The sequence below is a fragment of the Natator depressus genome, chromosome 15 (assembly GCF_965152275.1).
Source record: "Natator depressus isolate rNatDep1 chromosome 15, rNatDep2.hap1, whole genome shotgun sequence".
NCBI classification, from domain to species: Eukaryota; Metazoa; Chordata; order Testudines; family Cheloniidae; genus Natator; species Natator depressus.
Genome location: NC_134248.1, coordinates 2400376 through 2541183, shown reverse-complemented (window position 1 = coordinate 2541183; position 140808 = coordinate 2400376). Strand labels below are relative to the sequence as shown.

Sequence of the window (140808 nt, the reverse complement as noted above, 5' to 3'; positions counted from 1 at the left end):
TGAGCGCCTCACATCACAGCCCCTCGGTGAGGTAGAGAAGGGCTGTTATCCCCATTGTACAGGTGGGGCACTGAGGCACAGAGAGACTAACAGTCAGACTTTCAAAGGTATTTAGGCACCTAGTGGGATTTTCAAAAGTGCCTAGAAGGTTTGGTGCTTTGTAACCCCCACTGGATGCCTAGCTGTATCTTTGGGTGCCTAAAAACCTTTGAAATTCTGTCCCTAAGGCACTGATCTGAGGTCATACAGGAAGTCTGGGGGAGTGGGGGTGTGGAACCCAGGTCTCTCAGGGCTCGCTCCTGATCCACTGGACCAGCCTTTCTCTGCTGCATGCTGCAAAAAAGAGATGCCTCTGATGGATGGGAGCAGAACCAAGGCGCGGCCTGTTCCCTGAGATGCCAGCAATTGGTGCCAGGGGATGGGGATCCATGTCATGGTTAACAGTATCAAAAGCAGCACAGAGGTCAGAAAGGATGAAGAAAGAAAGAGAATGAGAGTCAGATGAGAGGAGAAACAACGAGGAGTCCTTGTGGCACCTCAGAGATCTGTGCAGACACATGCCTAGAACCCCGACAAGGGGTATTCTATTTGCTACTCAGGATCCATAAACCTGGAAATCCTGGACGCCCCATCATCTCAGGCGTTGGCACCCTAACAGCAGGACTGTCTGGCTATGTGGACTCTCTCCTCAGGCCCTACGCTACCAGCACTCCCAGCTACCTTCGAGACACCACTGACTTCCTGAGGAAACTACAATCCATCGGTGATATTCCAGAAAACACCATCCTGGCCATGATGGATGTAGAAGCCCTCTACACCAACATTCCACACAAAGATGGACTACAAGCCGTCAAGAACACTATCCCCAATAATGTCATGGCAAACCTGGTGGCTGAACTTTGTGACTTTTGTCCTCACCCATAACTACTTCACATTTGGGGACAATGTATACCTTCAAATCAGTGGCACTGCCATGGGTACCTGCATGGCCCCACAGTATGCCAACATTTTTATGGCTGACTTAGAACAACGCTTCCTCAGCTCTGGTCCCCTTATGCCCCTACTCTAGTTGCACTACATTGATGACATCTTCATCATCTGGACCCATGGAAAAGAAGCCCTTGAGGAATTCCACCATGATTTCAACAATTTCCATCAACCTCAGCCTAGACCAATCCACACAAGTGATTCATTTCCTGGACACTACTGTGCTAATAAGCAATGGTCACATAAACACCACTCCATACCGGAAATCTACTGACCGCTATACTTACCTACATGCCTCCAGCTTCCATCCAGGACACACCACACGATCCATTGTCTACAGCCAAGCTCTAAGATACAACCACATTTGCTCCAATCCCTCAGACAGAGACAAACACCTATAAGATCTCTATCAAGCATTCTTAAAACTACAATACCCACCTGCTGAAGTGACAAAACAGATTGACAGAGCCAGAAGAGTACCCAGAAATCATCTACTACAGGACAGGCCCAACAAAGAAAATAACAGAACACCACTAGCTGTCAACTTCAGCCTCCAACTAAAACCTCTCTAAAGCATCATCACAGATTTACAACCTATCCTGAAAAATGATCCCTCACTCTCACAGATCTTGGGAGACAGGCCAGTTCTCGCTTACAGACAGCCCCCCAACCTGAAGCAAATACTCTCCAGCAACCACACACCACACAACAAAAACACTAACCCAGGAACCTATCCTTGCAACAAAGCCCGATGCCAACTCTGTCCACATATTTATTCAAATGACACCATCATAGAACCTAATCACATTAGCCACGCCATCAGGGGCTCGTTCACCTGCACAGCTACCAATGTGATATATGCCATCATGTGTCAGCAATGCCCCTCTGCAATGTACATTGGCCAAACTGGATAGTCTCTACACAAGAGAATAAATGGACACAACTCTGACATCAGGAATCATAACATTCAAAAACCGGTAGGAGAACACTTCAACCTCTCTGGCCACTCAGTAAAAGACTTAAGGGTGGCAATTTTGCAGCAGAAAAGCTTCAAAAACAGACTCCAGTGAGAAACTGCTGAGCTTGAATTAATTTGCAAACTAGATACCATTAACTCGGGTTTGAATAGAGACTGGGAGTGCCTGGGTCATTACACATATTGAATCTATTTCCCTAAGTTAAGTATCCTCACACCTTCTTGTCATCTGTCTAAATGGGCCATCTCAATTATCACTGCAAAAGTTTTTTTCTCCTGCTGATAATAGCTCATCTTAACTAATTAGCCTCTTACAGTTTGTATGGCAACTTCCACCTTCTCTGTATGTATTGTGACAGGGTCAGGCCAGATGGCTACAGGAGAGTAATAGAAGGCAGATATATTAGCCCCAGGTTAAGTAGGTCCCTTTTCCCTGAGTAAGGTAACAGGGAAGGTTCCAGAACAATCAGGAACCTTCTGGAGACAATTAAGACAAACAGGCTGATTAGAACACCTGCAGCCAATCAAGAAGCTGCTAGAAACAATTAAGGCAGGCTAATCAGGGCACCTGAGTTTAAAAAGGACCTCACTTCAGTTTGTGGTGCGCGTGTAAGGAGCTGGAAGCAAGAGGCGCTAGGAGCTGAGAGTGAGAACGCGGACTGTTGGAGGACTGAGGTGTACAAGCATTATCAGACACCAGGAGAAAGGTCCTATGGTGAGGATAAAGAAGGGGTTGGGAGGAGGCCATGGAGAAGTAGCCCAGGGAGTTGTAGCAGTCGCAGAGCTGTTCCAGGAGACACTCTAGACAGCTGCATTCCACAGGGCCCTGGGCTGGAACCCAGAGTAGAGGGCGGGCCCGGGTTCCCCCCAAACCCTCCCAACTCCTGGTCAGACACAGGAGGAGTTGACCTGAACTGTGGGTTCCAGCAGAGGGGAAGGTCTCTGGGCTGTTTCCCGACCCCCATGGTGGATCAGCAAAGACTGTGGGGATTGTTCTTCTTCCTTTTTCCCACGCTGGCCAGTGATGAGGTTAGCTGAGTGAACGGCAGGTGTGAACCACTAGCAATAGTGGCCAAACTGAGGGCTTCCGTGAATCTCTGAGGCGAGCAAATCCACCAACAAGCGCAGGACCAAGGCAGAGGAGGAACTTTGTCACACTAGGTTTTTCTACAATTGTTTCAATTGTTGTATTCAAGAGTTAGTAACAAAGTAACAAAGTTTTAGCCCAGGAAAGCTTATGCCCAAATAAATTAGTTAGTCTCTAAGGTGCCACAAGGACTCCTCGTTGTTTTAACAAAGTAAGAATATACATTCATTTTTTTAACCTAATCAGTATCCCTTAAGTGAATTGACACAAGATGTCAGAACAAGCGTTAGAGCTGAGTGGGTCTAATATTTATTTAATTTTCTTTCTTTATATAGGAATTAGAAATTATTATCTGACAGGAAAACTGCATCTAAGCCCTGGTCTACACTGGGGGGGGGGAGGGGGTGCCGATCTAAGTTATGCAACTTCAGCTACGTGAATAACGTAGCTGAAGTCGACGTACTTAGATCGACTTACTGTGGTGTCTCCACCGTGGTGAGTTGACTGCTGCCACTCCCCCGTCGAGTCTGCCTGTGCCTCTCGCAGTGCTGGAGTACAGGAGTCGACGGGAGAGCGCTCGGGGGTCGATTTATCGCGTCTAGACTAGACAAGATAAATCGATCCTCGCTGGCTTGATTGCTGCCCGCTGATCCGGCGCGTAGTGTAGACATACTTATCTGCAAAAAAACAAGAGTTTTCAGGTGCCCAAGTAGACTTTGGAATCACGGTTAAAGTTGCCCTCTCCTCCCATCCATCTGAAATGGCTCCCCTGCTAGGGGTATGGCTAACAATGGTACATCTGGACTAGGGCGCTACCTCCTTACAGCACATCTGGATGGGGGGGCAGGAGAATACCTCACCACAGCACATCTGGAATAGGGGGATGCCTTCTCACAGCACATCTAGACGGGGGGATACCTCATCATACTTCAGGACTGGGCATATACCACACCATAGCACATCTGGATGGGGGGATTACTTTACTGAATACTGGGGATACTTCATTGCACATCTTAACTGGGGAGATACCTCACCACAGGACATCTGGACTGGGGGGAATACCTCACCATAGCACATCTGGATATCAGGGTAGAGGTTATTTTATTGCATATTTTGACTGGAGGATACTTCATTGCACATCTGAAATGGGGAGATCCCTCACCATAGCACATCTGGATGGGGGTTTACTTCATCTTTGCACTTCTGACTGGGTTGGGTGATAGCTCATCTGTCACAGGGGAACAGTATGAGCTAGCAAGACTATACTAGGGTAAGACAAAGCATGACCTTAGCAAGGGAAATGAGTAACCTGGAAGCCTGTGGAATACTATGATTAAACTGGGAATCACCTTAGCATGAGGATCTAACTGGGGGTGGGGGAGGGGTCACCTAGGTTCACCAGGTGCTGGTACAACACTGCTGACCCTGGCTCATGAAACGTCACAGTGATCCTCAGGCTAGAACTGAGATCTTCCCTCTTCCAAAGCAGAGGACCCACCTGGCCATTAGCCGTTGGCAGGACAAGGCTTAAGGAGCACAGCTGGGCACATGGGCAGCGGGTATAATAGGCAAGTGGAGATGTTGCCTCCCCTAGCACAGCCATCCCTGCTGCCCGACACCTGGGCTGCGGTGCTCCCCCCGCACGGCCTCTTCCCCTCCCTGCTCTGACCCTTCCCCGAGGCTCCCACGGCTTGCTCCTGCTGCCTGAGGTGAGTCTTCCTCCTATCCTCTCCTCCACCCCACCCCCTTCCTCCCTTGGCAGTCCCCGCAGCTGCCAGCTGCATCTCTCCTCACCCCCCTCCCCCCGTCCCCGCAGGGCATGGGGTGTGTTTGTGAGAACGCAAGAAGGGAGTCAATGGCAGACGGCGGGGAGTGAGGAGGTGAGCCAAGGGGATCCCTGAGTAACTTTACAGAGTGACAGGTTTCAGAGTAACAGCCGTGTTAGTCTGTATCCGCAAAAAGAAAAGGAGGACTTGTGGCACCTTAGAGACTAACAAATTTATTTGAGCATAAGCTTTCGTGGGCTACAGCTCACTTCATCGGATGCATTCAGTGGAAAATACAGTGCGGAGATTTTATATACGCAGAGAACATGAAACAATGGGTGTTACCATACACTCTGTAATGAGAGTGATCAGGTAAGGTGAGCTATTACCAGCAGGAGAGAAAAAAAACCTTTTGTAGTGATAATCAAGGTGGGCCATTTCCAGCAGTTGACAAGAAGGTCTGAGGAACAGTTGGGGTGGGAGAAATAAACGTGGGGAAATAGTTTTACTTTGTGTAATGACCCATCCACTCCCAGTCTTTATTCAAGCCTAAGTTAATTGTATCCAGTTTGCAAATTAATTCCAATTCAGCAGTCTCTTGTTGGAGTCTGTTTTTGAAGTTTTTTTGTTGAAGAATTGCCACTTTTAGTTCTGTAATCGAGTGACCAGAGAGATTGAAGTGTTCTCCGACTGGTTTTTGAATGTTATAATTCTTGACCTCTGATTGGTGTCCGTTTATTCTTTTACATAGAGATTGTCCGGTTTGGCCAATGTACATGGCAGAGGGGCATTGCTGGCACATGTTGGCATATATCACATTGGTGGATGTGCAGGTGAACGAGCCTCTGATAGCGTGGCTGATGTGATAAGGCCCTGCGATGGTGTCCCCTGAATAGATATGTGGACACAGAGTGAAAAAGCCTTCCAGAGCCCTAGTAGCAGAGATCACTGAAACTGTTAAAAGGCCATTAAAGTGGTAATGAAGCCATTTAACAGGCATTTGCCAACGCCTAGGAAGCCTTTGGCCACATTCAGCTGGGTTTTATATTGTAGGAAAATGTGTTATTGGGGTTAAAAACAGTTTCCAAATGACCACCCTTCAGTTAGGCTTTATCTACACTGCCAATTGGACGACAAAACGTTTGCCATTCACAGGTGTGAAAGTAGAATGAATTATATTGAAATTATAATTCATTAAAGAAATGCTGCTTGAAGAGTTTGTTGAAATATAGTTGTCAGGAAGAGAACATTAAGGAGTGTGAGACAAAGGGTCCTCAAACTAATTAACTCAGAGCTCCTACTGAGCTAGGAGATTGGTAAACGTTAGTATGCAAATAAGGTATGTATGTATATTTGTCAGTTTCTGCTTCCTTTTGTCTCCTGTGTTAAATTGGCTTTGGCTTCTGTATAAATAAGTTAGATTGAGCTTTTGCAGGGGGCTCACATATATCTGGGTGCACTGGCAAAGCACTTTGCTAATAAACAGAGTGGTCTGACAAATTATGTGAGTCCTGAATCTGACTTTGACAATTTGGAGGTTCCACCGAGATGGCAACCGTCTTCACTGGGGCCGTGTGACTCCTAACTGTTCTTAGGACGGCTGTGGCAAGCCAGAACCTGGGCATTTGGCCCGAGCGGTCCTCCACCAGAACGGAAGGGTGCAGGACCACAGTGAAGTTTACGCCATCGAACCTGTTGGTTCCCACTCTGTTCTGGTAGGGATCCCGGGATCTGACATCAGGAATCTGGTCAGGTAATTATTTCTGTGTTTTGTCCGGACTGAGGACTGTCTTGTCTCTGTGTCTATCCGTCCTCCCTGTGGTGTGTTTGAGTCTGGGCGCCGTCTCCATCCGGGGATCAGCTGACCAAAGGGTTCCTGTCCCCACGGTCTGAGTGAGTGAAATCTGCACAATCGCAGCCGCACCGCGCCTAGAGTAAAACCCTTGGTGTGAAAGCAAGGGTGATTGAGGCAGTAGCCTGTGGGCTCCTTTTGTGTGTTGCACCGGGCATCGCTCTGACGAACCCGACTTTCCTTCTGTTGTGATTGGTGTGTAAAGTCCTCCTGTATGGGTAACCAGCTGTCTAAGTCGGGACAGTTCCCTAAAGGAATGCCGGCACATCTTGTGTATTTTAGGAAGAGTCCGGACTCCTGTAAATTTCTGGAAAAATGGTCTAGGCTAAGGGGGTCAGGTAGAGTGGCTACTACCACCACTATGCTTCTGTCCCCAGAAGCCTTTACAGCTATTCTGAGGGAAAATGGGCCCTTTTCCCACAGAAATGGTCTATAAGGGACTGCTGCAGGCAGCAGGCAGAGAGAGAATCTGATCAAAATTATTTGACTATTGGGTAATGTAATCAAAATCACTAAAGGATGGAAGGGGTTTCTATTGGAACTTAACTTGGCTGCTCCTGGTTGTATCTAGTTGTACAAGATGGAAGTGTAATCGGGGTACAGTTGAGTAAAAGAGTAATCACAGCGCAAGGGATGTTAGGCAAAAGAGAATTTTGTGTGTGTGTATAGTGCTAAAATCTGAAGCTGTGTCTCAGCTATTACCTGAGAATAAACTTATAGCTTGGTACAGCAGAGAAACTATTGCAAACATGGTCTGTTGCACAAGAGGGGAAACTGAGGTACACCACCTCATGAATTTCATAAATGATCAGTGAGTGGGGTAATTCACTAGCCTAACTATAGAACAAAATAAGTACAGCCTGGAGGTAATTCTTCTGTTTTTCCTGCAATTAGCAAGGAAATTTGTAAAAGAAAGTGGTATTATTATTAAGCAATAGTCTGTCCCCACCAGGGGGGTGGAAATTGTTTCTTTTGTTTTTCAGACACTCTACAAGCAAGCTGGCGCCAGCGGAAGAAAAACTCAGAATATCATGGATCTATGTTTTGTGTTGTTTGTCTGTGGTGTTTGTCTTGTTGCTAGCATTGTTGTGTTTTAATGAACAGAAAACCTCATGACATGGGTGGGGGATGGCTTCAAAAGGCTGACCGGGAGGGGGGGAGGGGGGGAAGATGTGTATGGGAATGCAAAAGGCTAACTCAGGAGAATCCCAAAATTCAGTGGCCACTGTTAGGATCTTGGGACAAAGACTGAGTAGACGTCTTAAAAGACAAACTCGGCCAACCTAAAACTAAATTGGCAAAAGGAGAGGTTGATTGTTTCATGCAGTGGTGGGAAGAGGCAAATCATAGGTGGACAGAATCAAAACTTGCCTCTCTCAAAGATTCTGGCTTCTGTCCCACCAGATGCAACTCATTTTACTGTTGTTGATTTGTGCTCTGCTTTCTTTTCTGTCCCGGTTCATCCTGACTCCCAGTTCCTGTTTGCCTTTTCTTACAAGGGGCAACAGTACACATGGACCACACTGCCCCAGGGGTATACTGAAAGCCCATCATATTTTTCCCAAGCATTAGCCCGAGACCTTGTTTTCCCGTCCAGGTCCACACTAGTCCAATATGTAGATGATCTACTCCTCTGTTCCCCTTCATTGTCTGCCTCTGAAACTGACTCTTTAGTGCTCCTTACTGCCCTAGCAAATAAGGGTCACAAAGCTTCTCGCTCTAAACTACAACTCTGTCAAGCTTCTGTCACATACCTTGGCTTTCTCCTCTCCCAGGGTTCCCGTGCACTTTCTCCCACCTGCGTCCAAGCTATCCTTAACTTTCCCCGACCCCGCTCCCCACGCCAGGTCCGGAAGTTTTTAGGCATGGCTGGATTTTGCAGACAATGGATTCCCCAATATGCCTCCCTTGCAAAACCTCTCCAGGAACTCACTCGATTCTCTGTGCCTGACCCCATGCCGTGGCCCCTGAGGCCATTTCTGCCTTTGTTTCCCTCAAACAGGGTTTGGCTTCTGCCCCTGCCTTAGGGCTGCCTGACTATTCTAAGCCTTTTACCCTTTTCTGCCACGAACAATCTGGGTGTGCACTTGGAGTTCTCACTCAGATGCACGGAGAAAAGAACCGCCCAGTGGCTTATTTCTCTGCCACTTTAGACCCTGTTGCCCAAGGCTTACCCCCCTGCCTGCGTGCTGTGGCTGCTGCAGCGCGCCTTGTCGAAATGTCTGATTCCCTTGTTCTCCCCCCTCCTCTTACCCTCCTGGTCCCTCACTGACCTCGCCCTGCTCCAAGGCTCTGCCCCAGAAACTGAGAGAGAATCCTGGGTTGCCCAAGGTCGCTCTCTACATCCCGATTCCTTTTGGCGCTCACCTACTAGCGCCTTTGTAGCCCCCTTTTCACTCTACCCGTCTCTGGCCGCCCTGCTACACGGTGTATCGCGTGTTGGAAAGGAGGGGATGGTCTCTGCTGTAACTAAGACAGGATGGTGCCCCCTCCCCATTTTAGCTCTTTTGCAGCCCACCACTGTGCAGCCTGTACCATTTGCCAAAGCCATAATATTGGTAAATCTGTAAAAGTGGCCCAGAGGTTCCGGGGCCTGCCTCAAGCACCGTTCTTGCACAAATGCCTAAGTGTCAACAATATGAATTTATATTGGTTATGGTATTTTTATTCTCTGGTTGGATTGAAGCCTTTCCTTGTTGCAAGGCTGACTCACTGTCTGTTGCCAAATGTTTGTTAAATCATGTTCGGGGTACACATTTTACTGGACAACTTGTTCAACACCTGGACCATATATTGCATATCAAACACCTGTTGCACTGTCCCTACCACCCACAGAGTGCAGGTGCAGTTGAAAGACGAAATGGTGTACTTAAGAATAAGCTTGCTAAAATTTGTGACTCTACAGGATTAAGCTGGCCAGTAGCCTTACCATTAGCCCTTATGGACATGAGATCCACTCCATCCCAAAGGCATAAATTAAGTCCCTTTGAAATTGTTATGGGACGCCCTATGAGAGCTATGACTACCATTACTCCCATTCCAGATTTGAACTTGACTCACAGTGCACTCCTTCAGTATTGCAAGGGACAAATGCAAGCTGTAAGTCACTTCCATTCACAGGTTCGAGCCGCCTGGCCCACAGAACCCACCTCCGACGCTTGCCACAACCTCGAGCCAGGTGATTGCGTCTACGTACGGCGCCATCATCGAAAGCACACCTTGGAGCCCTGGTGGAAGGGTCCTTATCAGGTACTGCTTACTACTCAGACGGCTGTTAAACTATCTGGCATCGCAGCGTGGATACATGCTTCACAGTGTAAGAAGGCACCATCCCCAGAGAACCAATCATCACCTCAGGACAACGCAGAGTCAATTTTGACTCCAGAAGAAGACGTAGAGAACAGTCTGCAATACCTTACAATCTACGCTCTCGTAAGGGTTGCCAGAAGCAGACGCTGTTCCTTGGCTGCTGGTATCTTACGGTCTGGGGAGACCACGATGACAATTCTTTTACCCAGCAGCAGGTGTGGATAGCTCAGACCCTTAATATTTCTAATTGCTGGGTCTGCAGCCACATCCCAGCCCACCCTCAAACTGGTGAACAAAGAGATAAAGAACGATTGATATGTGGAACCCAGTAATTGCTGGTCATTGCGTAGCTTGACCAAAAGGAGGGATTGTGAAAGTAGAATGAATTATATTGAAATTATAATTCATTAAAGAAATGCTGCTTGAAGAGTTTGTTGAAATATAGTTGTCAGGAAGAGAAACAGTAAGGAGTGTGAGACAATGGATCCTCAAACTAATTAACTTAGAGCTGCTACTGAGCTAGGAGATTGGTAAACGTTAGTATGCAAATAAGATATGTATGTATATTTGTCAGTTTCTGCTTCCTTTTGTCTCCTATGTTAAATTGGCTTTGGCTTCTGTATAAATAAGTTAGATTGAGCTTTTGCAGGGGGCTCACATATATCTGGGTGCATTGGCAAAGCGCTTTGCTAATAAACAGAGTGGTCTGACAAATTATGTGAGTCCTGAATCTGACTTTGACACAGGTGCTTAAAAAAGCCTGCCCCTGGAAGACAAAAGTTTTGCCAGGGCAAGTGGCAGTATAGATGGCTTCTTGTCAGCAGGAGTGCTTTCCTGTTGACAAAGCGAACCCTGCTCCTAGGGGGTGGAAGTACTTTGTCGGCAAAAGTGCTGACAAACAGCGTTTACGCTGCTCGACTTTTAGCGGAAATCAGCTGACCGCAAGCTCCTCATTCGACGCTGTGGCCAATCAGGCCAATGCAGTCTTGGTATGCGTAAACAGGAGTCTCAAGTAGGATTAAAGATGTTGTTTTACCTCTGTATTTGACGCTGGTGTGACTGCTGCTGGAATCCTGTGTCCAGAATGTAAGAAGGATGTTGATAAATTGGAGAGGGCTCAGAGAATAGCCATGAGAATGATGAAAGCATTAGAAAACCTGCCTTAGGGCTTGGCTACACTTGTGAGTTAGAGTGCATTAAGGAAGCCCCGGGAGCCCTAACTCATGACACGTCCACACTGGCAAGGCACGTCGAGCGCTTGCATTCCACAGCTGGAGCGCTCCTGGTGATCCACCTTGACGAGAAGTGTAACGCTTGGAGCTCCCCGGCTGGAGCTCCGTGGCGCCAGTGTGGACACCCTGGTCTATTAATGTGCTCTGATCGGCCTCCAGAAGTGTCCCACAATGCCTGTTCTAGCCACTCTGGTCATCACTTTGAGCTCTACTGCCCTGCCCTCAGGTGACCAACTGTCAGACCCGCCCTTTAAATTCTCTGGGAATTTTGAAAACCCCTTCCTGTTTGCTCAGCCAGGTGTGGAGTGCTCTCAGCGCATCTTTCCAGGTGACCATGCCTCCACGCTCCAGGCAATCCCCAGTACGGAGCAATGGTGAGGTGCTGGACCTCATCACTGTTTGGGGGGAGGAAGCTGTCCAGTCCCAGCTGCGCTCCAGCCGTAGGAATTACGATACCTTTGGGCAGCTATCAAGGGACATGATGGAAAGGGGCCATGACCGGGACGCAGTGCAGTGCAGGGTTAAAGTGAAGGAGCTGCAGGATGCCTACTGCAAAGCCCGCGAGGCAAATAGCTGCTCCGGTGCTGCCCCCGCGACCTGCCGTTTCTACAAAGAGCTGGACGCTATACTTGGGGGCGACCCAAGGGGAGGGCTCCTGCTTCATACTGGGAATGAGGGGCGATCAACAGGTTATCTCAAGTGCTTATATACAAATGCACAAAGCCTTGGAAACAAGCAGGGAGAACTGGAGGTCCTGGTGATGTCAAGGAACTATGACGTGATTGGAATAACAGAGACTTGGTGGGATAACTCACATGACTGGAGTACAGTCATGGATGGTTATAAACTGTTCAGGAAGGACAGGCAGGGCAGAAAAGGTGGGGGAGTAGCACTGTATGTAAGGGAGCAGTATGACTGCTCAGAGCTCCGGTACGAAACTGTGGAAAAACCTGAGTGTCTCTGGATTAAGTTTAGAAGTGTGTGCAACAAGAGTGATGTAGTGGTGGGAGTCTGCTATAGACCACCGGACCAGGGGGATGAGGTGGATGAGGCTTTCTTCCGGCAACTCACGGAAGCTACTAGATCGCATGCCCTGATTCTCATGGGTGACTTTAATTTTTCTGATATCTGCTGGGAGAGCAATACAGCGGTGCATAGACAATCCAGGAAGTTTTTGGAAAGCGTAGGGGACAATTTCCTGGTGCAAGTGCTAGGGGAGCCAACTAGGGGGGGCGCTTTTCTTGACCTGCTGCTCACAAACCGGGTAGAATTAGTGGGGGAAGCAAAAGTGGATGGGAATCTGGGAGGCAGTGACCATGAGTTGGTTGAGTTCAGGATCCTGACGCAGGGAAGAAAGGTAAGCAGCAGGATACGGACCCTGGACTTCAGGAAAGCAGACTTCGACTCCCTCAGGGAACAGATGGCCAGGATCCCCTGGGGGACTAACATGAAGGGGAAGGGAGTCCAGGAGAGCTGGCTGTATTTCAAGGAATCCCTGTTGAGGTTACAGGGACAAACCATCCCGATGAGTCGAAAGAATAGTAAATATGGCAGGCGACCAGCTTGGCTTAATGGTGAAATCCTAGCGGATCTTAAACATAAAAAAGAAGCTTACAAGAAGTGGAAGGTTGGACGTATGACCAGGGAAGAGTATAAAAATATTGCTCGGGCATGTAGGAAAGATATCAGGAGGGCCAAATCGCACCTGGAGCTGCAGCTAGCAAGAGATGTCAAGAGTAACAAGAAGGGTTTCTTCAGGTATGTTGGCAACAAGAAGAAAGCCAAGGAAAGTGTGGGCCCCTTACTGAATGAGGGAGGCAACCTAGTGACAGAGGATGTGGAAAAAGCTAATGTACTCAATGCTTTTTTTGCCTCTATTTTCACTAACAAGGTCAGCTCCCAGACTGCTGCGCTGGGCATCACAGAATGGGGAAGAGATGGCCAGCCCTCTGTGGAGATAGAGGTGGTTAGGGACTATTTAGAAAAGCTGGACGTGCACAAGTCCATGGGGCCGGACGAGTTGCATCCGAGAGTGCTGAAGGAATTGGCGGATGTGATTGCAGAGCCCTTGGCCATTATCTTTGAAAACTCGTGGCGAACGGGGGAAGTCCCGGATGACTGGAAAAAGGCTAATGTAGTGCCAATCTTTAAAAAAGGGAAGAAGGAGGATCCTGGGAACTACAGGCCAGTCAGCCTCACCTCAGTCCCTGGAAAAATCATGGAGCAGGTCCTCAAAGAATCAATCCTGAAGCACTTACACGAGAGGAAAGTGATCAGGAACAGTCAGCATGGATTCACCAAGGGAAGGTCATGCCTGACTAATCTAATCGCCTTTTATGATGAGATTACTCGTTCTGTGGATGAAGGGAAAGCAGTGGATGTATTGTTTCTTGACTTTAGCAAAGCTTTTGACACGGTCTCCCACAGTATTCTTGTCAGCAAGTTAAGGAAGTATGGGCTGGATGAATGCACTATAAGGTGGGTAGAAAGCTGGCTAGATTGTCGGGCTCAACGGGTAGTGATCAATGGCTCCATGTCTAGTTGGCAGCCGGTGTCAAGTGGAGTGCCCCAGGGGTCGGTCCTGGGGCCGGTTTTGTTCAATATCTTCATAAATGATCTGGAGGATGGTGTGGATTGCACTCTTAGCAAATTTGCGGATGATACTAAACTGGGAGGAGTGGTAGATACGTTGGAGGGCAGAGATAGGATACAGAAGGACCTAGACAAATTGGAGGATTGGGACAAAAGAAATCTGATGAGGTTCAATAAGGATAAGTGCAGGGTCCTGCACTTAGGATGGAAGAATCCAATGCACCGCTACAGACTAGGGACCGAATGGCTAGGCAGCAGTTCTGCGGAAAAGGACCTAGGGGTGACAGTGGACGAGAAGCTGGATATGAGTCAACAGTGTGCCCTTGTTGCCAAGAAGGCCAATGGCATTTTGGGATGTATAAGTAGGGGCATAGCGAGCAGATCGAGGGACGTGATCGTTCCCCTCTATTCGACACTGGTGAGGCCTCATCTGGAGTACTGTGTCCAGTTTTGGGCCCCACACTACAAGAAGGATGTGGATAAATTGGAGAGAGTCCAGCGAAGGGCAACAAAAATGATTAGGGGTCTAGAGCACATGACTTATGAGGAGAGGCTGAGGGAGCTGGGATTGTTTAGTCTGCAGAAGAGAAGAATGAGGGGGGATTTGATAGCTGCTTTCAACTACCTGAAAGGGGGTTCCAAAGAGGATGGCTCTAGACTGTTCTCAATGGTAGCAGATGACAGAACGAGGAGTAATGGTCTCAAGTTGCAATGGGGGAGGTTTAGATTGGATATTAGGAAAAACTTTTTCACTAAGAGGGTGGTGAAACACTGGAATGCGTTACCTAGGGAGGTGGTAGAATCTCCTTCCTTAGAGGTTTTTAAGGCCAGGCTTGACAAAGCCCTGGCTGGGATGATTTAACTGGGAATTGGTCCTGCTTCGAGCAGGGGGTTGGACTAGATGACCTTCTGGGGTCCCTTCCAACCCTGATATTCTATGATTCTATGATTCTATGACCCCACCTCCACTCCAAAGACCACCATGGACACTTCAGAGCCCAGTTCAACAAGGCAGGAGGAGGAGGAGGAAAGCAGGAGCAAGGGTGCTGAAGAGGAAGAAACCCCGGCATCCCTAGATGCATGCAGCCAGGAGCTGTTCTCAAGCCAGGAGGAAGGTAGCCAGTTGCAGCGGACTGTGCTTGGGGAAGGACGAACACCAGAGGAGGTGCCTGGTAAGCGGCTTTTATTTTGGGAAGGAAGTTGTTCGGTGCAGGTTCTTGGGGCAAGGAGGGTTAGGGCTGCGTGCATGCCCAGATGCGGAATAGGGCGTTGATGTGCTCTCTCACATCGCGGTAATCGGCCTCAGTGATATCTTCAAAGGTCTCATGCAGAAACTGGGCAATTCCTTGGCAGAGCTACTGTGCTCCCTGTCCCAGTAAGCTTAACATGTCTGCACCACCGTGCCGGGAGGGGCGGGGGGACCATTGCTGCACACAGACAAGCTGCGTATGGGCCAGGGCGGAAGCCGCATTGCAGTAGAAGACCCTCCCTTGCTTCCCAGGTCACCCTCAGCAGCGAGATCTCTTCCAGGACGGACTCCTGTGGAAAATGTGGGGACAGTGTTCAGTTTAGGGGCCCCCTGCCGCTGTTGGCTCTCCCCAAGGCACAGAACCCCAAAGGACAGTACAGCCGTGAAACAATCAGTCCCCCTTGACCCTGTGCTTACTCACCATTTTGGGGCTTCTGTGGGTTATGTGCGCTCGCTTTGGGATGGGCAATTTCTGCTATTGTGTAGACTGTGCTTGTCTACTTTAAGTACAGCCAAATCACTGCTCTGTCTAGTGTGAACAATGCTGCCTCTGTGAAGTGTTGCATTTTGGCTTTACAGATGCAACCTTGAGATCCCAGCCATCCTTGTTATCAACAGCCAAAAGACTCCAAAGAATCAGGAAATGGCCGTGTAGAAGCAAAGAGGACCTGCTGCATGAAGTCATGCAGCAGTCCCTTAATGAAAATCAAAAAGCGCAGGAGTGGCGGGAGAGGGAAAGGAGGCTCCGCCAGCAGAATGCGGATCGCTGGCACCCAAGCACAGAGCGGCTGCTAAGCGTCATGGAGTGCCAAGCGGACTCGATCCAGGCGCTCGTAGCAACGCAGGCAGAGCACTTCTGTGCCCCGCCCCCAGCCCGTCCCCGCAGCCCTTGTCCCCAAACTCTTTCCCTTGTGCCCCCATGTCACCTCCGACCCACTTCCCCCAACATCCGGGTTCTTATCGCCACCAGCTGCCTCCAACACCTGTAGCTTCACCACCCCGCCCTGAAAACGACGACCCTGACCCGCTGCGCTCAGCCCCCATCCCCAGGCAGTAGAGCCATCCTGAAGTGCAGCACTCATTGCACGGCACTCCAGACAGGAAGGCTGAGTATGAGAACAGGACAGACGCAAATCTGTGATTGAACCATTCCCCACTCCGCCCCCTTGCCCTTTCTTTTTCCCAAGCAGTTGTGTTTCTTTTCAATAAATGCATTTTCTTTTCAATAAATGGATTTTTTGGCTTTGAAAACATTCTTTATTATTGCATTATGTGAAAGTTATCTTAGCCCAGGAAAGAAACAGGCACCGCAAGTCAGTGCATCATACGTAGTAAACACAGATTCCTACTAACATTGGAACCACTGCACTTCACTCCCGTGCAGGGCACCAGACACTACTGGTGGCTTTCAGCCTCAGATTGCTCCCTCAAGGCATCCCTAATCCTTGCAGCCGCGCTGGGCCCCTCTAATAGCCCTGCTCTCTGGCTGATCAAATTCAGCCTCCAGGTGTTGAACTTTCAAGGTCCATGCCTGAGTGAATCTTTCACCCTTCCCTTCACAAATGTTATGGAGGGTACAGCATGCGGATATAACCGCGGGATGCTGTCATCGGCCAGGTCCAGCTTCCCATACAGAGAGCGCCAGCGGCCCTTTAAAGCACACTCCACAGTCATTCTGCACCGGCTCAGCCTGTTGTTGAACTGCTCCTTGCTGCTGTCAAGGCTCCCTGTGTAGGGTGTCATGAGCCATGGCATTAAAGGGTAAGCAGGGTCTCCAAGGATCACAGTGGGCATTTCGACTTCCCCTACATTGATCTTCTGGTCTGGGAAGAAAGTCCTAGCTTGCAGCTTCCTGAACAGGCCTGTGTTCTGAAAGATGCGTGCGTCGTGCACATTTCCAGATCAGCCTGCGTTCATGTCAATGAAACATCCATGGTGATCCACAAGTGCCTGGAGAACCATAGAGAAATACTCCTTCCGATTTATGTACTCAGAGGCTAGGTGAGCTGGTGCCAGAATTGGAATATTTGTCCCATCTATCGCCCCTCCGCATTTAGGGAAACCCATTTGTGAAAAGCCAGCCACAATGTCATGCACGTTACCCAGAGTTACAGTTCTTCTGAGCAGAATGCAATTAATGGCCCTGCAAACTTGCATCAACACGATTCCAATGGTCAACTTTCCCACTCCAAACTGGTTAGCGACCAATCGGTAGCTGTCTGGAGTTGCCAGTTTCCAGATTGCAATCGCCACGTGCTTCTCCACTGGCAGGGCAGCTCTCAATCTCGTGTCCTTGCGCCGCAGGGTGGAGGTGAGCTCAGCACACAGTTCCATGAAAGTGGCTTTTCTCATCCGAAAATTCTGCAGCCACTGCTCGTCATCCCAGACTTGCATGACGATGTGATCCCACCACTTGGCGCTTGTTTCCTGAGCCCAAAAGTGGCCTTCCACTGCAGTGAGCATATCTGTGAAGGTCACAAGCAATCTCGTGTCATAAGCGTTATGTGAGTTGACGTCATTGTCGGACGCCTCACTGTCAGTTTGTAGCTTAAGGAATAACTCGAATGCCATTCATGACCTGCTGGCGAGACCCACTGTGACGTTGCACTCTATATGATTTTATGAAAATATGCTAATGAGTGAATATAATGGATATAATATATATATATATATATATATATAATATAACTGGAATATGCTTCATGCAAAAGCATATTCCAGTTATATTATATATAAGGTATCATTACAAAGCTTATAATCTACTGCGTGTGGTCATCCTACTTGTATAAATGTATCATTCTTGTTTCTGAAACTAGAAATATGAAATAAAACTCTGAGGTCCTATTGTAGTTGTGCAAAGCATGGGCCATTCATGGTGGTTTGGAATCTTGATGGCTCCCATTGACCAGGACAATTGTCTGTAGATGGCTCTGTTTTACTCTGCATCCGATGAAGTGAGCTGTAGCTCACGAAAGCTTATGCTCAAATAAATTTGTTAGTCTCTAAGGTGCCACACGTCCTCCTGTTCTTTTTGTGGATACAGACTAACCTGGCTGCTACTCTGAAATCTGTTTTACTTGTAAGTTTTCCTGTATACGTGTGTGCTGGCAAGTGGGTAATGAACTCTTACAGTGACATGTGATCATGTCACCTGAACTGGAATCCATCTTTAACCTGGTGCTTTTCCATTGAGAAGGAGGGGTGGGAACCCAGAGAGGGACAAAGGATTCCTGGCCTGTGCAAAAGATATATAAGTGGGAACAGAACAGAACAAAGTGGCTGCAATCATAAGAAATCCCCTAGCAACCACCCGAGCTGGAAGAAGGGCTTTACCAGGGGAAAGGATTGTGCCCAGACTAGGAAGGAGTCCAGTCTGTGAAAGAACCTTATTGGAACATCTCTGAGGGTGAGATTTCATCTGTAATCACTTTCTTACTGTATTAGGCATAGACTTGCATGTTTTATTTTATTTTACTTGGTAATTCACTTTGTTCTGTCTGCTATTACTTGGAACCACTTAAATCCTACTTTTTCTATTTAATAAAATCAGTTTTTACTTATTAATTAACCCAGAGTATGTATTAATACCGGGGGGGGGGGGGGAGACAAACAGCTGTGCATAAATCTCTATCAGTGTTATAGAGGGCGAACAATTTATGAGTTTACCCTGTATAAGCTTTATACAGAGTAAAACGGCTTTATTTCGGGTTTGGATCCCACTGGGAGTTGGGCATCTGAGTGTTAAAGACAGGAACACCTCTGTAAGCTGCTTTCAGTTAAGCCTGCAGTTTGTGGGAGGTAATTCAGACCTGGGTCTGGGTTTGTGGCCGGCAAGTGTGTCTGGCACAGCCAGGCAGGGCTCTGGAGTCCCAAGCTGGCAGGGAAAGCAGGGGCAGAAGTAGTCTTGGCACATCAGTTGGCAGCCCCAAGGGGGTTTCTGTGATCCAACCCGTCACACGCATCAGCATACTCCTCAGCAGTTTGGGCTCCATTCCCGCAGACTGAAAGGGAAGACAGAGCGCGCAGTACAAAAAACGTTGAAAGATGGTGCCAATTATGGACAGAAGCAGAGGGATTGCTGGGATGCAAAGCAATGCATCACGGGGCACTGGGACAGGCTCCAGAATGCCCCGCACCCCCTGCCTGCTTCCCACAAGCCACAGTGCCAGAATGGGAAGAGGCGCTCTGTGGGATAGCTGCCCATAATGCACTGCTCCAAGTGTCACTGCAAGTGCCGCAAATGTGGCCACGCCAGTGCGCTTGCAGCTGAGAGTGTGAACATACGGCAGCGCTTTCCCTACTGCGCTCTCCGAAGGCTGGTTTAACTCTCACTCTACATCTGCAAGTATAGCCATGCCCTTAGAATGATAGACTCAAGGAGCTCAATCTATTTAGTTTAACAAGGAGAAAGTTAAGGGATGACTTGATCACAGTCTGTAAGTACCTCCAGGCACAACCTGGAACTGGGGTAGCGCTGTGCCCCCTTAACTCTCCAGCATGGGCTGTCTCTCACAATGCTTTGCTAGTGACAAGCAACAAACCCTTCCAGGCGCCATGATCATTCAGCACAACTGGAGGTGGAGCCCCACACCCAGCTAGATTGCATGAAAGCTCTCAAAGCACTCATGAATCACACTGAGAAAGGCATCAGCCAATTCCCCCCAGGGCTGTACCTGACCTGTCAGAAGCCTTTATAACCCAGTCCATCCCTCCCTCAATGTGGAGAGGACACACATAAGTCTTTGTAACTGAGCTGAGAATTCCCTAGCACTTCAAGCAAAATACACTGTTTTAGGGAAAATGTAAAACAGATTTATTAACTACAGAAAGATAGGTTTTAAGTGATTATAAGTGCTAGACATAAAAGGACCAAGATGGTTACCAAAGAAAATAAAAATAAACTTATAATCTAAATCTTAAACCTTATTACACTAGGCAGCATTTAGATCAAGCAGTGTTCTCACCCCACTGGATGTTACAGCCCTTACTGCACAGACTTCACCCTGAAGCCTTGACCAGTCTCCTCAGATGATCTTCATCTTCTCAGCATCCAGGTTGTTTCCAGCATAGGTGGGGGAGGAGAAAGGCCAAGACATGATGCTATTGCCCTTGGTTTATAACTATGGCCCATGTGCCTGGCAGACTCTAACCCAAGCATGTCCTGGTGTGCTTTGCTGAGTCACAGTGATCAAACAGTCCCCAAGTCACTGCATTGAGCAGTTCCCATTGTGTCGTACTTACATATTTGGATCATACAGTTGATTAATGGGCGGTCAACACCCACCTGGGCAGGGATCCTTTGTATGTCACTAGCAAACACAGCATATTTCAGTAACAACCATACAGGCCAATATTATAACTTTATACACACTAATTATATACATATTTGGACAGAAAGGGGTTCAGCAGATCATGGCCTTTCATATGATACTTTACATGTCATTCTTTGTGTGAAATATCACCCTCCATATGAATATGGGGATTACAAAGTGTCATTCTGATGTTTTGTGTGTCACACCTACATGAGGAACAAATATTTAACAATGGGCTCTTCAATCTGACAGAGGAAGGTCTAACATGAGCCAATGGCTGGAAGCTGAAGCTAGACAAATTCAGGTCTATGAAATTAGGTCGAATTTATAGAAGTAGGTTTTGTAGAAAGCGGTTTTATACAGTTGATTGTGTGTGTCCCCACACAAGTGCTCAAAGTGCATGTAGTCGGCGGAGTGTGTCCACAGTACCGAGGCAACCATTGACTTCCAGAGCATTGCACTGTGGGTGACTATCCCACAGTTCCCACACTCTCCGCCGCCCATCTGAATTCTGGGTAGAAATCCCAGTGCCTGATGGGGCTAAAACATTGTCGCGGGTGGTTCTGGGTACATATTGTCAGGCCCCCGTTCCCTCCCTCCCTCCATGAAAGCAAGGGCAGACAATCGTTTTGTGCCTTTTTTCTTGAGTTACCTGTGCAGACACCATACCACGGCAAGCATGGAGCCTGCTCAGCTCAACGTCACCATATGTCTCCTGGGTGCTGGCAGACGTGGTACTGCATTGCTACACAGCAGCAGCTTATTGCCTTTTGGCAGCAGACAGTGCAGTATGACTGGTAGCCGCCATCGACATAGTCCTGGGTGCTCTTTTAATCGGGCACCTAGGCAAACATGGGAGTGACTCAGCCAGGTCATTTCCCTTTTAAGTTTCATCCTACTGGCAGTGCACTGTCTTTTAACCTCCAGCCAGCAGAAGATGATGGCTAGTCATCATACTGCACCGTCTTCTGCCGAGCACCCAGGAGATGCGATGGCCAGCGGTCGTACTGCACAGTCTGCTGCTAGCAAGATGTATAAAGATAGATGAAGTGGCTCAAAACAAGAAATAGACCAGATTTGTTTTGCATTCATTTTCTCCTCCCTCCCTCCTTCCCTCTGTGAAATCAACGGCCTGCTAAACCCAGTTTTGAGTTCTATCCTTGAGGTTTTGAGTTCTATCCTTGAGGGGGCCATTCAGTTTCTCGCAAAGCCACCCCCTTTGTTGATTTTAATTCCCTGTAAGCCAACCCTGTAAGCCATGTCGTCAGTCGCTCCTCCCTCCGTCAGGGCAACAGCAGACAATCGTTCCGCGCCTTTTTTCTGTGCAGACACCATACCACGGCAAGCATGGAGCCCTCTCAGATCACTTTGGCAATTAGGGGCACATTAAACACCACGCGCATTATCCAGCAGTATATGCAGCACCAGAACCTGGCAAAGCGATACCGGGCGAGTAGGCAACGTCAGCGCGGTAACGTGAGTGATGAGGACATGGACACAGACTTCTCTCAAAGCAGGGGCCCTGGCAATGTGGGCATCATGGTGCTAATGGGGCAGGCTCATGCGGTGGAACGCCGATTCTGGGCTCAGGAAACAAGCACAGACTGGTGGGACCACATAGTGTTGCAGGTCTGGGACAATTCCCAGTGGTTGTGAAACTTTTGCATGCGTAAGGGCACTTTCATGGAACTTTGTGACTTGCTTTCCCCTGCCCTGAGGCGCAAGAATACCAAGATGAGAGCAGCCCTCACAGTTGAGAAGCGAGTGGCAATAGCCCTGTGGAAGCTTGACAGCTACCGGTCAGTCAGGAATCAATTTGGAGTGGGCAAATCTACTGTGGGGGCTGCTGTGATGCAAGTAGCCAACGGAATCAAAGATCTGCTGATATCAAGGGTAGTGACCCTGGGAAATGTGCAGGTCATACTGGATGGCTTTGCTGCAATGGGATTCCCTAACTGTGGTGGGGCCATAGACGGAACCCATATCCCTATCTTGCAACCGGAGCACCAAGCCGGCAAGTACATAAACCGCATGGGGTACTTTTCAATAGTGCTGCACGCACTGGTGGATCACAAGGGATGTTTCACCAACATCAACGGGGGATGGCCGGGAAAGGTACATGACACTCGCATCTTCAGGAACTCTGGTCTGTTTCAAAAGCTGCAGGAAGGGACTTTATTCCCAGACTAGAAAATAACCGTTGGGGATGTTGAAATGCCTATAGTTATCCTTGGGGACCCAGCCTACCCCTTAATGACATGGCTCATGAAACTATACACAGGCAGCCTGGACAGTAGTCAGGAGCTGTTCAACGACAGGCTGAGCAAGTGCAGAATGGTGGTAGAATGTGCATTTGGACATTTAAAAGCGCGCTGGTGCAGTTTACTGACTTGCTTAGACCTCAGCAAAACCAATATTCCCACTGTTATTACTGCTTGCTGTGCGCTCCATAATATCTGTGAGAGTAAGGGGGAGACGTGTATGGCGGGGTGGGAGGTTGAGGCAAATTGTCTGGCTGCTGGTTACGCACAGCCAGACACCAGGACAGTTAGAAGAGCACAGGAGGGTGCGGTGTGCATCAGAGAAGCTTTGAAAACCAGTTTCATGACTGGACAGGCTACAGTTTGAAAGTTCTGTTTGTTTCTCCATGATGAAACCCCCCCGCCCCTTGGTTCACTCTACTTCCCTGTAAGCTAACCACTCTCCCCTCCTCCCTTCGATCACCGCTTGCAGAGGCAATAAAGTCATTGTTGCTTCACATTCATGCATTCTTTATTCATTCATCACACAAATAGGGGGATAACTACCAAGGTAGCCCAGGAGGGGTGGTGGAGGAGAGAAGCAGCAGGAGGGGTGGTGGAGGAGGGAAGGACAAGGCCACACAGCACTTTAAAAGTTTAAAACTTTAAAACTTATTGAATGCCAGCCTTCTGTTGCTTGGGCAATCCTCTGGGGTGGAGTGGCTGGGTGGCCGGAGGCCCCCCCACCGCGTTCTTGGGCGTCTGGGTGAGGAGGCTATGGAACTTGGGGAAGAGGGCGGTTGGTTACACAGGGGCTGTAGCGGCGGTCTGTGCTCCTGCTGCCTTTCCTGCAGCTCAACCATATGCTGGATCATATTGGTTTAATCCTCCAGCAGCCTCAGCATTGAATCCTGCCTCCTCTTATCATGCTGCCGCCACATTTGAGCTTCAGCCCTCTCTTCAGCCCACCACTTACTCTCTTCAGCCCACCACCTCTCCTCCCGGTCATATTGTGCTTTCCTGCACTCTGACATTTTCTGCCTCCACGCATTCGTCTGTGCTATGTCAGTGTGGGAGGACACCATGAGCTCAGAGAACATTTCATCACGTGTGCGTTTTTTTCGCCTTCTAATCTTCGCTAGCCTCTGGGAAGGAGAAGATCCTGTGATCCTGGACACACATGCAGCTGGTAGAGAAAAAAAAAAGAGACAGTGGTATTTAAAAAGACACATTTTCTAGAACAATGGGTACACTCTTTCACGGTAAACCTTGCTGTTAACATTACATACATAGCACATGTGCTTTCGTTCCAAGGTCGCATTTTGCCTCCCCCCAACGCGTGGCTAGCCCCTCACCCTCCCTCCCCCCGGCTAACAGCGGGGAACATTTCTGTTCAGCCACAGGCAAACAGCCCAGCAGGAACGGGCACCTCTGAATGTCCCCTTAAGAAAAGCACCCTATTTCAACCAGATGACTATGAATGATATCACTCTCCTGAGGATAACACAGAGAGATAAAGAACGGATGTTGTTTGAACGCCAGCAAACATACACTGCAATGCTTTGCTCTACAATGATTCCCGAGTACGTGCTACTGGCCTGGAGTGGTAAAGTGTCCTACCATGCTGGGTGGAATAAGGCTGCTCTCCCCAGAAACCTTTTGCAAAGCCTTTGGGAGTACATCCAGGAGAGCCGCAAATGCCAGGGCAAATTAATCATTAAACGTGCTTGCTTTTAAACCATGTATAGTATTTTAAAAGGTACACTCACCAGAGATCCCTTCTCTGCCTGCCAGGTCCGGGAGGCAGCCTTGGGTGGGTCCGGGGGGGGAATGCCTCCAGGTCCAGGGTGAGAAACAGTTCCTGGCTGTCGGGAAAACCAGTTTCTCCGCTTGCTTGCTGTGAGCTATCTACAGCCTCATCATCATCATCTTCCTCGTCCCCAAAACCTGCTTCTGTGTTGCCTCCATCTTCACTGAAGGAGTCAAACAACACAGCTGGGGTAGTGGTGGCTGAACCCCCTAAAATGGCATGCAGCTCATCATAGAAGCGGCATGTTTGGGGCTCTGACCCGGAGCGGCCGTTCGCCTCTCTGGTTTTCTGGTAGGCTTGCCTCAGCTCCTTAAGTTTCATGCGGCATTGCTTCGGGTCCCTGTTATGGCCTCTGTCCTTCATGCCCTGGGAGATTTTGACAAATGTTTTGGCATTTTGAAAACTGGAACGGAGTTCTGATAGCACGGATTCCTCTCCCCATACAGCGATCAGATCCCGTACCTCCTGTTCGGTCCATGCTGGAGCTCTTTTGCGATTCTGGGACTTCATCATGGTCACCTCTGCTGATGAGCTCTGCATGGTCAGCTCTGCTGATGAGCTCTGGCCAGCGTGGCAAACTGCAGGTGACCATGCAAACAAGAAATTGAAATTCAAAAGTTTGCAGGCCTTTTCCTGTCTACCTGGCCAGTGCATCTGAGTTGAGAGTGCTGTCCAGAGCAGTCACAATGGAGCACTCTGGGATAGCTCCCGGAGGCCAATACCGTCTAATTGCGTCCACAGTACCCCAAATTCAACCCGGCAAGGCCGATTTAAGCGCTAATCCACTTGTCAGAGGTGGATTAAGGAAATCGATTTTAAGAGCCCTTTAAGTCGAAAAAAAGGGCTTTATCGTGTGGACACGTGCAGGTTTACATCGATTTAACACTGCTAAATTCGACCTAAACTCCTAGTGTAGACCAGGGGTCAGACTGGAAATAAGGCACACAGTTTTAACAGTGCGAGTAATTAACCCTTGGAACAATTTACCAAGGATCAAGTATCAGAGCGGTCGCCATGTTAGTCTGAGCTGTAAAAGCGGCGAAGAGTCCTGTGGCACCTTGTAGACTAACAGATGTATTGGAGCATAAGCTTTCACGGGTGAATACCTGCTTCGTCGGATGCATGTATTCACCCAGGAAAGCTTATGCTTCAATACATCTGTTAGTCTCTAAGGTGCCACAGGACTCTTTGCCGCTTTTACCAAGGGTCGTGATGGATTCTCCATCACTGGCAATTTGTAAATGAAGATTGTCCGAGAAGTCTGCTGCTTGCCAGGGGCTAAGATTCGCGATGTGACGGAGAGACTGCCGAGACTCATCAAGCCCTCGGATCGCTACCCCTTCCTGCTTCTCCACGTGGGCACCAATGATACTGCCAAGAATGACCTTGAGCGGATCACTGCGGACTACGTGGCTCTGGGAAGAAGGATAAAGGAGTTTGAGGCGCAAGTGGTGTTCTCGTCCATCCTCCCCGTGGAAGGAAAAGGCCAGGGCAGGGACCGTCGAATCGTGGAAGTCAACGAATGGCTACGCAGGTGGTGTCGGAGAGAAGGCTTTGGATTCTTTGACCATGGGATGGTGTTCCATGAAGGAGGAGTGCTGGGCAGAGACGGGCTCCATCTTACGAAGAGAGGGAAGAGCATCTTTGCCAGCAGGCTGGCTAACCTAGTAAGGAGGGCTTTAAACTAGGTTCACCGGGGGAAGGAGACCAAAGCCCTGAGGTAAGTGGGAAAACGGGATACCGGGAGGAAGCACAGGCAGGAACGTCTGTGAGGGGAGGGCTCCTGCCTCATACTGAGAACGAGGGGCGATCAGCAGGTTCTCTTAAGTGCTTATATACGAATGCACAAAGCCTTGGAAACAAGCAGGGAGAACTGGAGGTCCTGGTGGTGTCAGGGAATTATGACGTGATTGGAATAACAGAGACTTGGGGGATAACTCACATGACTGGAGTACTGTCATGGATGGTTATAAACTGTTCAGGAAGGACAGGCAGGGCAGAAAAGGTGGGGGAGTAGCACTGTATGTAAGGGAGCAGTATGACTGCTCAGAGCTCCGGTACGAAACTGCAGAAAAACCTGAGTGTCTCTGGATTAAGTTTAGAAGTGTGAGCAACAAGAGTGATGTAGTGGTGGGAGTCTGCTATAGACCACCGGACCAGGGGGATGAGGTGGATGAGGGTTTCTTCCAGCAACTCGCAGAAGCTACTAGATCGCACGCCCTGGTTCTCATGGGCGACTTTAATCATCCTGATATCTGCTGGGAGAGCAATACAGCGGTGCATAGACAATCCAGGAAGTTTTTGGAAAGCGTAGGGGACAATTTCCTGGTGCAAGTGCTAGGGGAGCCAACTAGGGGGGGAGCTTTTCTTGACCTGCTGCTCACAAACCGGGTAGAATTAGTGGGGGAAGCAAAAATGGATGGGAATCTGGGAGGCAGTGACCATGAGATGGTCGAGTTCAGGATCCTGACACAGGGAAGAAAGGTAAACAGCAGGATACGGACCCTGGACTTCAGGAAAGCAGACTTGGAAAGCAAGCAGACAGGAAAGCAGCTTGGCTTAATGGTGAAATCCTAGCGGATCTTAAACATAAAAAAGAAGCTTACAAGAAGTGGAAGGTTGGACATATGACCAGGGAAGAGTATAAAAATATTGCTCGGGCATGTAGGAATGAAATCAGGAGGGCCAAATCGCACCTGGAGCTGCAGCTAGCAAGAGATGTCAAGAGTAACAAGAAGGGTTTCTTCAGGTATGTTGGCAACAAGAAGAAAGCCAAGGAAAGTGTGGGCCCCTTACTGAATGAGGGAGGCAACCTAGTGACAGAGGATGTGGAAAAAGCTAATGTGCTCAATGCTTTTTTTGCCTCTGTCTTCACTAACAAGGACAGCTCCCAGACTGCTGCGCTGGGCATCGCAACATGGGGAGTAGATGGCCAGCCCTCTGTGGAGAAAGAGGTGGTTAGGGACTATTTAGAAAAGCTGGACGTGCACAAGTCCATGGGGCTGGACGAGTTGCATCCGAGAGTGCTAAAGGAATTGGCGGATGTGATTGCAGAGCCATTGGCCATCATCTTTGAAAACTCGTGGCAAATGGGGGAAGTCCCAGATGACTGGAAAAAGGCTAATGTAGTGCCAATCTTTAAAAAAGGGAAGAAGGAGGATCCTGGGAACTACAGGCCGGTCAGCCTCACCTCAGTCCCCGGAAAAATCTTGGAGCAGGTCCTCAAGGAATCAATCCTGAAGCACTTAGACGAGAGAAAAGTGATCAGGAACAGTCAGCATGGATTCACCAAGGGAAGGTCATGCCTGACTAATCTAATCGCCTTTTATGATGAGATTACTGATTCTGTGGATGAAGGGAAAGCAGTGGATGTATTGTTTCTTGACTTTAGCAAAGCTTTTGACACTGTCTCCCACAGTATTCTTGTCAGCAAGTTAAAGAAGTATGGGCTGGATGAATGTACTATAAGGTGGGTAGAAAGTTGGCTAGATTGTCGGGCTCAACGGGTAGTGATCAATGGCTCCATGTCTAGTTGGCAGCCGGTGTCAAGTGGAGTGCCCCAGGGGTCGGTCCTGGGGCCGGTTTTGTTCAATATCTTCATAAATGATCTGGAGGATGGTGTGGATTGCACTCTTAGCAAATTTGCGGATGATACTAAACTGGGAGGAGTGGTAGATACGCTGGAGGGCAGAGATAGGATACAGAGGGACCTGGACAAATTGGAGGATTGGGACAAAAGAAACCTGATGAGGTTCAATAAGGATAAATGCAGGGTCCTGCACTTAGGACGGAAGAACCCAATGCACAGCTACAGACTAGGGACCGAATGGCTAGGCAGCAGTTCTGCGGAAAAGGACCTAGGGGTGACAGTGGACGAGAAGCTGGATATGAGTCAGCAGTGTGCCCTTGTTGCCAAGAAGGCCAATGGCATTTTGGGATGTATAAGTAGGGGCATAGCCAGCAGATCGAGGGACGTGATCGTTCCCCTCTATTCGACATTGGTGAGGCCTCATCTGGAGTACTGTGTCCAGTTTTGGGCCCCACACTACAAGAAGGATGTGGAAAAATTGGAGAGAGTCCAGCAAAGGGCAACAAAAATTATTAGGGGTCTGGAACACATGAGTTATGAGGAGAGGCTGAGGGAACTGGGATTGTTTAGTCTGCGGAAGAGAAGAATGAGGGGGGATTTGATAGCTGCTTTCAACTACCTGAGAGGTGGTTCCAAAGAGGATGGTTCTAGACTATTCTCAGTGGTAGAAGATGACAGGACAAGGAGTAATGGTCTCAAGTTGCAGTTGGGGAGATTTCGGTTGGATATTAGGAAAAACTTTTTCACTAGGAGGGTGGTGAAACACTGGAATGCGTTACCTAGGGAGGTGGTAGAATCTCCTTCCTTAGAGGTTTTTAAGGTCAGGCTTGACAAAGCCCTGGCTGGGATGATTTGATTGGGGATTGGTCCTGCTTTGAGCAGGGGGTTGGACTAGATGACCTCCTGAGGTCCCTTCCAACCCTGATATTCTATGATTCTATGATTGGGTGTTTTTCTAAAAGCTCTGCTCTAGGATTTGTTGTGGGGCTGGTCTCTAGAGGATCCCAATGGGCCATTCTGGCCTTGGAATCTGTGATTCTATGGCTCCAGGACACTTGGTAAGCAGAGAGCGACAAGCCTCTAAAGCCCCTTCTGAAGCTGGTGAACATTATTACATTACTTTTACAGATGGGAAAGTCAGATACAGATCAGGGAAGTGCTCTACCCAGATCATCCAGCAGGTCAGTGGAAGATGCAATAATAACTCCCAGTCCCCTGCTGTCACCCTAGACATCTCTCCCTTCTGGAAGGCTTTAAAGTGTTTGGATGCATGAAGATTCCCATTTGAAAGGACCAAAAATGCCTCATGAGACAGGCTACTACAGAGTGATTCTAGGGGGTGGGGGAAGGGAAGGTACCAGAAATCTCCCCCAAAAGACAGTCCTTGCAAGGTTCTCAGCATAGTTTTGACAGGAGCTTCAGGGAGCGCAGATTATCATTGCTATTTAACTGCTGTCCAGTCTTGGTCACGGCCCCACTATGCTGTGGTTGTCCCTGCTCTAAGGGGCTTACAATCTAAGCAGCATCCAAATTCATGGATTCTTATCCAACCCACACTCCTACTCCAAAGATGTAGAACCAGGGATGGGATAATTCGGAAATCCCCAGCACTACAGGCCTGAGACCCATGACAGTAGAAGGAAACCTGGTAAATTGCTAAATGCCTGAAAAGCTGATAAATGTGCATGGCCAGCTTAACTCAGTAGTGGGTTACAGAGCATCAGAGAGCTCACTTCTGCCTCCAGCTCTTAACTGACTTAGAAGAAGGATGAGGGTAACTGAAGCGGATTCCTGTGCCCACCTGGAATGGACTCCGGCTGCATCCCCTGGATGAAGAAGACTTTGGCCTGTGTTCCTGTGCTAGCTGGAATGGGCTTTGGATGTGGTCTCCAGTGCAGCCAGGAGGGGATGGTCATGTTATTGAACCTCACTACAGACATGGTAGAATCCAGAGCTCCTGATGGCTGGTGTATGTGCTGCTCAGTGGAGACATGGGTGGGTTTAAGCTATTTTGCTAATGGAGAAAGACCCACAGGAAATTGTGGGCTGGCAAGGCCAAGAGCTTTGTCCTGGAGGCCTGAGAGCCTGTCCAAGCTGTGATCCCTCTCCTGACCCCTCAATGGAGAGCCTTCCGTCTGAACATAGGGAGGATCCTTGGGCTTGCAGCAGAAAACTCTCCCTCATCTGTTCTTGCTAAAGCAATGCTAAGCCTTGCTTCAGTCTGCAGCCCATAATCTACTAGCCACGTTGCCTCCCCCATCTTCCTTCCCATTCCCATCTCCCTCCCAGAGCCATGGAGAGGATTCAAAGAAATGAGAGAGCAATCACCCAGAATCCTGCCTGCTAGGGAGAGGCAAAGCTCTCTGGGAAGAGAGAGAGTAGAGATGCCTCAGTTCCATATTAAGTGGGATTGCAAGTCCAATTCCCAGCATTCCCTTTTGATTATGATGTAAACAGGCTTAAAATAAAAGCATTTAACTTCTTTGTAGTGAGATTGAGCACTGGCAGTAATTGCTCTGTTTGTGGTTTGAGGGATGCATGTTATTTTCAGCACATTCCTGTAACGTGTTCCCCCTGGGGTGCCACCTGGAACTGCCCCCTGACCCACCAGCCTGGGCTCCCTCTCACACTGTACTGCTGTGACAAGCTGCAGAGCCCTCCAGCCTGCACTTTAATCAGCTTACATACAGGTAGGGACACATCCAGCTGCAGTTACATGCAGGCTCTCTGACTAGCTCCCCAGGCACCCACCCCCTCTGGAGGATAAACCCCATATTATATCATCTTGTGCTGCACAGGAAACTGTACAGTGTAAGCTCATAAAGTTTGCCTCCTCCCTCAGTGTGGAGAGGAATATACAACAGACTTTGCCCCTGAGCTATAATTCCCACACACCTCACTCCAACTCACTGGTTTAGATAAAGCAAAAACAAGTTTATTAACTACAAAAAATAGATGTTAAGTGATTATAAGTGATAGCCCCACACAGGTCAAAGCAGATTACCTAGCAAATAAACAAAAAAAACGTTAATTAAACAATATATTAGATAGATTGGATGTGAATTAGCAGATTCTCACCCTAAGAGATGATACAAGCAGGCTGCAGATTCTTAAGGGGCAAGATGCACTTGCTTTACAGCTTGCAATCACTAGATGGTTTCATTCGCATGCTAGAAATTCCTTTAGCCTGCATCCAGCACTTCCCCCAGTTCAGTCTTTGTTCCTCAGGTGTTTCTAGGAGTCTTCTTGGATGGGGAGTGAAGAACAGCAGATGATGTCACTGCCTCCCTTATACAGTTTTTGCATATGGTGGGAATCCTTTTGTTTCAAAGCTTGGTTCCCAGACCAGTCTGTGTAAAAATACTGACATTCCAAGATGGAATCCAGCATCATGTGGTCTGATCACATGTACTTGTAGAGTCATAGTAGCCATTACCATTATCTTTGAAAACTCGTGGTGAAGGACATAAATTCACACCGTGTAGAGGTCAAGCACAGGAGTTTATTACGTACAGCGCTGACAGAGTGTCACCTTGTTTATTAGGCTCAGAGACGCTGTCAATCAATTGATTACAATGGAATATATGGATTTTCCATGGGCGAGGGAATGTGATGGGATAGGCAGTCCCAATTCCCCGGATAGGTCCAGCAGCAAGACATGATAGCACAGTAGCCAATGGTCAAAGGTTACATAATGTCTCCACCCATGGTCTCAAGTTAACAAATTAACATTTAACATTTAATTTAACATTTAATTAGTACTTTAATTAATGTATTAGTATAAAATATATATGCTGAATTCTGATTTGGGGTCCATAGGAATGAAGTAGCTCCTTTGATACATATCTAAGGGTAAAAGCAAAGAAACAGTGAAAGTATATGGCAATAAAGATTGTCTTTCAAGTTGTTCATTTGTGTTTTAAGGCAGGCATTGGTCCTTAGGAAAGGGAGGTGGGAGGAGGCCATATCTTATACTGACATGCTTGAACCTTTTATAAACTCAAGGTTGGATGTGTGGAAAGAACATCTTCCTACAGAAGAAACTAACACAATAAAAACAGGCTTCTTTGTTTTATTTGCAACTTTGAATAAGACACTGGGAAGCATTCATGGACAGAGGACTGATCTCTCGGAATGGACTTCACCTGAGTAAGGAGGGAAATAGACTTCTAGGATGGGGGATGGCACAACTGATCAAGAGAGCTTTAAACTAGGAATTCGGGGGAGATGGTTGGGAGATGTCCAGGTAATCTCCACGCCAGTTATTCTCTTTGAGAGGGAAGAAAACGAAGTAAGAAAGGATACAGTCATGGGTAGGAGAATGGATATAAGGCGGAAGGACAGTGTACATACCAATCTCATAGGTAATATTGGCGGTAGAATGCCTGTGCCCAATCAGGTAAAGAATGTGAGCGAAGCCAAATGGTCAAAAGTTAAGATGTTTGTACACTAATGCGAGGAGCCTAGGTAACAAAATGGAGGAACTAGAGCTACTGGTGCAGGAAGTGAAACCAGATATTATAGGGATAACCGAAACATGGTGGAATAGTAGTCATGACTGGAGTACAGGTATTGAAGGGTATGTGCTGTTTAGGAAAGACCGAAATAAAGGCAAAGGTGGTGGGGTAGCATTGTATATCACTGATGAGGTAGACTGTAAAGAAATAAGAAGTGATGGAATGGATAAGACATAGTCTGTCTGGGCAAAAATCACAGTGGGGAAGAAAGCTACTAGAGCCTGCCCTGGGATAGTGCTTGGGGTGTGCTATAGACCGCCAGGATCCAATGTGGATACGGATAGAGACCTCTTTGATGTTTTTAAAGAAGTAAATACTAATGGGAATTGTGAGATCATGGGAGACTTTAACTTCCCAGATATAGACTGGAGGATAAGTGCTATTAATAATAATAGGGCTCAGATTTTCCTGGATGCGATAGCTGGTGGATTCCTTCACCAAGTAGTTGCTGAACCGACAAGAGAGGATGCCATTTTAGATTTGGTTTTGGTGAGCAGTGAGGACCTCATAGAAGAAATGGTTGTAGGGGACAACCTTGGTTCGAGTGATCATGAGCTAATTCAGTTCAAACTAAATGGAAGGATAAACAAAAATAGATCTGTGACTAGGGCTTTTGATTTCAAAAAGGCTAACTTTAAAAAATTAAGGAAATTAGTTAGGGAAGTGGATTGGACTGAAAAACTTGTGGATCTAAAGGCGGAGGAGGCCTGGAATTACTTTAAATCAAAGCTGCAGAAGCTATCGGAAGCCTGCATCCCAAGAAACGGGAAAAAATTCATAGGCAGGAGTTGTAGACCAAGCTGGATGAGCAAGCATCTCAGAGAGGCGATTAAGAAAAAGCAGAAAGCCTACAAGGAGTGGAAGATGGGAGGGATCAGCAAGGAAAGCTTCCTTACTGAGGTCAGAACATGTAGAGATAAAGTGAGAAAGGCCAAAAGCCAGGTAGAGTTGGACCTTGCAAAGGGAATTAAAACCAATAGTAAAAGGTTCTATAGCCATATAAATAAAAAGAAAACAAAGAAAGAAGAAGTGGGACGCTAAACACTGAGGATGGAGTGGAGGTTAAGGATAATCTAGGCATGGCCCAATATCTAAACAAATACTTTGCCTCAGTCTTTAATGAAGCTAATGAGCTTAGGGATAATGGTAGGATGACAAATGGGAATGAGGATATGGAGGTAGATATTACCACATCTGAGGTAGAAGCCAAACTCCAACAATTTAATGGGACTAAATCGGGGGCGGAGGGGGGGATAATCTTCATCCAAGTATATTAAAGGAACTGGCACATGAAATTGCAAGCCCATTAGCAAGAATTTTTAATCAATCTGTAAACTCAGGGGTTGTACCATATGATTGGAGAATTGCTAACATAGTTCCTATTTTTAAGAAAGGTTAAAAAAAGTGATCAGGATAACTACAGGCCTGTTAGCTTGGCATCTGTAACATGCTAGGTCTTGGAAAAAATTTTGAAGGAGAAAGTAGTTAAGGACATTGAGGTCAATAGTAATTGGGAAAAAATACAACATGGCTTTAGAAAAGGTAGATGGTGCCAAACCAACCTGATCTCCTTCTTTGAGAAGGTAACAGATTTTTTAGACAAAGGGAACGCAGTGGATCTAATTTACCTCGATTTCAGTACGGCATTTGATACAGTTCCACATGGAGAATTATTAGCTAAATTGGAAAAGATAGGGGTCAATATGAAAATTGAAAGGTGGATAAGGAACTGGTTAAAGGGGAGACTACAGTGGGTCACACTGAAAGGTGAACTGTCAGGCTGGAAGGAGGTTACTAATGGAGTTCTTCAGGGATCAGTTTTGGGACCAATCTTATTTAATCTTTTTATTACTGACCTTGACACAAAAAGCGGGAATGTGCTAATAAAGTTTGCGGATGACATGAAGCTGGGAGGTATTGCCAATACAGAGAAGGACCGGGATATCATACAGGAAGGTCTGGATGACCCCTTGTAAACTGGAGTAATAGTAATAGGATGAAATTTAATAGTGAAGAGTGCAAGGTCATGCATTTAGGGATTAATAACAAGAATTTCTGTTATAAACTGGGGACACATTACTTGGAACTAACAGAGGAGGAGAAGGACCTCAGAGTATTGCTGACAGGCATATCTTAGCAAAAGCAAGGTTATCTTTGGTTATTCTGCTTTCTCTTAGCTATTGCTAGGCCTTTAACCTCTTGACCAAACTATGAACTTTGGGCCTGTACACAAATCCATATACCAGGTTATTACATGAGCAATGGATTTTAACCCTTCACAGGTGATCGGGGGAGGTCCCGGATGACTGGGAAAAGGTTAATGTAGTGCCCATCTTTAAAAAAGGGAAGAAGGAGGATCCGGGGAACTACAGGCCAGTCAACCTCACCTCAGTCCCTGGAAAAATCATGGAGCAGGTCCTCAAGGAATCCATTTTGAAGCACTTGGAGGAGAGGAAGGTGATCAGGAACAGTCAGCATGGATTCACCAAGGGCAAGTCATGCCAGACGAACCTGATTGCCTTCTATGATGAGATAACTGGCTCTGTGGATACGGCGAAAGCGGTGGATGTGATATATCTTGACTAGCAAAGCTTTTGATACGGTCTCCCACAGTATTCTTGCCAGCAAGTTAAAAATGTATGGATTGGATGAATGGACTAAAAGGTGGATAGAAATCTGATTAGATCGTTGGGCTCAATGGCTCAAAGTCTAGTTGGCAGCCGGTATCAAGCGGAGTATCCCAGGGTTCAGAGTAACAGCCGTGTTAGTCTGTATTCGCAAAAAGAAAAGGAGGACTTGTGGCACCTTAGAGACTAACCAATTTATTTGAGCATGAGCTTTCGTGAGCTACAGCTGGAGGGTAGGATAGGGTCCAGAGTGACCTAGACAAATCGGAGGATTGGGCCAAAAGAAATCTGATGAGGTTCAACAAGGACAAGTGCAGAGTCTTGCACTTAGGATGGAAGAATCCCATGCACTGCTACAGGCTGGGGACCAATTGGCTAAGTGGCAGTTCTGCAGAAAAGGACCTTGGAATTACAGTGGACGAGAAGCTAGATATGAGCTGACAGTGTGCCCTTGTTGCCAAGAAGGCTAACGGCATATTGGGCTGCATTAGTAGGAGCACTGCCAGCAGATCAAGGGAAGTGATTATTCCCCTCTATTCGGCACTGGTGAGGCTGCATCTGGCGTATTGCGTCCAGTTTTGGGCGCCCCATTACAGAAAGGATGTGGACAAATTGGAGAGAGTCCAGCAGAGGGCAACGAAAATGATTAGGGGGCTGGAACACATGACTTATGAGGACAGGCTGAGGGAACTGGGGTTATTTAGTCTGCAGAAGAGAAGAGTGAGGGGGGATTTGATAACAGCCTTCAACAACCTGAAGGGGGGTTCCAAAGAGGATGGAGCTTGGCTGTTCTCAGTGGTAGCAGATGACAGAACAAGGAGCAATGTTCTCAAGTTACAGTGGGGGAGGTCTAGGCTGGATATTAGGAAAAACTATTTCATTAGGATGGTGGCGAAGCACTGGAATGGGTTACCCAGGGAGGTGGTAGAATATCCATCCTTAGAGGTTTTTAAGGTCCGGCTTGACAAAGCCCTGGCTGGGATGATTTAGTTGGGGTTGGTCCTGCTTTGAGCAGGGGGTTGGACTAGATGACCTCCTGAGGTCCCTTCCAACCCTGATCTTCTATGATTCTATAGTTACTCACAGGCTGTTTGGAGTGTTCTCAGGAAGGCTCATCACCAGGTGGGAGATAAGCTTCTCCTAAGGCTTATTGTTTTTTCCTAATGGCTCATTCCCCTGAATAGGCCCTTCCCCACCCACTATCTAGACCAGGGGTTCTCAAACTTCATTGCACCCCAACCCCCTTCTGACTATACAACCCCAGGACGGCCACATAGAAGCCTGAACCCACCCAAGCCCCACCACTCTGAGCGGGGGGTGCCAAAGCCAAAGGACTTCAGCTCCGGGAGTGGGGGAAAAGGGGGGCCTGTAACCTGAGTCCTGCTGCCCAGGGCCGATGGGCTTTGGCTTCAGCCCCGGGTGGTGGGGCTCCAGCCCTGGGCCCCAGCAAGTCTAACACCAGCCCTGGCGACCCCATTAAAATGGGGTTGTGACCCACTTTGGGGTCCTGACCCACTTTGGGATCCCAACCCACAGTTTGAGAACTGCTGATCTAGACTAAAAGCATTTTGTCTAGTGGGAGTAACCCAGGTGTAACTACATTTGAAATACAGGTACATAGTCAATATTCATAACTTCAGATACAAAAATGATACATGCATGCAAATAGGATGGTCATATTCAGCAAATCATAACTTTTCCAAAGACACCTTACATGACTTATCTTGAATAAAATACATCATAATTATGTCATTATCATATCACAATAATATTATTATGAAGAATATGGGGATTACTGCCAGAGGGTTAGTCATGGACTAATGCGGAGGCAGGATGCCTAATGCCCTCTTTAGGTTTTGGTTATTCAACTCCCAAGTGTTACCAAACATTGTAGTGTCACCCACAGGTGATTTTACAAAGTTCTGTGTTTCTTTTCTTAGGTTGTTTGAAAACATTCTTGTGAGTAGCATTGTTAACATAATGCAGATATCAATATCTTTTAGAGTGTAGATGTCTTGGCATTTAGCCACCAATGCAATGAGGTGGTGTGCCTCAGTTTCCCTTTCCACACAGCAGACTAGGTTTGTTATGCTTTTTCTGCTGTGCCAAGCTCTAAGCCTGTTTACAGGTATTGGCTGAGAAGCAGGATTCTTATAGGACTTCCTTGATACCATTCCTAGCATGTTCAAAAGCTTTTCCAAAAACCATGCATCCTTTTCAAAGGATTTACCATCAGGACCAAATTCTTTGTCATAACCAACAAACTGTGTATTATGAGACTTAACAGTACCAGCAAATTCATGACAGGGAGGCATTTCCAAGTATCTTTACAATACTATGCCTTCTGTTTAGACAGGCTGGTTTTGTTTAATATTCATTATGTTTTTTAACTCCTCCCTGAACCACAACACATGTTCAGATACTGGTCTTTCCTCCCCTTTAGTTTTTTGCCCAGTGTCCCCTTCAGTAAAAGTTCTCAGTTTATGTATGTCTTTGGGGTTTTGAAAAGGAAAGGATGTGAGAGGAGTGAGGATCTTGTCTGTTACTGGCTGGTGCCCTGTGGAGCTGCATTTGATCTCCAGGGTTATGCCACGCAAAAAGTCCACCACCATCCCTGCCCTCTTGGGGTTTCCTTGTGATTCTCACTGACAGCATTGGGACTTTTCCCTACCCCCTTTTCCTAGAAGGCTATGATCCTCCATTAGCTTTTCCTTAGCTGTTTGCTGCTCCTTACCCACCTGGGAAATTGCTTCCTCCGCCCCTTTCTCAGGTGAGTCATTAGCACTTTCATTGACACTCAAGTCTTAAGTAGGATTCCCATCCTGTCTTAAAGAGACAGAATTAGTTTCCATAAGTACCTCCACATTGAGCACTGTAGATTTGCCCCTCATGCCTTTCTGCACAAGGATGGGTTGGAGAAAGCTGGGGAGTGACACACCCAGTGCCAGTGTCCCCACCACACAGCCACGCCAATGACACCCAGCCCTGATGGTGAGAGGAGAGCTCAGTCTCCATGGCCCCGTCCTTCCTTGTTTCTAGGCCAAGACCACCCATGGAGAGAGAGCGCCCTCTCTATAAGGGGAGCACCTCTCCATTAGGAACTGGACAGAGGCCACCCAACTCATGTCATATAAACAGCAATCAGATGGGAACAATGCTTGGGGCCTGCTCCCCACTCTCTTGTGGGGCCATTGATGCCTGCGCTTAGGGAGGACCATACTCGGCTGTTAAGATCTGTTAGCATTTTCCCCCTCTTCGTGCAGGTGCGGAAGACTTTCACCTCTGCTTAAAGCAGAACTGGCGGAAAGGGGGTGTGGCCCTGGCCAATCAATCCTCTGCGGCTCCAGCAGGGTCAATGAGTGCACATGCCAGCCCTGCTGAGGAACCCTTGGGCATGGCTGCTTTCCCCACTGCCCCGCCTCCTAGGGTAGAGCAGCCAATCAGAGTTATCACAGGAAGCAGGCATCACTCTGTGCCCCACCCCTCAGGAACCGACATCTTTCTTACAGGAGGGGAGGGGCAGGAGGGAGCTCAAAGACCCCTACAGCTCAGGGCAGCTCCACTACCTCCTCCCCCCCCCGCCCCCCGTGCACAATGTCCACTCTCTGCTCCTCCCGCACCCCTCCTAGGGTTACCGCCTTTGAAATGCAAAAAAACCTGGCGCACACCCCCCCACACACAAAGCAAGCCCAACTCCAAACACAAGGCAACTCTGCAACCTCCCACCCCCACCCCTTCAACAGCCATTTATAGTATCGAGAGAGATAACGCCCGTAGCTAAAATTGATAACATCACCTTCTTACTTAAACTGCAGAAGTGGGAACACTGCAGCATCTTTAGCTGGACACAGAAACTTTTAACGTTAGATATCCCAGTGTATTGAGATAATAATGCAAATCTTTAGATCCATATAAAAAACTGGCAGATTAAATTATTTTCTTGAAAACTGGCAAAACCATTAAAAAAAAAACGGGTCAAGCTGGTCATATACCAGTGAGGTAGTAACCCTCGCCCCTCCTGTGAACAATGAGTCCGGTTGCTCCCTGCTTCCCACACCACCCCTTCATCGCAGGCAGCCCAGGGCCGGGGGGGACCATGAAGAGTGAGGCCCATGGGATCACTGAACATTAGGGGCACAGGGCAGGGTAGACCGCCTAGGTGTGCTCTGATCCTGGAGCCCCCCATGGCTCCACGTGCTGTGCCCAATGGGAGCTGTGGGACTGAGGGACACCCAACTGCCAAGCTTAGCCCAGCCCTGGCATTCCCAGGCCAGCCTTGGATAGTTACCTGATCTCCCCATGCTTCAGCCCACCCCATCCCCTCTGCCTCAGTCCCCTGCCCCCTCAGCCCCCTGCCCCCTCTGCCACAGCCCCCCACACCCCTCAGGCCCCTGCCCCCTCTGCCTCAGCCCCATACCCCGCCTCAGTCCCCTGCCCCCTATGTCTCAGCCCCCTGCTCACTCTGCTTCAACCCCTGCTGTGTGTCTCAGCTCCACCCCATCCCCTCTGCCTCAGCCCCCCCGCGCCTCATCCCCCTGCCCTTTCTGCCTCAGTCCCCCACCGCTCTCTCTGCCTCAACCTCCGCTGTGCGCCTCAGCCCCCGCCCCCTCTGCCTCAGCCACCTCAGCACCTCAGCCCCCTGCCCCAGCCCCTCCACACCTCAGCCCCTCCCCTGTGCCTCAGCCCCCTACCCCCTCTGCCTCAGCCCCATACCCCTAAGTAGGGGCATTGCCAGCAGATGGAGGGACGTGATCGCTCCCTTCTATTCAACATTGGTGAGGCCTCATCTGGAGTACTGTGTCCAGTTTTGGGCCCCACACTACAAGAAGGATGTGGAAAAATTGGAAAGAGTCCAGCGGAGGGCAACAAAAATGATTAGGGGACTGGAACACATGACTTATGAGGAGAGGCTGAGGGAACTGGGATTGTTTAATCTGTGGAAGAGAAGAATGAGGGGGGATTTGATAGCTGCTTTCAACTACCTGAAAGGGGGTTCCAAAGAGGAGGGATCTAGACTGTTCTCAGTGGTAGCAGATGACAGAACAAGGAGTAATGGTCTCAAGTTGCAGTGGGGGCGGTTTAGGTTGGATATTTGGAAAAAGTTTTTCACTAGGAGGGTGGTGAAACACTGGAATGGGTTACCTAGGGAGGTGGTGGAATCTCCTTCCTTGGAGGTTTTTTAGGTCAGGCTTGACAAAGCCCTGGCTGGGATGATTTAGTTGGGGACTGGTCCTGCTTTGAGCAGGGGGTTGGACTAGATGACCTCCTGAGGTCCCTTCCAACCTGACAGTCTATGATTCTATGACTAGCTCATGGTCACCTAGCAGGCCAGTGCTGGGAATAGACCCCAGCTCTCCTAGGCCAGTGCTCTGTCCACTAGGCCACACTTGCCTACACAGATAGAGCAGAACCAGACTGCACTCCAGGTGTGCATAGGAGCCCAGAGCATGTGGGGTTTGGATGCCACTACCTGTTTGGCAACCCAGCAGCCATTCCTAGGAACACTGGGACTGTTCAGCTTAGAAAAGAGGCGACGGAGGGGGGATATGAGAGAGGTCTATAAAATCATGACTGGTGTGGAGAACGTGAATAGGGAAGTGTTATTAGCCCCTTCGCATAACTCAAGAGCCCGGGGTCACCTGATAAAATGAATAGGCAGCAGATTTAAAACAAACAAAAGGAAGCACTTCTTCACACAACGCACCATCAACCTGTGGAACTTGCTGCCAGGAGATGTTGTGAAGGCCAAAAGTGTAACAGGGCTCAGTAAAGAATTACACAAGTTCATGGAAGATAGGTCCATCACAGGCTATCAGCCAAGATGGTCAGGGATGCAACTCCATGTTTCGGGTGTCCCTAAGCCTCAGACTGCCTGATGCTGGCATGCGATAACTGCCCTGTTCTGTTCATCACTCTGAAGCACCTGGCATCGGCCACTGTCGGAAGCCAGGATACTGGACTGCGTGGACCATTACTCTGACCCAGTGTGGCCATTCTTATGTTCACCTGCCAGGAGGAAGGTCCTCACTGAATTTTTAATGCCACTTGAAATGGATGCTTTTACTATCGTCATTACACTTTATTTCTGTTGTGGCAGCATGACAGAGCTGGGCACATTGGATCCAATTCTGAACATCATATTGTTCTGTGTGCTGAACACACGTCTCAGTTGGAGTGTCCTGCCTCACAGACAGCTGTCCTAGCTGGGAAGGGGCTTGATACCTTGTGGAAGGACCATCCCAAGGAAGCCATCAAGAAAGGAATCTAGGGCCATTGCTTTGTATGACTCCCAATTGTTGGCCCAGCCCATGGACCAATGAGTTTCCAACCATGGTGCCTGCAGGTTGGGGGAGCACAAGATCCTCATCGCCACACTTAAGGAGGACTTGCAGGAAAGTGAGAGCAGGCAGGACTCTGCCCATCCTGGGATGCTGACATACCTCAGACTGGCTGGGAGGAATGAGATCAGACGTGGGAGGGGTGTCTCCAGACTTCTCTTTCCAAAGCTCTGTAACTCGAATGCTTTCAGAGTAAGGTCACTGTGGCCCTTTGCTAAGTGTGTGGGCCTTGCTTTCCTGCGACATTGTCCCTGAAGGGGTTAAACTTGCAGCCCGTTGAGCTCTCAGCCCAGGTGGAGCTCTGAGGGATTGTGACATCTCTGACCATAGATGCTGGAACTAGGGGAGCTGGGGGTGCTGCTGCACCCCCTGGCCTGGAGTGGTTTCCATTATATACAGGGTTTACAGTTTGGTTCAAAGAAAAGGAGGACTTGTGGCACCTTAGAGACTAACCAATTTATTTGAGCATAAGTTTTCGTGAGCTACAGCTCACTTCATCGGATGCATGCAGTGGTTCTCAGCACTATACAAACTGTTCCAGCCCCCCTGTCTCTGACACTGATTTCAGGATCAAGGGCAGCTGGGCAGCAGCAGGATGGGGGTCAGACAAGAGGGCTGAGCCTGGGAGTGTCCTCGGAACAGTGACTAGATTCTGGCCTGGCCCAAGGAGCTTGGAAGCGCATGGGACCCAGACTGGTGACTGTACCGGGTGTGGTACGGGCCAGGTTGTAACAGGTAGCACCTAGAGGACCCCGTTTGAGGCTCAAGGCCTCATTGACATAGAACAAAAAGACAGTCCCTGCTCCAGAAAGCTGCCAATCTAAACAACCCACTGTCCACAGAAGCCTCCCGATAGCTCCCAGGCCTGTGGGAATCACTGCGCTCTGCCTACCCCAGGTACCACTCTCTCCCCACGCCCCCTTCGGCTGGCTCCTGATTCCCGGGGAACTGCTGCCCTCTAGGGGTACCTCAACACAGCAAAGAAAAATCTGCTCTGGCCTGTGCCAGCCAACTCAGGCTCGCAGGCTCCGGCCTGGCTCCGGCTCCGGGCTGTCTCCTTGCCGTGTAGACTCCTGGGCTCAAGCTGGAGCCTGGGCTCTAGGGCCCTGCCCAAACCTGGAAGTTTACACAGCAATGAAACAGCCCCAGAGCCTGAGCCCCATGAGCCCATGTCAGCTGGCATGGCCGGCTGCGGGTTTTGCTTTGCTGTGTAGACGTAACCTTCGGGAAAAAGCAGCATAGGTGTAGTTTGACTTTTATATTTGTGGGGGGCAGTTCCAGTCAGTCCAATGGGGCCCTGTGTGTGTGTGTGAGCAAGTTCCATGCCTGCCTGAGGCTTGTAGTGGGGGGGTGGGCAATGGCTCCCCACCCCCACCCCGTTCTGCCCAATGGGAAAAATTTTTTGAAAGGGCTCCTGTGAACCATTTGGAGGAGCTGTGAGCAAGGGAGCAGCTGTAAAGGAACCTTTGCAGGGATCCCTCTCCCTGGAGGGCAGGTTTCCACTATAGAGGCCAGGAGCCATGTGCACTGGCTGAGACTGGGGCAGAGAGATATTTGATGGAGACTCAAGCATCCCACGCTCCAGATCCTATCCCCTCGCGTGTTGCTCTTTCTTTATTCCACTGCTCACAGAATTACAGCTGGCCAAAACTCAGTTTTCCCTTTGCAGCAAGCACAGTGGATTTGTCATGAAAGCACAAAACTCTGGGGCTGAGCAAATATAGAAAGCAAGCAAGGAAGAGTTGCTTTCAAACCCAGTTAAGGGTTCACATCTCTCCAACTTAAACATCGATTCATTTACCTGGCACACCCTGTTTGTTACCATTGTTTCTTTCAGCCACTCCTTCAGTCTTTGGTGCAATAGAAGTAGATCGTCATCGCCTTTGCTAATTGCTGTGGTGAGGATGTTTGTGTGGGAACTAGAGCTAACGCTGACTCCCTCCCAAAATGTTCTCTGCCCTGGTTGCATCCTGCAGTTTAACTCATCAGAAGCCTGCATCTGTGACAGTGCATGGTACAGGCGGATATTAGTTTCCCTGTCATCTTCCTGCCGTGGCAGGTGTGTGGTATTGTGCTGATGATTTTGCAGTAGGAGAAGCCAGGAAGAGAGAACGCAAGACCTTATTGTATTAAACTCAGGCCACCAAGCTCAGATCTACTTCTGGGGCTATGGCTACTCTACAGCTTAAGACGACATACATTATGTCACCCAGGGGTGTGAATTAGCCACTCCCCGGAACGACATTGCTTATGCCAATGTAAGCGCTGGTGTGGATAGCGCTATGTCGGCGGGAGAGTTTCTCCCATCGGCATAGCTACCGCCGCTCACGGTGGCTAGAGTAATTAAGCTGACAGAAGAGCTTTCTCCCGTCACTCAGAACGGCTACACTGGAGAGCTTACAGTTTGCAGCCACTTGGGAGCAGCCGCTCCACTGTAAGCTCCCTAGCGTAGCCATAGCCTGGGTCTGAAGACCAGTGGTGTTTGCATGGGGTGGGGGTGGGGAGTGCTTTGGACCATGCGAAAAATGGGAGAGGGGGCACAATTTGGAAATTTGGATGCAGGTCTGGATTCGGGGATGTGTGGCTCTGGAGCCAGCTCCAGCACTGCGGAGAGTTTAAGTCCGGGGAGTTTTGGTCCAGGTTCTTCTTTGCCTCCATTAACAGCAAAGGGAGCAGCACAGAAAATGACTGGCTTGCGATTCTGTCCTGAAGGATAAAGATCCTCTTGTTTCCCGTGATCTGGCAGTGGAGAATGGAGAGCAAAGTAAAAGGGCCAGAAACACACATACTCACAGCACCTCCCCTTCTAATGTTAACACTGCTGCTCTTCCTGCAGTGGCAGCCCCAAGGCCCCGACCTTGAGCACACACCCCCGCCGCATGCCCTTGGCTCCTCTCCTTCATGGGACTGGTCTGAAACTGAGAGGCAGGGTCTGTTCTCACCTAAGGAGCTGCTTTTCCTGGGCTGCAAGTTCCCAGCCACAGAGTGGTTCCTGCCTGGGAGAGACAGGAAAAGAAAGTCCCCAGGCCACGCCGTTAGCTGGTGAAGTCTGTTGAAAACAAAAGCCCTGATTCTGCTCGAATGCTGGCACCCCATTCGTTCCTCCTGATTTACACCAGCCAAATCCAAGCCAAAAGGGAGCCAGACCCCAGCTGGTGTAAATTTGGGGACAACCATCAAAGTAAGTGGAGCACTATGGAACTACACCGACTGGGGACTTAGCCCAGACTGCGCCTCCTCCCCCTTCACCTTTCCAAGTTTAGCAGCTGCTTCCTGTTGGGCCTCTCTCCTTTACACCGATGTCAATTAGGAGTAAGGCCACTGCAGCCAGCTGTGGAAGAGGAAAATTGGACCCTTTCTGAGCAATCCCAGGAAGTGGCTTTCTGTGGGGGGCTGGATCTGGGAAGCAGAAAGAAGTGAGCTCTGTATATGATCGAAGTGGCTTCCCCCTCCCCTTGCCGCTTAGCAAGGCTGGGAATATGAAATCAGTCCACGTCTTGAACATGAAGGGGGGGGGGTGGGAAGGAGGAGAGAGCAACGCTCGTCTTTTGAAAAGCCTCTGGGATTGTTTGGGTTCCTTAATCCAGTCGAAAGAAAGGGGCAGGACTTTGAGCTGCCTTTAATCGCTTTTCCCTTTGCCAAACATCCCAGCGGTAAGAGCAACGCTGGGCAGAGTGCGAGAGGAGGAAAAGCTGGCTTGCAATAGCCCCCAGCCCCTCTGCCTGGGCCCTGAGGAAGCTCCAGAGCGTTGGAAGGTGAGAGAAGCTGGCGCTCCCTCCCTGTGGCCCATCTTTTCTCCTGCAAGTTTGCAGCGCAAAGAGGCGATCTCTCCTCTTTGGTAATTTTGCTGTCCCTCTAAGCTTAGCTGGAGCCTCCCCCCAGCTGCTGCAGGAGCCCCAGCCAAGTTAATGCAGAGAGCAACTTAACTCCAGTTATTGTTTTTGTTTTGCAGGACCGTGCAGGGAGGATTGGCAGCACTGATCTGAGTTCTCTCCCCCCATCCCTGCAAGCTCAGCTTCCTCCTTCGCGGTCCCAGCTAAACCTGGGCTTTATTCCGACCGGGCCTGGCACTGGGCCACTACACTTCTCATGAGCCCCTGTGCCAAGGGGGCTTCTCTTTTTTTCTCAATGAGAGATCCTTGAGCGCCTGCCTTGGCCGGAGGAGGGGGCGTGTGGGAGCACGTTGTGGGGATCGGCTGAGCTCAAGAACGATCAAGGGCTCTGTGTGAACTCAGAAGCTCTGGCCCCAGGGCCGGACACGATGAGCATGCCGCAGCTCAGCTGGATGAGGTGCCTGCCAGCTGCCCTATGGCTGTGCTGTCTGCTGCCTGAGGGGAGCTGCACCTGGAGCCTGGCCGGACTCCAGCACGCCAACCCAAGGTAAAGAGCGTCTCGGCAAGGGCAGCCATGGGCCCCTGGGCTGCCCGAGTGAATGCCTGTGCCTAGGGCACAGGGCTGGGCATCAGGAGACCCAGCTTCTGTTCTTGGCTCTGCTGCAGGGAGCCTTGGCCAAGGCTGGGTGGCTTGAATGCCCCCTCTGCAGAGGAGTGTTGTCCTCCTTTGAACAAATTCTGGAGCATACAGGGGCGAGGTGCTTGCCCTCGCTGTTCTGCAGCATGCCATCAACCCAGCAGGGTCCTGGCGCTAGGTGGGCCTGTGAAAATACCCACAGATAGGAATAATAGCAGGAAGAGACCTGATTTGTGAATGTCTGTTGAGAGTAACAGGTGAGTGGCAGCTGGGCGTATAGGGGGCCTTTTGGCCCTAGCATGCTGGCTTGGGTTGGCCTGTGGTGGAGCTCAGCTTCTCTTTGCAGAAAAGCTCGGTGGGAACAATGTGCATCAGCTGAATTTCCTTTGGACGAGCCGGCAGGTTGGGGTTGAGGTGTGTTGGCTGAGGACCCTGGGGCTCACAGCTCCAGGCTGCTCTCTATGATCTACTTGGTCTGTGGACAGACCAGGGCTGTTAAACCAGCACCCCAGTCAGTGTGGGGAGTCATCTGGAGTCCTGTGTCCAGTTTTGGGCCCCACACTACAAGAAGGATGTGGAAAAACTGGAGAGAGTCCAGCGAAGGGCAACAAAAATGATTAGGGGTCTGGAGCACATGACTTATGAGGAGAGGCTGAGGGAACTGGGATTGTTTAGTCTACGGAAGAGACGAATGAGGGGGGATTTGATAGCTGCTTTTAACTACCTGAAAGGTGGATCCAAAGAGGATGGATCTAAACTATTCTCAGTGATAGCAGATGACAGGACAAGGAGTAATGGTCTCAAGTTGCAGTGGGGGAGATTTAGGTTGGATATTAGGAAAAACTTTTTCACTAGGAGGGTGGTGAAACACTGGAATGCGTTACCTAGGGAGGTGGTGGAATCCCCTTCCTTAGAAGTTTTTAAGGTCAGGCTTGACAAAGCCCTGGCTGGGATGATTTAGTTGGGGATTGGTCCTGCTCTGGGCAGGGGGTTGGACTAGATGACCTCCAGAGGTCCCTTCCAACTCTGATATTCTATGATTCTATGATTCTTACTGAGGTCTGGGGAACCCTGGAGGAGTTGCTGGTTCTTGGCAGTATCCAGCTTTTGTGATGTTTGTGGGAAACGTTTTGCTCTAGAAATATCTCCATCACTGGATCCGTGGGGCCTTCCGATGCGGGCTGGATCAGGGACACTGTGTGCAGAAGCATTTTCATTTCCCCTTCCCGTCCCAGGCAAACCCAGGAAGCACAGAGCAGTGCAAACCTTGGTAAAGATCCCAAGTTAGAAGCAGCTTTTCCCAGCCCCACTGAGTAGCTTGAGGCACAACTTGGGCTGAGGGTGCAGGGCAGCTGTCGGCTTATTCCATGCAGGAATGGTCTGAGAAGCAACACTTGGCCCTGATTCCAAACTTCTGGAGAATCATCTGGGGGGATTCAGAGCTGGGGTTTGGTTCAGGCCCTTCACTACTAGTCTTTGATTCAAATGACTGTACAGCAACAGGGTGGTATGGAAACCTTACACCCCCCCCCTCCTTAGCCCTAGCAGAGAGCTGTTCCTGGGAACACCCTGGCCCACTGGGTGCTGGGGGAGTCAGGCTGCTGCTGTGGGTGAAGCCGGACTCAGGGACAAGAGGCCTTTCAAGGTCTCCGCTGGGAACATCTGCAGAGAAATCTGGCCTGGGGTGAAGCAGCTCCAACCTGTCCCAGCCAGCAGATGCTTTCCCAGCCCAGTCAGAGGCCGGGGGCTGTGAGTGAGGGTCCCTCCCCAGCCACACCTTACCCACCCCGGTCCCTGGCTTCCTTTGCTCGCTAGTGCTGGGCACTTGCTTTTCAGCCCCTGCTTTGGTTGGTGAATCCCAGCCCTCCCGGAGGCTTGGGAAATGGACAGTGAAAACTCGGCTGCTCTAGCCATGGGGCGTAGCTGTCATTGTGAGCCATGCCTTAGCAATCCCACAGAGAGATCAGATGGCTAGATCCAGACCATGATGGAGATCCACTTGGGGAGACTCATGAGCTCTAGGATCACACCTGCCCCCTCTTGGGATAGACTATGGTCTCCAGACTTAGACCTGTGTTGCCTCCCCTTCTACCCACCTCCTGCCCTGCTCTTTGCTGGCTGCCTTTGCCACGTGCCAAGGGGAGCGCCTGCTCTCTGGCCCTCACCCACCCTGCAGCCGGGGAAGTTGTCTCCACAGCTTCTCGTCACTGACCTACTTAGGGCTGCACTGTTTAGCTTTTCCACAGTGGATGGTTTAGTTTTCAGGTCCCGTGTGTTTGCCATGGCAGGGCCTCCCTGCCACATCCCTGCTAGGGTTCATAGCTACAAAAAGGATATGAGCCATGCCAAATGCTGCGTGTAGTTGGCCCAAGGGACATGCTTTTGAGCTACACAGAGCTCTTCTTCAGGTCTGGAGAAGGTAACCAAAGTGTCTGAGCTAAGTACAAGGTGGGACAGATTGTTAAGCATATGGGTTCACACATGTAAGAGATCCCTTAAAATAAAGTGAGCAATGAACACCTCTGTAGTGGTCGGAGAACCAGAGTTAGCAGGCAGCAGGATGTGTAATGGGCCATAAAGCCAGTTTAGCGTCTCTGTTAAGTCCCTGGTTTTTAGTGTCTGGCAGAGTTATGGATTTAAGTTCCACTTCCCAGGCTCGTCTCTTGAAGGTGTTGTGCAGGTTTCAGGCAGAGAGAGCTGAGATGCTCTGATGAAAGGTACAATATAGGTGTTACTTATTCCCCCAAACCCACCATAAGCAATAACTGTGAGATGGGCTGCAGGGAGAGGCAGCCCATCTGACTTTGCCTCCTCTCCCTTCCATAGAATCATAGAATATCAGCGCTGGAAGGGACCTCAGGAGGTCATCTAGTCCAACCCCCTGCTCAAAGCAGGACCAATCCCCAATTAAATCATCCCAGCCAGGGCTTTGTCAAGCCTGACCTTAAAAATATCTAAGGAAGGAGATTCCACTACCTCCCTAGGTAACCCATTCCAGTGTTTCACCACCCTCCTTGTGAAAAAGTTTTTCCTAATACCCAATCTAAACCTCCCCCACTGCAACTTGAGACCATTACTCCTCGTTCTGTCATCAGCTACCACTGAGAACAGTCTAGAACCATCCTCTTTGGATCCACCTTTCAGGTAGTTAAAAGCAGCTATCAAATCCCCCCTCATTCGTCTCTTCTGCAGACTAAACAATCCCAGTTCCTTCAGCCTCTCCTCATAAGTCATGTGTTCCAGTCCCCTAATCATTTTTGTTGCCCTCCACTAGATGCTTTCCAATTTTTCCACATCCTTCTTGTAGTGTAGGGCCCAACACTGGACACAGTACTCCAAATGAGGCGTCACCAATGCCAAATAGAGGGGAATGATCACGTCTCTTGATCTGCTGGCAATGCTCCTACTTATACAGCCCCAAATCATAGACTGTCAGGGTTGGAAGGGACCTCAGGAAATCATCTAGTCCAACCCTCTGCTCAAAGCAGGACCAATCCCCAATTTTTGCCCCAGATCCCTAAATGGCCCCCTCAAGGATTGAACTCACAACCCTAGGTTTAGCAGGCCAATGCTCAAACCACTGAGCTAGCCTGACAACCTAACCAGCTTTCTAGGCAGCTTATAGTCCCTTCATCCAGCCCATACTTCTTTAACTTGCTGGCAAGGATACTGTGGGAGACCGTGTCAAAAGCTTTGCTAAAGTCAAGGAATAACACGTCCACTGCTTTCCCTTCATCCACAGAACCAGTTATCTCATCATAGAAGGCAATTAGATTAGTCAGGCATGACTTGCTCTTGGTGAATCCATACTGACTGTTCCTGATCACTTTCCTCTCCTCTAAGTGCTTCAGAATTGATTCCTTGAGGACCTGCTCCATGATTTTTCCAGGGACTGAGGTGAGGCTGACTGGCCTGTAGTTCCCCGGATCCTCCTTCTTCCCTTTTCTAAAGATGGGCACTACATTAGCCTTTTTCCAGTCGTCTGGGACTTCCCCCAATCGCCATGAGTTTTCAAAGATAATGGCCAATGGCTCTGCAATCACATCCGCCAATTCCTTTAGCACTCTCGGATGCAGCGCCTCCGGCCCCATGGACTTGTGCACGTCCAGCTTTTCTAAATAGTCCCTAACCACCTCTTTCTCCACAGAGGGCTGGCCACCTACTCCCCATGCTGTGTTGCCCAGCGCAGCAGTCTGGGAGCTGACCTTCTTCGTGAAGACAGAGGCAAAGAAAGCATTGAGTACATTAGCTTTTTCCACATCCTCTGTCACTAGGTTGCCTCCATCATTCAGTTAGGGGCCCACACTTTCCTTGACTTTCTTCTTGTTGCTAACATACCTGAAGAAACCCTTCTTGTTACTCTGAACATCTCTTGCTAGCCGCAACTCCAGGTGTGAAATCAGGAAAGCCAAATTACTCCTGCATGCCTGAGCAATATTTTTATCCTCCTCCCTGGTCATTTGTCCAATCTTCCACTTCTTGTAAGCTTCTTTTTTGTGTTTAAGATCAGCAAGGATTTCACTGTTAAGCCAAGCTGGTCGCCTGCCATATTTACTGTTCTTTCACGCTCTTTGCCCTCTGGTGAGGTACTGGTGCCAGCTGTGCGGCCTGCTACCCTGGCACAGAGACTGTTCTTTCTGTATCTTCTACCACGCCATTGTTCCCCCTCCCCCCCGCCCCCCGAATCTGTAAATGCTTGGAATAGAATTTCCTGTCCTACCTCTTCTATTCTCTGCGCTGCCCCCTGTTGGCCAGGACACCACCCACCATGCCAGACCTGCATTCCCTATGTGCGGGATAGAGCTTGATCTGCCTTCTGCTCCATTGCCCTCTGTCATTATACCATGGCAGGGCGCCTAGACCCCCTTGTGCTTTCTGCTGTACAAGCAGCTAGGGAGACCTGCGCCCTGCCCTGAAGAGTGCTCAGTCTGACTAGTGGAGGAGGCAGATGAAGGGTGGGAGGGGAAACAGGTGTATAAAGGGGAAGTGACTTGCCTTATGTGTCTTTCAGGCCTTTTGCACTGACTTCACTGCTGTTATACCCAGGAGGGATTTGGCCCCTTCCCTCTGGAAAACCACCCCTCTCTCTGATCCTTTCCACCCTCCACCAGCCCCCCAGAGCTTTCCAGACAATGATCCCTCTCCTGCTCTTTAAAAGTAAACAATGCCCCTCCCCCTGGCAAATTCTTTATCCTCCTCGCAGGGCAGCTCCTTTTCAAAGGCCCTTCTCCTCGGAGAGCAGACAGGCATCTCACAGGTCACAAAGCAGCAAGATGAATCATCCAGCCTGTGGCTCTGCAGCCAGGGCGCCCCACCCTCCTGTGGGTCCCTGGCTCGGGCCTGCTTGGGCTGTTTAATATTGACTCCAGCTGGCTGGGAATGGGAATTGCCATTCGTGGGAAATTCTGAAATGATTTTTCATTCCACATTGGAATGAAATTTCCCACAAAACAGATCATCCCCCTCCCCCCAACCAGTTGATTTGGGATCATTGCAAAATGCTTCATTTTGATACAGATGTGCCCTTCCAATAACATTGATTCATATAATTTTGACTTTGATATTACATTCAGCTATCCAACGCCATACAGAGGATAAATATGATTGATCAAAATATACAATAGAAATAAGGATTCAAATACATCAGCCAAAATGAATTGAATTGAAATGAGACAATTGAAGAGAAACATTTTTACCTTGTGAAAGTGAAATGAACATTATCGAAACGAGAAAGTTGAACAATTTGTTTCAACTTTTTTCTTTCAAAAATTTAGTCAGAATTGACACATTCCTGCAACATGTTTTGATTTTGACAAAACTGCAGTTTTCAATGGAAAACTCTTCTGATGGGTGTTGTTCGGCCAGCTCCAGTATCCATAGGGTGAAAGCACTCGGGGCCCTGTCAGGATTGGGGCCTTGTGCTGGGTGCTCTGCAAATATGCATCAAGGCGTGGACCCTGCCCTGAAGAGTCTTGTGTGGCTCCCAAGATTGACAGGTGGTATGAGGTATGGGTGCAGCTGGGCATGGCTGTAGATAGGCATGGGTGCAGGTAGGCATGGTGCGTGGGTGCAGGTGGAAATGGGACCTGGTTCTGGCTAGGCATGAGACAAGAGTGCAAGCAGGCAGGATGTAGGGCAGCCTGGGCCATGGCTGTAGGTGGGCATGGGTACGGGCAGGCCTGAGGTGGGTGCGGGCTGGCATGCTATAGTGAGGATACTGGAGTGCTCAGCTCCCAGCAGAGATGTGTGATAGCAGCAGGGCCAGGGTTTAAGAGTGGCGCAGGGCAGCAGCCTGCTGTCCGGCATCATAGGGATGGGGAGGGCAGCAGAGCAGCACACTCCACACTGGGGACAGCGGTAGGGGCCCAGGTACCAGTGGGCAGAAGTAGGAGTCCAGGCCAGGAGACTAGGCACCCAAGACTGGAGGGCCCAATCTGGGGATTAGCAGGAATGATCAGGAGCTTAGCTATGCCTGGCTGGCCACAATCCCCATGGGCTTCTCCCTAGTGAATCCTGGTCGCTCTCCATGCCCATGCTGCAGACACATGTAAGTTCTCCCTTCACTGTCTGCATAGCCTGGGCTCCCCAGGTGCCAGGCTCTGCACGAGCTAAACGCAAGTTGTTCATTCACAGGCTGGGGGGAGGAAGCCTGGCGAGAGCCCAGGGGTCATTCGAGCAGCATGCCTGGATAGACCATAGCCTAGGTCAGCGACCCGGAGCCTGCCCCACACTGGACGTAGGGTGCCGGAGTTCTGTGTGGGCCAGTCCCTCAGCAAGGGGTGGCTGGCTGGAATCAGAAGGGCACAGCACATTGGGTGCTGAGCTTTTACAAATCTGAACCCAACTGTGGGTGCTGAGCCCTGGAGAACCTGGTCCCCTGGGAAAACCCCAGAGACAGCCCCAGCACTCAGTGTGCCCCCCCCAAACCTCCTTCTTTCCCCATTCTAGCCCCGGGGTGCTGCTGGGGCGGGGGTGGGGAGCTCCCAGCTGTTCCAGCGCCGGGGCCCTGCTGGGGCAGGGGTGGGGAGCTCCCAGCTGTTCCAGCCCCGGGGCCCTGCTGGGGCAGGGTGGGGAGCTCCCAGCTGTTCCAGCCCCGGGGCAGTGCTGGGGCGGGGGTGGGGAGCTCCCAGCTGTTCCAGCCCCCGGGCACTGCTGGGGCAGGGGTGGGGAGCTCCCAGCTGTTCCAGCCCCGGGGCGCTGCTGGGGCAGGGGTGGGGAGCTCCCAGCTGTTCCAGCCCCCGGGGCCCTGCTGGGGCGGGGGTGGGGAGCTCCCAGCTGTTCCAGTGCCGGGGCCCTGCTGGGGCAGGGTGGGGAGCTCCCAGCTGTTCCAGCCCCCGGGCACTGCTGGGGTGGGGGTGGGGAGCTCCCAGCTGTTCCAGCCCCGGGGCCCTGCTGGGGCAGGGGTGGGGAGCTCCCAGCTGTTCCAGCCCCGGGGCAGTGCTGGGGCGGGGGTGGGGAGCTCCCAGCTGTTCCAGCCCCCGGGCACTGCTGGGGCGGGGGTGGGGAGCTCCCAGCTGTTCCAGCCCCGGGGCCCTGCTGGGGCAGGGTGGGGAGCTCCCAGCTGTTCCAGCCCCGGGGCAGTGCTGGGGCGGGGGTGGGAAGCTCCCAGCTGTTCCAGCCCCCGGGCACTGCTGGGGCAGGGGTGGGGAGCTCCCAGCTGTTCCAGCCCCGGGGCGCTGCTGGGGCAGGGGTGGGGAGCTCCCAGCTGTTCCAGCCCCCGGGGCCCTGCTGGGGCGGGGGTGGGGAGCTCCCAGCTGTTCCAGTGCCGGGGCCCTGCTGGGGCGGGGGTGGGGAGCTCCCAGCTGTTCCAGCCCCAGAGCCCTGCTGGGGCAGGGTGGGGAGCTCCCAGCTGTTCCAGCCCCCGGGCACTGCTGGGGTGGGGGTGGGGAGCTCCCAGCTGTTCCAGCCCCGGGGCAGTGCTGGGGCGGGGGTGGGGAGCTCCCAGCTGTTCCAGCCCCCGGGCACTGCTGGGGCAGGGGTGGGGAGCTCCCAGCTGTTCCAGCCCCGGGGCCCTGCTGGGGCAGGGGTGGGGAGCTCCCAGCTGTTCCAGCCCCGGGGCCCTGCTGGGGCAGGGGTGGGGAGCTCCCAGCTGTTCCAGCCCCGGGGCGCTGCTGGGGCGGGGGTGGGGAGCTCCCAGCTGTTCCAGCCCCGGGACACTGCTGGGGCAGGGGTGGGGAGCTCCCAGCTGTTCCCGTGCTGTTGCAGGTGTCCGAGGAGCAATGCTGATATCAGGGTCAGCCAGCAGCAGTCACTGTGGGGCTGGTTCCACACCCTCTCCCAGCACAGCTGTGGCGGCTGTTGGGAAGAACGTGGGAGTGCCAGCTAGTGGGGCGCTGCCAGGCAGGGGGTGGGGGAGGGCCTCCAGCTGCAGCCACTCAGTGGGTTTGTGCAAGAGATGCAGTCTGCAATAGATTAGCCCCCCTGGAGAGCGCTGAGTGAGACAAACTGCAGCATTCCCCCGGTGTGGGCACGGGAGCCAGCACGCCAGTGTCTTTGTTCTGCTCGGCTTCATGGCATCTGCTCCCTCCCTTTGTGGGGAGCCGTGATGGAGAGGAATCTCAGCCAGGGGCCCTGCGGCTGCCCACATGCTGATTTCTGCCATTCCAGCGCCCAGCTGGGAGCATGCCCTCCCTCACACACAGGCGGCCCCTTAAAGCCAGACACACCCAGGCCTTCCCTTGCACCTGGTGCTTAGCTGGGCAGAGGGAGTCACAGCTGCGGTGGCAGGGGCTTGAGCCTACCATGCAGACCCAGGGTCTCCACTGCTGAGAGCCCAGTTTCCAGTTAGAGAGAGAAGGCATCACATAAAGGAGCCTTTGTGATGGGGCGGGGGTGGGATGGGGAGGGGCCCCGGGCCCGGCCCCGCTACAGGAGGGCGGAGAGGCCAAACTGTGACAGACAACTCTGGCTGGGAATGCGCTAGGAATGTGAGAGCCAGTGAGCGGGAGGGGGCCTCATGGCCTTCGCCAGCTAGTGATGTCACAGCCACCCCTGTCCAGGCCGGTCCCGGAGTCAGGGCTGGGCTGAGTGCCCGCCCAGGGCACACCCAGCGCTGTGCGCCCTCCCACACCACGCGGGGGAAGGAAGGGACCCCAGAGCCGAAGTGTTCGTTTAGCAGGGCGGGATCGCGTAGACCACATGGCAACGTCTTCCAGAGACTAGCCCCCCAGGATGGACTGGAGCCATGGCCCTTGGGGAAGAGGGGCTTGAGCCCCTTCCCATAAATCGCAGTCCCTGATAATCCCTCAGCTTTCCTGTGAGAGTGACGGGAAACCCTGAACAAGAGGCTCGGTGCTCCAAGGCCCCCCTCCATGGCCCCCAAACAAGGGGCTGGGGGCTCTGACCCCCCGCACAGACCTGAACAAGGGGCTCGGTGCTCTGACCACCCCACAGTCCTGAACAAGAGGCTCAGTGCTTGAGCCCCCCCTCCGTGGCCCCCAAACAAGGGGCTGGGCACTCTGACCCACCCCACATGGCCCCCGAACAAAGGGCTGGGCACTCTGACACCCCCCATACCACACACAGCCCTGAACAAGGGGCTGGGCGCTCTGACACACACACACCCCATGGCCCCCGAACAAGGAGCTTGGTGGTCTGACCCCACCCCATGTTCCCAGAGCAAGGGGCTAGATGCTCTGATGCCCCCAGCTCCAGAGCAGGGGGCTTGGCGCTCTGACCCCCCTACAGTGTCTCTGCCACGATAGCTGTGTGCCCACTGGAGATGCACCAGCTGGGAATGGCTGGGGGCAGATCTGAGCCCTTGCAGTAGAGCCGAAGGGCTTGATCTCCCCATGTCCTGTCTCCCTTCCCTCTGAGCCCACTGGGAAGAGTTGCGAGTGGGGGACTGTGAAGCCTCGTGTAGGGATTGCTCTGCGATATCCCAAACCTGCCTCTCCCAGCAGGAGGCACTGTTGCAAACGGTGCAGGAGCTTTAGCTCTGGGGCACTCCCACAGTCTTCCATCAGGAGGTGCAATAAAACTTGCACCAGCATAACCCAGTGGTTGCCCTCTGTTTCCGACCCACAGCACAGAGGATGTGGGTCTCACAGCCCCAGCTTGAAAGCCTGGCTCTTTAGTTCGCACTGTACAGCTCGTGCTTTGGAGGTCCCGGGTGTCAGCCAGTGTAGCAGCTCTTAGGGGGAGGTAGACAGCTACTGCACTCCCAGCTTTCCTCCAGCTTGAGGAGCTCTTGGGAAGGGTGCAGAAGCACTGTCAGGGGCAGAGGACAGCTCCAAGGACAGGTGGTGCTGCAGAGAGGAGGGATAGCTCAGTGCTTTGAGCATCGGCCTGCTAAACCCAGCGTTGTGACTTCAATCCTTGAGGGGGCCATTTAGGAATCTGGGGCAAAAATTGGGGATTGGTCCTGCTTTGAGCAGGGGGTTGGACTAGATGACCTCCTGAGGTCCCTTCCAACCCTGAGATTCTATGAGTACCATTGATTATACACTGGAGCAGGTGAGCTCAGGCAGTTTCTTTGTGTGCCCCGTGAGAAGGACAGCAGTTCTCAGTCTCCCCCCCCCTGTTGTGGGTGAGTGGGCAGGTGGGCAGGGCCAGTCCCTGGGCTGGTGCAGGCTCCCTGCTCCCCGTGCAGTCTGGGCTGGGCGGCTCCCTCTCTGCACTGAGCTCAGCTCCCAGGGTTCCCCCTCTGTAACATGTGCGTTTGGTCCCTCGCCAGCCTGGCTCTGTGCTGGACTTAGCTCATCTTGGGATCCTGGCTCCAGGCTCTGCAATGGAGGGGGCTGGAGAGGGGGCAATGGGCCATTCCCCTCACCACCATGTGCTCCCAGCAGAGGTGAATTGGACACCTCAGGCCTCACCAGCAGCATCTGGATGCAGTCTGAACTGGCCTTTTCTTTCATTTTTTAACTACCGCTGCTGGGTAAAGCCTCCAGCCCTCAGGAAGGGACGAAGCTGGGGCTAAACCTAATATACCTGAAGAGTCAAGCCAGTAGCCTGCAGCTGGGGAGTCACCCCAGCACAGCTCCATGAGCACCCCAGCTCCTCTCCTGCAGTAACACACAGGCTGCGTGCTCAGCTGATCTGCCGTCTCAGTGGGGCAGTTCAGTCCGCCCTAGCATGGTGCCACCCCAGGCAGACACAATGGTGAGCACAGCCCTGGCCCCTCTGGTCCCTGCCAGCTGGGTCTCCGGTGCTGCCCAAGCTGCCCAGACCGGCTGCCGAGACTCCGTTGCAGCGTGGGGCCCATGCTGGCTGGCGGCTCATGCGTCTGGGAAGAGGAGACTGCACTGATCTTGTGTCCTGGCGCCGTGGGCGGGTGCGGGCAAGGGGAGAGCAGCAGCTGCGTGTGCAGAAAGCAGCTGTTCTGATGCTGGAGGCACAGTGGGGCAGGGCCTGGGCACGACATGGGCCCGCTGCGGAGGATGGGCTCTTCTTACTAATACCCACGGCTGTTACGATAGTGCCTAGGGACCATCCAAGATGGGGAGCCCTTGGTGTCAGGCGCTGCAAAAACCACAGAGGAGCCACCAGCCCCTGCCCCAAAGACTGACTACGTAAACAGACAGGACAGAGGGGGTAGAAGCGGGGCAGAACACACAAGCGGAGGGAAAAACAAGGCCACAGGCCCCTTGCAGCCCCAGGGGCAGGTGATCAGGGACCCGGTTCTGGGCCGCTGTAGCAGTCAGGAAGGGAACACTAACCATGGCTCCTTCTTGTTCCACGCTTACCAGCTGAGCCAGACCCTCGGCTGCTGCAAATCAGCGTAGCTCCAGCTGGAGAACAGGCCCCCGCGGGTGGGTGCCGGCGTGCAGGTGGCTGGCCTGAGCCGTCTCCCAGGCCAGCAGCAGCTGCCCTGCTCCCTGTAGCACACGAGCCTGAGCGGAGCTAGCCTGGGTCTGGCCCCTGGGCTGGGAGGCTTGAGCCGAGCTGCAGCGTAGACAAGCCCTAAGTTCACCTCAGCTCCCTGTAAGCGGCCCAGCACCCTACTTAGCGCCAGGCAGGCGCCCAGGGAACCCACCGGGGACCAGCCGCTCACTAGCCCCACCTCACCCAGCCCCCACCTCGGCTGTGCCCGGACCTGCTGGGGCCGGCAGGAGCGGCACCTATCCTGCAGCCCCAGCCCCAGAGCTCCTGCAGTGGGGACAGGTGCCTCTCCACCCCAGCCCAGGTGCTGCTGTGGGGAGAGAGAGCTGGGGAGAGTCCTCTCTCCCCACCGTAGCCCCTGAGCCCCCTCCTGCACCTCAAACCCCTGATCCCCGGCCCCACCCCAGAGCTCACACCCCCAGCCAGAGCCCTCATGCCCCTGCACCCCAACCCTCTGCCCCAGCCCTGAGCCCCTCATCCCTGGCCCCACCCCAGAGCCCGCACCCCCAGCCAGAGCCCTCATGCCCCCGCACCCCCAACCCTCTGCCCCAGCCCTGAGCCCCTCATCCCCAGCCCCACCCCAGAGCCTGCATCCCCAGCCGGAGCCCTCACCCCCTGCACCCCAACCCTCTCCCCTAGCCCTGAGCCCCTCATCCCTGGCCCCATCCCAGACCCTGTACCCCCAGCCAGAGCCCTCACACCCCCAATCCTCTGCCCCAGCCCTGAGCCCCCTCCCACACTCCGAACCCCTCGGCCCCACCCCCACCACATGAATGTTGTTATGTGCACCCATAGGTAGGTCACGTGTCACACACAACCTCCCTATTGCTGCATGTAACAAAATTTATTCCACACGTGGGTGGGAAAAATGAGAGGGACACTGGCCCTCACTATGGTCTTCTGACTTGACCCAGATTTTTGACTCCTGATATCCCCGCTGAGCAACCTAGCCACAGGAGAGCAGTAAGCTGGCTTCTGTCCTGCCTCATGCATTGGCCGGGCTCTGACCGTAGCATCTATTGTTGGGGGCGAAAGCTGGGTGAAGAATTCTGGATCTTTTATTTAATCTACACATTCTGCCTCTTCCCCCTCCACCATCCCAGGAATTGTCTGCGGCCAGATCACCATCTTCTCACATGTATTCATTATTCAAAATGATTAAATAAGGGATGCAAATCATTGTGAGTCTGCAAAGGAGGTCAGTATCATTAGCCCCATTTTACAGATTGGGAAACTGAGGCACAAAGAGGAGAAGTGACTTGCCCAAGGTCAGCCAGCAGCAAGGCCAGGACTAGAAACCAGGACTTCTGTGGCCCAGGCCAGTGCGCTACCCACTAGGCCAAATTGCATCCCAAACAAATTCCCTCCTATGCAACCATAAGAAACCCCACCATATCAACAGCAGCACTCAAATCCCTCAGGACACAGGACATTCAAATCCCCATCACAGGCTGCTTCCCGTCAGGCTCTGGGAGCAGCTATCAGACAAGATAAGACCTGATTCAGGTGTACAAAATAATGAATGGGACAGAGAAGATAAATCTGTATCTTCTGTTCCCCTTGACTCAGGAAATACAAGAGCAAAAGGACATTCAATGAGATTGAAAGACAGCAATTTAAAACTGCCACAAGAGATGTGTGTTTACACAGTGCACAGTTATCCTGTAAAACTCACTGCCACAGGATCACATTGAAGACAAGAGCATAGCAGGATTCAAAAAAGGATTGATAAAAGTGTAGCCCCACAGACCAAATGCAATCAGCAGAGGTCTGGCCCCATGCATTGCACCAAAGATGAAGGTGGCTGGCTGCAATCTGCTCTATTCTGTACAAGCTAGTTGTGTCACAAGAGCTCCCAGCAAGCTCCTGGCCCAGCCTCTAGCTGAGGTTTGACATTGGCTTAACCTTTCCTCACAGATCTTAGGTTGTGAATTTTCAGTTAGAACAATGGTCTTGTAGCTTAGGCCCAGACCTCCGGATGTGGGTTCTGTTTCTGGCTCTAAGCTGTGACCTAACACAAGTCACTGCCCCTCACTGTGCCTCAGTTTCCCTTTCCTAAAATGGAGTTGATCATTACTCGCAGTGCAGAGGGCTTGGAAGCAGGGTTCTCACCTCTTACAAGGTTATCCTTTTCTCTTGTAACATTGGGTGTTTTCCTTTAAGCTCCAGGACCCAGAGTCATGTGATTAGGTGGGAAGCTCTTTTTTTAAAATGTACCCAGTAAGTTTCTAACCTTCATGATGGTGGGGAAGAGCTTGCAAATGTGACCTGAGCGCAGCCTGAAGGCTCTGAAAGCAAGAGGCAAAGAAAAAGAAGCCAGCGTTTGTTTATTTGAAATTTCCTGAATTTTAAGCCAATCCCATGATTTCTGGATTCTTGGCACTGGTGACGCTGTGCAAGGATTAAGCCCCAGTTCATGCTCAGGACTGCCTGCGCACAAGACAAATGACCCCCCTCACGTTTGCTAGGCCCTTGGAGATGCCCAGATGGAAGGTGGGTTATTATTTGTTGCTCTCCTTTGATCTCTCCACTCTGTCTGGGTCTCTTTGTAAGCAGTGCTCCTGTTTGCAATGGTGCTGCCTACAACCCTGCACAGGACTAGTTTGAATCTCGCTCCCATCCCACCGCACAACACCCACTCCCGCTATTATGGCAGTGGGTCCTGCGGGCCTCGTGGGATCCTGGTCCCGCTGCAGGGCTCTAGTGCGGCCTTTACAACCTGCTCCGCTCCCTTTGACTTCAGTGTGCTCAGAGGAAAGGTCACGAGGAAGGGCTTGGCCATGTCAAGGCCAGTAGCCAGCAGCCTGCAGAAGGAGCCGTCATGCTGGTTGCCCCAGCTGCCGCAGGCAAGAGAGGAGGCACTGCCTTTAGTGCCATAGTCTTGAGTTTTCGCGGCACCTGGTTCCCAGGCCAGGTGTCTGCGTAATGGTGATACCCTGGGAAAATTCCTCGTGTGCACTGGAGCTCACAGCACTACTTCCCCGTGCATGGAGCGCTGCCGGCCAGCGCAGCTTGCGCAGAGCCCAGGAGCTCTCCTCTGCTCCTAGCGCCGTCCCTGCCAGCCTGCTGTGCTCCTGTGGCACTTCATCCTGAAAGGGGCCGAGCATCACAATGGTAGGAATACCTAGTTCTTATAGAGCGCAAGGAGGTCAGTGTCCTTCCCCTGTCTCGCAAAGGGGAAACTGAGGCTTGGGAGGGCAATTACTTGCCTATGGTCACCCAGCAAAGCAGCAGCAGAGCTGAGAATTTTGCCTAGCTCTCCTAGTCTGGTGCTATCCACTGGGCGACACTGCCTCCCCTGCCTCATTGAAGCTAAGAGGAGCCCAACAGCTTCCCAGCATCTCTCAAGAGGTGGCCCCGGGTGTGGTCTTATGAAGGGTTGTTGATTACCCCATTGCACCTCCCTCCCTAGGGGCCCTAAAGTAGTCCCTCCATAGAAAGAGCCAGCCACTGGGTGCGCACAGTCCCCATAAGAGCCAATGGGAGGGGAACATAGAAATGTTGGGCTGGAAAGGTGTTTGTCCAGCCTGTCTTAAAAACTTCCAGTGATGGGGATTCCACAGTCTCCCTTGGAGCCTGTTACTAGAACTGGTCTGATAACTACTGAGCTGGGTGTGTGCAGGTGTGGGTTCATTAACATCTGGAGCAGAGATTCCCCCACCATGCCGTGTTTCCCTGCTTTTCTGGTCCCAGAGTTCCATGCGGTTCTTGCTTTGGAATCTCTGTTCTCCATTCTGTATGCTACTGGGGATGCCTCCCTGTCCCATCTTCATAAGAACGGCCCTACTGGGTCAGACCAAGGGTCCTTCTAGCCCAGTATCCTGCCTACCGGCAGTGGCCAATACCAGGTGCCCCAGAGAGAATGAGAGAGAATGAACAGAACAGGTAATCATCAAGTGATCCATCCACACTGTCACCCAATGCAAATGAAGCTAGGGGAGTTACCTTAATCCTTGTCCGGAGGGGTTTAGGTGTGTTTCCCACTGCCTTTTCATTGCTTTTCTTAAGTCTTTCTTCTGATCGGTTTTGGTTCAAGCAGAGGCTGGGAGTTGCGGGGTGTCCTTCATGAGTCAGACAGGCTGGATACTGCGCCCTGGTTCCCCAAGAACACAGAGCTGACAGGTAGCACCATTCAGAGGGTCATCATGCTGCTCTAGGAATCTGCATGCCTGAGAAAAGCAGTGGTCCATCTAATCCAGTAATCATGGTCAGGGGCTTTAAAAAGGCCTGATCCCAATCAGTACTCAAGGGCAAAAGGTCCCAGAGCCAGTTCCCAAGCTCCTGAGCCTCCCAGTCTGCCTGGTATTCCTTAGCGGTTTCTTTGCAAACATGTAAATTTCTCGCTCACACCGTTTTTCCTGCCAAAGAATGGCTGCTTAACCAGCTGATGGTCCATTTGATTATTCATAGAATCATAGAATATCAGGGTTGGAAGGGACCTCAGGAGGTCATCTAGTCCAACTCCCTGCTCAAAGCAGGACCAATCCCCAATTAAATCATCCCAGCCAGAGCTTTGTCAAGCCTGACCTTAAAAACTTTTAAGGAAGGAGATTCTACCACCTCCCTAGGTAACGCATTCCAGTGTTTCACCACCCTCATAGTGAAAAAGTTTTTCCTAATATCCAACCTAAACCTCCCCCACTGCAACTTGAGACCATTACTCCTTGTCCTGTCATCTGCTACCACTGAGAACAGTCTAGATCCATCCTCTTTGGAACACCCTTTCAGGTAGTTGAAAGCAGCTATCAAATCCCCCCTCATTCTTCTCTTCTGCAGACTAAACAATCCCAGTTCCCTCAGCCTCTCCTCATAAGTCATGTGTTCCAGACCCCTAATCATTTTTGTTGTCCTTCGCTGGACTCTCTCCAATTTATCCACATCCTTCTTGTAGTGTGGGGCCCAAAACTGGACACAGTACTCCAGATGAGGCCTCACCAATGTCGAATAGAGGGGAATGATCACGTCCCTTGATCTGCTGGCTATGCCCCTACTTATACATCCCAAAATGCCATTGGCCTTCTTGGCAACAAGGGCACACTGTTCACTCATATCCAGGTTCTTGTCCACTGTCAACCCTAGGTCCTTTTCCGCAGAACTGCTGCCTAGCCATTCGGTCCCTAGTCTGTAGCGGTGCATTGGATTCTTCCGCCCTAAGTGCAGGACACTGCACTTATCCTTGTTGAACCTCATCAGATTTCTTTTGGCTCAATCCTCCAATTTGTCTAGGTCCCTCTGTATCCTATCCCTACCTGCCACCGTATCTACCTCTCCTCCCAGTTTAGTATCATCCGCAAATTTGCTGAGAGTGCAATCCACACCATCCTCCAGATCATTTATGAAGATATTGAACAAAACCGGCCCCAGGACCGACCCTTGGGGCACTCCACTTGATACCAGCTGCCAACTAGACATGGAGCCATTGATCACTACCCGTTGAGCCCAGTGATCTAGCCAGCTTTCCACAGAGCCAGTTCACCACAGAAGGCAATCAAGTTAGTCAGGCATGACTTGCCCTTGGTGAATCCATGCTGACTGTTCCTGATCACTTTCCTCTCCTCTAAGTGCTTCAGAATGGATTCCTTGAGGACCCGCTCCATGATTTTTCCAGGGACTGAGGTGAGGCTGACTGGTCTGTAATTCCCTGGATTCTCCTTCTTCCCTTTTTAAAATATGGGCACTATATTTGCCTTTTTCCAATCATCCGGGGCGTCCCCTGATTGCCTGTCAGATGTGTCTGCACTACGGAGTTGTGCTGGCATAGGTATGGCCCTGGAGCTATGCTGCTCTAGTCCCTGTACTGGAAGAAAGGCCTTTCAGCACGTCTTTGTACAGCGCCTGTCACAGCAGGTCTCCGATCTTGATTGCGGCCTTGAATGGGTGAAGGGGCCTGTGACGTTGCACTCTATATTATTTTATGAAAATATGCTAACGAGTGTGAATATAACGTAACTGGAATATGCTTCATCCAAAAGGTCTCTTGTGAGGTATCCTTACAAAGCTTATAATCTACTGAGTGAGGTCATCCTATTTGTATAAATGTATCATTCTTGTATCTGAAACTATAAATATGAAATATAACTCTGAGGGCCTATTGTAATTATGCAAAGTGTGGGCCACTAATGGTGATTTGGAATCTTGATGGCTCCCATTAACCAGGACAATTGGTTGTCGATGGCTCTGTTTTACTTGTAAGTCTTCCTGTGTACGTGTGAGCTGGCAAGTGGGTAATGAAGTCTTACAGTGACATGCGATAATGTCACCTGAACTGGAATCCATCTTTAACCTGGTGCTTTTCCATTGAGGAGGAGGGGTGGGAACCCAGAGAGGGACAAAGGATTCCTGCCTTGTGCAAAAGATATATAAGGGAGTGGAACAGAACAAAGGGGGCTGCAGTCATGAGAAATCCCCTAGCTACCACCTGAGCTGGAAGAAGGGCTGTACCAGGGGAAAGGATTGGGCCCAGACTAGGAAGGCATCCAGTCTGTGATAGAAACTTATTGAAATATCTCTGAGGGTGAGATTTTATCTGTATTAAGTTTTCTTACTGTATTAGGCTTAGACTTGCATGTTTTATTTTATTTTGCTTGGTAATTCACTTTGTTCTGTCTTTTATTACTTGGAACCACTTCAATGCTACTTTTTATATTTAATAAAATCCCTTTTTACTTATTAATTAACCCAGAGTAAGTATTAATACCTGGGTGGGGGGCAAACAGCTGTGCATCTCTCTCTATCAGTGTTCTAGAGGGCGAACAATTTATGAGTTTACCCTGTATAAGCTTTACCCATTGGGAGCTGGGTATCTGAGTGCTGGAGACAGGAACACTTCTTAAGCTGTTTTCGGTTAAGTCTGCAGCTTGTGGGGGATGTGATTCAGACTTGGATCTGTGTTTGCAGCAGGCAAGCGTGTCTGGCTCCAACCAGGCAAGGGACTGAAGTCCCAAGCTGTCAGGGAAAACAGGCTTAGAGGTAGTCCAGGCACATCAGGTGGCAGTCCCAAAGGGGGTTTCTGTGATCCAACCCCTCGTAGGGCTGGTAGTGGAAAAAGGCCCAGTGCTTTCTGCTGCTGTGTGAAACACCCTCAAGGTGCCAGCATTTAAGCAGGAATACCAGCCAGAGGAAACTTGCATGGTTGGCAGTGTGAGTGTTTTCACGTTCGGGTCGGGGAGTGGGAAAGCCTGGACCTGATTCAGAGGCAGGGAAGCTCCTTGGGGTGGAGACACTGGCACGGCAGTCAGAATGGGAAGCCCTGGAGAACCAGCCAAGTTCTTGGGGGATTTGCATTTGCTCCGAGATGACGGGGCTGGTGCATCCAAAGGGGAGCTGGTTTAAGCAGCTGGGCCCAGCCTGGGATCTCTGTGCTTCTCTGTGACTGGTTGGGCCCTGGGGGGGGTCTCAATGACCATTTGACACCAATACATTTTGGCCTAGCAGCCAGTGCTGCTAGGGCTAGTGAAGGGCATCTGCCCCCCGAGCAGGGGCAGGAGCAGGGTGTGATGCAGCCTATGTTGGTCTCTTTCAGGAACTGGTGCTCGTACATGGTCACAAGGACGGTTTCCTGCCATGTCCAAAATGGTACCTTCCTGCAGAGAGTGTTCCAGGGCTGCCACTGGCCCGGGGGCTGCAACGGAGGCAGGTGAGAGAGACGCTGCCGCTTCCCCTTCCACCACCCCCTGCTCCCTTGCCACATGCTGCTTGTCTGCTGTGCCACACGTGGGCAGAGCTGGGGCATGGGAGTCACACATCCAGAGTTCATGCTGCAAGGAGGGGAGGTTTTGCTTCCTCCTAGGGCCCCTCACAGGCTTGAACTGCTGCAACCCTGTAGCAGCACGCAGGCCGCTCCTACCTTCTCGCACCGCAGAGACCCACTCAGTCTCCACTGGCAGGGTAGCCACACCCTGCTGCTTCTTGCATTCCCTCCACCCGTGTAGCAACACTACGGACAACTCCCCTGCTATCCCTAGGCCCAAGAGGAAGAGAGGTCTCCCTTCCTGGAGATCTCACTGACTCTGGACTCAGCTAGCTCTGCTCCTCACCTGGCACATCCTTCCTGTGCCTTTGGATCAGGCCTCAGCTGATGGGCTAATTCATCCCATAGCTCACCCAGCTGTGATCCTGATGAACGAATTACATTTTTGCCCCAGCCAGGCTTCTCGGGGGGAGCTAGAGCGATCGGGGTGCTGTAGCTGGTGAGCCGGCACTCTGTCCCAGGCCCCGTGTTACTGGGAGGGGAATGAAGAATTAAGCTGTTGTGCCCATCCAGTCCCAAGTTCCTCCCACTGCCCCAGCCCACAGGGACCTGCTCCTGGGGCTGCTAGGCCACTCAGCCTCTGTGTGCACGAAGACTCGGGCTCCCCTCCACCCACTCTGCTGGGATCCAGCCTACAGCTGGATGCTCCACCCCTTCTCAAGGGAGTGCTCCATCGATCCTGAATCCTTCCACACCAGCCCCCTCCTGGAGCGGCCTCATCGCATGAGGGTAACGTGGCTTCCCCACTCATTTCTGCCCCATGTTGCTCCTACATCATGAGAGGCTGCAGCACATCAGCTGATCCCAGCAGGGGCCAGGCAGGAATCTACTCCCGTCCCATGCAATGCTGAAAGGGGGACAGCAAGGAGCAAACTCCCCCCTGTGAAGCATCAGGCCTGGGTGCCTGCTGGAGGTGGAGATGGGATACCCACCTGGGATGATCTGTAGCGACAGGCCGCTGGTGGTGACAAATGTTAGGGATGCCGGCGCTGAGCCTGGCCCCTGAGAACAGACCAAGCTCCTGATGCCGGGGCCCTTTCTGTTTCGCAGCTACAGAGCCATCGTGAGACCAGCGTACAAGGTGGCCTACAAGACGGTCACAGCTCTGGAGTGGAAGTGCTGCCCAGGCCACACAGGGGTCAACTGCAAAGAAGGTAGGAAAAGCCAGCTGAACAGGACTCCTGGGGGATGTTCTGAGCTGTGTGAGCTGCAGGGAGCACTGGGGCACTGCAGCCCCAAAGAGCTGGCATGGATCAGAACAGTCCCCTGCTAGCACAGGATTGAAGGGGCCTGGATTCAGATCCCTTCCACCGTGGGGCAGAGGGATCTCTGGGGGGACAGCTCCCTCTCTTTGTGGGGCAGAGGGAGCTCTGGGGATAGATATACAGGGTAGTTTGTGTGGGGCAGAGGATACTCTGGGCCAGGTAGATAGCATAGAGGGACAGTCATCTCATGGCAGGACAGAGGGAGCTCAGGACACCAGCTGCCCTAGCATTGTCTTTGGTTGTCAGCAATGGATCCTCCATTGGCTGGATCACTGTTACTGGCATAGATGGGACCCAACCATTGGGCACTATGTCACCTAGGGTGTGATGGGCCCCATCTCCACTAGCAGCTAAGCCCGTCTGCACCAGCTGATGGGGGAGTGGCTGCTAACTACTGCCATGGGGAAGTGCTATGGAGACAGATCTTCAATCTGGGTCATTCATTGTAATGAGGGTCGGAGGGGGCGTGAGTAGTTGGAGGAGGTACAGTGTGAATGCTGCGGACATCAGCATCAGCCCCGTGCATCAGTGTCATACGCTGGATGGCGGATATCAGTCACTGGGCATTCTCTAGAGTGCCCCATGGCACCTCATGCTGCCAACCTAGAGGTCAAGCGATCCAGGGCACCTCCCAGAGATTCTGAGGGGGCAGGTACGGAATCAGACCCCAGCCAGTGTGGGGCAGAAGGATCTCTGGGGGTAGATGTATGGGGCAGCCCCCCTCAGTGTGGGGCAGGTATGGGGGGTTCTCATCTTTGATCATTCCCGAAATGATACTGGGGTGAGTGGGGAGCCGGGCTGGGGGCAGATTCTTCCCTGAAATCCCCTGATGTCAGCGATTTCAATTTGCTGGTTTGTTGTAGCTCATTAGCCCTGGGCTGCCTCTTCTAATTAGTTGCTGTAGGGCTGCTTGTAACCAGTGGCGCTATGGGGCGGGGGTGTTGTAATGGTAGGGCAACGCATGGCTGCACAGCGTATCTCATTCCTCCTGGATTGCTCATCCGTGACAGCCGCGTGAACTGGTGCCCGTCGCCAGAGCCCTGCACGGATACACAAATGAGCATCCGCATCTGATCCACGATCCGCAAAGATATCCTCAGATTTGCAGGGCTCTACACTGGGGGCTAGGCTGAGGCTCCAAAGCATCCCCCCCCGACGGAGCCGGTCGGGGAGAGCCACAGACAGCTGTGGGGAGCGGACCCTCCACCTGCCCTCAGCCGGGCGGGGAGCCTGGGGGGCGGGGACACTGCTGGGGGCTGCTCTCAGGCCCCCTCCCCCATACTGTGGGCAGGTAGAAGGTCTGCCACTGCTCCCCACTGCTCCCCAGCTGGGCTCCACGCTGGCCTGGCTGGGGGAAGGGGGGACACCTGTGGAGCTGCCTGGGGGCTGCTCAGGCCCCCCACCCACAGCAGGTGGAAGGTCTGCCATGGCTCCCCACAGCTGCCCGCCCGGCTCTTACCGTGGCTGGGCTGCGGCTCTGAGCCACCCCCCTGGCCGAAGCCAGGTCGGGGAAAGCCGGGCGGGCAGCTGTGGGGAGCCAAGGTGGACCCTCCACCTGCCCTGGGTGTGGGGCCCAAGCAGCCCCCCACCCAGTATCCCTGCCCCCCAGGCCTCCCGCCCAGGGCAGGTGGAGGATTGGTGCCGCGGTTCCTCACAGCTGCCCGCCGGCTCTTATCGTCAGAGCCCTGCACGGATACAAAATTTGTATCTGCATCCACACTGCTATCCGCAGAAATGGTCCACAGATATAAAGTGGATACCCATGGATTTTCAGGGCTCTACCCGTCGCAGCATCGCTGAGCACTGCCGAGCCCTGCCTGCCGGGAAGCTGTTACTTATTCCCATACCAGCATCTCCCAGCAGGAGGTGCTACAGGGGATGGCCCAGAAGCTCTGGCCTCTGCTAATCGTGTAGATGGAAGAGGGTGTTTGAATGGTCTTTGGGAACACAGTTCCCAGCGAGGCGCTGGCAGGACGAATCTGAGTTTACGATACAAGCACAGCAGGCCACCAGGCTGCCCTGGCCAAAGGTAGCAGCACTAGCCAGTGCCATTTACCCAGGGATCAGCCTGGCAGGTACAACAATCAGCACCTGGAGAGCCCAGCATGGGACCCAGATCGCTTGCTGTTTTGTAGCCACAGCAGCCAGGGCAGGAAGGGATTCCTAGAAGGCCAGAATGGATCACTGTGATCGCCTAGTCTGACCTCCCGTCTAGCAGGCCAGAGGCCGTCCCTGAATGAATTCCTGGTTGAACTAGAGCAGAGCTTGGAAAACCAGCTCGTCTGGATTTAAAACTGGCCTGCGAGAGGGAATTCACCCCTGCCCTTGGGAAATTGTTCCAAGGATTAATTGCCCTCATTGTTAGAAATGGGCATTTTATTTCCTATCTGAATTTGCTTAGCTTCAGCTTCCAGCCCTTGGGCATGTTAGACCTTTGTCTGCTAGAGCAGTGGTTCTCAAACGTTTGTAGTGGTGACCCCTTTCACACAGCAAACCTCTGAGTGCGACCCCCCTTTATAAATTAAAATCACTTTTTTAAATATATTTAACACCATTATAAATGCTGGAGGCAAAGCGGGGTTTGGGTTGGAGGCTGACAGCTCACGACCCCCCATATAATAACCTTGCGCCCCCCTGAGAGGTCCGACCCCCAGTGTGAGAAACCCTGTGCTAGAGTGAAGATCAATGTTTTGTTCCCCAGCTAGGTACTTATCGGCTGTCCTCAAGTCACCCCTTAGCCTCTTTGTTAACCCAAATTGACTGAGCTCCGAGGCTCTCACTGGAAGGCAAGTTTCTAATCCTTTATTCACTCTTGTGGCTCTTCTCCAATTTCTCTCCACGCCTCGTTAATTGGGGCCACCAGCACTGGACACAGTGTTCCAGCCGTGGTAGCACCAGTGCCAAACACAGAGGGAAAGTCACCTCCCTGCTCCTACCCAAGATCCCTGGGCATCAGGGAGCTCGTTTGGGTCTCAGCTCCAGCTGAGGCTCACGGGGAAGGAGGGTGACTCAGAGGCTGTCAGCTTAGTGTGGGCTGCCAGGCTCTCCTAAAGGCGGGGGGAGGGGGGCCCTCATTTCTGGTGCAGATGGTGCAGGGCGATTTGAACTGTGCCAAGGAATTGCCCGTCCAGCGCCAAGAAAGGACAGACAAACTTAACCATGACCCCACGATGCTGAGACAGGCAGGACTCACAACCACTGTGGAAGGGCCGGGGCAGGGGGCCGGTGAGCCAGTCTCCCCCATCCACAGGGCAGGGGCAGAAGGAGAGGGAGAGGGGAGGCTGAAGGGCTGCTGCTGTGATTTTTTTCCCCAGCTGCAGTCGAGGAAGGACCAGGCCTGGCTCCCTGCCAGCTCCTCTCCACTCTGCCAAGCTATCAGCCTTGGGGTGCCTCCACCCGTCCTGCTGTTGAACCGCTGGGGGTCAGGGGGAGGGGAGGGGACACCTGTGGATGGAAGAGGCAGGCTCAATGTCCTGGAGGTGCTCTAACTGGGGGACCGCCCCATAATACACACAGCTCCCCTCAGCCCCCAGTTAGCCCCCATTGGCATCTCCCATCCACACCCCCATTTCTCCATCCAGCCCCTTCGGTAGCCCCAGTCCCCATCTGGCCTCCCCTTGGACAACCCCCATCCAATCCGCCTCACATTCTCTCTCCTGCATCTCCTGGAGCCGCACTCAGGTTTCGGTGCAAGCTGACCGGGCCCTGGTCCCTCGCTGTCTCTGGGGACCAGCAGGCCGCTTTGAAATGGACTCCAGGAGGGAGAGGTGGGAGACGAGAGAGGGATGGAGGGGCAGTGATATGGGGAGCAGAGGGGCTGGGTGGATGACCTGAATGGGGCCAAAGCTGAACTAGGCCAGGGAGGTGACACATGGCTCCTGGGAGACAGCATTCTTGCTGTCCATGGCAGGGGATCAGGAAGGCGAGGGATCCGGGCACCCAGCCTGGGGTTAGGGTGATTCTCCCTGTGTGTGTCCTTCCCCTGACCCTTCAGACAGCCCCAGCTGGGCCTGCACCCTGCGGCCAACCCCCGGGCCTGCTCGCTCCCCAATTCCTATTGCACTGATCCCAGCAATGCTGACTCAGGGGCTGAGGTTAAGGAAGCTGCCGAGAAAGCCGAGCCCGGCTTGTTTTGCTGCTTCCTGGCCAGCTGCGGCTGGGAACTGGGAGCCTGTGAGTGCTCTGCTCGTCCCTCTGCCTTCAGGCCTTGGCAGGCGGCTTCCGAGAGCTGGAGCTGGAGCTGGCGGGGCCTGCTCGGTAGGAGCTATTCTGAGGCTGCTCAGCTGCTGCCCAGTCGGGTTGCCAGTTTTGGTTGGACGTATTCCTGGGGGTTTCATAACATGACATCACCTATAATTAAAGATTCATCTTTAATTCCTGGAGACTCCAGGCTGATCCTGGAGGCTGGCAACCCCACAGTCCACTGGGCCTCCCACTAACTCCCCCCCTCCGCTTCTCCCCCGCTATCTTGGTTCTTAGGACGCGGGATCTCAGCAGAAAAGCTGGGCGATTGAAACTCCCGTCTCCGCAGCGCTGCTGAAAAGAGCATGCTCCAACTGTCTGGCAATCTACTGAGCTGTCTGTCTTCAGGGGGAGTGAGCGGTGGCATTGCTACATCAGAACAGTTCTCACGGGCTGACAGCAAGACACAGCCACCTAGTAACCTCCGCGAGCCAGGGACCCCTCTGCAAGTACCTGGTCCCCCACATCATTGGGTGTGCTAGCCCGCTGCCCCCCGGGAGCACAGCGTAGGGACAGTTCACACAGCTGGAATCCTGCCACTGCTGCCTGGGGACTGCAGAGCTCCTGAGGCTCCAGGTCACAGCACTGTCTCTGGGGTGGCTCCTTCCGAGCTTTTCTCCCCCCTGACTGTGGGTCTGGAGCTGGGCCAAGCTCCATCTTCCTAGTGCCTTCAATCCCCTTTCTTCACGGCTCCTACTGATGGCATCTAAAGTCTCTCACTGGCGCCAGCGGAAGCCCGTCACACGAGTCCCAGCGGTAGGTTCTTGCCCTGACCGTTCCCAGCAGTTGGGCTGTGCTGCTGAGGCTGTGCCCAGCTCCGGGCTGTCGAGCTTGCGAAAAGGGGTCTATCGACTCCATGGCACCTAGGTCCATGCTGTTCATCCTCCCCTTGCTGGGACACCTCAGGCAGTGCTGGTAAAGATACCCAGCTCCTAGCTCAGGGGACTGGCTATAGAGGTTATGGGCAGACTAGACCAGCAAGTACGACATCCTGCATATCACAGGCCATTAAACCCCACCCACACCAAGCCCAACAACCAGAATTAGATCCAAGTATCACAGCCCTCAGAAGATTAAGCTGTCATGTGCCCCAGGCAGAGAACAGGAGGAACTGAGGTGCACCAGTGCCCAAGGCCCCTGCAGTGGCAGGGAAAGGATTAAGTGAGATACACCCAGATGATCCTGGCAAGCGACCAGTAACCACAAGCTGTAGAAGAAGGTGAAAACCGCCCAGGGTCTCTGCCAATCTGAGCTGGGGAAAATTCCTTCCCAACCCCAAACCTGGCCATCAGTGTGACCCTGAGCATATGAGGAAGACTCACCAGCCAAGCACCTGAGAAAGAAAATTCTCTGCTTCACATCAGAGCACTGGCCCACCTGTCCAGTGTCCCATCTCCCGCCATGGGTATCTCTGATGCTTCAGAGGAAGGAGAGAAGAAAACCTTTGGAATACACTGGGAGGGGAAATGTTCCCTTAGAATCATAGAATATCAGGGTTGGAAGGGACCTCAGGAGGTCATCTAGTCCAACCCTCTGCTCAAAGCAGGACCAATCCCCAACTAAATCATCCCAGCCAGGGCTTTGTCAAGCCTGACCTTAAAAATATCTAAGGAAGGAGATTCCACCACCTTCCTAGGTAACCCATGCCAGTGCTTCACCACTCTCCTAGTGAAAAAGTGTTTCCTAATATCCAACCTAAACCTCCCCCACTGCAACTTAAGACCATTACTCCTTGTTCTGTCATCTGCTACCACTGAGAACAGTCTAGATCCCTCCTCTTTGGAACACCCTTTCAAGTAGTTGGAAGCAGCTATCAAATCCCCCCTCATTCTTCTCTTCCGCAGACTAAACAATCCCAGTTCCCTCAGCCTCTCCTCATAAATCATGTGTTCCAGTCCCCTAACCATTTTTGTTGCCCTCTGCTGGACTCTTTCCAGTTGTTCAGCATCCTTCTTGTAGCGTGGGGCCCAAAACTGGACACAGTACTCCAGATGAGGCCTCACCAATGTCGAATAGAGGGGAACGATCACGTCCCTCGATCTGCTGGCAATGCCCCTACTTATACAGCCCAAAATGCCGTTAGCCTTCTTGGCAACAAGGGCACACTGTTGACTCATATCCAGCTTCTCATCCACTGTAACCCCTAGGTCCTTTTCTGCAGAACTGCTGCCGAACCATTCGGTCCCTAGTCTGTAGCGGGGCATGGGAGTCTTCTGTCCTAAGTGCAGGACTCTGCACTTTTCCTTGTTGAACCTCATCAGATTTCTTTTGGCCCAATCCTCTAATTTGTCTAGGTCCCTCTGTATCCTATCCCTACCCTCCAGCGTATCTACCACTCCTCCCAGTTTAGTGTCATCCGCAAACTTGCTGAGGGTGCAATCCATACCATCCTCCAGATCATTAATGAAGATATTGAACAAAACCGGCCCCAGGACCGACCCTTGGGGCACTCCGCTTGATACTGGCTGCCAACTAGACATGGAGCCATTGATTGCTACCCTTTGAGCCCAGTGATCTAGCCAGCTTTCTATCCACCTTATAGTCCATTCATCCAGCCCATACTTATTTAACATGCTGGCAAGGATGCAAGCGCTTCTGATGAAGACGCGCTCCACCAGCAGAAAGAGGGTAGCGTGACCCCTTCAGGTGACCAGCAAAAGGTCTGAAGCATGAGGTTTGAGGGACATAAGACATGAACCAGATGGGACTCTGCAGCACGTCAGCCCCAGGTCTGAGCAACATCAGGCTCCAGATCGAGCCCACAGAGGAAACTCAAAATGAAGCAGGTTCTCTGGACACAAGGGGCTGGATGTTCAGGTGAGCTCGGCATGGCAAGTGCCGAGTTCTGCTGGAAACTCAGCCCCAATTCTGGGTGTTGAACACTTGAAAATGTGGCTCTTGGGTCTTTTGAAAATTCTTTATTGCTCGTTGGCGGCAGCACCTAGGAGCGCTAGTCATCATCCAGGACCCCAGTGTGCTAGGCTCTGTACAAACACAGAGCAAAAAGATGGTCCTGGCTCCTAAAAGCTTACAGACTAAGTATCTGCCCCACATGAAACTCTGAAAGGACAACCCACTCCTGGCTGAGCAAAGCAAATAAACTAGTACAAGCCAGCTGGCGAGCAGTCCCTTCTTAGGACCATCTCACTAGCTGATAGCTCACTGCAGTGCCATGCACCAAGTGCAAGTGGCTGCTTGCCAAATCTCAAATCAGCTATCCCAGACTGGAAGTGGGAGTCAGAAGGTCCAGTGGAAACCGAAGAGGACTGGCTGGGCAATGAATAGCATTGGCTAGAAAATGAGGAGTAGGGAGGGGTACAGCAGACATTTTCCAACCATTTTTTCCCCTTTGGAACATATTTTGTTTGAAAAATTGCTGATCAACTCCAGTGATCAACAGAGAGGATGAAACGGACATACTTTGTACAGCACTGTACAGCGTACAAAGAAGCAAGGGGGCAGCGCTCTCTGGGGCCATCCCCTCATGCTTCGTCCACAAGCCTTAGCCAAAGGCTACACAGCAAAGAAGCAAATTGTGCACAACTCTGTAAGGGAGGAAAGAGACGGCGTCATAATCCATGGCAGCCTGCCAGTGAGTCAGAAATGAACTGCAATAAAAAACGGGACACCTGGTATGAAGTCCCATTACTGTGAAACTCTATCCTGCATGCAGATATTTGATGTATTGAGCTTGGCAATGCTCAAATGACTTGACATGGCAATAGCTGTTGGGATTCGAGGGGGGAAAGGAAGGAAGGAAGGGATGGAAAACTATTGGAAAAAGAGATGGCTAGAGGAAGAGAGTGATGGAGAAAAGAAAGGGAAGCAGTGCTAGAGTGATAGGGAGATTTGGAGAGGAGGGTTGGGCCCAGTCCCCCTCTATCTCCGGTCTCAGGGCGCTCTGCCGTGGGCTGTCTGTCCCCTCCTGGCCTGCCTGGGAACTAGCTCTGCGGATGGTATTCTCCCCTCACCCCACCCCCAGCCACCTGTGAAGGCCTTAACAAAGGGGAGCCATCGATTCTTCCTGTTTGTTGACTCCTTCTTCCCTGGGTCAGCACATTGCCTCCCCAGCTGCTTTCAAAGGCAGTGGGAAGGGCTGTCCCCCGGGGTCTGCCATTCACTCCGCCAGCCTCAGCCCATGAGCAGCCAAACAGGTGCCAAAATGTGACATGGGACTGCAGCAGCCTGGGAAGAGAGCGACTCCTGTCGCTCAGGCTCTAGCCAGGGGCTCGGAAGAGACGCGTCAGGGCAGGATTTATTTATTCAGCTGGTCTTAATTTGGGGGGGGAGAGAGGGAGCAGGAGGGAGCCTCCTTCCTCGCTCCATCCTCCCTCCTCCCAAGGTAGGAGACATGAGCCCCCACCCCCACCCCCCCTGCACATATCTGACCGGACCCAGCTTGTGTCTGCAGGCCAGAGCCCCTGCTGGGCAGTAGCACTGCAGGCGAGCGGGACTCTAACCCTGGATTTCAGGCCTGGCTCCAAAGAGGCATGTGCAGCCTTGCGCTCCGAGTTCACCGACTCCCCGCTGGTCAAATCCCGGCCTGCCAACCAGGGCTGGAGCCGCTCTGGAGCCCAGCCGGGAGCCAAGGGACAGCGTGGCCCAGGCCGTGGCCGGGCAGGGCCAGAGTGGCCATGGGTACTCCAGTGGCAGTGTGTTTGGGAGGGGCTGGGCAATGACCAATCGGCGCACAGGTTTGGGCTGTCCAGTGGCCAGTGGGAGAAAAGGTGGAATCTGGGCAATGACCAATGAGAGGGGAGGTGAGGTCTGTGCAGTGACCAATGGGAGAGGAGATGGGGGTCTGTGCCGCATCAGTGAGAGTGAAGGTGGAGTCTGTGCAGTGATCAGTGTAAGGGGAGGTGGGGTCAGTGCAGTGTAGGGGCGCCGGAGCAGGGGATTCAGGGGGCCATGACCCTCCTACTTTTTACCAGCCATGAGGGCGAGTGACAGGGGGAGGGACGGAGCGGAGTTAGCGGGGGCGGGGTCTTGGGGGGAAGACACAAAGTGCAGAAGAGGGGCCTTAGGGGAATGGGTGGCGGGAGGGTGGGAGCTTGGGGAGAAGGGGCAGGGTCTCGGGGGCAGCATCTGGGGGATAGGGCCCTGGTTTGCGAACCTGTGCATGCGCCCCCCCTCCCCGGTGCAGTGTCCAATGGGAGGGGACGTGGGGGTCTGCATGGTGTCCAGTGGGAGGGGAGGTGGGGTCTGTGCAGTGTCCAATGGGAGGGGAGGTGGGGGTCTGTGCAGTACCCAGTGGGAGGGGAGGTGGGGTCTGTGCGGCGTCCAGTGGGAGGGGAGGTGGGTTCTGTGCAGTACCCAATGGGGGGAGGTGGGGTCTGTGCTGTGTCCAGTGGGAGGAGAGGTGTCCAGAGAGGATCTCTCTATTAAGAGGTAGCCCAGGCTGTAGAAAAAAATAATTAAAACAGGCCATTTGGGACAAATGGGGGGCTGTATCTCAGGAACCCCACTTTCAAGCCGAGCTGCTGATGCGTATGGATTTGAGAGAGGATAAACATTCAGCTGTAAACGGAGTCCATGTTGCCAATGTGGCTGTGGCAGGCCATGGCGATAGCTCGGACCCTGCTCCACCCTGCGGAGGCATGCACAGGGCCTGGGCAGCTGGGACCACATAGGGCCAGGGCTCAGGAAACACCTTGGCTCTGCTCCTCTATTGTCTTTTTCCAGCTCTGGCTCCGAAGACAATAGCCCAACCCAGTGCTGCCCCTTCCCTTCACTGCCTGCAAATACTTACACTGGGCTTGTAAACTGCTTCCCGGGGCTGGGGGTGGATCACCCTGGGGGGCAGCGCAGCTGCATGTGTGTCCAGCCCTGGGAAGCTTGGGGGAGGGGAGGAGATGCCCTGACGTGAGGACCGCAGAGCGGGGAGGGGAGAGGTGGTGTCAGCGCCTCCTTCCAGCTCCCTGCTCACCCCCTCCCCAGCCAGGTGGCTAGTGGTGAACAGGAAGGTGAGTCCTGGGGCACCATCCAACTCCACCTGCTCCTGGCTACAGGAGCTGGGGAGGAGGGAGACGTTTAACTCCTTGGATGCTGGAATTCAGTTGTAAAGGTACAGCAGTTGGGAGGGAGGGGAGTCTGGAAGCAGCAGGCATTTGGGGAGGGGATCAGGGCACCTCTTAGGGCTCAGAACCCTTTGTCCCAGCCCCAATGGCCTTTCAAAGGAGTGGGCCAATGCCCACACAAGCCCCACAGCTGGGGGACAGCAGGCCAGGGCTAGTGTGCTAGTGAGGGGTGGAAGCGCCTTGCTGAAAACCTCACCAGCGCCTCCGACAGGCAGGCGGAAGGGGGCAGTTAGAACCTAATTGGCTCAGCCTGCAGCTTCCCTTCCTGCTCAGGCCCCATCCCTCCCCTCCATGGGCCAGGGATGGGGGTGAGGGACATACGTATTGCCTGAGACCCGGCTCTGACCTTAATGCCCCTGCCAAGGCTGTTGCCACATCAGTGCAGGGTGAAGGGGGAGTGAGGCCTACGGTTCCCAGGTGTCCATTTTTTGACCCGAACGCCCAGTCAAAAAGGGACCCTGGCGGCTTGGGTCAGCACTGCTGACTGGGCCATTAAAAGTCTGGTCGGCAGCACAGCGGGGCTGGCAGGCTCCCTGCCCGGCTCTGTGCAGCTCCCAGGAAGCAGCCAGAATGACTCTGCAGTGTAGGGGTGGCCATGGGGCTCCATGCGCTGCCATCACCCGGAGCGCTGACTCCACAGCTCCCATTGTCCTGGAACCACAGCCAATGGGAGCTGCGGGGGCAGCACACAAAGCCCCCTGGCCCCTCTGCCTAGGAGACGGACATGCCAGCCACTTCCGTGAGCCGCCTCAGGTAAGCGCCACCTGGCTGGAGCCCGCACCCCAACTCCCTGCCCTGAATGTTCGGTTTTCTGTGGTTATAAAGTTGGCAACCCTAGGAGGCCTGAACCCCCCTCCCACCCTTGGGGCAGACAGGATCAGGAGTGAGGAGCACCACCATTAGCTCCAGGGGGGGATTCGCCTCCCTCTTTTCCACTGGGGACTCCAGGGACTCCATAGCACCCCCTCAGAGAGGCTAGTTGGACCCAGCTGCAATCCCTTACCCCTAAGCTTTAGGCAGAACTCAAATACCAGAGAGGACTGTGGGATGACAGAGAGATGGGGGGGAACACATGTGGGGACAGACAGATAGACAGAAAGAAGGAGCCTCAGCAGAGTATCATCTTTCTTCCCTCTCACTCCCCTGCCCCCATCAGTTTCCATCTCTCCCGCTCTCCCCGCCTCTCTCTCTCCCCTGATCCTGGAGTTCTGGGAAGCCTGACGCTCTGCTGTACAGTCAGAGACCCTTCCCCCCGCTGGCCTCCCCACTCTAGGGCATGCGTGCCAGAGCCCTGCCAGCTTACCAGGGCCCTGCCTGGGGAGGAGGGACAGGCAAGTGGCCCTGGAATGGGGCAGGCGTCTGGGGGGCCAGGCTGGGGGCTGCCCGAAGCTGGCATTCCTTGGTTTGAAAGGAGAGTGTGTGGATCAGTTTCTACAGACGGGAGGAGGGTGGGGTAGGGGCCCCTGGGAACGACCAGCCTCTCCTTATCTGACTGGGCTCATATCACACCTGTGCTGTACAGCTTTTTGCAGCCTTGTCCAGATGCAAGAATGCCCCTTTCCCCTGCTTGGAAATAGCTCCCCAGAGAGCAGAGCTGGCTTTGATCCCCCCACTGCTGCAGGATCTGAACCCAGATCCAGTCTCAGTGAAGCAACAACTTCCACAGGGCAGGGGGCGGGATGTGAGTTCTCTGCATGGCCTCTGGTAGCTCCTTCAGTGAGACTGCTGCTGCGGCAGTTCCTGGGACACCAGGGCTCAGGGCAGGCAAAGCGAGATTGCAGAGTAGCTTTTCAGCCCGAAACCTCCTGTCATGTGCTGCAGGATTATTATTTTTTAGGGATGCCGCAGCTGCTGACATCTGGGGGCTGGGGACCCCACGATGGTACTGATTAATATTAACCCTTTAGATAAGGCAGGGATCTGCGGGGGAATGGTTAGAGATGGGGACTTGGAGCCAGGACTCCTGCGTTCTAGGCTAGCTCTGCCACTGAACTGATGTGCCACTGAATAGGCAGCAGATTTAAAACAAATAAAAGGAAGTATTTCTTCACACAACACACAGTCAACCTGTGGAACTCTTTGCCACAGGATGTTGTGAAGGCCAAGACTATAAGAGGGTTCAAAAAAGAACTAGATAAGTTCATGGAGGATAGATCCATCAGTGGCTATCGGCAGGGATGGTGTCCCTAGCCTCTGTTTGCCAGAGGCTGGCAATGGGCGACAAGATGGATCACTTGATGATTCCCTGTTCTGTTCACTCCGTCTGGGGCACCTGGCATTGGCCACTGTTGGAAGACAGGACACTGGGCTGGAGGGACCCAGTATGGCCGTTCTTATGTGTGACCTTGGGTGCAGCTCTGAGGCCAGAAGCTGCCAATCAGTGGGGGTGGCGAATACGAAAGAGCTTGACTCTGATTTTCAGAGGTGCTGAGCACCTGCAGCTCCTGTCAAATCAGGGGGAGCTGCAGGTGCTCAGCACCTCTCAAAATCAGCCTCAAGGTGTCTTCGTGTTGGGCACCCAAAAATGGCACTAGTCACAATCTGTGGCCACGTTCAGATGTGTTGGCTTTAATCCTTCTGTGCCTGGGTTTCCCCATCTGCAAAGTGGGATGATGCTGATCCTGAGCTGCCCACTGGAAGGATAGAGTAGTTAATGTCTGCAGGGCCGCAGCGGCCCCTGGTGGAACAGTGGAAGGTAGCAGTATTATTGATCCTGCTGCCATCAGTTGCATTCCCTGTCTCAGCCACGTAGTTTACTAACCACAGCAGGGCCGTCCTCTCGCCAGGCCGGGAACTGAGGCAGCAAAGTTCTGGCCCCAGGGCCCTTGCCAACTGACTTCTCCGCGCTGATCCCTCCATCCCCACCCACCTGGGGATGGCACGTGGAGCAGAAGGAGCCCAGTTCAGCTATCAGGACACCTGGCTTTTATACCTAGCTCTGACCCTCAGTAGGTCTCAAAGTGCCCTACAGAGGATGGGGAAACTGAGGCAAAGAGCGGGGAAGGGTCTTGCTGACTGATACCCAGTGGGTCTGTGGCAGAGCTAGGAGTAAAAGCCAGGTGTCCTGAGTTCCAGTCCCGTGCTCTTTCCACTAGCCATAGTGTGCATTGCCTTGTACTGCGAAGGGGACCCAGGTGTATTCAGGCTGTGCATGGGGCCTAGCAGGCAAATCCAGGGCATATGTGGCTGGCTTGTTCTAACGGTTGCCATCCCATCTCTATGGACTCTGGGGAGATGGCTTGCTCCTGCCACTTAGTCCTGACCCACAGCCCCCTCCCTTCCACTCCTGCCCCCTGTAGTTCTGCCACTGCACTTCCGCCTGCACTGCAGCACCCCCTGCTGTTCCTCTCATGGGCTGCCCAAAGCCACACCCCACTCTGCTGATGCCCTTCGACCCCAACCCGTGCACCCCCCTTTCCACTCCTGGGCTCCCCCGTCCTGCTACAGAGCTCTCTGCTCATGCACTCCAACCCTAACATGCAGCCCTGGCTTCTCTTGAGCAGTCTTGCCATGAAGCTGAACTGTGCGCTGCTTTTGTGGGATGCATCTGGAGAGGAGACTGAGACCCCAAACTCTCCTCCACCTGTGATCAGATCAGGATTTGAACTAAGACCCACAGAGGAGCAATTAGCGCTCTGTACCCCCAAGCCCCTGCCCCGGAGCCTCTGTGTTACCTTGTACCCATCTGAGCCTCGAGAGGGATCCTTCCTTGGCAGCAGCAACCAAGTTATTTCCCAGCCCTGTGTCTCTGTGCAGGGCTCTGAGCCCAGCCCTGGTCGGCATGTCCGTCCAGGGCTCGGAGCTCTGGGTGCAGCAAGATGGGAGTGGGGGCTGGCGAGGAGGGAGGGGTGGCAGGGCCTGTGCCTTGTTGCCCTTGTTGATGAGCATGGTGGTGGATTTGGGCTTGTAATGTGAGCGGTTCTTTCCCACTAAGGAGGCACCGTGCTGCCTAGAGATGGGTTGCAGGGGATGACCTGCTGGTAACAGCGGCATGATCAGTGCTGGGCTTCGGAGAGAATCACAGCTGGGATCTTTGACATCAGCTCGACACACAGGGGGGGTTACACCACAGGTTACACAGCACTCAGGCGGCTGTCAGGCCATCCCGCAGCCGGGGGCACCTCTCAGTGTCGAAGTCACAGGAGAAAGGCTGTCTCCGTGTGCCTGGCCAGATGCCATGGGCTGCTCTTGGGAAGCGGGCGAAGGGGATTAGCCAGCTGTGGGGATCAGAAATGGGGCTTGGGGCTGAGTTGAGTTAATAATGTGTGATGGATCTGGGCAAGGACTCAGTCCAGCCTCAATAGGCGAGGGCAGGTTTGCCAGCCACAGATGTTCAACAATCACCAGTCTGGGTCCAGCTCCCAAAATTGTGAGAGTGGGTTAAAAATCATGAGACTTTAGGTCTGGGTTCTGCCTTGGTGCCTGCTGGTTTGTGAGTCTTTAGGGATCATGTTTTCTGCATAACCAGCGGGGCTAGAACATTCCCTTTATTTCAGACAATGAAAGCTGGGATCCTCCCCATGCCAGGAGTCTGGGAGCTGGGGCTTGCAGCCAATATCACAAGCCTTGCACCACAACCCACAATACCAGCGTGCCTGGGAACTCACCCCCTTGTTGACAAGGAGAGAAGCCAAGGGCTGATTGGGGCATGGATACTCAGCCATACAGGGGGTGCCATCGGGGCGGGGAGTGGGGACAGGCATGTGGGGAGCTTGCCCAGTTGCTGCCCATGCTGTGCCCACTCAGGGGTTGAACAGGGGTTTTCAGTCTCTGGGCTGTGAAGCTGGTGCCTTTTGCATGGGCACTGCAATTGCTTATTAAAAACTGGGGAGTAGTTTTTATTTTTGTTTATGTTATTGCAGCGTGGGCTGTCGGGAGGTTTAATGGCCAGAGCAAAGCTCTGGGAATCAGGACTCCTGGGTTCTCCTTCTGACTCTGGGTGGGAAATGTGGTCTACTAGCAAGAGCAGGGGATGGAGAGTCAGGGCTCCTGGTTTCTGTCTCTGTGAGGGTAGTGTTGTCTGGTGGTTAGAACAAGGAGACAGGCCTCTTGGCTTCAGTTCCCAGCACTGCTGTTGACTCACTGTGTTACCTGGGGCATGTCAGAGCCAGTGCCTGGGTTTCCCCATTTCTGCATCATGGGGGCATTGTCTCTGTCTTGCAGGGATACTGTGAAGTTAAACGCACTGGTGTGGGTGAAGCACCTTGGGAGGGAAGGAGCTGGAGAAGAACAAAGCCTTGTTAGCCAGCTGGGCCTGTCCATCACATTAGCCATGGAGCTCAGAGCTAAAGGGGAGGCAGGAGCTCTCTTGCCTGGGGGCTGTTTCTGACATGTGACTGAGTCCCCAAACCCTGGGAGACCCTTTCCCTAGTGGGGACCTGGCCTGCAAGCACTGCTGAGTGACATCTGGGAATTGGGATGCACTGGGTGCAGGAAGGGGTGGGACCCTTGCGCTGAGGGGCCAAGCCGAGCCCCTCCCCCCAAGTGCTCCCTGCAGATGTGGGTGGCTCAGGAAATCCGTTGTGTCTCTGTGCATGTCTCAGTTGGGGTCACTTCTTCCAGCTGGTCCCAGATGGAGCTTGGCTCGGGGATGTGAGCTCAGCTCTGCTCTCCGGGAGGGGGAATTCAGCTTTGTTTTTCTCAAGTGACTATACCCCTGTCGGTGCCTGAGCTACCCTCGCTCCTCCACTGCCCCCTGCCCAGAGCCAAACTGGGCCAGATCCATTTGCAGTGACACTAGGGGAAATCTGCAGCACTCTCGTGGAGTCAGAGGAGTGATCAGTGGAGTCACTCCGGATTCACTCTGGTCTAACTGAATGCCGGGGCTGGCCCCTATATTTCTGCCTTAGAAAAATCAAACGAGCTTTATTTAGCCATTTGCCTAGATAATGTCCCAAGCCCATGAGCTCCCTGGTCCTCCCTCTGGAAATGTCATAGTGTCAGCAGAGCTCGAAAACCCTCACTGGAGTTCACCTTGAATAAGAATTAATGCTGAGCAGCCGAACGCCTGCCAACATGGGGAGCAATTCTCATTGCAGCCAGTAGAGGGCAGGGCTCGCACGCAGCAGCCAGTTCGTTAGGATACTAGGCTGCAGCAGTGAGTCCCACAGGTGAGTCCCATGCTAACTCACTCTAACGGTGTCTGCCTGCCCCAGTGCAGGATCTGGTGACAGCAGGCCCTGATCCCAAAAGTTTGGCCTCTTTCTGCAGACCCAAACTCCCAGCTCCTCCAAATGCACTAAGGGGAGGCAGGACCTGGACAGGTGCCTGAGTGTGGGGCGAACTCAGCTGTGCTCATGTCACGTGGCCTCAGGACTGATCCCACCCACCTGCCTGCACATACTGCCTGGAGGGCAGCCCCACGCAATGCAATGCGGGACACTCCAAGCCTTGTCCGCCCAGTGACTGTCCACTATGCCCTGCATATGCTGCCCACCACACCAGACCCTCCCACTCTCCAATGCCACCTTACCTCCCCTTCCCCCTGTGCCATCCCCACTGGGTGCTGCACATGTCTCATCCTCCATTCCTGCTAGACTGTGGCCTGCCCCCCGATGCCCTCCTCATTGTTCCACCACCAACCCTGATGCCCATGTGTTCCTGCCCCTACAGACGCTCTCTGCCCCCTAATGCCTACACCCACAAGTGTCCACTGCACTGTCCCTCCCCTGATTCCCACTATGTTGTTTCCCCCTCCACTGCCTGACACCTCCTGGTGCCCTCTGTGCCTTTCTCCAGTGCCAACTGCAGGGTGCACGGTGATCTGGGAGCAGATTTAATCTTGGATCTGGGCATGCGCCAGTGTACAGGGGAAACACGGGCCTTTCTGGCAGACCTTCCCCTGCTGGTGCCTGGAGGTGTACTTGGAAGGGGCACTTCCTGGGATTCATCAGACACCCTGAAACATGAGGTTTGATCACTCGCAGCTTGCGGAGCAACCAAAGTTATTACAACAGTCATAATGTCACTCAGCCCTTTGTCAAATCCAGCAACTGTTTTTGTCTCAATGGCCTCCTGCAGCAGGGAGTTCCACAGCGCATGGTGCAGAGCAGCACATATGGCACTGAGGTGGCAAAGCCGAGGCATGTGCACAATGCAGGGTGCTCATGCACTATTGTTGGGTCAAAGTGAGGCTGTGATGCAAGGAGAGGCAGCATGACTCGGAAGTGGAATGCATGGAAAGTTGCAGTGTAGTTTGGAGGCGCAGTCCATTCAGAGATGTAGTGCAGTGCCTCGAGCTAGGGCAATGTAGAGGTGTAATGCAGTGCAGAGTTCGCTGAAGAGTTGCAGTGTAGCTTTCAGGTGCAATGTCTGGACAGGTGCAGTGCTGGGATGCAATGCATGGCAAGGTAGAAAGCAGTGACTAATTGCAGTATAGTACAAAGGTGCAATACATGGAGAGTTGCAGGGTAGGTTGGAGGTGCAGCTCACAGGTATAATGCAGTGTAAAGGTGCAGTGTGTGGAGGGGTGGAAAGCAGTGCAGAATTGCAGTGTAGCTCACAGGGCCATGCACAGAGGCTGTCATGTATTTACTGTTTCTGGTGCTAGTTTGGCCCTGTTGCTAGCCCTGGCCATTGCCCCTCACGTCCTCTCATGTTTGCCTATAACATCTTCCATTTCATTCCAACAGGTTTTTTCTAGCTGGGAGCTTGGGCCAAAGTTCAGTGCCGTCCTTCCGATAAAGGCAGTTCCGGGAGTGGGAATTCATTGCTGTTTCCTTGGGGCCCCAAGGACATTGGCCCCGAATAGAGGAATGAAGCAACACTTCTGAGCTCTTCCTCTGCCACTGCAGGAAGTCACCCGCCCATCCCAACCCCCTCCATCTCCCTGTCTGGGAAGGGAATGTGACTGTGACCCAGGGTGCTCGAGATGGGGGGAGCAGCAGAGAGAGGGCCCTGACAAATGTAGTTGGCTCCCATTTTCCAAGTCAAAGGACCCACGGATGAGGTCAGCCTGGATGGTCAGTGCCTGATCCTACGCTGGGGTTTGAGTTCATATGTGGACTGGGGCCTAATCGAGTGGCCATCAGGACAGAGAGGAGTTCATCTGCCCCCTCTCCCCACTGCGGTTCTTTGGCTGTTCCCAACAGCCAGGGTCCATCCCACTGTCTGAGCTACTGGGAGCTTGGAATTGTGTCCCCGCTGCCCAGGGAAAGTGTGTGTCGTCCTTGTTTCCTTCCGCACCCCCAAAAGGCGTGTGGATTGAGTTTGGGGCACCCCTCCTGTGGGGGCAGGGACTGGGGAACTGAGCTGTGGGCAGGCGGGAGCTCTCCTTGGAGATAGAGGGGAATGTTAGATCAGGCTGGTCAGTTGGGGGGAGAGATCAAAAGGCACTGGCTTTCCCTGCTCCCCCCTCTCTCCCCCGGATTCACCAGGGACTCCTTGGCTGAACAGCTGTAAGCAAGGTGCCATACCTGCCTACAAACCCCAGCGAGGAGGGAAGTGGGGCTCAGGGGCTTCCTTATTAGAAGAGGAGGTGGAGTGGAAGAGGTGGCTCCTGACAGATTGGGAGACCTGTGGGGGGAGGGGAAGATGTTAACCCCTTGCAGGGCTTGGGAAGAAGCATCGGGGGGGGGGGTCCCTGGGGGGAGCACAGAGAGCTAGCACCTGAACCAGACCTGGCACCTGTGCGGCAGATTGTTTGCCTCCATGTCCAGGCCCAGGCTGACCCATCCTCCTTTGCTCCCCCACCCCAGCAGCACCAGGTCTTGCCCTTGCCCTGGCTCAGAGATGGCCAGCTGTGCGTGTCGCCCCTTCTGCTTCGTGTGTGGAGGGGGTCCATGCTGCAGGGAGGCTGGGACTCTGCGGTGCCGCAGGGGGTCAGGCAGCGCCAGCCTGCAGGGGTCTCGTGGCAAAGCAAATGGCCAGCTCGGGGCTAGCAATTAGTTCTCTGTGCTGGCCTGTGGGAGACCCAGGCTGGGTGGATTCCTGCACCCCATGCGGGCCCAGCAGCACCCCCAATCAACAGTCCAGGCTTGTAGGATGTGATCCAGACCCATGGAAACGAGGAGTGTCCCTGAGGTGGGCACAGCTCAACACGTTCTCCTCTGCCCCCACTCTCTCACAACACCCCGCCCCCCCCCACCAGTGTCCATCTGGCTGTTCATCGCGCTGCCTGGCATCCCACCGCTGGCATGGGCCCTGCATTCCCACGAACTGGTCTCTGCACCCAGGCTTGCAGCTGGGGCCCTCAGTCCTTTGCAGTGCTGCAGAAGACGGTTGGCCCTGGGTGGGTGTATCTGATCCTAGGTTGGCCCTGGGTGGGTTGGCCCTGGGTGGGTGTGTCTGATCTCCTCCAGTTTGTCTCCCTTAAAGCTATTGAATGTTACTGACTCTCTCAGGAGCCGGCCCCTGGAAGGGCCTTGTACCCCCTGGGAGCAGCAGGAGAGGAGTGGGGATAAGCTTCTGCCCCACTGAGCTCAGCTTCCTTCACAGGGGCAATACCAGAGCTGAGAGGCCCCAGAGAGCCCCCAAGACAGGAACTAGGGGTCAGTTTCCACTGGACAGTCTCCCTGGGGGTCGGGGTTCCAGCCAGGGGGCAGCAGGGAAACCACAGATCCCATGAGCCAGTCCACTGAGTGACTAATGCCATCCGTTTCCTTTGCAGAGACCATCAGCTATGTCGCCCCTCAGGAAGCCGGACGTCCAGCCCCACTGCGCAGGCTCCCCCTCCGACCAGCAACCTACTCAGGTGGGTCTGGAGGGAAGGTGTCACCTTTCTTTGGCTGGAGATTGTGCCATGCTAGAAACTCTGCATCTCTCCTCCCCTCAAACCTGTACTGCCCTTGCCCCTGCTCTGACCTATTTCAGGGGCAGGTAGGGGGCAGAGAGTGGCCGTGGGAAAAGAGAACGATAGACAGATAGGGAAAGAGAGAGCGAATGAGGGAAGCCAGGTACTAGCAGGGCCGAATTAACACAGGGGCTTTAGGGGCTGCAGCCCAGGGCCCTGGGCTAAGGGGGGCCCCGGCGCAGCAGGGCTCAGGCAGGCTGCCTGCATGCCATGGTCCCACGCCGCTCCCGGAAGCGGCTGGCTGCTGGCATGTCTCTGCAGCCCCAGGAGGGGGGAGGTGGCTCCGCACACTGCCCCCGCCCCCAGCACTGTCCCCCCCAGCTCCCATTGGCTGGGAACTGGCCAATGGGAGCTGTGGTGGCGGCGCTTGGGGGTGCGGGCGGGGTTGGGATTTTGGCTTGGATTTATTTATTATTTTTGTTTTTTCCAGTTTGTGGGGTTTAGGAGTGTAAGGGGAGGTGTCATTTTCCAGCAGCAGCGTTTGCTGAAAGAGCAAATATTGTGGAACATTTGTGGAAAGCCAGTTATAAAACGCCAATGTGGGCCGAAGACCTGATGCTAGGAATGACCCTCACCCAGTAAGTGAACACCAGGGGACACAGGTGTCCTGGCCAAGACTGACGGCTCCAGCGGACGCTCGCCGCAAAGAGCTCGTGAGTGACACACAGGCGGAAATACACTCGTGTGGCACACCCCCTTGTCAGGTGCTGACCCTAATAAGGAGGAGAGGCTGCTAGGGATTTTTCTTTTGTTTTGAGTTTATGTGAAGGGTGCTCAGCTACTATATGATGGGTGGCAGAATAGCAATGTGAAGTAGACAGAGGGGCATGCCTGGTGGCAGAAAGAAAGGAACTGCTCTTTTTTTCCATTCCCCAGAGCAATCGGATGGTTTCGGCCAAAGACATATTTATATATTGTCTCTGTAACAGTCTGCACTGAGCTGAACACAAAATGGCTGCCTGTCCCTGCTGCAGGTTGTGGGGGGGAGGGGACCATCTCCCCTGTTAAAGGTGGAGTACACAGACTATTCAGAGCAAGTCAACGCACAGAGGGGAACAGCTTGTCTGCCCAGCTCTTGCTCCTGGGCTGAGGTTCGAGCCAGTGGTGAAACCCTGGCCGCCCTGAAGTCTATAGGAGTTTTACCACCAAGTGCAGTGGGGGCAGGTTATTTCCTGCAGGTTTGCTCCTTTGTCCCTCGGCTCAGGGCATGTTTGCAATCTCAGCAGGGCATAAGGTATGAGAGTTGGGCTTTTCCCGGGACTGTCTTCAGCGGAGGGGTGGGGCTTGCTGTGTCTGTCCCAGACCAAGGAGCTAATAGGATTGGTTCTGCAGTGTCAGATGCTAACCCCCATTGCGTGGGAGCAGCCCTGTGTGTGAGCGTGGATGATTTGCTATTGGCTGTGTGCTAATTCCGCATGCCGAGGATGGATACCCAGGCCCTTTCACCACTCTGGCAGTGTAGAGGAGCTGCTAGATGGGTGTTCAAAGAGCCCTTTGCTCTGCCCCAAATAAGACTCCCCCATTTCCCATATCCCATGGCCGGGCTGGGAGATAGCACTGCTGCATGTAACCGTTTGACTCTCTTCCCACAACCCTCCCTATGCAACAAAACAGGAACCAACCCCACGTGCAATGCCTCCTTCCCAATCCAGCTGCCAACATGGTCCTTTGGCCGAGGAGCGTCAGGCGTCTGCATTCCTGCCTTCCAAGCATGTCATGGGCAGGAATTCCATCTACCTGGCACGGCCGGGGCTGCTTTCGGGAGGGAGATGGACATGGGAGTGCAGGAGGGAGAAGTGTCTGTGGACAGGACAGCAGTGCCAAGCATCCTTCCCCCTCATCATCTCTGGGGTTTACATGGCTTTTTAAACTTGGCCTTGTCTTCTCTCCAGACTCCGCTGCCTGGCATGGCTTGCTGAGTCCAGCTGTTGAGAGTTGGGGACGGAGGTACCTTGCTTCCCACATGTTCTCCTTTTGTTCTAGCTTCTGTCTGGCATCCACTGGGACTTTCTCCAGCCTTGTGCTTCTGAGCACACACCCCAGGGGAGCGGCGAGGGCGGGCTGGCGGGGGCGTGTCCAGAGTGGGGGGGACTCAGCTCTCACAAAGGGTACATTCCGCCAGGCATGGGCAGTGCGTGTGCTAGCCACACGGCCCCGCCCCTTGCGCCCAAGGCCCCACCCATACCTGAGCGCCCACCCATCCATCAGAGCCCTTAACACACACACACACCCCGGCCAGAGGAGCCCCAGCCAAACCACTTTCCCCGCATTTCCCAGTGCCCTGGGTGACACCGGGGGGCCCTCTCCCTGCTTTCAGACCTGGGTCACACCAAGGAAGGACAGCGGGAGACAGCACCAGCACTGGGCCGCAGGGCCACCGCAGCGCCGGCCCTCAGTGCCAGGCCACTGGCCAGCCTCAGCACCAGCCCAAGCACTGGCCCCTAGTGCCGGGCCGCCCCAGCGCCAGCCCGCTGGCCTCCAGCCAGCGATGGAGCTGAGCTCCCGCAGCTTTGGCACCAGCATGGGCGAGGCCAGGGCTTGGCTTAGGTTTATACCTGTTATACCCACCGCCCATGCCGCCAGGTGATCAATGACCAACCACATCCTTCCAGTCCAATTCAATGTTAGCAACTGGTCTTCATGGAGACCCCCTGGAATGTGAGGAGGGGACGTTGGAGGGGATCCTCGGAACTCAGCCCCTGGGTCCTCTGTGAAACCCCTTGGACGTTTAGGTTCAGCCACCTGCCATTATTCCCAGGGTAATACAGGGTGCTCATTCTCTCTCCATGTCCTTGGCCTCCAATGGAGAGGGCCCGCTGGGGTGTTGGTTTCTGGGACCATGATAGGTCAGCCTCTGGGACCCACCACCTTATTCCACTCATGCCACCAAATGACATAAGAACATAAGAAGGACCATACCCAACCAATGGTCCATCCAACCCAGTATCCTGTCCTCTGACAGTGGCCAATGCCAGGTGCTTCAGAGGGAATGAATAGAACAGAGCAATTATCTAGTGGTCCATCCCCTGTCATCCTGACCGAGCTTCTGGCAGTCAGAGGCTTAGGGACACCCAGAGCATGGGGTTGCATCCCTGACCATCTGGGCTAAAAGCCAGTGATGGACCTATATTATGTGAACTTATTGAATTATTCATTGAACCCAGTTACAGTTTTGGCCTTCATAACATCCCCCAGCAGCGAGTTCCACAGGTTGACTGTGCGTTGTGTGCAGAAGTCCTTCCTTGTGTCTGTTTTACAAAGAGGGGAGGAAAAGGAGGAAGAGCAAGAGAGCTGTACTCCCCCATCCCATTCCATCTGCCCCCCATGTTTGCTCCTCGCTGCAAGATCCCCCAGCCCCAAGACTCAGCAGGCTGCAGACTAAAGGGCCTGATCCTGGTTACTCAGCCCCTAGTGCAGCCATTTGCATCAGTGGTCCACTCACACCACATCAGAATAGGAGCACTGTAAATCCACTTTGCACTGAGCGACCACACACGATGCCGGGCAGAGGAGAATCTGCCCCCCGACACACACACACACACACACACACACACTCACACTCTGGAGAAGGAGATTCCTCCAGGGCAAGGTGAGCAAGCCCCAGAAATGGGACATGAAACCTGGAGGGGCCAATTCTGCCCTGGATGGACTGGTTGGGTCGTTAATGTCTGGGACTCTGGGTGGCTATGGCCTTGGGGACCTCTCCAGCTGACTCGAGGGGCAGTGTCCGTGATCTGCACAGAGCCCTTATCTACTCTTAGCTGGGAAGAGCATCTTGCGCCTTGGAGACGCAGGCTGAGGAGAAATTGCAGACAAGGACATTCCTAGGACTCAGACCGTCTCCCGATGAGCAAGCGGGGAAGAGATCTTGAAATGGCAGATGCAAAAAAAAAAAAAGAAGAGATGCTGCCCCTTTAAAAGTCAGAGCCAGGCCCCAAGTAGCCATGGAGACGGCTTGGACTCTTGACAGTGAGGAGGGCAGGCTCTGTGTTGGGACTAGGAGCAATTAAGGCTGCAAACCTCCTGGTGCCCTTTGACCCTGGACAATGAGAATGAGTATTTCCCCAGGGAGAGGGGGCTGAGAGCTCCTCTCTTTATGCCTCTTTCACGCTCAGAAGAGGCTCTCCCACCTTGACATACATTGTTGGTGAAGCTAAGGGGTGTCTGAGCTTTCTTCAGGTCAAATTGCTACAGAACCAGGAGCAAAACTAGTTGAGGAGACAGGCCAGATTGATTCCAGGGACCTGGCTGATTAGATTCGATCAGAATAGATAAAATGCCATTTCACCTCCTGCTAAAATGCAGCTGCCTCTGGGCTACAGCACTCACAATAGTTCAGGGCAGGACATGCAAAAGAGTATTGTATGCAACTGGCAACTTCCAAGGGGCTTTCAGGGATGCAGAGTGTAATTGTCCACTGTGGAATCTGGCCAGAATGTCACAGCTAATGCTCCTACATGGCAGGAAAAAGGCGGGGGGTGGGGTATGAGGATCTCGCCTGTGTCTCTCCCAAAATGCGACGGACCTCCCGGAAGACTTGCAACGAAATGGTCAGTGTTTGACAGCCCCTGGTGTGCCAGGAGCTGGTATCACCGGCTGAGAGCTCGAGGTAGAGCGTAAGGCGAGGTGAGGACGAGGCAGATCTCTGGCCCTCCTCCTGCTGTGCCTTGGGAGGGAAGCCTGGCTTTGTTAATGGGTGCTAGTACTGTGTCTTCCCAATGCACCTGCCCTGCTGCCATCCCCACGATGGCTGTCTGCTCCACACTGCAAACGCCTTCACGTTGGGGGGCGTCCCCCCCCCCCGATTTCGCCAGGGTCGGACATGCCTGGGAAAGGCACCTGGCATGCCCGCTGAGCCCGCTAGGGGGTGCCCAGAGCAGGGAAGAGAGCCAGACATGGCAGCACGGGGGAAGCCCTCTGAGTCCTGGCCCTCCCTCACCCACAGCGACAGGTACCTGCTCAGCAGCAGGTGGCCCGAGCCCGCTCCAGCGGCCAGGCAATGGGAGACCAGGTGGGGAAGGAGCTGTGAGGGGGGTGGGCAAGGATGTGCTGGCTTGGAGCAGGTGCGGGAGGCACAGGGGGAGTGGGAAAGGCACCAGAGGCAGTGCGTGGGGTGGTCACATGCCCCCCAACCCTAAAATTGCTCCCCCTATCAAGAGTGACAGGTTATTTCTGCTGCTTCTCAGACCTCAGCTGGTCGGTAGCAGCAGTGTGTCAGTCAGGAGCGTCAGTTAAGCACCCACAAGCTCAGATAGTTTCCAAGTCTCCCGGGTTTGGCAAATTGTGGAATTAAGGATTCACATGAGTGTGAGCAAGTACGGGTGTGATCCCACATAAATCGATTGGTCAGTCTATTGTCATACTCTCTAGCTATCATATTTATAAGGTGCCTGTCATCTCAGTCTCTGGTATATTTCCAGTACTTCCTGCATTTGCTTGGATTGGAAATCCTGTGCCAACAGCCTTCCTCACGGTACCTGAGCACTTTCCGATCCTGATGGCATCCAGGGGAAATAAAGGGGCATGCCTAGAAAATGATCTGACCATGTCGAGGCTTGAAGAAAGGCCTGTTTCAGGTCTGGCTGGGAAGGCCCAGGGATCGATTGTTATTTGCCCAGCCCTGGTCCAGAACCAGCTTTAGATCATAACATCTCTATCACTCGCCATTTCTGTGAAATCGGGTAAAGGACATTCCCAAGGCCCTGCTGTGTGACCCTTGTAAATCCTTCTAGCCTGGGCTCAAGTCCCGAAGACCAAGAGCCCAAGGCCTTGCCCACACTGGACATTTACGCCAATGACAGCCACTGGGGTCATAGGCAACGCATGGCAACTTCCCCGCTTTCCCTTGGGTGCTCGACCCCACCTCTGGCCCTGGCCCTGCCCCACTCCACCCCTTCCATGTGGCCCCGCCCCTGCCCTGCCCCATTCCAGCCCCTTCCCCAAATCCCTGCCCCAGCCCTGCCTCTTCCCTGCCTCCTCCCCGAGTGCACCATGTTCCCGCTCCTCCCCCTCCCTCCCAGCAACCCGCGGAACAGCTGTTTGGCAGCGGCTGGGGGGAAGTGCTGGGAGGTAGGTGGAGGAGTGGGGATGCGGCACGGTTGTGGGGGTGGGGGGGGAGGAGGAGGAGGAGAAGGTGGGTCGGGGGGTGAGGGGAGCTTGGCTGCCAGTGGGTGCAGAGCACCCACTAATTTTTCCCCGTGGGTGCTCCAGCCCCGGAGCACCCATGGAGTCGGCACCTATGACTGGGGTAGCCGTGCAGGTGCAGCTCAAGGCTGAGCTGTGTGCCCCAATGGCTGGAACTGGGGCAGGCCCCCAGGGTAGGCATCGTCTCTGCTGCGGGAGTGCTGTGCTTGCACCTGCCTTACACCACAGCAGGGTTCTTACTCTTCAGGGTGAGCCCCAGGGAATGAGTCCTGCCTGGAAGTGAGTTCTGGTCTCCCCCCAGCAGGTGGGGTCTCCTGGGATCAGGGTTAGGACCCCTGGGGGAGCAGAATGTGGATGACAAAGAGTGACAGGGCCTGACTTGTTTGGTGCTTTGCTGTCCTGGAGCCGGGGAATAATGCGTCCCACCAGCTTGGCTGACACGTCCAGGATTGAGCTGAGACCTCCAGAGCGAAAAGCATTGAGTGGGGCTGTAGCAGACTCCTGGGCGCTGCAGGCTGGGCACAGAGTGGAACTAGCACACACGTGCCAGTGGGTTACGCCAGCCCCTGGCATGCAGCCTACACCTGGGCTGCCCAGGGAACCTTTGGCGCAGAATGTTATGAGCCCACGTCCATACTCCCTGCCCCGCACTCTTCCCCTCCTCTTTATTTCCTCCCCACTCCCTCTCGCTGCCCCTCCATCCTGCCTCAGATTTCTCCCCAGTCCCTTTACTCTCTGTTCTTTTGGTTGATTTCCCAGGGTGTTTGAATTGCAGCAAAGTGGTGGAACTGACGGCGCGTCTCAGCAGCCTGGAAGCCAAGGTCAGTGTCTGTGTGGCAGGGGGCTGGAGGTGGGACGCTGGCACAGGATCAGGGAGCACAGGGTGTGGTAGGGGAGCCAGCCTGACTGTCTCACCTCAGAACTTTGCATCTCATGGAGGTTGGGTTCAATGTTGAGTCTAACATTTACCCCTGGATCCCAGTGAAATCTCATGGAAATGTAGAAAGAGGTCGGCTAGTCCAGCCCCCGATATTCTGTGTCACACTTGGAGCGGGGCTGCCAGCTTGTTCATTTTAAACAGTTGCCTTTCTTTTTTCAACAACATTTTGTGCTATCATTTTTTTAAGTATTTTTGTTTATTATTCTTCATTTCCCCCTTCTTTTCTTTTTGCCTTATTCCTACTGGAGAGGTTCTTCTTTCTTTTTCTGCCCAGAAATGCAATTCCTGGGACACCTTCCTTCATCCTGCAATTCCTGTTTTACCCTTTGAAATGAAAAGAACTTCAACATTTCAAAAGGTTGGGGCAAAATTACATTTGTTTTGTTTTCAGCCAGCTGTGCCAACCCCAAGAGCAGACAGCTGTCTCTCTGTAGTACTGACACAACTCCCATTACAGAGAGCACCCCAGAAGCGTCAGTGTATTTATCCTCATGATACAAGGATCATGGAGGAAGGGCAGCACTATTATCCCCATTTTTACAGAAAAGCTCAGTGACTTGCCCAAGGTCACACAGGAAGTCTGTGGCAGAGTGGGGAATTGTACCTGGGTTGCCTGAGTCTTGGACTTAGGGTCACTGGACCACCCAGCCTTTCTCCATAGACGTGCACCGTGTGTAGCAGGAGGTCAGCCCCCAACAGATAATCCATCTCCGTCCCACAGGAATTGCAATTCTAAGGCACTTGCAGAAGTTGCGTAGGACAAGATAGAGCATAGCCAGGGTGTGGCATGGCTGTTCAGAGGCTGAGTGCTTTATGAAACAGGTGGGATTTTAACGGTTGACGTTTCAGTTTGCTGTAAGCATTTAGGGGAGGACAGATGGTCTTCGGATTATTAAACCATGGGACACCGGTCTCCTGGGTTCTGTTCACAGCTCTGCCACTCAGGCAAATGTGGGCGAGTTACCTGTGCCAATGCTGTGAAGCCCCCGCACCTGAGACACACACAACTAACAGGCCCTTCAGACCAGACTGTGGGGGACTGGCCCGGCAGTGGAGGGGAGGAGAGGTGGATCTGCTGCCTGGTTTCTATCCCTGTGTGGTATGAATGGTCTCCAGTTGGGGTAACACCAGGCCACAGGGTGTGTTCCCTAGGAGATGACACTCCGTGGGATGAACTGTCTGAGGGCTACAGGAGAAGTGTCACTAAGACCAGTTGGCCTGGAGCCCTGGGGAATGTGCGGGTGAGGTTCTGTTGTGATCGCATCACCCCTCAGGGCTCAATGTCATAGGGAGGCCAGTGTATTAGGGGGTTGGGCTCCCAGGTTAACCTTCTGTGTGCTTTAACCTTTGCTCTGCTTTAGACCTGGCATCAGAAATAGAGAGCCCCAGGGACTCACAGGCAAGAGGGGGTCTGCCCCTGTAGCCCATCCCAGAGATTAGTGCTTGATCTTAGCAGGTGCGCCAGGCCATGGCAGTTGGGCACATGCCACCTAAAGGCCCCAGTCACTATATCCTAGAAAGAGTCCCCATGGCTCTGACCAGGACTTTGGCACAAGGAAATAGAGATTGTTCCCAAGACCCCAGCCCAGGTTTTCCGTACGACCCTTTGCACACCAGGGGCTTTTCTCCATGCAGAGTGGCACCAATTTAAGGTGCAGGAGGCTGTGTGGACGCTCTGACCTGGGTTAACACCGCGTCTCAAGTGCAGTTGTTCCAGGAACAGCTGCAGCAGCACAGCCCAAGCGTCCAGCTAGGTGTGTCTGAGCCCTGCGGCCTTGCAGACGCACCAGGGCCACGTGCCCTGTCCTTAAAACGGAGAAGGATGCTGGGTCCCCCCGGACCCTGTCCACAGGTGCAAGGGCCAGCTCATAAACGGGACCAGAGCAGTCAGTTATGGGTAGGACCCTACCAAATTCACGGCCATGAAAAACGCGTTGTTCACCGTGAAATCTGGGCTTTTGTGGGCTTTTACCCTAAGCTACGCTGATTTCACAGCGAGACCAGCATTTCTCAAACTGGGGTTCCTGACCCAAAAGGGAGTTGCAGGGGGGTCACAAGGTTATTTTATGGGGGATGCAGTATCGCCACCCTTACTTCTGTACTGCCTTCAGAGCTGGAGGCCGGAGAGCGGTGGCTGCTGACTGAGGGCCCAGATCTGCAGGCAGCAGCGCAGAAGGAAGGGTGGCAATCCCAGACCAGGCCACGCTTACTTCTGCCCTGCTGCTGGCGGTGGGCTCTGCCTTCAGAGCCGGGCTCCCAGCCAGCAGCCGCCGCTCCCCGGCTGCCCAGCTCTGGAGGCAGCGCTGCCGCCGGCAGCGGTAAGGGTAGCAGTACCGCAACCCCCCCACAATAACCTCGTGACCCCCCCAACTCCTTTTTGCGTCCGGAGCCCTACAATTACAACACCATGAAATTTCAGATTCAAATAACTGAAATCGTGAAATTTACTATTTTATTTTAAATCATAAAATTTACTGTTTTAAAAATCTGATGACCGTGAAATTGACCAAAATGGATCGTGACTATGGTAGGGCTGTAGTCATGGGATAGAACAGAGGGAATGGTGGGCTTTGACCCCCTAATGCCCTCAGTTCCCTGAGAGGTACCTGGGTATCTCACAATACACAGCAACAGTTTTCTACAAGGCAGTGTGCCTGAAGGTGGCTTGGAGGATGCCAGGATGCCTACCCACAATGCAACGTGCTTTTGCCAGATCAGTGTGATGCACCACCCCTAGCTGCCGAGTGTGAGCACATCCTGCTGAACAGTCGGTGGCTCTATGCCAACAGAACTTTTACCGGTTCACATCTCCAGGGTAGACAAGGCCTTAGGAAGTGGTTTAAGCTAAATCAACGTAAGCTGCTGTTAAACTGAAATAGGGGTGTCCACACAAGGGCTAACTAAACGAGTTTAATTCAGCTGATGCAAGTTTGTGCAGGGACAAAGGCTACCAAGTCAGAACACCAAGGCCCTCGAGCCCCCCTCCATGCATTTAGCAAAGCTGCAAGTTCCTCCCCTCAACCCCAAAGCTCTGAATGTCCAGGCAATGCAAAGCTTCCTCCATAGAAGTACAACACCAGACCCTTGGGTGGGACATCAGGGGAGATTGAACCTGTGACCTCTGGATCATAAACCATAAGCCTCTGCTGAAAGGTTCTGCTGAGAGCCAACGCTGCAGCAGGCTCACCAACCTCGGAAGGGCACGCTGAGTGGCTGCGGGTGACAGCTGTCAGTGCAGAACCATCGTGGGGAGAGGAGGTGGGCCCCAAGTCTGTCTAGCGCAGTCTAACCGGGCTCACTGCTGGGAACTCTCTCTTGCTCGTAGGTGGCATTGCTGTCTGCAGCTGAGCCTGCAACCTCCCTGGTACCCAACAGACACCTCGTAACCAACGGGGCTGCCCCCTCGGATTCCTACCAGCTCTGGGGGTCTCCGTCCACTCATGGGAACCCTGGGGAAGAAGGTGTGAAAGGTAAGTGAGAGCCGGGAGCTGCTGGGGAGGAGCTGAGGCAGTTGGAGGCTGCAGGCAGGAAGCCATCCTGAGAGCCAGATGTGTGTTTCCTGCCTAGACCAAGATCCTTCCTGCCCCTGCAGAAATCCACATGCCCCAGGTCCCCTCCATGCCTAGCCCTGGAGATGGAACAAGCAGGACTCCATTGGGTCTGAGCATGGGAGCTGGGCCTTTCCATCAGTTCAGAGCCCAGTCCTGCCCAATGCACTCAAGCAAAGCCCCCAGTTTGGTCTACCTGAGGATAGCAGGATGGGCCCTTGACACTGCAGGGAGTTCTGTGCCCTGGCTCTAGTGGGGTGCCAGAGGGTCTCCATTGCCCCAAATCTCAGCCTGATGTCCAGGGCCACATTAACACACAGGGCTCAAAATCCTAGGCCAGCATCCTCCTCCTCTGCTTTTCCTCCTCGCTGCGCCAAGGGGGCAGCTTCACCCTCCACCATGGCAGCTGCCACCCTAATCTTGGCCTGGTGCAGAGGGGAGACTGGAGGGTGAGGGGGGTTGGAGAGTGCGCCCATCTTGCACTCACGCCACAGTGGCAGCTCCTGTCCCACAAGGCTGGGAGAAGTGTGTTTGCCTAGGGCCCAGTGATGGGTGAATCCAGCCAGGCTGATATCCCCACTAGCACACCTTTCCCTGGGTTCCTCCACCTCCGCCCTGTTGTCCTTTCACTTGTAACTTTCCTGAGGCTTAAAATCTCTCCTGAGCCTCCAGACTCTTCAGCTGTGAATTTCCGTCATCAGGAGTTGTCACCCCTCTGCCCCAGTCCCAGCTTGGGTCAACACAGTCCACCTCCCAAACACTCCCTTCGGGTTTCAGTTGCATATGGGATTCTTCTTGGCCATTGCAGTGCGCTATTAAACAGCTGCTGTGTTCCACCCTAGATATTAGAATCATAGAATCACAGAATATCAGGGTTGGAAGGGACCTCAGGAGGTCATCTAGTCCAACCCCCTGCTCAAAGCAGGACCGATCCCCAACTAAATCATCCCAGCCAGGGCGTTGTCAAGCCTGACCTTAAAAACCTCTAAGGAAGGAGATTCCACCACCTCCCTAGGTAACGCATTCCAGTGCTTCACCACTCTCCTAGTGAAAAAGTTTTTCCTAATATCCAACCTAAACCTCCCCCACTGCAACTTGAGACCATCACTCCTTGTTCTGTCATCCGCTACCACTGAGAACAGTCTAGATCCATCCTCTTTGGAACCCTCTTTCAGGTAGTTGAAAGCAGCTATCAAATCCCCCCTCATTCTTCTCTTCCACAGACTAAACAATCCCATATTCTATGATTCTATGACAGTCCTTGCCCCGGGTGCCTGCAGTCTGTCATATGAACCTGGAGGAAAACATAGCAACAAGGGAGGATGAAATCCACTCCCGATGTGCGGGGCTGTCTCCAGCAGTCTGTCTGTCTGTCTGTCCCAGAGCCTCCCCCCTCACTTGTGTAGGGACATGGGTCTTTAGAGGACAAGGGTAGGGCTTGCTGTCCCACTGCAGCCCAGACCAAAGGAAGGGGCTCAGAGTGGAGCCTCTGCCACGTCCCATCCCCCACTGGGCAGGGACTGCACCAGGCCATGGGAGTTTAATTGAGTGCAGCTGAGGACCAGGCTGATCTGGCTTTGGCTCCAGCTCCGTGCAGCGGGAAGATTTATGAGGCCTCCCCTGCTCTGACAGGCCATGTGTTTTTGCTTTAGGGGCAGAGCAGCAGCAGGAGGGTGGGGTGATAAATGTATAGCTGTGTGGCATGATTCCCTTCTCCAGCGCCCCACCCTTCCCCCAAGGGAACTGAATGGTAGCCAGACTAGGACGCGCTCTTGGGCTGCTGTGTTAATGGGGGGGAGAAGGGGCTGCCCAGGTAGTGCCCACTCCAGCTTCCAGACAGTCAGTGGAAAGGCTCCCATTGGCTCCGCTGGGCCTCCGGGGGGGCTGTGCTGTTAATGGGCCCTTGGCTGGAGCTGGTCTGGGAATCGCTCCATCACCCCCATGCGGGTGCAGGCTGCCTTGCCATTGCAGCGCTGAGCAGAAGGGCGGTGGTGAGGGCCAGGACAGGACCCATCACCTGGCTCGGGAGGGCGTGGCCAGCTGCCGTGCCCTGAGTTAGACCAGTCCTAGGTGACTGGGTGTGGTCGGTCCTAGGCAAGAGCAGAGGTGCTTAGGCCTGCTGCTCCATCTCGCCCCAGGCGTGCAGGTGAAATGGCAGAGGGAGAGAGCCCACAACCCCACAGGGATACTGCGTGCAACAGGCCCTTAGAGCCCCAGTGAATACTGTCCCGAGATCAGCTGGCAACTGGGCTTTAGAACCAGGCAGCAAGTCTGTTGGGCTCCTGGCACCTGGCTACTGCTTCCCCAGTAGGCACCTTCAGAGATCACCTGAATGACTAGAGGAATTTCCCCTGGTCGCCGTTGTCACAGTCTGGCTGGGAGTCTAACAACAAGCAGATCCCAGCTAAATGAGCCACCAGGACCTACCCAACATGCCCCAGAGATTGAAGGGATGGGGCAGGTTGGATGGCTTCCCTGCCTCCTGCCATGCAGGACCCGGACTGGCTGGGAGAGAGGAGCTTGTGTGGGATCAAGGAGCAGGGCGGATGTCAGCCATATCTCTGGGTGTGGCTCCTGCTTTCCGTGTCCTGCCTCCCCTGAAGACCAAGGACAGTCCGAGCACAGGGAGGGCGACCAGAGAGCTGGGGAGACACGCGGGCAAAATGAAACCAAAGCATGCAGCAAATGGGTTAGCAGAGCCCTGTGTATGGGGACGAGAGGATGGTTTATTCCCTGGTGGGGATCAGGGCCCCCTGCAGGAGGGGACATTGGCAATGCCCGGGTGGCCGAGAATATGAATGGAGTCTCCTTTTGCAGTGGGAACTGGATAAATCATCCGCTACTTGTAAAGCAAAGTGCTTGGAGAGGAGACCTCCAAGGGCCACCTACACCGGCACTACAGACAGCGCTGTAGGTGGAATCAGTATAGGCGTGACTCCCTAGCATGAGGCTGGAGGCGCTGTCTTTCCCATGAGCCACACAACCCAGACTCTGTCCAGCTGGAGTCTTTAACGATTCGAGACCACTTTCCCCAATGCTAGGGAGTTAGCCCCAGAGTCCCAGCCATGTCCCAACATGGCCAGTCCCATTCTGCCTCCCTAAACTCAGCTGGACAAGGTATTCTTCATTGCCTGCGGTCACCATGGGCTGAACAGCTGCTGCACTCTGCCCCAGAGGTGGCTGCAATTCAGCACTGGGCAGAGTGATGCCCTTTGTAGCTGCATATCAGTCTAAGTCCTTGGGGGTCCCATGGCCTGAGAGATGTTCTCGCCATTATCAAAGGAAAGAAAACAAAGGCAGAGACCCGATTGTCCTTTGCTCCCAAGGGCACTGGTCTAAGGAAACCCCTGTTCTTCCCTCTGACCCCTATTTGCATTGTTTGCATTGCAGCAGTGCCCAGGTCGGCGCTCCAGTCATTGAACAGAACCCCCAGTGCTAGCTGCTGTCTAAACATAACGCTGAAAGGTGCCCCCCCAAGAGCTTGAAGTCCAAGTAGAGCGCCCCTGGTGGTGGATCCCAGCAGTGCAGAGCTGAGGCCTGTGGCTGTGGGGGGCAGAGAGGAGGGGGGCTGTGGCTGGACTCTTGCCTGTGCTGGATAGTCAGGGGGTGTTGCTCAGCAGGGCCGGCCTGGCCTGGCCTTTCCCCAGCCTGGCTCAGAAGTAAAGTTGCTTCCCAGTGCCAGGTAACACCCCTGGCACCAAGAGAAGGGGGTGGCAGGGTGAGCTGACTCTGCCAGGCTGAAGGCAGAAGAGACGATTGGCTCCAGGGAGCAGATTGATGCCCAATTCTCTCCTTCATTCCCAGGGAACCCAGGAGAGATGCTGCGGGGAGCCGTTCCCGGACGGGATGGTAGGTGACATTTTCTTTCTAAAGCATAAGAGAGTTCCCAGCCCAAGATCCCTGGTGCAGAGACCAGCAAGGCTAATGGGAGAGGCTCATGGATGCCCTCGGGGGGGCAGTAGGGAGGGAAAGAGATGGGGTCAGAGGAGGAAGTGAGAAGCAATGGACGGGAAGGAGGGCGAGTCTCCTCTGCAGGCTCTGCCCCTGCCCGACAGGGCTCCCCTCTGCTTCTCATCCCCTTCCCCTGATCCCTTGGAAGGACACAGAAGCCAATGCTGAAGTATTGCTTAAATCACCAGCTCCTTCAAGAGTGGAGTGCTCGGCCCCAGTGCAGGCGGGCACGGGCGCAGGCCAGCCACAGTACAGCCGTCAGAGCGGGCCCAGGGGTCGGGGGGGAGCTGGAGTGCAGCCAGTAGTGGGTAGGAGTGTTCCCAAGCCAGCAGGCCAAAGGAAGGAGAGGTGCAGTGCCCCAATGGGCAGGGCTGGGGGTGGGGGTTTCCCCAGGTGATCGCCCTGCCCCTGCATATGGAGTCTGTAGGGCGCCGCAGGGCGTGAGGCCTCTCGCCTGGCATTGAGCTGGCCGGATCCTGTCTAGAACGTTTCACTGAGTGAGATGTGGGCAGCATGGGTTGGGCGTGGGCACTGGATGGCTCAGGGCAACGAGACACAGAGCCCTTTGCTGCCAGGTCACAGGTTCCGGTGCCCCTGGCTGGGTTCCAGCTGAAAGCCGTTTCCTTAAGGCGCCCATGGGCACTGAGTTCTCGGGGGACCAGCCCTGTCCCTCCCTGGTGGGCAGGTGTGCCTCTCAGAATGCCACCCTGGCATGGCCTGGGCAGGTGCGGCTCCGGGGTGAGGGGAGCTTCAGGCCCCCCATCAGCTGTCTCAGCACGGAGGCTGTGGACACTAAACAGCAGGGGGTGAGGCCCACTGGCAGGGGCCAGCATGGGGGGAGGCTCGTCCCACCGCAGACCGGGGCTGTGGATAGAGGGCTCCCGCACTCGGACCTCTCAGCCCAGCCCCTTACAGCACCTCCAAGCTCCACTCCCGTTGGTTTCTGACTGTGGCAGCCACACAGCAATGCACTGCCCAGGGATGCGACCACCCTCCTCCTTGGGGGTTTGGATTGGGGGTAGGATCCCTGGGGTTGCCTGAAGGGATGGTCGGCTTGCTCTCCTCCTGTCCTGCCAAGGAGGCACGGCCTCTGGCAAGCACTGCACTGGCACCTGACTGGGTATTTCCTTCTGCTCTTTCCGTTGCAGGGAAACCAGGGCCGCAAGGACTCCCAGGCCCGTCGGGTCCCAAGGGAGATCCTGGGAGCCAGGGGCCAACAGGAAACCCTGGAGCCAAGGGTCCCGCTGGACCGCCAGGTGAGTCTTGGACACTGAGACCAGCACAGGGCACTGCTCCAGAAGCTGAGGGCCACCACGGATCCCTGCACCTTGATGCCAGCTTTGGACAACCAGGCAGGCATAGGGGCATCACAACTGCCACCCCGGTCCCTGCAGAGCCCAGACCCCTGGCATTGGCTGGCATTTATTTGCAAGCTATACCAGAGCTCAGTGCTTCTCGGCCGGCAGTCTGACCCGCAGAGCTGTGTGCGTGGGGGGTGGAGGAGAGAGGGGGGGAGCTGATCCCAGCTGCACCCTTGCTTTGGTCCTGATCCAAAGCCCTGAACTTTGCAGGCAGGATCCCACTGACACCAGTGGGCTCTGGGTCAGGCTTAGCCCAGCCAAGGATTTTGCCCAATGGATGATGTTGACTGGCTGGTCCATGGGCAATGTTCCTTTTCTTGGCATTTTTTTTAGGGCTGGGATGTAGGAATCAGGGTGGGGATCTGCCCTGTCCACCCTTCTCTCTCCAGCTGCTTCAGAGGAAGATACTGGAACCGACCCAGTGGAACACCTCTCTCCTGGGGGAAGAACCTGGACCCATTAGTTAGAGGTTGGCTCATGCCCCTCTCTAGTGTAACTGTGGACATTCTTCTCATCGAGAGCCACGTCTAATCCTTTTTTACTGCTACTCAGCTCCGAACCTCAGTGCTACCCTTGATATCTTGTGGCAATGAATTCCGCCAGCTAATTATCCATTTCTAGATGAGTATTTCCATGGTCGGTCTTAATCGAGCTGCCTTTCAGTCCCATTGAACGCCGTTTGTCCTTGTGTGCCAAAGGAGGGAGGCTAGGAACACCTCACTGGCCTTCTGTAGCCTCTTTGTTTCCTTGTACCCCTCTGCCATAGCCCCTGTCCTTTGTCTCCTCTCAGCACCCCAAACCTTTCAGGCTCGCCTCAGTCAGAATTCTCTGACCATTCACATTGCCTGTCTCTGACACCCCCCATCTCTATTTCTGCTGTCCCCTTTGGAGGCAGGGCAGCCCGTATGCAGTAGCCTAGCTGCGGCCAGAACATTGGTTTCGATAAAGACATTATAACAGTTCCCCTATTTTCTCCATCCCATTCCTTTTGCATCCTAACCTCTTGGTTGCTTTTTGGACCCCAGCTGTGCACTGAGCAGAGGCCTCGATGGAACGGCCTGTTGTACGTCCCAGGCCTTTCTCCTGAGATGCCACAGTTCATCTGGAATTCAGTGAGACGCAGGTAGCTCAGATCATCCCTCCCAATCTGCATTGCTTTGTGATTGTCAGCACGGAATTTCGTCGGCTGCCCAATGCCCTCGTGCAGTTTGGTCCCTCTGAATTTCCTCCCAGACCTCTCTAGTCTTCTTTCTCTTGGGGCGTCTGCAACGTGCTGCTGTCTCATTGCTCGACTCCTTTCCCAGGTGATTATTTATTTGTATTATGGGAGCGTCTCCGCACCCTAGTCGTGGAGCAGGACCCGGTGTGCTCGGTTCTGTACAATCACAGGGCACAAGGGCAGTCCCTGTATGTAAGACGTTAAACATGCTTGTCAGTGTGGCCTAGTGAATAGTGCACTGGGCTATCTCAGGAGATTTGGGTTCAAGTCCCATCTCTGCCGCTGGCCTGCTGGGTGTCTTTGGACAAGTCCCTTCCCCACTCAGTGCCTCAGTTTCCCTGCCTGTGAAATGTGGCTGAGGACACTGACTCTCAATGAAAAGCACTAGCTAAGAGCTAGGGATTATCGTAGCAGACCGCTCCAGCCCTAGCACAGACCCACGTCGCACCCTGCGATGAACCTTTACCCAGGTTTGAACTAGGCCATCTAATCCTGCTCGGTCTCTGCCACTTTCAGACCCAGGATGGTGCTTTGCCTCTTTCCCTGTCAGTTCCTTAATAGGCTCAGGGTGTGGGGTCTGTCAAAGGATTTGGAAAGTCCAAATAAATGACATCAGCCTAGTCCACGGCATGCTAATCCTTCTTAGCACTGCAAAAGGATCTTTCCTTGAGGGAGCGCTGTGCCTTCAGGTCAGGGCTGGGGATGCACACCCAGGGAACCCCCTGCTCCTGGGGCATCTTTGGGGGAAGCTCAGGACTGCATGGACACAGAGATGGTCCCTCCCAGGTTAGTGCTGCTGGGAGTGGGGCAGGTTTGCATTGCCATGGAGACTGGGATCTCCTGAGCACAGATGGGACATGGGGGGAAGATCGGCCCCCTCCCTACGAGGCTGAGCCAGGAGCCAGACTGGGGAAGGAGTTAATGCTGGGAGCTGCAGTTGCTCTTGGCAGCATGTCTCAGAGTCCCAGTGGTCTGTGTAATGTTTATTAGGCTTGGAAGGTGTCCAGTGCTGTGTTGCTTCCGGCCATTTGGAGTTAAATGTTAACAGCCATCCTCCCCAAGGGCCCCACCAGGTCCCCATGCAGTGCACGCACCCTGCTCCCTTCCAGCCTTGGCATCCCTCTTGCATCCCCTTTCCTTTGTTCTCAACCTCCCTGCGTCCTCGGGGAGGCCTGCGCAAGTCAATGCCAGCTCCCGCCCCCTCTCGCTGCATGCTCCCTGTCTTCAGCTGCAATCCACCACCGGGCCAAGGGCTGGCTGCTGAGCCCTTGGTGCCAGTGGGTCCTTCTAATGGCCTGGTGGGACTTGGATCTCCAGGGAGCACGGGAGCCATGGGGTCAGCAGAGCTGATCCCTGCCCTGCATCTGGGAGTTGGTGGGGCCCACTCCAGGGGCTGTGGCTGGAAGCCCCCCGGCACTGAGCAGTCCGCTCCCCATGGAAGTAGGAGCAGCCGAGCATGGCAAGGCAGGTGGGGGGAGTGGGAGAGGAATGGGATGGGGTTGCTGAGCCCCTCCTCCCCTCCCCGGGAAGGAAGGAGACCTGTTTGTGTTCTAAGCCCCCACCGTGATTCCCCCTCATTCATGATGGGGCGTATGACTTATCACAAACCTGCCAGGCTAGGTTTCCCCACCCTGGCAGTGCCAGGGGAGTGATCGGGACGTAGTTAGTCTAACCTAGAGGGTAGAGACAGAGCCCAGCCTAGTGGTTGGAGCCAGGAACAGAACCGGAGTCAGAGCTAAACAAGGCACCGGACAAGGGCGCAGGGTTGGAGCAGAGCGGAACCAGCCAGGAGTAAGGCGGGGCAGCAGTGATCGCAGCCACAGACATAAGCCTTGAGCAGCCAGCAACCTGCTGCTGCTGAGCTTTTAAACACAGACCTGTCGGCTCCCTGCAGGTAGTGGGGCAGCCGCCAGGCAGGTGATTCTGCCACAGCCCAACTGGGCTTGTTAACCGGCCGGGCTGAGCCAGCTAGCTGGGGGAGCTCTGGCCTGGGTTCCTGGCAGGGAGGATCTCGCGTTTTCCTCCTGACACCTCCCCTTTGCTCAGAGCCTCCCCTTTCCCCTGGCACGAGGGGACAGTGTGGTGCCTCCAAGCTGGGCGTACCCATTTGCCAGGACAGCCTGAGCCCTCACACCTGTTTGGGGGCTGGGAGAACATGGCTGGGTCTCTCCCCTCCCATCTGTGGGTGCTGGGTCCCAGCTGGCCCCTAGCCGGGGAAGAGTGTGGGACCCTGGGGAGCCCTCGATCCTGGCCACGCTGGGTGGTGTCACTACCAGGAGCTCCTTGGCAGGATGATGCCCCCAGCCAGGGGCCGTGGAGCAGGCAGACTCCTGTGCTGGGGGCCTTCCCCCACCCTCTTCCAGCCAAGGCCGGGGCAGGGAAAGAAGGTCACCAAGGGGGCCCCGTTAAACATGTGTGACAGTATTCAGGCCAGGGGCCACTTAGCCCAGCACAACCTGCAGGCTCTTACTCCTAAACGCTCCCGGGCCTGGGGTACAACAAGGCCTGGCACTGCCAGGGCTAGAGTCCACTGCACACTGACCCCACTGGCTCCAGCAAGAGCAGGTTCTAGTGGGAGAGGGCGGTGGGCACCCCATGCAGAGCAGGGTTTGGCTCCCACCCCTGCATGCAGCCCAGGGAGCATTTCCTCCCCAGGCCAGGAAATCAGCCGGTCAGCAGCTGGGGTTAGGAGGAAGCCAGTGCTAGCTAGGCACCTGGGGGGCACTGGTGGCTTTTATACCTTCCTGTGGAGCATCCAGTGCTGGCTACTGCTGGAAAGGGGAGAGGGCCTTTGGTACCAGGCTGCAAGAGGGCCATGGGATGGGCGAGGGGAGGGGAACAGAGGGGCAGACCAGGAGGAAGGGGAAGGGCCTTTTCCACCCCTCGCCTTGCCCTGCTTTGCAGCCTCTCTGGCCATATATCAGGGCGAAGTGAAGCACAGGTGAGGCCACTGGGCCTCTGGCTGCAGAACCAGCATTCGGAGAACTGCCTTGTCCCCTGCCCGGCCCGGAGCCTGTGCTGAGCCAGCTGCAGGGCAGCAGGTAGGTCCCCTGGGGTGGGATATGTCACGTGTCCAGATCCGGGATATTGAGGACCGTTCTGGGCTCTGCCGTTGTGCAGCATCCTGCAGCCCGGGCTGAGAGAAGGGGGTGGCACCCAGTCCCCAAGGCAGCTCCATCAGCACACAGCAGCTTGGGTTCTGCCCCACACAGCACTGGAGCATGGCCGGTGAGCACCCTGCTAGCACTGGCTGGTGGGGCAGGACTGCCTGGAGCCCTCTGCAGATCTGGCCTCGTCTTCCTGCCCAGGCTAAGAAAATACCCACAGTGCCTTTCACTCAGGCGTGGTTTGCACTATAGGGCGGCCGAGCCCACAAGCATGGCAGCTGTGCTGTGCAGGAAGGGTCCCCCGCGTGGCGGCCCTGCCCAGGTGACGCCTGCAGCTGTAAAGCAAGAGTTGCTTTCGCTCAGCCCTCATGATCTTTCCTGCCTTTATTCTTCCTTTCTAGGTCCCTCGGGTCCGCCAGGGCAGGATGGTGCAAGGGGCATCCCCGGAGAGAAGGGATTTCCGGGTCTTCCAGGGCCTCCGGGACCCCCAGGCCCCCCTGCCCCAGTGGGGCCTACAATATCCCGCATTGCTGACCCAAGTAAGTAGCTGGGAGGGAGGGGGAAGGTACCTGGTTGGAGACAGAGCATGTGCGAGGGGGCGCTGGGCTGCAGTGGGGGAGTCAGTAGGGGATGGCCCCCGTGTGGCGCTCAGAGGGGCTGGTTTCCAGAGGAGAGATGAAAGGTCCTGCCCTCCTGTGCTCATTAAAGGCCCTGGCACTTTACCAGCGAGTCAGTATGAACATGTCTTTCTGGTTGGGGGGGCTGGGAGCCGGGCAAGCTGGGCTTGATTCCGGCACCACTGGTTTTGGCCAAGTGACTGTCCAAGGAGACACCCAATGCGGCTGGAGATGCAGCAGTTCAGCCCTGTCCCTACCCCCCACACCCCAGATGCTTCGGGACTATTTAGAAAAGCTGGACAAGCACAAGTCCATGGGGCCGGATGCCCTGCACCCGAGAGTGCTAAAGGAGTTGGCGGATGTGATTGCAGAGCCATTGGCCATTATCTTTGAAAACTCATGGCGATCCGGGGGAGGTCCCGGATGACTGCAAAAAGGCTAATGTAATGCCCATCTTTAAAAAAGGGAAGAAGGAGGAGCCGGGGAAGTAGGGGCATTGCCAGCAGATCGAGGGACGTGATCATTCCCCTCTATCTGACATTGGTGAGGCCTCATCTGGAGTACTGTGTCCAGTTTTGAGCCCCACACTACAAGAAGGAGGTGGAAAAATTGGACAATGTCCAGCGGAGGGCAACAAAAATGATTAGGAGACTGGAACACATGACTTATGAGGAGAGGCTGAGGGAACTGGGATTGTTTAGTCTGCAGAAGAGAAGAATGAGGGGGGATTTGATAGCTGCTTTCAACTACCTGAAAGGGGGGTTCCAAGGAGGATGGATCTAGACTGTTCTCAGTGGTAGCGGATGACAGAACAAGGAGTGATGGTCTCAAGTCGCAGTGGGGGAGGTTTAGGTTGGATATTAGGAAAAACTTTTTCACTAGGAGGGTGGTTAAGCACTGGAATGGGTTACCTAGGGAGGTGGTGGAATCTCCTTCCTTAGAGGTTTTTAAGGTCAGGCTTGACAAAGCCCTGGCTGAGATGATTTAGTTGGGGATTGGTCCTACTTTGAGCAGGGGGTTGGACTAGATGATCTCCTGAGGTCCCTTCCAATCCTGATATTCTATGATTCTGGGCTGTATTAACAGGAGTGTCATATGTAAAAGAGGAGAGGAAATTGTCCCATTCTGCTCGGCACTGGTGAGGCCTCAGCTGGAGCACTGCGCTCAATTCTGGGTGCCCCACTTTGGGAAAGATGTGGAGAGAGTCCAGAGAAGAGCAACAAAGATGATCAATCTGAGCTATGAGGAAAGGTTAGAAAAACTGGGCATGTTTAGTCTTGACAAAAAAAGGCCGAGGGGGACCTGATAAGAGTCTTCAAATGTGTTACGGGCTGTTCTGACGAGGACGGGGATCAATTGTTCTCCGTGTCCCCTGAAGGCAGGACAAGAAGTCATGGGCTTCATCTGCAGCAAGGGAGATTTAGGTTCGATATTAGGAAAATCTTTTTAACGCTACGGTTGTGGAATCCCCACCATGGGAGGTTTAAGAACAGGCTGGACAAACATCTGTCAGGGATGGGCTCGGTTTGCTTGGTTCTGCCTCAACGCAGGGGCTGCACTTGATGACCTCTCAAGGTCCCTTCCAGTCTGACATTTCTGTGATTCCATGGGAGGGTCACTATATGGCAAAAGTTGAGAACCACTGGTTTAGATCACTGGGCATCAGGACTCCTGGGTTCCCTTTCTGGCTCAGTGTGTGATCTGGGGCAAGTGGTTCCTCTCTCTGTGTTTAGTTACCTGTCTGTGAAATGCACATTTAACCATTGCTATTCCTAGTATCTGTATCGCTACACACCACTTTGGGACAGGAAGTGAAGGAAAGCGCTGTCTTCATTGGGAACGGAGGGCAGGAGCTAGCCCCTTACAATAAAGCCCAGCATTGGTTCACTGATAACCTTTTGTGGCTAGGATCTCAGCTTGTGTCTCATGTGAATGAGACACTATACTAGGGCATGGCCTTGGGACTGGCTCAGGGCACCACCTACCGAGTCCCCAGCTGCTCTTCCCACAGCGCCTGGGTTTCCCTTGGTGTGGGATCTCTTAGCCAAGCACCGAGCAGGCACAGGCCTACCCAGACAGTGGGTGTCATTGGGTCCTTGAAGAACCACGTACCTGGAAGCCCTTGCCAGTCACTGTGTCGGGCTCTCTGGCACTGAGGCGAGCAGGAGCCAATTCACTCAGTCAGATGCAGCTAAAACAGTCCTGTTGGACTCGCTCTGTGTCTCACTCCAGCCTCCTTATTGTCCTTTGCCTGATGCTATAGTTACCCTGCGTTTGCACTAGGTAGCAGCACCCTGACAGCACCAGGAGTCTCCACAGTGACAGGAAAGAGAAAAAGATAATGTGTTTGTGGCCCTGTGGCTGCCTTCTGAGGGAGAAAGCAGCTGGGGAGGGGCTGGCGCTGGAGGATTTTAAAGGGTTTTTCTGCTTAGAAATATCAGAAATGGCAAGTCTAGTCTCCCCCGGCTTTGCTGGAGGACTCCTTGGTGGCGTGGCAGGAAATGTATGCTGTAAGCTGTCACGTTTTCATTAAAGGGAGGGGGATCCTTAACAAAGAGACCCTTTCTCCCCATGGTCGCTGGCTGTTGGAGTCTGATGAACGGAGTGGGCGTTGGTGCTCTAGGGGAATGCTCCCAGCACGGAGCACAGGGACAGGCCCTCAGGTTCAGATCCTGGCTCATCTGCTCAGAAGCTCGGGGCTGGAGGTGGGAGTCACTGTGTGAGGGTCTCTGGCCTGTGTCATATAGGAAGTCAGAGCAGCAGATGAAATCCCTCCCCCTCTCCAGTGCTCAGCTTTTACCGCCGTGGGATTGCCCCAGTTCTCTAGTCAGCCACAGAGTCTCCCAGGTTAGATGAGACTTGATATTTGAATGTAAAATATTTCTTTTTAAATAAAACCCTTCTAGGGTGTCTTTCTCCATCATAGAAAAGCACACACAAGAAAAGGGCCTGAGCCCAACTGTGTGTTTCCTTTGAGGCTCATCTTAGCCTTTCTCATTCACATGCTGGGAGCCAGGGTCCCTAGCCCTAAGCTTCTGGCACCCACAGTCCTCATCCTTGGAGCATGGCCTAGTGGAGTGAGCACTGGACTGGGCCTCAAGAAACACAGCTTCTATTCCCAGCTCTGGCCTGCTGGGTGCCCTTGGGCAACCCACTTCCCCTCCCTGGGCCTCAGTTTCCCCTCTGGAAGAGTTTCCCCCTCCTTCGTCAAGCACTTGGAGACCTACTGATGACAAGTGCTGTGTGTGAGCTAGGTGTTGTTATTACACTTCAGCCTGTACCCAGGTGGCGTGCAACCCATCACGCAGTGCCCTGCACCCTGGGAGCGGAGCTGTGCCAGCGAGGTGACCCGGTCTCACGGGGGGGTGGCATTGCCCCAGTAGCCGCGGCAGCACTGCGCACTGATGTGACTTCACTGGGTAGGTGCCAGAGCCCGAGGCCGTGACTCCGGGCTGCTGACAAGGAGCGGGAGCCTTAGCCATACCTCAGCCGGAGGCGTTAACCCCTTCACTGCTGCAGGGTCCGCTGTGGTGGAGCCTGCCTGGGCTGTCCCCAGGAAATGTCAGCAGGAAGAAGCCAGGGGCCACCTCCCGCTGGGTCCCTCCATGTGACCAGGGACACAATGCAAGGCATGGACTCCAGTCCTGGGCATCTCCTCTGGGAGGGAGGCAGAGCAGGGGAGCCAGGGTGTGCCTCAGCGGAGCCTTGCGTCCAGCACCTCTCCAGCAGACGCTCGCCTCCCATGGCTGCAGGTTCTAGTGGCTACGTTTAACGGTCCTAGGCCCTTGTCCTGGATTGGATTGGCCTGCTCTGCCCCCTAGTGGCCAGATTTAGCAGCCAACCTCCACAGGCTAAAGTGCAGCTGCTGGACACTTGCTAAACTAAAACCACTCAGCTTGGGCGCGGATCAAACCATTTCTGGGCAAGGCTTCCAGCTGCATGTGCGCCCATGCCTGTCTAACTGTGTCCGCGCGATGAGCCTGTAGGTGCACCTCTGCAGGCACTAGTACCCCACCCTTGTATAGCTCTTTTTGGTGGTTGATCTCAAAGTGTGTTACAGAGGAAGGCAATAGCATTATCCCCATTTTATAGATGGGGAAACTGGGGCACAGAGCAAGTGACTTGTTCAAGGTCACCCAGAAGGTCAGATCAGGGAACAGAACCCAGATCTCCTGGGTCCCCGTCTAGTGCCCTCGCCACTTGGCCACACATGGATTTGGGCATATATGTCTGAATGTACAGGGACTGGTGTATGCGTCTGAGCAAGGACTGCCGTACGTGGCAGTCAGTGCCTATGGACTACCCAGACAAAGTGTGTGTGATTCATCTCCAGACAGCAGCCGGAGCACTGAGGAGAAGAGCCTGCCACTCAGTCAGTGGGAGAGGCTTGTGCAGAAGGCTCGCGCCTGACCCCTGCTGGTAATCATGGTGGCCTGCGCATACTGGCACATGCGTGCGTGAGTCTGATCAGCTGTATCTCCGAGTGGCTGGCTGGCTGCTGTGTCCCTACTGTGCCATACCCAGCAGATCTGGCCCTCTGCCCAAATCTCGCTGAGCAAGCGGCTGGACTGGGCCCAGTCTGGCTTTGCAGTTGGCCCATGCTAAGGGATGTTGGGCCCATTTCACTGTGGCTCCAGGAGGAAAAGGGGGCTCCCCAGAGTCCTTATAAGCCAGCACCGCCTGGCAGTCCCCTCTAATCTCTCCTCCCTCCATGTCCCAGGGGACCCGCTTCTGTCAAACACCTTCACTGAATCTGACAGCGTTGGCACTATGGGGCCTGCGGGACCCCCAGGGCCTTCAGGGCCAATGGGTAAGTTCCCCTCCTCCCCGTTCCTCACTGGCGCTCTGATGTCCAGGTCGCTGGTTACCCCGTCCAGTGGAGGTCTCCCTGTAGTCCCCCACGGCCTCCCTGGGGCTTTACGGGATGGACTTAGCCCACGGCAAAGCTGGCACAAGGAATTCCAAGCTGAGGGATACACATCCTGTGGGAATGTGCCGATGGTTGGGCGAAACAGCAGGGATATGAGCCTGGTGCTGCCAGCCGAGGGGGTGCCACCCTCAGGGTGCCATTTGGAACTGGGGTACCACTGAGCCCACCTGACCCACCAGCCTGGGCTCCCTTTACACTGTACTGCTATGCAGCCTATCAAGCCCTTCCCCAGGCTTCAGACTGCACTTTACCAGGACACATACAAGTAGGGGGACACATAGATGCTGAGATCAGCTCTGCATGGGAAGGCTCAGCTAAAGAACTGAAGTGCTGTACTCAAGTGCACACCCCGCTCTGGAATGTAGACCCAAAATTTCACCATCTTGTGCTGCACAGAGAACTGTACAGCGTAAGCTCGTGAAATTCGCCCCCTCCCTCAATGTGGAGAGAGATATGCAACAGCTTTCTGCCCCAAGTTATGATTTCCACACACTGGTCTTAGACAAAACAAAACAAGTTTATTAACTACAAAAGGTAGATTTTAAATGATTATAAGGGATAGCAAACAGATCAAAGCAGATTACCCAGCAAATAAAGCAAATACGCAATCTAAGCTTAATATACTAAAGAAATTGGATACGTGTAACAACTTCTGACCCTAAATGTTGTTTTAGGCAGATTGCAGAGAGTCTTGAAGGCCGGTTGCTCTTGCTTGCAGCTTAAAACTCCAGGGATCCCTTTCACAGGCCAGACCCCTTCCCAGCCTGGGCTCAGCCCTTCTCCCCAGCTCCGTCCTTTTGTTCTCCTGTGTTTCCAGCCATCCTCTTTCTTGGGCAGGGAGTCAGTGAAGAACAAACCACGATGATGTCACTCCTTTGCCTTAAATACTGTTTGCATGTGGCGGGAACCCTTTGACTCCCACGCCCGGTCAGTGGAAAAACACTAGCATTATGATGGAGTCCAGTACCAAGTGACTTGGTCACATGTCCCTCTAGGGCCACCGCAGCCATGATTCAGAGGCTGTTTGTAGCGTCCCCAGGAAGTCTTCCTAGTGGGAGATTAGCATCTTCTGAGACCTATTGTTCTCCCTAATGGCCTATCCTAGCCAGCCATCTAAACTGCATTCTGTCTAGTGGGCGTTCCCCAGGTATAAACACATTTGTAATAGGTGCATATACAATATTCCTAACTTCAGATACCAAAATGATACATGCATACAAATAAGATAATCATATTCCATAAATCATAACTTTCCAATGATATGTCACATGCCTCATTTTGCACAAAATACATCATAATTATGTCATACTCATATCAGAATTATATTATTATGAAGAATATGGGGCATAATTACACAGTGTGTTCTGCTCCTCTTGTTCCAGGTCCTCTGGGCCCCCCAGGGCCAGTTGGGCTACCAGGCCCTCCGGGGCGCGATGTAAGTGCTGTATCTGGGGGAAAAGAGGCAGGGGGCACAGGGAGCTGCCTATGGGGTGGGGGGCAGGGCCTGAGTATCTCATCTCTCCTGTTGGGATGGGTACGTGATCTGCTTCCCCAAGTCACCCCTGCCCTGAGTACATGAGGCCCCTTCTCCCCTCCCCATGGCACTCAAGAACTGCCCTCCCTCTCCTGGATACACAAGAACCCCCATCACCTGGGTATCTGGAGCCAGCCCCCTCCAGTGGTGCCAACTAGGCTGTGGCCAGGCTGGGGAGAGCAGCCCCTGAAACCAGGATGCTGATGCTGTCATTGTTGCTGTGCAGGGGTTACCCGGAGCGCCAGGTGCTGACGGAGCCGCCGGTCCCCCAGGGGAGAAAGGAGACAGAGTGAGTGACCCCCAGCCCCTGCCGCGCGGCTAGTAGCCAGGGCTGTGTGTGAGGGGACAGGGCTGCAGAGGGGCGCACGGGGCAAGGCTGAGGGCAGGGGCAATGGTGGAGCGGGGCATTCTGCCTTTGCAAGGCCAGGTGCAGACTCTGGCGTTGCTCTGGGCCGGTCCAGCGGGCACTGCCTATGTCTTGCAGGGCGATGGCCCAGCCAGCCCCTGCCACCAGACCACTTCCCAGGCCATTGCCAGGGGCTGGAGCTCAGCCCTGGTGGGTGGAGGGCTTACCGCTCGCAGGAGCAGCTCCCTGGCTCCGTGGCCGTCAAGGGGGTCAGAGCGCAGACCCTTCGCTCCCAGACTGGGGTCCTGTCCAGGGGCCTGTCTGAGACGAGGTGGGTTGCTGGACACATGCCTCTGTCTCTGCCACTACAACCAGCTTCTTCGCTGGCAGCTTGGGCAGAGAGGCCATGGAGACAGCGTTCCCCTCCTGGGACAGGCTTGGGCACAGAGGCAGGGACAGTGTCAGGGCTCCGTCGGGGACCCCTTCCACCTCCAAGGACGGCAGTGCCGCCTCCACTAGCAGAGGGAGAAAACCGGCTTTCCCCACCCGTCCATTCCCAGGCTGTGCCCTGCCACCCTGGGGATGGCAGAGACGCTTCTCGGGTTCACGGGGCCTGCGGCTGCTCCACAAGTGGGCGATGGTGTGCCAGACGAACGGGCACACGAGGGGCGGGGGTCTGCCCAAAATCCACGTGCCGTTCCACTGCTCCTTCCTCTGAGGCCTGGCTGTCGGTGAGACGCCGGAGGGGCTGGGGCAGCGTGCCAGGCCACAGCCAGGCACTCGCTGCCTTCTCTCCCTAGGGCCCTCCTGGCTCTCCTGGGAGCAGAGGCCTGGATGGGGACCGTGTATGTTGTGGGGCTTGATCCCTCAAATCCATTCCAGTGCTCTGTATGTTGGGGGGGAGCCCCTGAGCCAAGATTCCAGAGCCCCACGGCCTACATGGGGAGGGGCCACTCCTCATGCCCCACAGCCCACACCCAAAGCCCCGCACCCCACGCTGGGAGAGGCTGTCTGTGCCCCTCACTCCCAGAGCCCCCCGCCCCATGCTGGGAGAGGCTGTCTGTGCCCCCGTCCCTCAGAGCCCCGCGACCCATGCTGGGAGAGAGCTGTCTGTGTCCCCCCACCCCAGAGCCCCCGCCCCACGCTTGGAGATGGCTGTCTGTGCCCCTCACCCCAGGGCTCCCGTTCCCACACTGGGAGAGGCTGTCTCTGCCCCCTCACTCCACAGCCCCTACCCCATGCTCGGAGAGGGCTGTCTGTGCCCCCTCACCCCAGAGCCCCCCGCCCCACACTGGGAAGATGTCCCTCCTCATGCTGGGGTGTGCCCTGTGCTCTCCACTCTGGGGAAGGGTGGATCCTTCCCCTGTGCCCCTCCCAGCAGGCCTCTTCTGTCCCCTCCCCCCAGGCTTCTCATCCTCGGGTGCCCCTTGTGTCAGCTGCCCTGGGCTGGCTCCGGCTCACGCTGGCATCTCTCTTGTCTCTGTTTCAGGGGCAGCTGGGTCCAAAAGGCGAGCAGGGGGAGAAGGGCACCTGGGTAAGCACAGGGCACCAGCCACTCACTCACCCACTGCTTTTCTGCACACTGCACCTGGAACTGGCACCAGCCTCCCGGGGGGGCATAGGGCTTTGCATTGCAGCATCCTGCCACAACCCCTCAGCCCCATAGACAGAGCCTGCTCCGCCAGGCTCCAGGGGCCAGAGAGGCAGTGCTGGGGCCTCCCCTTGACATCCCTGGTTAATGCGGTGTCCCATGTGGAGGGGACGGGACCACAGAGCCGCTTCTCTCCCCTCATGGCCCAGAGGCTGCTTGGAACCCCCCTGCCCTGCCTGCGAGCGCCCCCTCCTAGGAGAGCAGAAACCTGCCCTGCCTGAAGCCGGGGCTCCCTCGAGTCTGCAGGGCACATCCCCCCGCCATGGCGCTGTGGCACTGCACGTTCCATCCCCCTCACCGTGGAAACGTCCCTGGCAGGGCTGTGGCCAGGCGCGCCCTCCTCCCATCCGCTGGAGGCCCAGCTGGCCTGCCAGTCTCTGGACCTGGCCCCTTTCATGGGACGCCCATCATGATGCCCAGCTACTTCTGGGCCTTTCCACTGCCATCACTGCCACACCGGGCATGGCGGGGGAAAGCTTTGGGCCCATTTCAGCCTGACCTCCCCCGCCCGCCAATCCTGAACCAGGCTCTAGCCTGGGCCTCCCCAAGATCTGTGCCAGCGGTGCTGCCCGTCGCCTCTCGTACACAGACACGTTCACAGCTGGCCAAGCCTTCAGCCCTGGCTGCTGCAGGGGGGCTCGCCATGCGGGCCGGGATGGGATGAAAGGTCAGCGGTGCCGTTCCAAGCCGCCAGGCAGGATGGGGCTCGGCATAGGTGCCAGGAGAGGAAGTGGCTGCCAGGTTGGGGAAGCCGCATGGATGGATGATGGCAGTGTAGCTCCGAAGAGGAGACGGGCTGCTGGGATCTGCCAGGTTGCCACCGGGATGGCCCCGCGGAGGGGAATTAATGATGCTGGCAGGTTGTGGCATGGAGCCAAAGGCCATGGCTTGTTTCCCCTTACCTGCTCCAGCCTCGGTGGGATCTGGGGGCTGTGGCCAGGCCATGCTGACTGGGGAAGGGGACATGGTGGCAGCCCCGACTGAGCACCCTGGTCCCTCTGGAGCTCAGCCCATGCCCCATCCATCTTTCTCTCTTTCTGTCTCTCTCATGCTCGATTTCTTCCCCACCCCCCTCACCCCCTTGGATCTTTCCCATCATCACCACCCATCCCTGGGGCCCACTCCTCAGCCCTTCCACTCTCGGGGCCGTGTCTGGCTGGAGACACTGGCACCTCCCACTTCTATCCCTTTGCGCAAAGCTGGGAAGGCCTCTCTGGGAACGGGGGCTGGGGCCAGCGCCAGGGGACCGGCTCACAGTACAGGACCCCACCAGGCCAGTGTGAATATTTGTGCCGATGGTGAAGCTGGGTCTGTCCCCACAGTGCCTGGACTGTGTGGAGCCGCAGGGCAGGGCTGGCCCAGAGAAGTGGGTGGTGCCAGGGCTTCCGGCCCCCCTCGTCCTGGTTGTGGGGTTAGCGATTGATACAGCTGTGGGAACCTCTCTTTATATGTGTCTCCATCTGCCTGCTGGCTGCAGGGAGTCCGGCTCCTAACCTGCAGCATGCGCCCTCTCCACTCCCTGCGTGCCCCCCACTCTGCCCCGGCACAAGGCTAGCAGCTGTCCTTTTGTGCTGCTGGGACAGCCCTGCCTGGCTCCCGCCCCCCGATCATTGGCTGACAGGTACCAGTTAGCCCCTCCTTGTCTCCTTAATGTCCCTGACTGCATGGCTCCCATCCCCGTCTCTCACCACCCCCACCCTGCACTTGGAAGTCCAGAGCCAATGCTAGCCCCGCACACGGCCCTGGCTGGCGCCGGACCCGCTGGCAGTGAATCTCTGTGGGCGGAGGAGGAAGAAGGGTGGTTGCTTTGGGGAGCAGGAACCGAGATCTGCTCTGGGTGCCTCCCCTGCCCCATCCCAGGGACATTCCCGGGGCACTTGGAGGCTAGGGAAGCCAGGAGGGATTGCAGGGGCTGCAGCAGCATCCAGGCTTTCAAATCCCAGAACCAGCTTGGGGCAGACCAGCATCTGAGGGGTGTGAAGAGCCTTGTCCCAGCTTGAACCCCATCAGCTGACACAGCCAGGAGACAAAATGGGGGTCTTGAGGTGCAAGCCCCCTGGAAGCAGCCCCAGGGTGAGAGTCCTGGTGTGGCCCAACAGCAGCCCCTGCAGGCCAACATGAGCACTGCGCTCCCAGCTCTTCCCGCCTGGGGACCACAACAGAGATGAGTGAGGGGTGCAATGGGTGAGGCCACCCTGCAGTGCAGGGCCCCAGTGCAGCGCCTTGCCAGGGTCCTTGTGGGAACGCGGACAGTGCAGAGTGGTGCTTTGGAGCCAGAACAGGCAGCAGTTTAGACTGTTCCAAAGGCTACTGCATTTCCTGAGCCCCCCAAGCCTGTGGCTGGCTGCGCACTCAGCAGTCCCTTCCCCCAAGCTCTGAAATGCAGCCAACTCTAGGCCAGGGCATGGCAGCCATGCTGCACGAGGGATCATGGGGCTTGGTGAGCTGGGGCTACCTGGCTGGGCTGGACTCGCACCTGCAGGGGTGGGGGGAAGGGACAGGGGATAGTGGCCAGCGATGGGATTCAGCCAGAGGGCTGCTGCTTAATCTGAGACTCAGGCTCTTCCCGTGTCCCCCATGAGCTGACCTAGCTCTTCCCTCCCCAGCAGCATGTGTGTTTGTCATGAGCTGTGCCAGGTGAATGCTGCAGAATGCCACCCAGCCCAGCCTGCTCCCTGAGGTCAGCATGTGCATGCCTGTTATGTCAGTGCCCAGCTGGGGCAGGAGGGGCTTTTTAACCAGCTGCCCACACCCCCTCGAGAGAGGGCGGCTGGGCTGTTCATCCCTCTTCTTCCCCCCCCCCCCACTTTGCCTGAGGTCCCGGGGGTCGGAGTGCACCCGCGGGCATTCCCTTCACGGCTGGATCTGTCTCTTTCGTCCACAGGGGGAGGGGTTACACCAGCTCCGAGAGGCTTTGAAGATTTTAGCTGAGAGGGTTTTAATCTTGGAAACAATGATTGGGCTTTATGGTGAGTAGAGACAGACAGGAGGACAGAATTCCAGGCTGCTGGTGTGGGGCTGAGCTCCCAGCGAGGGGCAGGGCAGGACGCGGGAGCGCCCACGCACGCTGCCACCACACAAACAGTGCTCCCTGCTTCCAGCCCATGGTACTGCGCAGCCCCATGGTGCAAGGAGGGCCAGTGAGTCAGGCTGTGGGGTGGGCTGGGGCTGGGGCTTGCTGTCCCCACACCTCCCTGCACTGGGAGCTTTGCCTGTTTGTTGATGGCAGCCGGTGGGATTTAGTCCGCCTGCCATGTGGGTCGGCAGTGTTGCCTAAGATGACATCATCCCGCTTCAACAGGGCTTAGGGCAACTGTGGAAACCCAGGCTTTGATGGCCTCACAGTGGCCTCCCACCCGCTGATGTCCTGGAGCTGCTGGAGGAGGAAAATCCCAGACCTCCACCGCACTGGGGGAGGGTCACGGGAACCAGGACAACAGCACACCCCCAAACCTCAACCCACGCACCCAGGCACTGACATCGCCAGGGAGTGCAGCTAGACCAGCGCCGTGGGGACGGGCCGCTTGGATGCATCTGTACTCAGTGGGGAAGGGGCAGCTCCCACTGCGGTGAATGGACCTGCGGGGCATGGCTAGGGACTGAGTACTGGGGAGTTCCCCAGGGATCTGCCTGCAGTTGGAGAATGCCTCCCTAGTGGCAGCAGGCTGACGGGATTGTTAATTACAGATTTCCCTTTCTCTTATGGTGCTTTAATATTTGTGTTGGGGCCCCATTGTGCTGGGTGCCGTACAGGTTCCCAGTGAAAAGATGGCCCCTGCACCAAGGCACCTACACCCTGAACACATGGCAGAGGCTCTCTTGGGCAGAGGAGAAGCACCTTTAAAATGACATTGAAATATTTTTAAGGATGAACTAAAAACAGCCCCTCAGTCTCCAGTGGCATCCAGGTTGGTGCCCTTTAATGGTGAAAGGACTGGGGTCATTGTATGGGGCTGCCACATCAGAATCCCTTCTTTTTGTGCTGGACCTTTCCCAGCCACTGCCTCCCGCAGCACTTGGAGTAATGATCAGGGCTGAGGGACGTGAGGAGGCGGGAGAGGAGTTAATAGGAAAGGAGAGCAGGAGGCCCGGGGGCAGGGGGTTCATCCACGGATGCAGCGGGGGAGCCTCCCACAACAGCATAACATTCTGGGAGGGCCCGAAAGAGGAGGCAAGTGCTGGCTGAGCAGAGGGAGCCAGGAGAGTTAGGGAACCCCAGAGCTGCTCCCTGTTCAGGGGGATGGATCTGAGTGCAGGAGTAAAGGATTCTCTCTGTTCCCACCTGGACTCTGAGTTCAGTGGGAGCTAGAGGTCTGACCCTGTCTTCTCCTGGTGAGAGCCTTGCAGCCTTCTCCCCTGGAGCCTGGTGGTGTGCATCCAACAGCATGGAACCTGCCTCCTGCTCCTCAGAACAGCCTGCTGGCCCTGACACCAGGGAGAGAGGGGAGAGCATTTAACCTGTGCAAAGCACCCGTCCTCCAAAGGGCGTACAGGAGCAATCGCCTGGCTGGAGCCATCTGAGATCCCTTGGGGATCCCTTCTCCTCACAGAGGAAGTTCCTCCCCCAGGCCTCCAAGCTGCTGTCCTGGTTCCCTGACTCAGCCCTCAGTGACGGATCCCCCTCCCTTCCTCCATCGAGGGTGAATGAATTCGCACTCTGTGCTCTTCTCGATCTCCACTAGGCCATTAGCTTACAATCCTTCCTACAGCAGCAGGCCCAGCTGGAGCTCCTGGCTAGAAGGGTCACCTTGCTGGAAGCCATCATCTGGCCAGGTAACAAGAGGCTCAACTTTTCCTACTCTGTTCTTCCTCAGCATGATTTCTGAACTGTGTGAGCTGGACTCCTTGAATGGCTGGGCCGCTTGGAGCCAGCCCTTTGATGGGGACCCCGTTGTATCCATGGGCTCCCCTTTGCATGCCGAGTCTGTGGATGACAACTCCTCTGTGTGTTTGGAGCCAGATGGTTGGGATTCCAGTTAGGTGCTGATACAACCCTTCCTGTCTCGTAACTGCCAGCTGGGGATGGGGAGAGGTGCTAGTACTTGAAGCCACAAATGGGGCATCCCTAACTCAGACTGCAGGGCACGTCTGCATGGGTCTGTCCTGCAGCTCTGTGGGGCTCCTCTCGCGGTGCCATTGGCACTTCGCAGCATGAGCTATGGCACAAGAGGGCCTTGGGCGTCTGCACTGGGTGTCACTCAGGTGCACTGACCATTCGTGGTTTAGCTTGGAGGAGGGTTTCCTTTCCTCTGCCCTGCAGGAGAAAGGGCACGACAAACGGCTCTGAATGGGAATAGATGCTGCCTTGATCATGGTCCTGCACAATGTGTGTTACCTGCCTGTGGCCAGGGATGCTGGAAAATCGCAGGTGCAGATGGTCAGTGTAGTGGGCTGGAAGTGCCAAGCCCACCACAGCAGGGTCTTCTGGCCACTTCCTGCAGAGTCTAAAGCCTAGCATGCGCTGGCTTCCGTGGGAGCAGAATCCCACCCCCCATTGTCATTAACGCTCCTCTCAGCTGCCATTGCAGAGGCTGTAGCGTGAATGCCATCTAACCGGGCAGCCCCCGAGCTCTGAGCCCAGCGGAGCCATTAGCTCATGGCACCAGAGCCTGGCTGAGCCCAGGAGGTGCTGCATTAACATGGGCTCTGTGGTCGCCCGCCATCCCCAGCCAACTGCTTAGCTTGGAGCATTCCCCCGTTCTCTCGCCCCCTGTAGTGACTGCAATGGGGAGTGAGCACTTAGACACAGACCCATGAAGGTCTTTAGCTGCCCCCCATGAGGCGCTGGGCCTTGACTCCTTTGTCTACATGCCGCATACCTCACCTGGCTGGAGAGCGGGGATGTGAAGTGACAAACAGCCTCTCCCAGACCTGGAAGGGGAAGCCAGAGCCCAGAGCTGACCACATACGCCTTCACGCGGGAGGGCAGGCTCCAAAGGGTTCCAGGCAGTGGCAGACTAATGCACAGGCCCATGCCCAGGGGCCCCAGCCAATTTAGGGCCCCCCAGGAGCACCAGCACTGTGCCCCCCCCTCTTTCCCTGGGAAAAAACCTGGCTCCATCATATGGATTCAAATAAGGGCACCATTCTCTCCTTGGCTGCTCTTCTGAAACAGCCACCTCTGCTGTGTCAGGCACATGCCTGGCCACAATGGGCCTGTCCTTGGCGATGGCACAACCAAACCCTGGGATTCGGGGAGATTCGGGGCTGAACTCTGCCGCTTTATCGCTGCTGCTGTCCGCAAAGGCAGGGAGGCTGACAGAACCTGGCCAACCCATGAGACCAGCCCACGCCCAGGGCTTTGGCCTGCACCAGAGCGGGCACCTGGCTGCTGGGTGCTCTGCCTAGGCCACGAGTACGCTGGCACCACACTATGGCCAAGGAGTAGCTGGACACTGACTCCAATGGTCAACAGAGCCAATGCCCTGCGCTCTTCCAAACTCCCTGGTTGGGTGTCAGTGGCGAAACGGCTGGGTTTGACTCTGCTTTTCTTCCCTTCCCCTGCTAGAGCCAGAGCCAGGTTCAGGCGCCGAACCCTTCCCCACTAGCGCCCCCAGCTTCCACCGGGGCAAGCGCGACAGGCTGGCAGCCTACAGAATCGTCCCACGCCAGCTGGCCCAGAAGGCCGAGGATGAAAGCAAGTGAAGAGGGGGCAGCCCACCCCTCGGGGTGTGAGCGGGAGTCATCTCCCCAAGCATTAAGGCCCCCTTGGGCACACTCCCTCCCCCCCCCCACATCACTCTGGACTGTCGCACGAAGAAATGCTCGAGGATCCGTCCCAGGACGTGGGGCTGGCCGGCATGACATTGTATTTATTTGTGCTCTTTCGAAAGAGGCCTGTAACCAGTGCTATGTGTATACTAACTGACCCCCTGCTGGCTGCCTCCTCGTGTCTCCAGCACCCCCTACCCCAGGCTCCCCTCACTGTCCTGCAGGGGGCGCTCTTTATCTCTAGGTGCTATTGTGTGGGATGTCTCCATGGTGCCCTTGGCCTGTAGCTCCCCAGCCTGGCAGGGATGGGAGAGAGGGCGTCGCTCGCCCTTCTGCTCCCAAACTGCAGAGGGTTTATCCTGGGCAGTCCCCAGGAATTCAGTCTTGGCTCCCCCACCGAGGGGGTGCAGGGGATGGTGCCTTGGCCCTTCCCAGTCCCCAGGGATTGGCTCAGCTCCCGTGGAGCCAAGTTCCTGCCTTTTCACCAGTGAACCCATCCCCAGAGCAGGGGCTGCTGGGACAGGTGTAGTGCTGCCCAGCGCCAGGCTCTCCACCAGGCCGTTACCCCGGTATGGGTTTGGGCCCCGGCAGCCCCTGAGCAGCGCTGGCATTGCAAGGCAGCTCTGCCCATACCTCTGAACACGAGCACCAAGGTGGGGTGACCCAGCTGGCCACTGAAAACCAAGCTAAGCAGGCTGAGCCAGGCTAGAGCGTACACCTGCTCAAACACTGCCGTGCTGGGCTTTGGCTGCCACGGGCCCCTCTGGCTCAGCAGCCAGCCTGCCCTCGGCCTGTGTTCAGCAAAGGCACCGGGGGGGTAATTACCCATGTGGCCACCTCTCATCTTAGAGTACCCAGGCCTGTCTCAGGCCCAGGGAACAGCTGTGGGGCTTCCATCATCCAGCCCATTCTTCCCCCAAAGCATGTGGGGAGCAGCCAGGCCCCCATGCCAGCTGCTGTGAGTGTGCACAGAGATGGGGCTGAGATGCTGGAACCCACTGAGGCGGGGGCACCCTACACCCCAGGTGGTGCTCACTGGTTCAAGCAGCTCAGCTGCACCCAACATATGCCCGCTTCTTACCCCACAAAGGCTTTACCTGGAGCAACGGTTCTTCCGGAGCAGGGGCAGCTACCACCCCTGGGTGGGGCTCCAGCTGAGCCTCAGGCAGGTCCCCTTCCAGCATCCCCAGCCCCACCCTGGGCACCTTCCCCCAGCGTGGAGGGATCTTTCCCCTGGAGGCCAAAGTGTCACCAAGGGGCAGTCACCATGGCTGGATGTAGGCAGGGGGCCAGGCCTCCATTCCCTGCTCCACCTCCTTGATCAGTCAGGGAACTCAGCATCCCCACAGCTAAGGATGGCTAGGGAGGGGAGAGACATAACCAAAACCTATCTAGCAGCCACACACCCTTGCCCCACCTCCCACCATCCTCCCTGATGTCCTGGCTGCTGTGTATGCCCTTCCCTGTGGGCCCTGAGCACCCACTAACAACTGGGAGAGTTGCTGTCAAATGGGGAGACGGGCCAGAAGCAGGGAAGTCTGGGGTCATTCGCGGGGAGGCCCATCTCAAGCCAGCACCCGGTGCAACCCTGCTGCTAACTGCACGAGCGGCTGGGGAGGGAACCTGCCTTTGTATTGTGTATGCTTGTGATCCTGGCCAGCCGCAGGACAAATGGTCTAAAGGTCATTAAAACGTGTCACTAAGCTCCCGCGGCACGGCAGTCTGGCTGTGCTTCTAGAGCTGGGGTGGGGAGCAGGGGGCTCGCACCGCTGACGGGCATTGGCTGCAGCCAGGAAGGACGCTGGCTAGAGGCTCGGCGCTCCCACTTCGTCCTCACCCACAGGCTGCACCAAGGGAAGGACCTGAAGGAAACAAACGACTGGCCAAGCCTGGCCACAGGCAATGAGAGCAGCCAGCAGCCTCCCCAGGGTTTGGTGAAACTTTATTTCTCCGGCAAAGAACAGCAACAGGTCACCTCCAGGGGTCCACAGGTAGCTCCCCAGGCAGGCACGTCCAGCTGGCCAGGCAGCAGGCACTTCTGCAGGGGCCCTTAGCAATGGTGGCAGGGCTCGCTGGCTCTCACAGCCTGTGGCAAGATAGACCAAGGCTGGAAAGGAGCTGAAGGGGGATGATGCTGGTGGTCTCCAGGTGAATCCCATGTAGGCAGGGCACCATCATGTCAGCAGCTGGTAGGTCCAGAAGCCAACACCTTGGTAAAGCCAACCAGAGGGCAGGCAGAGAAAGCAGGTTCCACCTTCCAGGCAATGGGCTGGGAGCTGGCAGGCACCTTTCCCTGGCTAGCCCTCCCCTCTGCTTTCCAGGGGAGTCGGCCTTTGGGGAGCTCAGCCACATGCTGCGGGATGTTAGTTACTGTTTAGGATTCCCAGACTGCTGGTGACATAACCCCCCACCCTGAATGCCATGGGACTGCCTGGGACGATGCGATGTGTGGCAGAGTTTAGGCTCCAGAGGACACAAGCATGGATCTTGCCTATTTTCTAGCATCCCCTGCCCCCGGCAGCAGCATTAAACCTGGAGCTCCCTGGGCTGTGGAGTTCCTCGGTGCTCCTGCCCCCACTGCTGGCCTCACCCCCAACCTCAGCTAGTGACAGGATCTGTCTACACTGGTGCTTCCTAATGCCAGTTACTCAGTCACCAATTAGCTAATATATTTGCCCATGCTAGCGTGGATGCTCCCTGTGAGTTCCAGGACACGGCTTGAATACCAGCCCAAATCATAAAGGCTTGTGCCCTGGAACAAACATTTGGGAGGACCAGAATAGCCTGTACTAGCCTGGCTGCTAACTCATGTTAAAATTTAGCACGGCCTTACCAAGGAAGGGATGGGTCAGGCAGAAAACAAGAGGCCGGAGCCTGTGGGGGCTGGCACAAGAGAAGGGATGGAGGAGGTAGGAGGCACCATGCTGCACGTGACTCCTCTGCACAGCCCGAGCCATGCCTCAGTCATGCAACTGCTCTTCCTCCCTGCAGCACCCAGCTCAGAACCGGCCTCACCTCTCCTGTTTCCCCGTCCTCTCACACAGCCGTTCCCAAGGGAGCCCAGGCCTGGAGCTGAGCCCTACAGGACTCCCACATCTTCAGATAGAGGGTGCAGGCCCCCAAGCTCATGGTGCTTCCGGTAATGGGCTTTGCTCTCTTCCTTCCCTGGGGGCCTGGTGATCTCAAACACGATGGCTCAGCTTTGGGCCGTTATTTCTGCTGTTAATTACTGGAGCCCTTTATTCTGTGGTGGGTATGGCTTGCTCTGTGGGAAGCAGATGCTCACTGCAGGCTGGCCTGCTCTCCAACGTCACCACGGCCTTGTCCCCGATCTGGCCTCCGATCAGCAGTGAGACGGCCCCCTCCACTCGGCCCGTGGCTGCCAGCGCCACCACCGCCTGCTCTGTGGGGAAGCCCATCCTCTCCAGCTGCTGCAGCCTGGGGAACGAGGGGAACAGAGGCCATAAGAATGGCCAGACTGGGTCAGACCAAAGGTCCATCTAGCCCAGTATCCTGTCTTCTGACAGTGACCAATACCAGGTGCCCCAGAGGGGGAAGGGATAGCTCAGTGGTTTGAGCATTAGCCTGCTAAACCCAGGGTTGTGAGCTCAATCCTTGAGGGGGCCATTTAGGGATCTGGGGCAAAAATTAGGGATTGGCCCTGCTTTGAGGAGGGGGGTCAGACTAGATGATCTCCTGAAGTCCCTTCCAACCCTGACATTCTATGAATGAACAGAACAGGTAATCATCAAATGAGTGAAAAATTGCTAACATAGTTCCTATTTTTAAGAAAGGTAAAAAAAGCAATCCGGGTAACTACAGGCCTGTTCGTTTGACATCTGCAGTATGCAAGGTCTTGGAAAAAATTTTGAAGGAGAAAGTAGTTAAGGACATGGAGGTCAATGGTAATTGGTACAAAATACAACATGGTTTTATAAAAGGTAGATCGTGCCAAACCAACCTGATCTCCTTCTCTGAGAAGGTAACAGATTTTTTAGACAAAGGGAACACAGTGGATCTAATTTACCTCGATTTCAGTACGGCGTTTGATACAGTTCCACATGGAGAATTATTAGCTAAATTGGAAAAGATGGGGGTCAATACAAAAACTGAAAGGTGGATAAGGAAATGGTTAAAGGGGAAACTACAACGGGTCACACTGAAAGGTGAACTGTCAGGCTGGAAGGAGGTTACCAGTGGAGTTCCTCCGGGATCAATTTTGGGACCAATCTTATTTAACCTTTTTATTACTGACCTTGGCACAAAAAGCGGGAATGTGCTAATAAAGTTTGTGGATGACACAAAGCTGGGTGGTATTGCCAATACAGAGAAGGACCGGGATATCATACAGGAAGGTCTGGATGACCTTGTAAACTGGAGTAATAGGATGAAATGTAATAGTGAAAAGTGCAAGGTCATGCATTTAGGGATTAATAATAAGAATTTCTGTTATAAACTGGGGACGCGTTACATGGAAGTAACAGAGAAGGAGAAAGACCTCGGAGTACTGGTCGACCACAGGATGACTATGAGCCGCCAATGTGATATGGCCATGAAAAAAGCTAATGCGTTCTTGGGATGCATCAGGCGAGGTATTTCCAGTAGAGATAAGGAGGTGTTAGTACCGTTATACAAGGCACCGGTGAGACCCCATCTGGAATACTGTGTGCAGTTCTGGTCTCCCATGTTTAAGAAGGATGAATTCAAACTGGAACAGGTACAGAGAAGGGCTACCAGGATGATCCGAGGAATGCAAAACCTGTCTTATGAAAGGAGACTCAAAGAGCTTGGCTTGTTTAGCCTGACCAAAAGAAGGCTGAGGGGAGATAGGATTGCTCTCTCTAAATATATCAGAGGATTAAATACCATGGAGGGAGAAGAATTATTTAAGCTCAGTATCAACGTGGACACAAGAACAAATGGATATAAACTGGCCATCAGGAAATTTAGACTTGAAATTAGACGAAGGTTTCTAACCATCAGAGGAGTGAAGTTCTGGAACAGCCTTCCAAGGGGAACAGTGGGGTCAAGCGACATATCTGGCTTCAAGACTAAGCTTGATAAATTTATGGAAGGGATGATATGATGGGATAGCCTAATTTTGGCAATTAATTGATCTTTGACTACTAGCGGTAGATATGCCCAATGGCCTGTGATGGGATGTTAGATAGGGTGGGATCTGAGTTACTACAGAGAATCCTTTCCTGGGTGTCTGGCTCGTGAGTCTTGCCCACATGCTCAGGGTTTAGCTGATCGCCCTATTTGGGGTCAGGAAGGAATTTTCCCCCAGGGCAGATAGGCAAAAAACCCCCAGGGCCTTTGCCATTCTCTGCAGCATGAGGCACGGGGTCACTTGCTGGAGGATTCACTACACCTTGAAGTCTTTAAACCATGATTTGAGGACTTCAATAGCTCAGACATAAGTTAGGGGTTTGTTACAGGAGTTGGTGGGTGCAATTCCATGGCCTGCATTGTGCAGGGGGTCAGACTAGATGATCACAATCGTACCTTCTGACCTTAAAGTCTATGATTCTATGAAATTATCCATCCCCTGTTGCCCATTCCCAGCTTCTGGCAAACAGAGGCTACGGACACCATCCCTGCCCAATAGCCATTGATGGACTGATCCTCCGTGAACTTATCTAGTTCTTTTTTGAAGAAACCTTCGGACTGTGGGTGGGTACATGGGGCTGGGCAGGGAAAGCAGGGGCAGGTGGGGAGAATTCAGGCCTGTTTGATGGGGATGGCTCTGTGGTTGCTGGTGGGCTGCCCACACTCCCGCAGGGTCCATGCCCAACAAACACGCATGCAATGGCGCAGACAGCAGCCTGCCTGCCCATCAGGTGGCCCGAGACTCCACAGCTCCTCACGTGCAATGCTCTGCCTGTGGCTGTCACTCAGCAGGGTTGAGCTAGCCCAATCTGGCCAGGTCAGCATGAGAGGACCTTGGCGGGGGGAGCCATGGAGCATGAACAAGCTGCACCAGGAGCTGCAGCCGGCAGAGATGGAGGGAACCAGAGGGCAGCCCACGCTGTGCTCTCAGGCTCAGTGGGTGCTGCCCAAAGAGCCCCCCAGTTTGGCTCTGGGTTAGAAGCCAAGTGGGCTGAAGGGTCTGCTCTCTGCTCCACACTGGTCACTAAGGGGCGCCTCCCTCTCCATCCCCCAGGCATCACCTTCCCCGCCCCCGGCCATGCCCCTTACCGCAGAGAGGAGACAGAGGATTTGGAAAGCTGCACTCCTCCCACGGCAGCCTCCAGGCTGGCGTCCTTCAGGGAGGCCTGGATCCCGGCCAGCAGCAACTGCTCATCCATCAGGACCTCTCCCGGGCCCAAGAGTGATGCCCCAGAGTGCAGGCTGGGGCTGTCCCATGAGGGAGGGCCCCCATGGAGATCTGGGAAGCGAGCCAGAGGGACGGACGGGTACGACATCCCAGAGCCCTGCCAGCACCTAGGTCTTTCAGCAGCCCAGGGAGAAGCAGGTGCCATGGCTAAGGACTGGTCTGAAAGGCCCCCCGAGAAGCACTGCTGGGCTGAGGGGGCAGAGAGTCCCGGAGACCTGGGAATCAAAGAAGGAATCAGAGGAGAGTCCAAACAGACAGCGGGAGGGAGCAGTTTCCCAACCCACCACAGAGGGCAGCCAGGGTGTCCCCCAATTGAGTGGGGGTTGCGGGGGGGGAGTTCCTTTCCTTCATTGGGGTTGGGGAGTGCCCCCTGACTCTAGCAGAGACATGTTTCTCACGCTGGTGATGCCAGACCCTAAAACAGTGATACAGGAGACTCCCTGTGTCCGGGGGAGGAGGTTCTGGGTCAGCCCACATCCCACCCCAGGACTCCTTGCTATGCAGCACTAGACCAGAGGGATTGCTAGTGGGTGACCCTCCCTTCTTGCCATCTCCAGCCAGGTCTCTGCCAGGCAGTCCAGAGCACTAACTGCTGGGACATTCAGGGAGGGAGATAAACAGCAGTAACCAGTGGGACACCAGGCCCGCCTGGGGGCACAAGGGGAGAGCCAGGGGCTGTAAGCTGATGGTGTCTCTCATAGTGATGCAGTGAACCCCAGCCAGCCTGGAGCCACCCCATGTACCTGCCCCTGGTGCTGGCCACATGGCTTGTGGGAAGGATCCCCCCTCTTGGGCACAGGATAAAGCGGACGAATCTGCTTCCCGCCAGTGTCCTGCAGACGGTCCCATCATGCAGCACTTCCAGGCGCCTCTCCGACAGCTCCAGCCATGACAAGACCCTGGACCAATCTGCCACCAGTTCCTCTGGTCAAGGAAAACGTCTGCTGCTGGCCCCAGCTGGGGATGCTTCCTGGTCCCCAGCCTGGCTAGCTAGGAGCCAAATAACCCAAGGGTCTGCAAGGCATGTTGGGATCTGTAATCTCCATAAAGATGATGGCAGCTGTGACTGGCTCGTTTTAACCACATTAGAGGCAGACCTCAGGTGCCCAATAATGCTGCCCTCAGCTGGGCAAAGCTCCCCTGGAGTAACCGCAAACCCCGGGGATGGTTACTTTACGATCAGCGTGTACATCAGGTTGTGCCAAGGTCTGCGAGCATGAGCCAGAGACGGGCACCGGGAGAAAGCTCACGGAAAGGAGAGTGTCTGAGGTCATGCACTGGATGCCAGGCACTCAGTGCTAAAGAGGCGTGGGGCAGCCAGATCACCAAGCTTCTGGGGCTCTCGCTCCTTTTCACTGAGATATTAACCGGTGTTTAGTGCCGGTGGAATGACCAAACCCCTAAGCTAATAAAAATACGCCAGCCGTGCCAGCGTCCTACCCAACAACGCGCCTCTGCCCTGAGCTGAGAGATGGGAAGGAAGAATCCAGCCTCTACAGCCCAGACAAGAGGGTCAATTAGTGGGTGTTGGCATGGTGGTTTCTGTGATGTGGGGACACCTATCCCCTAAGAGCTGGACTGAGACTCATCAAAATTCTTTCACATAGGCCACTGAAAAGCTATCAGTTGGGAAGGACTTTCACTCCCTCCCAGCCAGGGCAGCATCCAAACTAGGCTCCATATCCCATCTCCAGAGCGGGCAATCTGGGGCCTTAGCTATTTTCCTGTGGAGTGGACTGTTTTCTCCACAATCTTAGCTTTCATTTAAAAGAATTAATGGCTGAATTGTGACCCCAGGCACTCCCGCACCACTGACTTCCGTAGAGTCACATCTGGGGGAGGCTGGGTGGAATACTCCCCAGTTTCTTGCCTTTCTGTTTGTGAAGACTCCTTCTGAATGCAGTGTCCTGCTTCCGAGTCTGCAGCCAGGCTTGGGAGGCCGGGGGAGGAGGGGGGGCTGCTTTGCTGGACATTGCTACTTGCTGTTCCTGCTGCCGCCATGGCACCGAAAATACACATGCGTTGCAAACCTCCTGGCTGCCAGCTCCACGTGTGTGATACTTGCCTAGTCCCCGCTGACTTTGGCACAGCTGCTGCAGGCTGCACCCACTGGCTCCATTGGCCCTGTGATGGGGCATATAAACCCCCCTCTGCACTGTCACTAGGGCCAGTCACTACCTCCCCAGCTGTGGCTAATTAGTTGACCTGCAACAGCGGGGCTAGGAGGCTGCAGGCCAGACAGAGGGGTGGCAGCCGACGAGGCTGGGACACAGATTGCTAGGAAGCTGCCCAGCAAGCAGGCCCTGATGCCTCTGAGGAGTGGGGTGAGGCTGCTGGTGGAGGAGGAAGAGGCCCTTAGTTGGGGGGGACAGCTCAGTGGTTTGAGCTTTGGCCCGCTAAACCCAGGGTTGTGAGTTCAATCCTTGAGGGGACCATTTAGGGACCTGGGGCAAAAATTGGGGATCGGTCCTGCTTTGAGCAGGGAGTTGGACTAGATGACCTCCTGAGGTCCCTTCCAACCCTGATATTCTATGATCCCTTCTCCTGCCAGCTAGAGCAGAACTGGACTCACTTAGGGCACTGACAGTGGGCCTGGGAGGGATATGACACACGGCTCTGACAATCGCTGGGGTTGAGCTAGGGTCAGGAGAGCCAGGTCTTAAAGGGCTGGTGCACTTCCAGGACTGAGGCACCTAATATCTAGGGGTGGCAAAGCCCGGTGGAGTCCCACCCAGTCCCTCTCAGGGCAGGATTGTTCACTGGAGCTTTATCCAGGGGCATCCTCCCCTTCCCTGGAGACCCCATTCCACAGGCCAACTGATCACACTGGCTTGCAGCGTCTGCAGGGATACCCGTGCCCCTCTTCAGGGCCCAGTCGGTACCGTGCCAGGCTGGCGAGGCCCCAGGAACACCCTGCCCATCACACAGAGGATACAGGCCAGCCCTGTAAGCGCACCACTCAGGTGGAGGAGGAAGGGGCACCCGGGGGAGAGAAGCTGGCTGAATGCAAGGAGCAGCCAGGGCAGGGCCACTGCACGAACCTGCCCCGTGGCCCCAGCCCTGCTCCTCAGCGCCAGACGGCGCCCCAGCATGGCCAGGTGGACCGGAGTGTAGCCGCTAGCAGCAGCAGGGGGAGGCGCCCAGAGCCCGGCCAGGACAAGGTAGAGCACAGCCGAGATCACCGCGCTGAGCAGGGAGGCGTGGAGGTAGCGCAGGGTGCCCTGGTGCCGCTCCTGGCGCCAGCCCAGCACAGGGAAGAGCAGCACGTTGAGGAGCAGGAGGGCGGGATCCGTGTGGCACAGACAGTAGGTGGCCAGGCGATACACTGGGGAGAAGAGTGAGGGATGACCCGTTACTGTGGGACTCTCTGTATTTACCTTCCTCCTCGGGGAGCCCAGCGCTGGGGAAGGACTTAGCACAGGCCTGGGCCTGACCAGGTCAGGTCAGGTCTGGTCTGGTCCTCTCCTCCTCCACGCAGCAACCATTGGTATCATTTCACAGCAGGCTGAAAGCCCCCCATGGCCTCTCCCTGCACCACCAATCCCCACGCAGGATTCGCCGACACTGGAGCTGCACGTGTCATTCCCAGCTCAATGCAGCCAGCCCGCCAGCAATAGACAGGGAACCTCTCTGCTCCCAGCGGGATGCTCCAGTCTCCCACCAGTGACTTGTTAAACATCCAGGCATCAGGAGTGAGAGCCCTGGAGCAAGGCTACAATCTGAGGGGTGGGCGAGAGGAGGGGGGCAGGGGCAGGACAGGTACCCACCTTGGAAGTGTCTGAACAGCAGGGCTGGCGCTAAGGACAGATTCTCGCAAACTCCCAGCAGCCAAAAGATGCCAAGAAGCAGCATTAGGGTAACAGAAGCAAGTGGGGGGCCCTCCAGTCCCCACATCCATGTTCGGTGCCTCCTGGGCAGCATCACCTTGAGAGGGGAGACACAGCTACACCATGGTCCTCTTGGAGGGACCCTGGATTTCGGGGGACTTGGCAAGGCAGGCAGAGGCTACCAGGGCCGGGGAAATTCTCAGCACTCGGGGACTGTCTGTGGGGAGAAGGGTGGACTGAGTCTCCCAAATACACAAGCAAACCATATAAGGGCAATGAGGATGCTTGCCCCAGGCTGTGCCCAGGTGAGGGCAACCCCCCGGGATCCATTTTATGGGGAAGCAGGGAGCTCTGACCAGGGCATCCCAGTGTGTCCCCTGAAGCCCAATACACAAGGAAACAAGGAGCCTTGAGCTTGCCCAAACTTCACCCTGGCCCCTAATACATGAGCTGGGACCGTCTCCAAGATGCTGCCCTCTCGGAGCCCTGTGCCTGGCAGGCTGCACCCTGGCACCCAATGCTGTTACAGGAGGGATCCCCATACCCAGCACCCATCCTTGTCAGCGTGTGAGTTGCAGGCAGATGAGAGGACCATGTAGCCATGCGGTTGTGTGGACTCTGTCCTGAGCTGAGGGTCAGGGTCAGGGCTACTGGTTTCCTGTGTGCCCGGCAGCGAGGTGTGAACTGTGATCGCTCACAGCAGTTACCAGCCTGCCAGGTGTTTGCAGCTGTGTGAGACAAAACCACAGAGGAGAGCCACTCATGCTGCAGAGGAGAGACCGCGAGGTAGTCAGCCCACAGCCGGCTCGGCCCCGCAATGCCCACTGCCCCGGGGCAGGAGAACAGCCCAGCTGGCCTCAAACACAGGACAGCAGGTGGCTGCTCTTTCTGAAGCCTTGTGTTGCAAACCCTGCAGCTCATGTGTTGGCCTGTGCCCTGCTCCGGTGCCAGGACCGGACTGCCAGGAGCCTCCCCTTCCCCACCCCAAACAATAACTCATGGCCTCATTTCCCCAGCCCCTGGCTGTCTGAGTCCCTGTTGCTGCAAGGGGCATATGGAAGGCACCCAACTCTGGGTCCGTGGGTTCTCGCCTTTAGGATGGTGTCCCTGAGGGCCCATGCGCCAATGCCCAACGGGGGACATAAAGGGGACACCTGTACTTGGGCCTGGGGGGAGGGAAGGGTGCCCCCGTCCCCGCGGGCTGGGGGGGGGGGGGGAGGAGAGAGGGTGCCCCCGTCCCCGCGGGCTGGGGGGGGGGGGGAGGAGAGGGGGAGGGTGCCCCCGTCCCCGCGGGCTGGGGGGGGGGGGAGGAGAGGGGGAGGGTGCCCCCGTCCCCGCGGGCTGGGGGGGGGGGAGGAGGAGAGGGGGAGGGTGCCCCCGTCCCCGCGGGCTGGGGGGGGGGGAGGAGGAGAGGGGGAGGGTGCCCCCGTCCCCGCGGGCTGGGGGGGGGAGGAGGAGGAGAGGGGGAGGGTGCCCCCGTCCCCGCGGGCTGGGGGGGGGAGGAGGAGGAGAGGGGGAGGGTGCCCCCGTCCCCGCGGGCTGGGGGGGGGAGGAGGAGGAGAGGGGGAGGGTGCCCCCGTCCCCGCGGGCTGGGGGGGGGGAGGAGGAGGAGAGGGGGAGGGTGCCCCCGTCCCCGCGGGCTGCTCTTCGCTCCGCACCGAGGTCCGCTCCGGGGCAGCAGGGCCAAGCGTTTCCTACCGCTCCGGGCTGCTCCGCTCACTGCTGGGCAAGCTCGGCGCGGGAGCCGGCTCGGCTGCTCCCCGCAGGCCGCGTGCCCTGCGGCTCCCGGGGCAGCGTGTGCTCAGCGGGCGGAGGACGCGCTGGGCCCGGGCCCGGGCCCGGGCGCGGCCGGGAGCGGCAGCCCGGCCACGCTCCGCGCCCGGCATGTGCCCTCCGCCCGAGCCCCGGGCCGCCCAGGGAGCGTCGGGAAAGCGGAACCCTGGAGGTGAGCGGCGCGTCTCCGCCTGATGCGCTCGCGGAGCTCGTGCGGGGCGCTCCGGCCTGCGCGGCACAGGCGTCGGGCCGGCTGATCAGTGGGCCCTGGAGATCGGCTCCTTCTAGGCCAATCCGAGCATTTCCCCGGCAAGTCTCCCTGCCCCGCGCGGAGAGCTGGAAGGGTTTGTAAAGGAACCGGGCTGGTCTGGTCTCGGCTGCTCGCTCCCCGTCTGCACTGGACACGGAAAAGTTCGTTCGGGTCCCTTTTGCGGTCCAGGTGGCACCGCCGCGTTTGGATTGCAGACCCTGCAGGGGAGGCTCCAACCCAAACAGCCGCACGGGGGAAGAGGCGGCAAACCTCACGCTCCAGGGCTCAAGGCCTCGCTGCCACAGACCAGGGCAGGGGCAGATTACCCCACCTCTGCTCCCCCGAGGTTCTTACACCGCCCCTAGGACACTGGGTCCTCGCTCCGGTCAGGCAGGATCCGGGCAAGCAGGACCTTGGCTCTGAGCCGGGCTTGCAATGTGCCCTTTTCTTCGTTTATTTTTAATCTAATAAAATATTGCTATTGCCATTGGATTTTGTGACCCAAAACACAACCGTGGGGCCCAACGCACTTGGACGTTGGAGGCCCATGATGCAGAATATTAGGGTACAAGACACAGAGGTGCTCAGTAGCCAGGCCTCATTGAAATCAGTGGGAGATGTGGGTGCTCAGTCCCTCTGAAATTCATCAACGGGGCCAGCTTCTTTAAAGGGCTCAGCTACATTCACCTCTTGGACCAGATCCTGTGCTCCACTTCGGACTAAATCAAGAATTGCCTCTCCCTGCTGGGTTCGAGGACTAGCTGCTCCAAGCCGCAGTCATTGATGAGCTATAGAAACTTTCTCTGTGCATCCCCTCCTGAGGTGACAGGAACCCAGTTAATATAGGGACAGTTGAAATCCCCCATTCTTATGGAGTTTTCTATTTTTATAGCCTCTCTAACTTGCCTGACATTTCACAATCACCAGCCTGGTCAGTAGTATATTCCTACAGCTTTACTCAAGTGAGATTGTAACGGGGTGCATGCCACACCCCATTGGATTTAGTCCCTTGGCCCCGTTCCTTAAAGACTCAGGGACGCTGTAAGCTGGTGCAACCCCCATGCTCTTTATTTGGTGTCCATTCCCACCACCAGTTTCCCGCTATTTACATGGCTTGGCCCGACCAGCAACCAACTAGTGGGCCTGGGCCTGGGCCTGGTCTCTACCCCCCTCCCTTCCACTTCCTCCCAGCCTTTAGCTCTTGCTAATGAGCTGGCAGGTGTGGGCAGTTCCCAGGCAAGCGCTGGCTATTTACCCAGCCCCAATCCATTCCCCTGATTGGGGCTGGGGCGGCAAGAGCTGATTAAGGGCTTCCCTAGCAGTGCCCTGCCACAGAGATGTTATGCAAATTTGCACATATATCTCTTAGCTCATTACATGATTTTCATATAATTTAGGCATGACCATAAGCTTTGGCATAAGGTCAATATACCCCACTCTGAGCAGTAGCAGGGGATAGAGCACAGAGCTGCACAAAACTTGGGTGATGTGTAAGCTGAATGGGTGCTGAAGTGTCCGGGGTGTATATGAGTGGTGAGAATCTGGGGAGCTGAATTTGGGGGGGTGTGTGGGTGGAAGATGACAGTGGCTGTCAGAGGAGTGTCTGGCTGGAGGAACTGGATTTGTAGAAGTGTCCAGGCCGGTGACTGGGTTCCAGGAGGGGAAAGCTGGGGTCCAACTCAGTGGCAGGGAAAGCTTGGGATAGAGGTACAGGAAGAGGGGATTGTGGTGTGCAAGGAAAGCAATAGGGGATCTGGCTGAGGGAAATGCAGGAATAGGTTTGTGGAGTATCTGGGGGTGGGAGGTGGATAGCTTGGGGAAGAAGCTAGAGACAGCTTGGTGTGTGGAGGAGATAGCTGGGGGTGGCTTTGGGGGACGTCTGAGGAAGATGGGGGCTTTGTGAGAGCTGAGGGTTTGTGTCCGAGTGTTGGGGGCAGCTGGGAGGGATGGTAGTCTGTGGAGCTGGTTGGTGGGGAGGGGCTGGGTGGCAGCTGGGTGGAAGAGCTGGGGCCAGCACTGAGCCCCCCACACCTTCTCTTCCTGCCTCTTCTTGGCTGCTCCTTCCCTGCTCAGATCCAGCAGGGGGTGCAATAAGAGAGAGGCCACTGAGCTTCAGTTGCAGGTCATTCCTGCAGCCCAGCCCATGCAACCTGGGCTGTGGGCATGCCACAGGGAGGGCTGCATATGTGAGTATCACAGGAAATGCCTCTGCGGTGCTTCTCAGGCCAGGCTTCTGCTGAGTGGGGTCCAGCTACACCCATGGACTCCGCTGGCCTTTTTGGGGATGGACAGGCTCCCCTGCAGTGGGGCTCAGCTGGGCTCCTTGAGCGTGGTTCCTTCTCCACTGGAAGAAAAATAAATGCCAAGCATCCCCTCTCCCAGAGCCAAACTGAGCTGTCACTCAAATGAGATTGTGCAGCTCCTCCCTCTCCTTTCTCTGATCAGCAGTGAAACAGCTAACAGCCTCGGAATAGGTAACCTGTAATCCTCTGCGCTAACATGCCATTGAGAGGAATGGGGCAGTTCGCACCTCGCACAGCTCTGGTTTCAGGCTCTCTACAGCACCAGGCAGATATTACTGTGTCTGGCACACTCCAGGCACTACTGAGGGGTTTGTTTACAACTGTAAAGGACACAGACTTGCTTTTTCTTTTTCATAGAAATCATAGAATCATAGAATATCAGGGTTGGAAGGGACCTCAGGAGGTCATCTAGTCCAACCCCTGCTCAAAGCAGGACCGATCCCCAATTAAATCATCCCAGCCAGGGCTTTGTCAAGCCTGACCTTAAAAACTTATAAGGAAGGAGATTCCACCACCTCCCTAGGTAACGCATTCCAGTGCTTCACCCTTCTACTGAAATAGTGTTTCCTAATATCCAACCTAAATCTCCCCCACTGCAACTTGAGACCATTACTCCTTGTTCTGTCATCTGCTACCACTGAGAACAGTCTAGAGCCATCCTCTTTGGAACCCCCTTTCAGGTAGTTGAAAGCAGCTATCAAATCCCCCCTCATTCTTCTCTTGTGCAGACTAAACATCCCCAGTTCCCTCAGCCTCTCCTCATAACTCATGTGTTCCAGTCCCCTAATTGCAAAAAGAAAAGGAGTACTTGTGGCACCTTAGAGACTAACCAATTTATTTGAGCATAAGCTTTTGTGAGCTACAGCTCACATTTTTGTTGCCCTCCGCTGGACTCTTTCCAATTTTTCCACATCCTTCTTGTAGTGTGGGGCCCAAAACTGGACACAGTACTCCAGATGAGGCCTCACCAGTGTCGAATAGAGGGGAACGATCACATCCCTCGATCTGCTGGCAATGCCCCTACTTATACATCCCAAAATGCCATTGGCCTTCTTGGCAACAAGGGCACACTGTTGACTCATCCAGCTTCTCGTCCACTGTCACCCCTAGGTCCTTTTCTGTAGAACTGCTGCCGAGCCATTAGGTCCCTAGTCTGTAGCGGTGCATAGGATTCTTCCGTCCTAAGTGCAGGACTGTGCACTTGTCCTTGTTGAAGCTCATCAGATTTCTTTTGGCCCAATCCTCTAATTTGTCTAGGTCCCTCTGTATCCTATCCCTACCCTCCAGCGTATCTACCTCTCCTCCCAGTTTAGTGTCATCTGCAAACTTGCTGAGGGTGCAATCCACACCATCCTCCAGATCATTTATGAAGATATTGAACAAAATTGGCCCCAGGACCGACCCTTGGGGCACTCCACTGGATACCGGCTGCCAACTAGACATGGAGCCATTGATCACTACCCATTGAGCCCGACAATCTAGCCAGCTTTCCATCCACCTTATAGTCCATTCATCCAGCCCATACTTCTTTAACTTGCTGACAAGAATACTGTGGGAGACAGTGTCAAAAGCTTTGCTAAAGTCAAGGAATAACACGTCCACTGCTTTCCCTTCATCCACAGAACCAGTTATCTCATCATAGAAGGCAATTAGATTAGTCAGGCATGACTTGCCCGTGGTGAATCCATGCTAACTGTTCCTGATCACTTTCCTCTCCTCTAAGAGCTTCAGAATTGATTCCTTGAGGACCTGCTCCATGATTTTTTCCAGGGACTGAGGTGAGGCTGACTGGCCTGTAGTTCCCCGGATCCTCCTCCTTCCCTTTTTTAAAGATGGGCACTACATTAGCCTTTTTCCAGTCGTCCGGGACTTCACCCGATCGCCATGAGTTTTCAAAGATAATGGCCAATGGCTCTGCAATCACATCCGCCAACTCCTTTAGCACTCTCGGATGCAGCGCCTCTGGCCCCATGGACTTGTGCACGTCCAGCTTCTCTAAATAGTCCCGAACCACTTCTTCCTCCACAGAGGGCTGGTCACCTCCTCCCCATGCTGTGCTGCCCAGTGCGGTAGTCTGGGAGCTGAATTCATTTTTGAATGAAAGCTGAGGCTCTGAAGCCCAAGATGGCAGCTCATACGAAATGGAGATAAAGCATATGCGTGTGTCCACCCCCAGTTCAGTTCTTGCTGCTCACACTATTGCTTTCACCCGCTATGCTGTGCTGGTTCTAGTGCAACAGGGGGAGACTTCCTGAAAAATGCTAATGCAAAGAGGGTAATTTTCTTCTAGGAGAGGCTGCTTGTGTTGTTCAGTGTTTACCCATGTGGGAAGCTAGCAGACTAGGAGGCAGTGGGGGGCAGATGACAAGGAGTGGGGAAAGCTATTTATGTGACTCTGGATTAGAGGTGGGTGAACATTTTCAGACAAATGCATGTTTCCTTATAACCTTTACTCCGGGGGGAATTCTGCGCCAAAAAATAAAAATTCTGCATATTTTATTTGTCAAAATAACACAATATAATCATGCCAGTTTCAATTATTTTGGTAATTTATTTCAAAATACCTGTCAGCATGTATGTCTGTAACAATACAGACAACAAAAAAGTTTCAGGACATGTTTTTTTGACAAACAGATACCTTACTAGGCATATTAATATAGAACGTGGAGTAATAATTCATTTAAACTACAATACAGAACGGTATTTCCTGCACCCCTCAGAAGCAGTGCAAAGGCTTGGGGGAGTCAGGGCTAAGGGAGGAGCTCAGGGAGAGGGAAGTAATTGCTGGGCAGGAGCCTGGGAGTGAATCTGGAGGGTTGTTGGGTGTGGGTGGGAGGTATGGAACAATTTTTTTTTTTAGGGATGGGAGGATTGTTAGGGAGTTAGGGAGCCTCCCCCATGCAGATCCTGGCTGACTCTAGCATCGCCCATTCCGTCAGGCTCATCTGCCCCATCCCTATGTGTCCCTGCACCCGCACTCAGCCACACCCCGTCCCCTTGTGTCCCTGCACCCTCACTCAGCCACTCCCCTCCCCCTGTCCCCATGTGGCCCTGCCTCCCCTGCCATTCAGCTCCTGCCGCAGTCTGTCCCTCCCACTAGCCCTTTGAACCCAGCTCTGCTACAGAGTTTGGGCCTGCTGCATCACACCTCCCCAAATCACTTTCAAAGTCTATGAAACATCTATAAACTGTGATGATGTTGCATAATTCACACCTTAAGATGCTGTGTCAAAACATCACTGCCCAAATCTACGTATTCACATTGTGCTAGCTCACTCAGTGAGTTCTCCCACAGCTCTGTGCACTGACATCACAGCAGCATGCTGACTCCCTGAGATGACATCACACCAACACCC

General features: G+C 54.1%; 2 protein-coding genes across 5 annotated transcripts; one reads left to right on the top strand and one right to left on the bottom strand.

Moving 5' to 3' along the window:
* Window positions 1–45074: 45074 nt before the first annotated feature.
* Window positions 45075–123014, top strand: EMID1 (EMI domain containing 1). 2 transcript variants are annotated; one of them, XM_074973126.1, is made up of 16 exons: window positions 45075–45238; window positions 45436–45863; window positions 65299–65412; window positions 66577–66680; window positions 86718–86801; window positions 93804–93865; window positions 97310–97454; window positions 101337–101381; window positions 102632–102739; window positions 107572–107709; window positions 112508–112597; window positions 114100–114152; window positions 114478–114540; window positions 116087–116131; window positions 119133–119217; window positions 122757–123014. In XM_074973126.1, the coding sequence occupies exons 2-16, from the start codon at window positions 45745–45747 to the stop codon at window positions 122891–122893; spliced, it is 1392 nt and encodes a 463-aa protein (XP_074829227.1). In that variant the 5' UTR covers window positions 45075–45238; window positions 45436–45744; the 3' UTR covers window positions 122894–123014. The 2 variants fall into 2 exon arrangements, with proteins under 2 accessions (XP_074829227.1, XP_074829225.1); XM_074973124.1 differs by lacking the exon at window positions 119133–119217 and adding an exon at window positions 120931–121021 and having other exon boundaries at window positions 45075–45321.
* Window positions 123015–124705: 1691 nt separating this feature from the next.
* RHBDD3 (rhomboid domain containing 3) lies at window positions 124706–134949 on the bottom strand. 3 transcript variants are annotated; one of them, XM_074973127.1, is made up of 6 exons: window positions 134825–134949; window positions 133067–133343; window positions 132235–132624; window positions 130043–130208; window positions 129161–129514; window positions 124706–126397 (listed from the first exon to the last, which is right to left on the bottom strand). In XM_074973127.1, exons 2-6 carry the CDS (start codon window positions 133218–133220, stop codon window positions 126199–126201), a joined length of 1263 nt encoding a protein of 420 aa, XP_074829228.1. In that variant the 5' UTR covers window positions 133221–133343; window positions 134825–134949; the 3' UTR covers window positions 124706–126198. The 3 variants fall into 3 exon arrangements, with proteins under 3 accessions (XP_074829228.1, XP_074829230.1, XP_074829229.1); XM_074973129.1 differs by having other exon boundaries at window positions 133067–133223; window positions 134825–134904; XM_074973128.1 differs by lacking the exon at window positions 134825–134949 and adding an exon at window positions 134785–134805.
* Between the last annotated feature and the right edge of the window lie 5859 nt (window positions 134950–140808).

Bases quoted from the DNA above. Each gene is read 5' to 3' on its own strand.
- RHBDD3 (XM_074973127.1), bottom strand. From the start codon at position 133,220: ATGCTGCCCAGGAGGCACCGAACATGGATGTGGGGACTGGAGGGCCCC. The intron at 130,209-132,234 runs GTATCCTCTGTG...AACTGGTGGCAG, and splicing joins TGCGCTTACAGGGCTGGCCT to ATTGGTCCAGGGTCTTGTCA. The intron at 126,398-129,160 runs GTAAGGGGCATG...CTCGTTCCCCAG, and splicing joins TCCTCTGTCTCCTCTCTGCG to GCTGCAGCAGCTGGAGAGGA.
- EMID1 (XM_074973124.1), top strand. From the start codon at position 45,745: ATGAGCATGCCGCAGCTCAGCTGGATGAGGTGCCTGCCAGCTGCCCTA. The intron at 101,382-102,631 runs GTAGGTGACATT...TTTCCGTTGCAG, and splicing joins AGCCGTTCCCGGACGGGATG to GGAAACCAGGGCCGCAAGGA. The intron at 107,710-112,507 runs GTAAGTAGCTGG...TCCATGTCCCAG, and splicing joins ATCCCGCATTGCTGACCCAA to GGGACCCGCTTCTGTCAAAC.